General features: G+C 37.3%; 4 protein-coding genes, 5 long non-coding RNA genes and 2 pseudogenes across 29 annotated transcripts; 4 read left to right on the top strand and 7 right to left on the bottom strand.

Moving 5' to 3' along the window:
• The first annotated feature begins 13724 nt into the window (after positions 1 to 13724).
• On the top strand, positions 13725 to 21624 carry LOC147474815 (uncharacterized). Of its 15 annotated transcripts, none has more exons than XR_015208801.1 (8): positions 13733 to 13854; positions 13998 to 14016; positions 15795 to 15854; positions 16000 to 16110; positions 16186 to 16239; positions 16713 to 16782; positions 19876 to 20150; positions 21011 to 21624. It is a non-coding gene; the product is annotated as an uncharacterized LOC147474815 (long non-coding RNA). The 15 variants fall into 15 exon arrangements; XR_015208796.1 differs by having other exon boundaries at positions 13738 to 13854; positions 15739 to 15854; XR_015208803.1 differs by having other exon boundaries at positions 13743 to 13854; positions 15786 to 15854.
• Positions 21625 to 23098: 1474 nt separating this feature from the next.
• Positions 23099 to 23830, bottom strand: LOC147474816 (secreted RxLR effector protein 161 pseudogene; annotated as a pseudogene).
• An 8562-nt stretch (positions 23831 to 32392) lies between these two features.
• Positions 32393 to 43306, top strand: LOC147474817 (uncharacterized). The gene is made up of 3 exons (XR_015207616.1): positions 32393 to 32733; positions 32993 to 33071; positions 43013 to 43306. It is a non-coding gene; the product is annotated as an uncharacterized LOC147474817 (long non-coding RNA).
• Positions 33353 to 37011, bottom strand: LOC147474818 (uncharacterized). Its single transcript, XR_015207617.1, has 2 exons — positions 33551 to 37011; positions 33353 to 33465 (listed from the first exon to the last, which is right to left on the bottom strand). It is a non-coding gene; the product is annotated as an uncharacterized LOC147474818 (long non-coding RNA).
• Positions 43307 to 52798: 9492 nt separating the features above from the next.
• On the top strand, positions 52799 to 62118 carry LOC147474819 (BEACH domain-containing protein C2-like). Its single transcript, XM_086585198.1, is given in 8 exon segments — positions 52799 to 53170; positions 53232 to 53346; positions 54459 to 54790; positions 54878 to 55423; positions 57626 to 57681; positions 57883 to 58668; positions 60102 to 60815; positions 61670 to 62118. Coding segments are annotated over 6 exon segments (2619 nt in total). The 5' UTR covers positions 52799 to 53170; positions 53232 to 53346; positions 54459 to 54531; the 3' UTR covers positions 61928 to 62118.
• Positions 62119 to 66004: 3886 nt separating this feature from the next.
• Positions 66005 to 66602, bottom strand: LOC147474820 (uncharacterized). The gene is made up of 2 exons (XR_015209016.1): positions 66414 to 66602; positions 66005 to 66169 (listed from the first exon to the last, which is right to left on the bottom strand). It is a non-coding gene; the product is annotated as an uncharacterized LOC147474820 (long non-coding RNA).
• A 240-nt stretch (positions 66603 to 66842) lies between these two features.
• On the bottom strand, positions 66843 to 73359 carry LOC147474821 (bifunctional cytosolic FAD synthase/FAD diphosphatase-like; annotated as a pseudogene). Its single transcript, XR_015209671.1, has 17 exons — positions 73339 to 73359; positions 72445 to 72498; positions 72178 to 72347; positions 71980 to 72097; positions 71734 to 71816; positions 71092 to 71151; positions 70653 to 70911; positions 70196 to 70292; positions 69300 to 69350; positions 69139 to 69219; positions 68814 to 68917; positions 68282 to 68351; positions 67962 to 68081; positions 67651 to 67807; positions 67426 to 67519; positions 67243 to 67308; positions 66843 to 66940 (listed from the first exon to the last, which is right to left on the bottom strand). The product of XR_015209671.1 is annotated as a bifunctional cytosolic FAD synthase/FAD diphosphatase-like (transcript).
• Positions 67449 to 68307, bottom strand: LOC147474822 (protein SGT1 homolog). The gene is made up of 4 exons (XM_086585199.1): positions 68282 to 68307; positions 67962 to 68086; positions 67703 to 67807; positions 67449 to 67519 (listed from the first exon to the last, which is right to left on the bottom strand). The coding sequence occupies exons 1-4, from the start codon at positions 68305 to 68307 to the stop codon at positions 67449 to 67451; spliced, it is 327 nt and encodes a 108-aa protein (XP_086441325.1).
• Positions 73360 to 81578: 8219 nt separating the features above from the next.
• Positions 81579 to 89128, top strand: LOC147474823 (kinesin-like protein KIN-7F). Of its 2 annotated transcripts, XM_086584839.1 has the most exons (16): positions 81579 to 81764; positions 81897 to 81977; positions 82525 to 82759; positions 83078 to 83167; positions 83277 to 83377; positions 83472 to 83585; positions 83659 to 83740; positions 83823 to 83890; positions 83988 to 84053; positions 84204 to 84328; positions 85576 to 85912; positions 86161 to 86265; positions 86346 to 86421; positions 86537 to 87255; positions 88108 to 88412; positions 88643 to 89128. In XM_086584839.1, the coding sequence occupies exons 2-16, from the start codon at positions 81966 to 81968 to the stop codon at positions 88956 to 88958; spliced, it is 2751 nt and encodes a 916-aa protein (XP_086440965.1). In that variant the 5' UTR covers positions 81579 to 81764; positions 81897 to 81965; the 3' UTR covers positions 88959 to 89128. The 2 variants fall into 2 exon arrangements, with proteins under 2 accessions (XP_086440965.1, XP_086440966.1); XM_086584840.1 differs by lacking the exons at positions 81579 to 81764; positions 81897 to 81977 and adding an exon at positions 82266 to 82398.
• LOC147474824 (uncharacterized) lies at positions 87305 to 88180 on the bottom strand. Of its 3 annotated transcripts, none has more exons than XR_015209391.1 (3): positions 88056 to 88180; positions 87584 to 87614; positions 87305 to 87431 (listed from the first exon to the last, which is right to left on the bottom strand). It is a non-coding gene; the product is annotated as an uncharacterized LOC147474824 (long non-coding RNA). The 3 variants fall into 3 exon arrangements; XR_015209389.1 differs by having other exon boundaries at positions 87508 to 87614; XR_015209390.1 differs by having other exon boundaries at positions 87508 to 87620; positions 88056 to 88150.
• Positions 89129 to 90577: 1449 nt separating the features above from the next.
• On the bottom strand, positions 90578 to 96912 carry ARC6 (Chaperone DnaJ-domain superfamily protein). 3 transcript variants are annotated; one of them, XR_015209388.1, is made up of 5 exons: positions 96205 to 96912; positions 95860 to 96123; positions 94811 to 95770; positions 93836 to 93966; positions 90578 to 91020 (listed from the first exon to the last, which is right to left on the bottom strand). XR_015209388.1 is itself a non-coding variant. In XM_086584842.1 (5 exons), exons 1-5 carry the CDS (start codon positions 96883 to 96885, stop codon positions 91021 to 91023), a joined length of 2067 nt encoding a protein of 688 aa, XP_086440968.1. In that variant the 5' UTR covers positions 96886 to 96912; the 3' UTR covers positions 90578 to 91020. The 3 variants fall into 3 exon arrangements, 2 of the variants coding, with proteins under 2 accessions (XP_086440968.1, XP_086440967.1); XM_086584842.1 differs by having other exon boundaries at positions 90578 to 91047; positions 94807 to 95770; XM_086584841.1 differs by having other exon boundaries at positions 94807 to 95770; positions 96205 to 96911.
• Between the last annotated feature and the right edge of the window lie 47267 nt (positions 96913 to 144179).

Here is a 144179-nt window from a genome sequence, read left to right on the forward strand (position 1 = left end):
GAGACCTATACTTCTAAGGTCAACTAAGCGCAAAACGCTCTCTAAGGGCAAAACATTCAAACGAACTTAAACGCTCTCTGAAGCTCAAACGTTCTGAATGCCAAAATGCTCACTAAAGCTTAGAGCTACATAGTTCACAGGCTACTTAGCCTTAACACTTCTCACCAGATGGAGATCTATACTTCGACGGTCAAACAAGCGAAGAACGCTCTCCAAGGGCAAAACAGTCAAACGAACTTAAATGCTCGCCGAAGCTCAAACGTTCTAAAACGCTCACCCGAGCTAAGGGAAACATAACTTACACAGTTCTCGCTAAGTACAAAACCTACATTGCTAGGATTAGCATAGTGAAGAATGCTCTCCGAGAGCAGCACGCACGCTTAAGCTAAAATGCTCAAACGAGCTCAAACACTTCATAGCACCCTATGTCTTCCTAGACAACGGGATATATATTCCTAGGTTTAATTCCTACAAAAATATAGGCAACACGTGTTCAACCTAAACTACGAACATACTTTAAAATACGCATGCATTTCTAAGTGCAAATACGAACTACCTAAACACACTCAAGAAACCAGTTCTTAAATAATTATCAAACTGCCACTCAGGTGGAAACCAGTTTGTCTAAATCTCGAAAATAAAACAATAGATAAGTCGAACTGCCTAGGTTTCCCCAGGGTATCAGCTCTTAATGTATCTGGGTCGAGCCCCTACCATTTCAAAAACCGAACTGCCCAGGTAAGCCCAGGAAACTAGTTCTATTATTTTACAACCACTGAAAATTTTGGACTTAGAGAGAACATAAAAACAAACCTCACAAAATAAGAAGAAATGCAGTAGCAGTGATCACGTGTCAGGAGTAGCATGTTTATCTTCAACAGGCATGAGAGTTAGATCAGCAGGAACAGTACTGGTAGACAGAGCGTTACTAACATCTCCAACTATATATAGCAAGCACACCCACGTCTTGAGCCCCACGTTCATGCTCTTCTCTCAGTTCAAAGTACGTCTCCTCCAGCAACACATAATACTTGCACACTTGATCATATGCTTGTTGAGCCTGCCGAGCAACCGACTTGCATTGTTTGGCGTGCTCAGTTACTGCACCCAATTTCTCATGCAAGTCGATCATCGAACTGATCATCACCGATCTCTCAGTTATAGCATCCTGATGCTTTTTCCTCAAAGCTTTCAGTTCCTTCCTCTCAGCATCTCGAGCGAGTTGCAAACTCAGCAGGTCCGCCTTTATCTTTCCCACATCATTTTATACATTTCCCATAACTCGAGCCGCATGCTTCAACTTATGATACCCAGTCAGAAACTACAACAAAAACATACATGTTATTCTCGCCAATAAAAGAAAAAAGGACTGGAGAATATTAAAAGCTTACCAAACAGCAAGCCATGTCCATGGTCTCCACAGTCTTATCCAAATCTTGGTTCTCTAGGATCTCCTTGTTACCAGCCAAGACAATACCTTCTAGAAAACAGTTAGCTACGAAGGCCAAATCGAGGCTGCAGTCAAATGATCATTTGACTGCCCGCCTCTTCCCCGTTTTCCCAGAGTAGACGAACGGTCTTCCCAGGTCGCCATCATGCACCCCCAACAAATCAGCCTAGAGTTTTCCCCAGCAACAACTTTTCCTTTCCCAGCCACAACACGGATGCGATAACCCAGGTCGACCTCACACCTAGAACTCGGGCCCCAGATCGCCACAGCTCCAGTTCGCTTGCGTGAACCAGAATCTGAGCGACCCACACTTTTAGAACGCTTCTTGGACCTTGTATCAGAAGCAACCACTTTCTGTTTACCAGCATCACGTGAACGCCGTGGCAAGAATATTGGAGGGACCAATATATTCAAAGTCATTAGAGGACCAAATATACTCAATCTCCTCCAAGACGAGCGGAGAAGTCTCCCTCACCCCTCCCATTAGAGGGACCAAATATTCAAAGTCATCACCATCTGCCTGAGACATTCTGCAAAAACAATTTTAACATAAGAGCCATACAAAGACTACATATCACAAAAGCAAAACAATGAGCAGAGGGCGGAAACGAACCTGAAGCGTTAAAGAACTTTGGAAAGAGCTCCAATAATACTTGGGCAAGAACGATAAACAGCACTTGAGCAAGACCTTTTGCAAAAAGCTTAAGAAAGATGACGAACCAGTAACCCTAAAAACTCACACAAAAAGTATTTAAGGCAAACTGTTCCACTTCCCAAGGCATACCATAAATATACCAAAACCCTAACCGACGTGCCGAAAGAACCGCCATTTTTTGAAAATCCCATAAATCAACAAGGTTACCTTTTCTGGCTCCCAAACGGTTCATATCCTCACACGTGCCACACACGCGCTAAGGTCCACTCTTACCAGAACGCTCTAAGATGGAAAACACTCTCTACGACCAGGATGCTCACTCGATCTCACAGGCTACATAGCCTCAACAATTCTCACTAATCATAGCCTACAGCACTAGAGGTAACTCACTGTAGAACGCTCTCTATGAGCAGGACTTCTCACCAGTTGGAACATACAACGCAGTACAAGTACAATAGTATCAAGAAAAAGGCATTTAAGACGTCAAGGAAAAGAGCAAGGAAAATAAGCATGCATTTCATAAATGTAAAAGCACGAACTACCTGAACAGACTCAGGAAACCAGTTCTCTAAAGTTACCAAACTGCCACTCCGGTGGAAGCCAGTTCGTTCCGAAATAAAGCAGATAATAAAGGTGAACTGCCCAGGCAAGCCCAGGTCATCAGTTCTTAATGTATTGGGACATAGGCCATACAACAATAAGTCAAAGCTAACTGCCCAAAACAATCTGGGATACCAGTTCAGTCAATTCTCCCTCAAAGCACATCATAGAAGCGAACTGCTCAGGTTTCCCCAAGTTATCAATTCTAATGTATCAGGCCCACGACCAAGTATAGAAACTTAAAACTTTTTACACAAATTGGATAACATCATCAACTTGAAAAGGATCAACAGAAGATGCGGAGGTGACCTGGAGCGAGGTCAACACACGAGGAACTTCAGAGTTCGTTCCCACACCAATCTCAGCAAGCGACTCAACAACAGGAGCAGTAGGAGTGGGTGCCATAGCAAGATCGCCACTTGCATCTACGATGGGAGAGACCTCTTTCTTACCCGTAACTACATGAGCATACGCCTCCTTGAGCTGCTCGTGCTCTATCCCGGGCTGCTCATACATCTCCTCCAGCTCCTCTAGTTCGGTGAACATACGATCATATGCTTCCTTAGCATCCACTGCTACCTTCTTACACTTGCCAGCAAAGTCATTGGCTGTGGTCAACTGCCCTTCCAGCTCAGTCGCTCGGTTCTCTGCGATCGTACTCCACAAAGACAACGTAGCGACCTGCTCCTGAAGGTCAAGCAACTTCGTATGTTCAGCCTGCTGCATATCTCGAACGCTAGCAAGCTCGTCCCTCAGCTTCTCCAGCTCGTTCTTCTCCATTTTCAGCGAACTGAACAGCAGTCTTCATCTTTTGTTACCTAGCTATAATCTGCAGCCGAGTAAACACGATTAGTAGCAAAAACAAAGCTTCATCGTCAAATCACGGGTTGGCACTTACCAAGCAGTGAGCCTGATCCAATGCTCGTATGTTCTCAGATAGATCTTTCAAATCCAGATCCTTCTGATCACCATCCAACGTAATTCCCTCCAGCAAACACGACACTACAGGTGAGGACTTATAACTACAATCCGACTTCTTCACAGTCACCTCCCAACCAGTTCGCTGGTGTACATACACGAGAGTATGCTACAGGTCATCCTCACCAGCATCAACATGACCCTTCCCAGCCTTCACAACAGGAGACTTCTCCTTCATCTTCTCAACAGTAGTACCAGCATCCCCATAACCCAGAACGCTAAAGTCCATCCTAGATCGGGAAGACCGAGATGACTTCCCACCACTTCGTTCCCCACTAGTAGTACCAAAACTGCCACCAAGGATGACCTCAGACGCTCTAGCGACCTTCGCATCTCTAGAAATAGGCTCCTCAGCCTTCCTCTTCAAGGAACTCTTTCGCTCACGAGGAACGAAAGAGATGTCCTCAACATCAACGAGGACATTCTCCTGTTAAGTTCCTTCCCCCTTCCACCAGTAGTAGACCTATCCACCTTAGGTTGCTTACCACTTCCACCAACACCTCCACCAGGTCGCATTGACCCACCAACATTCTTCTTCCTCTGCTCCCTACTTATTATCTCGCTATCTTCACGATTCATGCTTTGATCACTAGAAAGCCTCACAACGTCTTCACCCCTAGACCTCTTCTTCTGTTCCCTCCTCTTCGCCCTGATCCCACGACCACTTCTTTCAACAAAGTAATCGGCCACTTCAGGCAGCTTCTCTCGCTTCTCATCATGAGTCAAACAAGCGAACTTCTTTATCACACCACGCCTTTTCTTTCTGGCAATAGCGACCTCTGCACATAAGAAAGTCAAAGTTCAATTTGTTATAGCACAAATTCATCGCACACAAAATAAAGACATGGATAAACCATGCAACCTAGCACGTACTAGTGAAATTACACACCCTAGTTTCCACACCAAACCCAGAGACACAAAAATTCCCAACTATCAGAAATGGCCTCCTCTCCCAAGGCTCGTTACTAACTCCATCCAACACGCTAAGACTTTCCAGTCAAAGTCTGTAAACTGAAGTTGTTGGCACTGGATCGCTTCACAACAAAGTACTCAGCAATATCCAAAACACTAATGTTGTACTCACCACTCTCATTCAAAATATCAAACACCCTAAGCAAACGCCATATGTTCCCAACGAACTGGCAGGGCGTTTTCTCACAAAAATTTAAAAACTCACACGTCAACCGAGAAAATAACCTCAACCCCGCTCTCAACTGTCCCTCACAGATAACCACACCATAATCACGAGGGACGAACGCGCTACTAAAAACGTTAGCGTCCTCACCCAGCTTGTGAATCTCCAGATCGCTACAAAAAGTGCCATAAGCATGCCTCAAATCACCAAAACTTTTCAAAGCTCGTTTATCTATTACTCTAGGAGGCAACCCGCTAGAGGATGATGCTCCAGAACTGCTCACCACTACGACCATAGTTTCAGAACCAACATCCTCTATCTCCTCACTTAACTCAACCTCCCTAACCTCCTTAGAGCGGGTATCATCAGAATCAGACATTATTCTTCCTTTCTTCAAGATCATAACAACTACTAAACCAAAACTAAAACCAGATACCAACAAAAGTAAAGTGAACAGAAGGAAAGTGCAAAAAATGAAAATGGCGGAAACTGACCTTAGCTCTCATTCTTAAGGGAAGCCAATGAGAACTCTTCACTTTTCCAGGCATATATCACAAATCACCCACCGGTTCATTTTTTGAAAAAAACACAATCATTTTATTTCAACCTAGCGTACCACGTGTTCCCGTAAAATGAGGTCTCGGTCACCAACCCTTTCAAATCACATCGCATACCCGCCGTCTTTGCCACGCCAAGCTCTATATACTCTCAGCAGATCGATATCGTGAACTTAACGACCTACTGAGATGGGGCTGTGTGAGGGAGTAATATTCACATCCAATGAATATCAAGCACATGTCCAGCACAGACGTGAATACAGATCGACCCTCGATCCTCATCCTCAACTATGGCAATCGATCTGACTAAACAGTAGTTAACCGACCTAAAGTCTTCGTCACACGAGCTCGCTCTATAGTGACTCACTACACGCAAACGACCTCTATTGAATAGTGATCTCCATGATTCTCGCTCACACCAATGGACAGTAACATAAGTCTTAAATACCATCATCAAGACTGGAGCTTCAGGCACGCTTCACCATAAATGTCCTTAAGTCATTATCATGGCGCGCGAGTGACTTGAAGACCTGGATCTGACCTGATGCGCGCAAACTGGAGGCGCTAACCCCTTGCCTATATAAAGAGGATGAGGAACTATGTTTGACCTAATTCAAGTCCCCCCCCCCCCAGAGAGAGAACTTGATACGTAGGCAGTTCGTCCATACGAACTCGGTCAACACCATATTTACACATCATCTCCCTCACTTTCTTGAATCTGTAAGGTAAAACCAAATATAACCTTTACAAAAGTGAGGCAATAACCACAAGGAATAAAAAAAATCGAAAATAAATCACTAGAGAACAATGGATGGATCGAGAGTGAAACAACTCAAACCTTATACTAAAACAAGAACCTTGTTCTGTTAGGAATGGCATCTACTGACAAAAAAAAACCGTACCATTGATAGTTAAGATGAAGAAGAATGTACTAAAAGTAAAACCGTGAGAACCTAGATTGAACCATCTCTATGTTAGTCCTAAACTTGTCATATTTGAAGAAATTGACATACCAAATCTCAATAAAAAAATGAATTTTTCATGAAATTAAACAACTATAAGAAAAACTTTAGGCATGCATTCCCAACTTGGAAATTCATAAACCAAAAGACCCAATTAATTCTGTATTGCATTCAAAATCACTAACTTTAGATAAGAACTACGGAAATAAATAAGTACCTTTCCGATTGCAGAGGGATAGTTCCAATGAGCGGTAGGTTCGAGATTATTGAGCGGCAGCTGGAGTGTGTGGATTCATAAATTTTAGTGTTGAATACAAGATCTCAACGACGGTTCCCTTTGATATATGTTCATGGATTTGGGAAAGTGCCAGAGCGGACTGCAACTGAATTTTTCTTTTTCTTTTTTTCTATTAGAAAATAGGTTTTTTTTTCTATTGAGAATTGGGTATACTGGATATATTAGTGAAAAAAGAAAATTAAATGGTTATTGAGAATTGGGTATACTATTACTGACCCGAGACTTAACCCTATTGTTATTCACTGTTCAACTCGACCAGTCCCGTTCTTCGTTTTTAATTGCTCCTAAATGGTTAGACAATTAATTAAACACCGGTTCTGCTATAAGGAAAAAGTTAGACAATTTTTGACTTGACGTTTGTGAAAAAGAACTCATAAATTAGACACCAAACCTAACACATTGATAAAAAAACGTCATAGATATTTATGATGGCTAGCCTATAACAGTCAACATTAATATCATGTGTCATAAAGTGAACAGTAAGTATACAATTGTTAGTCACAAACTTGACATATTGATAAAAAAACGTCAAAGTTATGTATGACGGCTAGCCTATAACCGTCAATATTTGACATCAAGTGTCATAAAATTAATGGTGAGATAGAAATAATGACGACTTATACGGAAGCCATCAAGGTAGAAAAAAAATAGCCGTCATAAAAAGCCATTTTTTAGTAGTGTCTCTTGTTTCAAATCTTTAAACCTGTTGCTTTAACATCTTTAAAAAACAATATAAAAACATTAGGAGGGGTTGATTATAATTTCAGAGATGTGAATGAGGTTTTCTAAATTATTTTAAATAATATGAAAACTAATTCTAATTTCAATGAGGTGAGGGAGTTTTTTGTAAATTACTTAAAATTGAGGGACCTGATTAGAATAATTGAGGGAGGTGTTTCAAAATTGTAAAACATGAGAGAATAGAAATATAATGGCCTATTCGGTTGAGAAGTGTGGTTCCTGATAACCCGGCTATCATATGTTACAAGTATGCAAACCGTGCTACGCATCGGTTTTTTAAAGTCTTGAAACTCGTCCCTCGAGATCGATAGTTAGCATGGTTTCTTTGGATTCTAATTGTAAATAGTAATTGTAATTATATAGGAGAGACTCATCTATTTATATTTTTTTTAAACAAAATGGAAGATAATTATGTTAATTATTTAAGTGATATTAGGGAGGTTCTTTTAAATTATCAATAATAAAATAGGGCTTGTTTTAATTTCAATGTGGGAAATGGGGGTAATTATTTAATTTAAATGACATTAGAGAGGTGTTTCTAAATTATTAATAAAAAAGAGACCTTGTTCAAATTATATTAATAAAAGTGGGGCTTATTCTAAATTTAGGGAGGGGGTGTTTCTAAATTAAGTAAATAAGGAGATCTTAAATTGCCTACTCGATATTGGGAAAGGTATTCCGGAAAATCCGACTATCATATAGTGTAAAGGGACAGCTTCCTACATTCTCCATTTGTTGTCAAGTGGGAACGATACAACTTCCACTATTGAAGAATCCTCCACAATTCTTAAAGGATATGCTTGAATCAAGGGGACCAAGAAGCACTCATTTTATTGAAAACATAAGATCATATAATTCAATCTTTGCTTTCACATTAATAGGTGGAAAAATAGACTATGCAATTAATAATGGTGGTTGTCCATATGCATGTCTTCAAAATTCATAGACAAAATTACCATAAAATCGGATCGTTACTTCCAACAGGAGATAAACCAATAATAAAAAAGGGCTTGTTTTAATTTCAATGTGGGAAATGGGAGTAATTATTTAATTTAAGTGACATTAGAGAGGTGTTTCTAAATTATTAATAAAAAAGGGACCTTATTCAAATTATATTAATAAAAGTGGGGCTTATTCTATAGTTTATTAATATAATATGTTGCAGGCTTATTGTCTCTTCAGATGGCCATTAACTATATGACACAAAGAATGAGGTGCCGTCTAATAGGTTAAATGCTCTGCCCAATCAAGCACTGAACAAGTATTAGATGGTAGTGTAGTTGAAGGATTGCATGCTAACAATGCTGAATGCGGAAAATGAAATTGCGAAGGCCTTTCGAATGGCACAAGATAGGTTCAATGAAGAGGACTACATACCTGTAAGCATTAGACTCATCAGCACATGCTCAAAAGATGCAAGACAGTACAACCTGCCTACATCTACTGAAGTAGCATCACTGATGCTTGGAAATGGAGTTGAATTTCAACATCGAGATATAGTTGTTGAACACCAAGAAGAAGGCCTCAAACGAATTACTGAACATTATCCTAGCTTTATGGCAATGCAATAATATCCTCTTTTATTTCCATATGGTGAGGACGGCTACACATTCGATATTTTGTACCGAGGAGAAGAAAAAATATCAGAAAATCACCGCCACACAGTTAGCATGCAAGAATATTATGCCTTTAGACTTCAATATAGAGAAAATGAGGACTAGACTTTAGTCACAGGTGGTAAAGTAAAACTGCAATTTCTGGTCGATATATACACATGTGTAGAAGAAGAAATACTTGATTGGTTCCAAAACAACAACCACCAATAATCGAGCGTAACTATATAAGAATATAGTTGACTCGATTACTTATTTGGAGACACAGATGCAAAATTAGTCGGAAAGCGTTTAGTTTTGCCTTCTTCATTTACTGGTGGGCCACAGTACATGGTGCAAAATTATCAGGATGTCATTGCTATACGCAGATGGGCGGGACCTCCAGATTTGTTTATCACATTCACTTGCAATCCAAAGTGGAATGAAATTAAACTTGCAATGAAAAGAGTACATTGAAGGTCTAAAATTCGAATACTGTCCCGAAGTTGTAGTTAGAGCATTTAAGATAAAAGTGGATCAAGATTATGAAGGACCTCAAAGAAGAAGAACACTTTGGCAAAGTTATGGCAAGTAATTTTAAATATTTTACATCTTAATTTTATTCGTGTGATGCCTAAACTATATACTATACATAACGTTTTTTCAGTCTTATACATATATTGTTTAGGAAAGATAGTATCCAATAAATACATCTAGGTGACTTGATTGGTTTAGGGTAGGATTCGGATTGTCTAGCATATTTGGTTAAAATTGCCAAGTTCTTTATATTGCCTGTGTTGTAAGACTTGAATTTTCTATAGGATACATTATTTGTATCTAGCATTGCCTTATTTGACTGAAGGTAGGACTGAAAGCAGATTCTAATAGCAATATATAATTCATGTTGTTGTTTCATATATTGAAGAATGGCAGAAAGGAAAAGGAAGATGGTTGTAAAACTGTTCTCAATGATGAATATTAAGCAGTAACTGTTCTCATTACTGGTTGGCCTACACTAAATTTATTAAGCCTTATAAGAGGTTATCACAAGTCTAGCTAACTCTAGACCTTTTCAGGTGGAAGCAAATTACTTAGACGTAGGTCTTAAAATACTATACTCCTTTCTTAGATGTAGCAGCTTTATACAAACAAATTTATACTATGGATAAGTTTTAATCACATATCTAGGTTATGTGGATTCAAAAAATTATTTAGTGTCGTAGGTCTTTATATACTATACTCCTTTCTTAGACGTAGCGGTTTTATACAAACAAATTTGTAAATTTTCGTGTGATATAGTGGTATATTTATTTACTTTTAAATTTGAATTTTGCAGCAATCTATGTTATTGAATTCCAAAAATGAGGTCTGCCGCACGCTCACATATATACTACTCTGGTTGCACCCTGATGACAAACCTTCTACACCTGCTGACATTGATAAGATTATTATATCAGCTGAACTTCCAGACAAAAATGATGACCCGTTGTTATATGAAATTGTCTTAGACAACATGATACACGGTCCATATGGAGAGCTAGATGAGAATTCACCTTGCATGACGAACGAAAATGTACCAGACTTTATCCAAAAGAATTCTGTGAAGAAACTACTTTCGATGACAATGGATTTGCAAAGTACATGAGAAGACTAGGTAGAACAGCTACAAAAAAAAATGGAAGAAGAAGACTTTCACGGTTGATAACAGATGGGCTGTTCCTTATAATCCAACTCTTTCGAAGAAATATGGAGCACACATCAACATGGAGTTCTGTAATAGAAGTCGAATGGTCAAGTCTCTCTTCAAATACTTGAGCAAAGGTCAAGATAGATCCACTACTATTGTTGAGACTGATACCACTATCGAAAACATAGGCGAAATTCAAAGATTCTTAGACTGTCGGTATGTATCTGCACATGAAGCTTGCTGGGGATTATCAGTACACCATAACAGCTTATTTGTAACAGATATACATTCGTTACAAAAAATATTAGTAACGGTTATTTTCCGTCGACACAAAAGCGTGAGAAATATTAGTAATGGAGATTAGTAACGGTTATAAAGTGTTAGCAAATTTACCAACGGTTACCAAATGTTACTAAAATTAATTTCAGCAACACTTATCAACCGTTAGTAAATTATTAATAACGGTTATTAATTTTATTCTTAATTCATTTCCAACAAATGAAAGTGTTAGCAATTTTCATTTCTAACGGATACGTAACCGTTACTTATTCTTTCATTAGTAATGGATACACAACCGTTGCTAAATTTGGAAACATCTAAAAAAAATAATTAAATATTATGGCCCCAATCTTTCCTACCACCTGCTTCTAGCATACATATATCCCACGTATTATACACAACCCATCCATCCCACTAAAAACTTAAACATACACTTGGGTACAATAGCGAGAAAGAAAACACTTAAACCAAACATACTCCATAATTCATTCATAAGTCGCAAGTCTTAACTTTGATTATATTTTATTCAACAATGTGATAATAACAATCAGTAAACTCATTAAGTCTTTTGTAAACAAAATACATAGATATAATAAGTCCTAATAGCTCTAAAACGAAACATTTTGATCTCTCACATAATTATCCTTTCTCTAGCAATCATAAAAATCATCGACACCTACAACTAGACCAATGACACCAAAAAGAAATTAAGAAAATAGAGAAGATCGATACACAGTAGTAAGTAAATTTTGTGTAAGTTAGATTCATAAAAACAAGACGTTAAAAAACTATAAAATATACATAATAGGTTGTAGCTCCCCAAAACCGATCTCTTACCCAAGATCGGTATTTCACCCCTGAATGCTAATCAACGTCATCATTTCTAACAAATAGATGCATTCTAATGTAGATTTATTATTAAAGACAATAAAGAAATAATAAATTGTTACAAAACAACTTAAAATGAATCAATTTAAAATTAAAATAAATAGCTAAAAGAGCCGTTGCATCAATCTGAGTGCACTGCACGTTAAATTTTTCTTAACTTGCACGAACGTACACCTTTTCATGTCTTATGGGAGCACATATCTATCCCTGTGAAGATACTCTAACGCTCAATGTTAGATACGTAGTCAATATATAATAATCAACTTGAAATGAAATTGAATACAAAAGAGCAGGTTGACACGTACCTTAGTTGCTTAATAAAACTTACCGTTTGCTTATTAAATCCTCGTAAGTGCATCGATTAACATAATCTCAAGAAAAACGTTAACATTCCATATAAAACAATATTTCCATGCATAACACACGTACAATTTTATATATATATATATATATTTTTTTTCCAATCTTTAAACAGTGATAAAAGAATATGAAAACATTCAGTTTTCTTCCACAAAGGGGTAGGGGTTTTCCTATTGAAGCGGCTGAGCCGGGTGGCTGCCTATGTACCATTTTTTAAGGGATCAAGACAATCGTAATTCACCTATGGGGTGTAAGGATCAGTGGTAATGGATTAAGCCATTCCGGTGAGGAAGGCAGTATGGGTTCCTCGTTCCTGTTCTAATAATGTAACGATCACTAACCGATTTCCTACCTAGAATCGGTATACTATATTGTATGCCACTTTAATTTTTCTCTTTAGAGATTTTTCCCGAAACGCACCATATATATTACTCAACCTAGAAAATGAAGTAATTAGCGTAGGTGAAACCTATGATAATCGCCTGACATTTAATAATTTAGCCAAACGGAAAATCAAATAATAAGCTATGAGGTGATGGCGATGGCGTGTCGCGGCTTGATAATGGCCTGTAACGGTCTTGGTGAGTGCCCTGTGGCAGCCTGGAAGAGGCCTGTAAAGGCCTTGCTTATGGCTTTTGGCGGCCTGGCAGTGGCATGTAGTTTTCCCATTTACTATTTCAATTCATGAAATAACCCACCCCCTTCATTTTCTGTACGTGGGGTCTGGTTAGCGCGCAGGTATTCCTCTCGGACCCTTAGATAGACACCCCGATCAACCTTATCTCCCAGGAGGATGTATAAAGCCCAACTCTTCATTAATACAAAAGAGTAATTGGTTTGCTCTAAGTGGAATTTAAGGAGGCGACAGTAGATATATCAATGACAAGACCAGTACTCGCCACCTAGCTAGCTTGCTTGACTTCCAGCACCATGAATTAAAGCCTAGCTTGTCTTTTGTTTACATGTACTACGGAGATGGAAAACACATGCTTTTGGTGTCGTCCTTTTCCTCCAAGCACGGTGGAAAGGTCCTGATTTCCTATTGACTCACCAAATACAATTGCATCCCACCAACTCCTTCACTCTAAATCAGAAAATGGAACAGTCCTTAGTCTCTCACCCTCTCTCTTATGATAGGCTTTTAAGCTCTCTTGTTACTTATTTTTTTTCTCTTTTCAATTCAGTTCGAGATGGAGGAGTTTTTCCCGTAAGGCAAGTGATCATATATTCACTCAGACAACCTCCTTTAATGAACCGAGGAGTGTCAAGAATGGGAAAACCACACTACACCAGAATTGCTGAAAAACGACACTAGCTTAGGACTATCCCGACCGTCCTAAATTTAGGTCTACAAAAACCGTCGTATATGGTATAAAGCCGTCGTGTACTGACCTAAGCTAAAATAGAGGACGGGTATTTGTGTAGTAAATACACGACGGTGGAGATAGTTCTGGAACTCGTCGCTTATGTGGTGGGGCAAGTTTTTAATTGTGGCCCTCATCGCTTTTCCATTCTTATACTTGAATATCAACACTGACAAATCCATAAACACTAGTGGAGAGAGAGGTAAAAAAAATGGGCAAAAAAAAAAAACAAGCCGTTCAGAGCTTCTGCAAGGAACACAAAGCAAATAAGAACTATGAACACAAAGCTTGTGAGCTTCTCTGAAATTGTAAGCTCTCTCTCTCTCTCAAAACATAATATTTTAATGATTTTAAAGCTTCAAGTTTGTGTTTTTTCGTCTGATTTTTGTTTGTAAATTGTTGTGTTGTTCACTAAACTGATATGGGTATTTGAAACTTTGATCAAATCAAGGTCCCTTCTCCAAATTGAGGTAAAGTTCTTTCCTTTTTTCATTCTTTTTCATTCCTTATTGTTTAATTACTATGGATTCAATGGGGTTCGCTGAATCTATCATGGGTATTTGTTATTTTGATTTTTCATTGATGGGTATAAAATATTCGTCTCTTTTTTGGTATTTGGGTTATGTTAACTTGATTGATATTAAATTATCAAGAAATTGGGCTAGAGAGTCTCATTTTAAAAAAAACAACTCTAAAGCCCTATCCATAATTTTTTTGGGTTTTAATACCCCTACATTGTTTTTATTCGCCATAAGTGTTTTTTATAAAAATCCTTTAGAATCTAAGCTTTTGACTCGAGACCAAGTGCCACATGTTATTTTTTAATATAAATTATTCTCTTTTTCACCCTTCCAAAATAACTACTTGTAGATAAGATAACTACCAGAATAAAGATTGAATAAGATAACTACTTTTAGATAAGATAACTACTAGAACAAAAAGAGTAGATTTTGGGTTTGAATAGAATTTAGCAAAAAGTACCGTGTATTGCTCCAAAAGTTAAATTTGACACTATCTGTTTTCATCTGAATGTGGACGTTATAAACTTATACATTTCAAAATGCAGATGCACCATGTTATAAATTATATATTTTAAAATGCAGATGCACCACGTTATAAATTATACATTTTAAAATGCATACACACCACGCATTTTAAAATGCAGATACAAAATGCATTTGATTATTTATTTTGTGGGTTTGATTAACTACTATTAAATGAAACGGGTTGGTTTAGAGTTTAATGTTTATAAATTTAGGATATAGGGATTAGGGTTTAGTGTCTTAAGGTTTAGGCTTTAGGCTTAGGGTCTAGTTTATAGGGGTTAAGGTTTAGTGTCTTAAGGTTTAGGGTTTAGGCTTAGGGTCTAGTTTATAAAGATTTTGGGTTTAGTGTCTAGTGGTTTGGAGTTTAGACTTAACGACTAGTGTCAAATGCCTCCACAAAATATTGGAGGCATAATATTTTTAGTTTTTTCATTACCGAAAAGCTAGTGTGCGTAGGGTGTACTCAGCGTATAGCATCTGGGCCACTCATATAGGCACAAGTACTGGTGTATTGCAGCAAAGAAGTATTGTCCAAGGGCTCTCATTCCTCGCAAGACTCATACACTCGATGCACCCTAGATGCCCTCTTTTCATTATATGCATTTTTAAATGTGAAGGCAGGTAGTTATAAGTGAATTTTTTGTGTGAAATTCAATTTTTTGTTTTGTATCCCACTATGTTACTGGGTAGATAGTCGGTTATGTTTGTTTCCAAGTGAGAATATTTTCGTCTATTCCTGGTAAAATTGGATAACAGGTGGTTAGTTCCATATTCTGGTCAAATTGGGGTATTAAATTCTAAACAAATTTAAGAGGAGTCTTAGGACTACTAAATATTTATAACTAACTCCTCTAAACTAATTTTCTGATTAAATTATTTGGTGCTGGTTGTTTTAAAGTTGCTAGATCTTGGTTGTTACTGGTGACAAATGTTGTTAATCTTGTTAAGTTAATAAGTTGTGAGTTGTAAACTAGTTTTGCTGTAAAAATTATTTTCTTTTGTCAAAATTTGGTTTTGTTATTTGCTAAGAAAGCTATCTTTTTGTGATTCTTGTGTTGTTAATATTTCTGTATATGTTGAAACATACAAGAAGTGCTCATTACATTCCATTTCAATTCATTTGATTTTATTAATTGGGGTTTTTAGATTAAGAGGTTAAATATGTATATGATTGTCGATATGAACAAGCTAAGCATTGACAGCTCGCCGTGTCTACCGTCAATGGAGGGAATGAAACTAATGATCTTGAGGCTCTCAAACAGGTATTGTATCTTTTTCAAATCCTATTGTTGTGCTTTAAAACTAAATATGTGGTCTTCTAGTTAATTAGACTTAGCTGGATATTTTCAGCAGTGCCCTTTGTGTTTTTTTCTTCGATTTTAATCTTTGCTTTGTGAATGCTATTAGGTATCTCAGTCATAAGTGATCTTGTACAACAGTTGCAGTTTCATTCAGACGAACCAAAACATACTCTTCTTGGAGTTAGTCCAGTTTAGTGTGTGGACTAGAGTTGCATAGGTAATGCTTCTGCCATGTTGTTTGAATAGATAATATGTCTGCCGTATTAAGTATTCTAACTTGCATGCCTTGCAGATCTTTTGCAGGAAGGCCACATTTGTTTCTTCCTCTGGGGTCTCTACATTTCTGGTATGTCTAAATCTCCTATTTCCAATAGAAAAAAAAAAAAAAAACAATATTAGGGGAATTCATTACCGAAAGTTATTTTTTAACCGTATATATGCCAACACACAATACAGTCAGACATCTCCTACTTTATGTAATGCCTTGTTCAAGTATACATTTTATTGCAATAATAAGCTCGACACGGGTTTCAAATAGGTTTTGGTTTTGGGAATCGTCAAATAGGTTTTGGTTTTCTCCGAAATAAATTCTTGACATGTATTCACTCTTTTTTCTCCTAATTTGCTTTTGAAATCAGCTACAAACTAATAAGAACTAATAAGTACTAATAAGAATTAATAAGAACTAGCAGACCCTCTTGGGTTTTGCATTTTTTTTTTTTTTTTTTTTTTTGTGTTAAAACAATGGCCTAATGTTCCTGACCATTTGTGAGCAGTTATCATAGTACCACTACTTAGAGTTTTTGTATATGAATGTAGGTGCTTTTAACATCCTTAACTTGGAGATCATATTCATTTTGCAGCTCAAACTCGACTCTTTATGAAAAAGGTTAGTTTTATTCTTCAGTCTCACTTTCAAATATATTTTAGCGTGATGAATTTGAATGAATGGTACCTCTTTTTGGATAGCATGAAGATATATCTATACACCCTTTGTTAATGTGCATGCATAATTTTTTTTTTCACTCTCAACTTTACATTTTGTAATCAGGAATGACTATGCAATTGAAATTTGAGGGAAGAAACTCCTTGTTCTTCACCTACCCATACATTAGTTCTCATTCCTTTTATTCGTGTTGTGACCTGGGTTGACATGGTATGCTGAAATTCATTATAAGAAGTATGTTATTCGATAATTGACTAGACTGCTACTACCTGACTCCTTTGTTTTTTCATCTTGACACATTATTTAATTTTTGTTTATATATTGTGTATTATTCAGTGACGTGAATCTTAAATTGTAGCAGCAGAGAGCCAATTTACTAGATCATTGCATTGCGGGGACTCGGGTAGTGGTTTAGAGGTTAACTTAAGTGAAAAATTGGTACTAAGTTCACGCACTATATCTTCTCAAGGGGGTTCTTCCTTTGAAAAAGCAAGTAATTTTTTTTGTATGTTTAGCTCTTATTATGCTCGTGGGTTTAGGATGTTTCTCTTATTTTTCAAAATTAAACCTCTCATTACCTTACCTTACTGGGTGTCTTGAGCAGTAATGAGGATATTCGCGGGTACGTTTTACTTGGCAGTATGGAGTATGAATTGTTGGCGAAGGCACGTAATCTTTAAAATTCACTTAATCTGTCGAAAACACCAAATGTTCCAAATTTTATTGGTTCCTACTATCTACTTCCTACAATTAGCATACCTTCTCTCTATTTTTATTCAAAATGTTTCTGTGCTTCTTCTTTAAAAATCTTCTACCAATTTTTTCGAAATGACAGTTTGGTGAAATTCTCGCCACTTATAGAAAAAGTAATGCATCATAATTTTTTTTTTTTGTTTTCAAAAGTTTACACAAAAACTTTATGTTTCACAAGGAAATTCTTTTGTTTTAAGCCAGACTTAAATCACTCTTCAAAATTCTCTCAATCTAGTGTAAACGCCTAAATTTGTAACATTTCATAGTTCCTACTTTCTTCTGAAAAATTATTTTGAAAATGGTTTTTTAGGCCAAAATTATATTGCCTAATTTTGCAAGAGTTTCTCTGTTTTTAGTTTCTTCAGTTTGAGAAAACACACTTCTATTACTTTAAAATTAAAAGTTTGCCTTATTCTATTTTTTAGGCAATGTTTCTTTGTGTTTCTTGTTTGAAAAAACTCACATGAATTACCGTAAGGACAGAGAATATGCTAATGTTCCCCTGCTTTTGAAATCTCGATTTGAAACTATTGTACATTTTCTTTTGTTTTTTCAATCCTTCTGAAAAGTTCAATACTTCTTTCTTTTCTTTTTTTTTTTTGGATAGGTAAGCATGGTTTTAAAGAGTCCCCTTACCCCTTTTCAATAATAAAAGAAACTGATTACAATCTTGGATTCTCTTTGCCTATACATACACAATTTTCTTAACATCTTCAGAAAAGGAACTAGGTACAATTTCAGTGAAGCTAACAGTGGGAATATTAGCAGCTAGAGCATACGCTAATTTGCTAGACTCTATGGATATGTACAATGCTAAACTGATCTATATGCCCAATGTAGTCTTGTATGATCTCCATCATGTGATTTGCTTGTCATGGATGCTGCCTTCTGTTCTTCAAAAAAGAAACCACATTGCTTAGTCTGTTTGTGCCTTGATATTCCTTATATTGTGCTGCCGAGCCGGTCTCAATCCTTGCTTCAGTCCTTGATGTTCTATGAGTGCAATTGTGTCATAATCTGCTCTCTCATGTGGTGTTGCTATAACTTCATCATAAAAGTCTCCAAGTACTGCTGCCCATCCTCCGTTTGTGCCTTGAAGAGTTCCATTTGTGTTCAAGTTGCATGTATCTTCTTCTGCCCTTTCCCCTTTGCACAATCTGCCTCCTTGTAGCTTCTATGTTCACATTCCATATCTACAGTTTCCTCTTCCTTTCTGGTCCCTCATCCATCTTGAATTTACATGAACTGAGTTACTAGATAACAAAGTATCCCTTATCTGCATTTTTTTTTACTTTTATAAAAAAATCTCGTGTTTCCTGCTGCTTTTTCTCGTATAACTTTCACAACTTCTGTAATTTTGCCAAATTATTCATTGTTTTTAGTACTTCAATTGGTTTAAATATAGAATACACAAAATCTTTTGTGTTTAAAACTTTTTTTTCCCTCTCTTTTTGTGGGCAAACGTGCAAACATCTTTTCTGCTTATAATTTCAGAAAACTGTCACATGAATTCCAGAAATTTTTTCGTGGCAAGTACGACAAGAGGTGATATAGGGGACCATGTGGGAGGGGAGGGGGTATATATGGTGCTATGTGTTTATTGGCCAATCAGATACTGAAATGTGGCAGTTGGCTTGTCTCGTTTATTGAATATTATAATGGTGCTAACAAGACGCTCTCCATTGAGTTCTTACGCTCATTGGTACTGGTCTCACTTCTGTGTGGCTTAAATCTAATTTCCCTTATTTGAGTGTTGGTAAATCTAATTCTGAAAATTTTGACATCGATGAACTTTAGGTTTTTGATTACGTGAATTTAAAGAAATCATCATAAGTCCATGATACTGGGGTTTCCCGCCCTTAGTCACACCTATAGGGGTTACCACTCCCACTCATAAACCCCGAACCATCAGAAGTACGAAGTTGTAGGCTCTAAAGGTTTTCTTTGGATGATGGGGGTTCTCAACTTAGGCGTGTAAGTAAGTTCCACCCGACTAATAATATACTTTAATGGCGTAATATGGTTGCTCTCATTAAAGATGATGTAAACTATTTATATGTTTTAACTAGGGAAGAAAGGCATAAACATAAGGCGTTAGGGCCATGCACAAGTGTAGATGGTTATAGTCTGATACTAGTCTACAAACTAGTACCATATGAGCTTGTTTAATTGGTGATCTTTTCTCGGTTCGTGTTTTAATTCACTTCATATGGTAAGGGTTTCTCGTTTCCAAGTTCATATTTGTTTTTTCTTTTTAATTCTCTATATCTCTTAATTACTCAGGTCTGTCTCGCGAAAAATGGAGTGACAATTGATTTTTAATTATGATTCTAATGAAGGAATGGGGGATGATAATAATAAGGTGGGCGAGAATTGTAAGAATGGTAGTGTGAATAATTCGAATGCAATCCAAATAGTACTATCACTGATGGTGGAGATCAGAAAGGGAAGAAAACGGAGCCTCCTAAGAATCTGATGGCTGAAAGACATCGTAGGAAGAAGCTTAATGATAGACTTTACATGATGAGGTCTGTTGTGCCCAAGATCAGGAAGCTAAGGTGATATTTCTTTACGATTCTTTACTGTTATGGACTTATGGTTGTTAATTTTGGCGTTCGACATATACCAGTATAGCTTACCTTCTGAATTGTATGTTATTTGTATTTTGTTTTAAGTTTGATGATTAAAACAGTTTTCATTCTTTAAAACTGCTAAATTTGATCTTGGACCAAATGGTTTATTATCATAGCTGATTATAAGCATATACATTGAGCAAAGATTGTTTAATCAAGCCTATATAGGAAGGAGTAATAGACCATGTATACTGAGTGTTGTTAAGAGCTCAATTTCTCGAAGTGAGTGATTCAAAATTGTGTCTTCACTCAATTACTATTCGACTTGAATATGATAAAGGCGGACATGTATTTTGTATATTGTCTTAACTCAGTTACTATTCAACAAATCAACAATTGATTTGATTGACAATCTTTTACACAAAATGGAAATTTGAGTTGTTGCTGAGCAGAAGCCACTATTTTGGTTGCTTTGTAAGACCATTTTATTTGTTTTTTGCTTAGACAATATAGTTAAGATGGCTAGTGATACTACTTTAGTTATTCCAAGTAGTATAAAGAAGACCCTTGCTAGGATTATTAGAGAGATTGATGATTATTTTTTGAGAGCTTTGGCGTCGGGGCGGAATATTTTGCTTTTGGATATCAATAGGAATGGTGACTCTCTTCACCAGAATTTCAGGGAAAGCATGAGTAAGAACTGATCTTGCCCACTTTAACTAGTTGCATTTTGTTGTGTAATCTGTTTGTTACCTGATTAGTATTGCTAGCGCATTCACTGTTTTTTAATGTAGCGGCGATGTTGAGGTTAATTATGAAGGTCATGACTATGGTTCGTTTTACAGGGAAGCCGTGCAAGTCTTCTAAGGTTTTTAGTGCACCTTCTTGGAGTTGGTCTTCTAGAGCCCTCCATCCTAGCAAAGATGTTATAGACTTTACACTTTAATGAGGTATGTAAACTCCATGCGACTTATACTCAGACAAATAATTTAGTTCATATTAATAGGTTTGATAATGACTTTGCATAGATTGTGTAGTGTGGTCAAAGATTGGAATATTTATTTATATATCGGTTACTCATGGACACCGAAGTCAACTCTTGTAACTCACTTCTCTGTGTGGAGTGGCGTCGGATTGATAATGCTCATGCCGTGTTGTTTGCCTCTGCTGTGTGGAGTGGCGTTGGATTGATAATGCTCCTACCATGTTCATTGTTTGCCTCTGCTTGTTCCATCTCGAGAAAACTCTCAAGGTTGTTTACCCTCATGAAAAACTATGTGATTCACGTGAAAGAAGGAAATGCGCAAATCTGATGAAGATAGGAATTTCAAATTTCAAATAGTTTTTTTATTATGTTTTTGTTCTGCTTTGTATATTTTGAAAGCCTAGTTGTTGGCAATCAAAAACTTGAAAACATTGTAAATTTTGGAAATTATCAATCTATTATATATCAATTTTGGAAATATGTTATTTTAGTATGTTGTGTAATTGATTTTATGATATGAGAAATCTCAAATCAAGTAGCATTGGAAAAATAGATTGTACCAAAAATATATATATATTAAAAAAAGTTACTTTAAAAAAAAATGAAATGGCGACGGAAATGCATGTCCTAAGCTTAGGACACAGATTTACGACAGTTGGTTGAGTTCTAGTTTTGAAAATATAGAATAAGAATGTGAAGGAAATATACGACGGTTTTGAGTGTTCTACATTTAACGACGGCATAAATCGTCTCACACCCGTCGCAATTCTAATTCAGCTTACCACGTTTTTTCCGTCGTTAATATTAACGACAGTGCTATTTGCGACGGAGTCTGGGACACCATTTCCCGTCGTAAATCTCGATTTAGGACGGATTTAACCGTCGTTTTTTGCCATTTCTGATGTAGTGCCAATCACTATAATAAAAAAAAATAGTACTAATTCAATCAAAGTAATAAATAAAAACCTACAACTCTATTTTCTTCATACTCACCACTCTTTAACGTCAACTCCTTTCTTTTGTTCTTCCTTAAATTAAATCAAGATACTCTTTTAACATATATTTGGATACGATATCCAATATCAATACCCACCTATTGAGAGACTACCATTCCATCTTGAAGGCGAACATATGGTGTTCTATCATGATGATGACAACACAGATGAAGTCATCACCTGTGAAAGTGCAAATAAAACCAAATTTACAGAGTGGATGCGCTATAACCAATTACATGAAGATGGTAGACAACTGAGGTAAGTTGATTTCCTATTAAAATTTGTTTGGGTTGATTCTCTGAAATATTGGAAATTAAGACAGGAATAAGTAAAAATCGGAAGGATCTTTGCACATCCGACATCAGGTGAACGGTTTTATTTGCGAATGGTATTAAATGTTCAAAAAGGTGCAACATCATATAAAGATCTCAGAACTGTCAACGGCAAGGTGTATGAGGATTTCAAATCAACATGTGTTGCACTTGGACTGTTGCAAAATGACAACGAATGGAACGATGCAATCGTTGAAGCAAGTCAATGGGCTGGTAGTGCTTCCTTGAGGCAGTTATTTGTGACACTATTAGTTTTCTGTGAGGTGAGTGAACATTTGGTTCTATGGAACAAACATTGGGAGTTGTTTACAGACGACATACTGGACAAAGAAAGAACTCTTGTAAATGACAGTGATCTGATTTTAACACTTGAAGAGCTTAGAAACTGTTAATTATGCTAGGAGATACATATGGTGGTTAGCTTGTTAGGTTAAAGGGATTGAGTGTGTAGAAGAAGAAATGATGGAGGCACAAGAAGAAGGTAGAGTTTTAGAGTATATTTTTCTCTAACCTACAATTGTTATTTATACTGGATGACTAAAATAGCAACTCCTTAACTAAGGGACGGTCTCACACTTATAGAATGTGTGTGACCGACACTACATACTTCAACACCGCCCTTCAAGCTAGAGCATAGATATCGCTCATGCCCAGCTTGTTACCAATATAACTCAGAATTGGACTAATCACTGGTTTGGTGAAGATATCACCTAACTGATCTCGAGAAGCCACATAAGGAGTACTTATCTCCTTTGTTTCAACCTTATGTCTGACATAATGACAATCTACCTCTATGTACTTAGTTCTCTCATGAAATACTGGATTAGAAGCGATATGAATGGCTGCCTGATTGTCACAATGAAGAGGGATCGGTAGCTGTACCTTGAAACCTAACTCATGTAGCAGATTACGAATCCACATTAGCTCACCAGTCCCTTGAGCCATAGCTCTATATTGAGCCTCTGCACTAGATTTTGACACAACTGTTTGCTTTTTACTCTTCCATGTCACCAAATTTCCACAAAGGAAAGTACAATACCCAGTGGTGGATCGTCTATCTGAAACTGATCCTGCATAATCAGCATCTGAATATCCAACAACATCAAACTTTCCATTAGAACGATAGACCAATCCACGACCAGAAGAACCTTTCAAATACCTCAGAATACGAATAACTGCCTGGTAGTGAGGAATCCGTTGTGCATGCATATACTGAGATACTACACTGACTGCAAAGGAGATATTGGGGCGAGTAATAGTAGCATAGATCAGCTTTCCCACCAATCTACGGTATCCCTCAATATCGGCATACATCTCTCTAACATCAGATTGGAGTTTGTCGTTCGAATCCATAGGAGTCTCTACTAGGCGAGCTCCTAAATTACTTGTCTCATTGAGCAGGTCTAATACATACTTTCTCTGTGAGAGATGAATTTCACCAGGGAACCTAGTAACTTCAATGCCTAAGAAATACTTCAGTTCTCCTAGATCTTTGGTCTGGAACTATCTTGAGAGATTGACTTTAAGTCGATCAATACCCTGTTTGTTAGACCCTGTGACAATGATATCATCAACATACACAACTAAGACAATAATCCCTTGTTGGGTCTTTCGGTAAAACATGGAATGATCATATTCACACCTAGTCATTCCATTAGCCATCAAAACCTGACTAAACTTCGCAAATCAAGCTCTAGGAGACTGCTTGAGCCCATAAAGAGACTCCTTTAATCGACAGATTTTCCCCCCTTGAGCAACAAAACCAGGAGTTTGAACCATATAGATTTCCTCCAGAAGATCGCCATGTAAAAAGGCATTCTTCACATCCAACTGAAACAGAGGCCAATGATGATGAACAACAAGAGAAATCATAATACGCACAGAGGTGAGCTTTGCAACTAGAGAAAATGTCTCGGAGTAATCAATACCATACGTCTGGGTAAAGCCTTTTGCAACCAGACGAGCCTTTAAACGAGAAATAGTACCATCTGGATTATGATTAATAGTGAAAACGCACTTACAAGCAACTGCTTTCTTCCCAGAAGGAAGATTTGTAAGAACCCAAGTGTCATTAGAATACAAGGCACTCAACTCCTCGTCCATTGCTTGCTTCCAGCCAGGATGAGATAGAGCATCCCTATAGTTAGACGGGACAGAGACAGACAATAAGGACGTAGCAAAAGACTTGACAGATGGTGGTAAATGATCAGTGAAAACATACTTAGAAATAGAATGCTAAGCATACTTACTAGGAAGACGCATACTAGTAGGTGGACGTTCAAGTTTTCGAAGGGCAATAGGAACATCGAGGACAGATTGAATGGCAATAAGATCCACAGACACAGTGGGAGGAGGTGAGGGCAGTGGAGCAGTTGAACTTTCGGCCTCAAACTCTGGAATGGCAATTGAAGGTAATTGGCCGCCCAGCGCTCTGGAAGGCTATCGATGGAAGCGGATAAGCTCCGCTGAACTCGAATATCAAGGGAGCACAGGTCGCGCTCTGGAAGGCCATCAGTGGGCACTGATAGGGTTATATACTAAAAGCATTACTTTTGTAATAACTCTAATTCTTTATATTTTGAATGAGAATCATATGGGCAAATGTTATGCATATTATATATGTTATTAGTTATATCCATATGTCTAATACTTTATGTTGTAGATGATATGGTGTGAACACACAGAAGATCATATCATCAGTACCTTATAAAGTATAAGTAATCATTCACAACCTAAATGGATTTGGACAAACCATTGGTACGGTTGTAGTATAATCTGGTATTAGTCTATCTTGACTATAGGATTACACTTGTACACTTTATGTGTATTGAACAGGACCAAGTGAAGTTGTTTCTCTTTATACTAACTATATAAGAGAACAAACACCTCTGTTATTATGGATGTTTGTCCTCTTAATCTGGATATAATAATAGGCACTTACGTGCATTGTACATTGCTTTAAATCATCAATGAGTGAGATTCATTTGTGAATCAACAAACTCGATGGATTGGGTAATGACATTGTATGTAAGGTGTGTTGTTGATTATAGAAGGAATCCGTGACCCGCAGGAAGTCGGGTTGATGATGTCCCCTTGAGGAGCTCAAAAAGATTGTCATGTAAACCCTGCAGGTGGATTTATTCCAACATAACAATGAGGTTGAGTGGTACTACTCAAGAACATAAGAAGTTGATTAATGTAGTTGTTAGTAACTTGACTTAATCAACGGGCATTCGATATCTTAAACACGGGGAGATCAACGAGCATATAATATGGAGCCCATGAACGCTGACACGTAATTTGGGATTAGGGCGGTAGTGCAACAATGGCCTTTAGTGGAATAAGCCATTTGTTGACGGACTTGGGCCGTGTGTTCTGGGAGAACATGAGAAGCCCAAGCCCGTCAGGAGGCCCAACCCTAATTTCTCCTCATGGTCCCTATTGTAGCCTATAAATAGAATCCTTTTTCTCTTGGCCGAAATCACTATTCACTGGATTAGAAAAATAGGCAAGGAAAGATAGATCTAAAATTGGATCTAGCTTTGTGAGAAAGAAGGGTGTTGGTAGATCGTTGCCCACACAACGTCCAATCTATTCTACAGGAATACAACAGAAGATCAAGGGGTTGATTGTTGATTCGGATTCATAGCTTGGATTCTTAGAGATTACATCTTAGCCGATTCTAAAAGGTATGTTTTCTATCCAAAACCGTGAACCACATTAATTCCGCTGCACGTTGGTTTTCGCGGTTTGTAGAATATTCATTCTGAAATAATGGTTCCTACAGGCACAGGGTGCACTCCATCGCCTGGAACTCGACCATCAAGGGAGCGCAGGTCGCGCTCTATAAGGCCATTTATGGGCACAGGTCGCGCTCCTTCTTCACGAGCTCCCTCACTTTCACCAAGATCATATCCAACAACACCAGATGGCATAACACAATCCTCAAATGGTTCAGAGGACATCTTCCCTTCTGAAGACGGGACATCTTCAAAAAAAGTAACATCAGCACAGACAAATGATTTGCGCAGATGAGGACTATAACACTTGTACCCTTTCTGTGTACGTGAATACCCAAGGGAAACACACTTAATAGCACAAGAGTCTAACTTATCACAACCCGACTGAAGATTATGAACAAATCAGACACAACCAAAAATCCGAGGGGGAAGATGGAAAGAAGGTTGACCAGGAAAAAGAACAGAGTGTGGTGTTTTTCCCCCTAATACTGAAGAGGGCATAAGATTAATCAAGTATGTGGCAGTAAGGACTGCCTCTACCCAATAAAACTTTGGGAGATTTGTTTGAAACATTAAGCATCGGGCGACTTCAAGAATGGGTCTATTCTTTCTCTCAGCAACCCCATTTTGTTTAAGGTGTATCCACATAGGAGGTTTGATGTGTAATGCCATTGTCATCTAAAAAAACTCTGGAATATTGTAGAGGTATAGTCTTTGGCATTATCAGTTCGAAAAACATGCATGTGTGCAGAATACCGATTAGTAATCTCAGCATAGAATTTTTGAAAAACAAAGAATACTTGAGAACGATTTTCCATAATATACTCCCAACAAACACGAGAAAAATCATCTATAAATATAATAAAATACTTGGCTCCAAAAAGGCTAGCGGTTCTACAATGACCCCAGACATCTGAATGGACTAACTGAAAAGGAGCACTAGAACACTTATTTAACCTATTTTTGTAAATAGCACGACAATGTTTAGCTAACTAACAAACCTCACAACTTAAAAACTGAATACTAGAAGAAATACTGGGAACTAAACTTCGCAAACTAGCCAGAGGAAGATGACCAAGACGTCTATGCCACTAAACAGGAGAGACTGAGACTGTGAGAGCCTACTTCTGGTGAGAGTGCCCATAATCATCTTGAAAGTAATAGATGCCCCCGTGCTCATACCCCCCACCAACTAGTGTCTTTGTCTGTAGATCCTGAAACACAACATGAGTGGAAGAAAACATGACATTACAGTGAAGAGATTGGGTGAGACGATGAACAAACAATAGATTAAAGGGGAAATTTTGAATAAGCAAGACTAAGACAAGTGATATATTACGAGTTAACTGAATAGTACCCCGACCAAGAATACTAGCCTTAGCTCCATTTGCTAATGTGACATATGATGGTGTGTGAGTATACGCAAGATTAGAAAACAACTGGGGATTACCTGTCATATGATCAGAAGCTCCTGAGTCAATAACCCAAGAGTTGTTACCACTTGTATGAAGACATGTTTTACCTGAATCGGCTAGGGTCGCAGTGGGTTGGTCGGACAAACTCGATGAACTGGGAATAGCTTGTATCCGCTTCATCAGGGTTACAAAGTCTTCTTGAACTCATTGAAAATGAGTCACTTTCTGATCAACTACTGTGGCATTGTTAGCTTTGTGCAAAGGTACGACCACCCCCACCCCCCTCTCTACCTCCTCTACCTCCATTACCACGACCAGAAGAGGGGTTGTTATTACTGCTTGGAGGGATCAATAAAACCGCACTGTCATTGTGCCTTGGAGGAGGTGCAGTAATACGAGACAAACGAGAGTAAGCCTCAGACAAAGTAGGGAGCTTAGATTCAGCTTGAACTTAGGCTTTCACATTAGCAAACTTGGGACGTAGCCCAGATAGGAATTTGGAGACTCAAAATTCCTCTCTTTGTATCTTCAACTGATTTATGTCTGTAGTAAGTGGGTGATATATACTCAGTTCTTCCCACTTGCTACGAAGAGAATTGTAATATTCAGAGATAGACATATCTCCTTAAGTGAGATCAAAGATGTTCTCATACAACTGAAAGATACGAGAAGTATTCTGAGATTGAGAGTATGATTCTTGTAGATACTCCCAAATCTCCTTCGAGGTTTTAAAAAACCGCACAGTATTACAAACATCTTTCTCCATAGTATTCCACAGGAAATTCTTAACCAAGGCGTCATCTTTCGTCCAGGTTGTCTTTCCTTTATCATCTGGGGGATCTGTCAGATGATTTTTCTTACCTTTTCCAGTAAGATAAACAATAACTGCCTCTGCCCATTAAAGGTAATTGGCAACACCCTCCAATTTGACAGAGGTCATACCAACAGAGAAAACAGACGTATTACCGAATTCATCAGATTTTGGAACAACATCAGTCATTGTAAAAAGAAAAAAAAACTCGCTTGATGAAAAAGAATATGAAATCGCTAAAACCATGACAAAGTACTACGAAGGTGGTGCTTCAAGAAGCTTTAACCGAGCGACCGGTACCGCGTAGAGATTGAGAAAACCAACGAGATGACGATACCACGCCTTCGCCTTATGAAAACCTGACGTACTCCTCTTTATCAATACCGAGAGATTGCGGAAGCAAAACAATACTAAGACAACAACTAATACTAAAACTGGAACCTTGAAACTGAGGATCTCTCTCCTAGCATTCTCTAAACAGAGTCGGCTCCGATACCATGTTAATTATGATAGGAGATACATATGGTGGTTAGCTTGTTAGGTTAAAGGGATTGAGTGTGTAGAAGAAGAAAGGATGGAGGCACAAGAAGAAGGTAGGCTTTCAGAGTATATTTTACTCTAATCTACAATTGTTATTTATATTGGATGACTAAAATAGCAACTCCTTAACTAAGGGACAGTCTCACACTTATAGAATGTGTGAGACTGACACTACATACTTCAACAGAAACCATGCGCTAACTGAGATTGACAGTTTACTGAAGCAAGTAAACCGTCAACTGAAGGATTTTAAGATACCGTTCAAAGATATGAGGTCAAAACCTAGAGACCCAGATAGACTCATCACGGAAGAACAAGAATATAGTCACAATGAAATGCACCAACAATTTCATGAAATGCAAAATTGCTTGAATCATGAACAGAGGACTATATATGATGAAATTATAAATGCAGTCAATACAAACTTAGGTGAGGTTTATTTTGTCTATGGAGGAGGGACTGGCAAGACATTCCTCTACAATACCATACTGACCCAACTGCAGTCACAAGGGAAAATAGCCATTGCAGTTGCTTCTTCGGGAATAACAGCTCTACTTTTTCCAGGTGGAAAGACATCGCATTCAAGATTTAAAATCCCAATAGAAATTAATGAGTACTCAACCTGCAATATAAGTCAAAACACCATGCTGGCCAGACTTATTCATCGAGATGATCTTATAGTCTGGGACGAAGCTCCTACGACCCAGATGCATGATTTTGAAGCAGTAGATAGGACATTGAAAGATCAAATGGGAAAAGAAAATGAAAACAAGATCTTTGGAGGTAAAATTATTCTGCTAAGGGGAGATTTCAGACATATTTTACCTGTCATTCCAAGAGGTACAAGGGAATTAATAATTGCTTCATCGATAAACAAATCACATATTTGGCACCATTGCAAAGTCTTCAAGCTACCTAAAAACATGTGCTTAGAGAATGTGGACTCTTCATTGGCGTCAGATTTCAGCAAGTGGGTACTAGACCTCGGAGAAGGAAACTTACCTGCCATTTCCATATTCGAAGGTAAAGAAAAAAATTGGATCCAAATTCCTAATGATCTTCTTATTCCCCCTGGCGGTGATAGCATAAGTGAAATTGTGCCAAGTATTTACAAAGTTTTACCATCAAAATACATGGATGACAACTACTTCAGAGATAGATGCATTCTGTCACCTACAAACGAGTCTGTAGATGATATCAACTCCCACATCCTGTCTTCTTTCGAGGGACAAATGCGTGAGTACTTCAGCACTGATTTAATAAGTTCCATATTTGAAAATATTGAAGAACAGTATGCAGTATACCCAGTTGAATTTCTTAACACAATTAAAGGATCTGGTCTTCCAAACCACAAGTTGGAGTTGAAACTTGGGACGCCAATCATGCTAATTAGAAACATAAACCAGAGCCTTGGTCTTTGTAATGGAACGAGACTTATTGTTATCAAACTAGCTCCAAAAGTCATTAGAGCAAAAATTATAATAGGGAGCAACATTGGCGGGGAAATTGATATACCAAGGATAGAGACAACTTATAAGTGCACCAACTAGCCTTTCATTTTGAAGAGAATACAATTTCCAATAAAGATTTGTTTCGCAATGACAATAAATAAAAGTCAAGGACATACATTGAAGCATGTGGGGGTATACTTGCTTAAGCCAGTTTTCAGTCATGGATAACTATACGTTGCAGTATCACGAACAACTGCACGATCAGAACTAAAATTACTAATCAAGAAAAATGGTGACGAACCAGAAAGATGCACTCATAATATTGTCTACAAAGAAGCATTCAACAATTTACAATGAGGTAAAAAAAATATTAGTTCAATCTCAAATTTTCATTTTTTAACTTCATATAGAGTTAATTACTTATTAACTAACTATTTTTTTTTTATTCTATTACAGTGTAGAGGACCAACAGCTACTATGGAGACATTATTCACATTCACCATTTTTTTTTTATTCTCGTTTATTCTTTATTGAATATACACACCCATTTTCTGTATATGCCAAGTGTTTGAAATCACTACAATTTACTACTTCATTGGACATACCTTTGTTTTCATTTTATATTTATTTTTTAGTTAATTATATTAACTTTGAAAAGATAATCTCCTACTTATCTATTCTCGGTCGATCTAATATTATATAATGTAACAAACTGAACTTGCAGCATTTAGACATGACAACTCATTAAAGTTTGATAAAGCAAGCCACCAAGTCAGTTAGAAATTTGAAGCTCAGAGTAAAAATTGATAGAAGTTGGGACCACTATCTGGTTGGAAATGAGACATTGTTAAGTAAGGATATGATCCTCATCGACGAAAAAGTAAGTACCACACTTATTCAACATCTCTTTTATCACTTTGCGATTTTTATCCATTATTTTTTTCATTCATACAGGGTGACCAAATCAATGCGTCTATACCTATGGAGATCTATCCACAGTTTAAGGAAAAAGTTCAAGATGGTTCAGTGGTACATTTGGAAAAATTCACCATTAAAAACATTAGGTCTTACTATCTCGTGAACAATAAAAACAAGATAACATTTGAGAAGTATACAACCATGAGGAATATTTCAGATGAAACATCAATTCCACGACAACTATTCAGCTTTGTCGATTTCAAGAAATTAGCCCCACGAGATAAGCAAGACGAATTTCTTACTGGTAATTCTAACATTTATATATTTTTTTCAAAATACATTAGTTCGTTTATTGGTAAAATTTTCATAGGCTTACCAATAAAGTTTACCTTATTCAGACGTCATTGGATTCTACAACAACATCGGTGAACCTAGGTTCTTTTAAATTAGCCTATATATAACTTGATACAATAAAATAGTATGAGCAAATTCAAGCAACTTGGGACAAAGTGAAAGGGTTAGCGGACTGGATCATTGTGGCTAACACTTGGCGTGAGGTTAACTTTGGTGCGGACATCTGCTCCAAAGAAGCAGCTCACTTGGAAAAGAGAGAGAATAAGTGGTGGGATGGCAGGCCTGCATTCGCGCATAGAATTGAGGATATGAACACCACGTATTATAGATTTGTAAACTGAGCTTTGAGATAGTGATTTACTATCAATCCTATCTATTCTTTGTACTTCAAAAAAATTCTTATTAATACAATTACCCTTAACAAAAAAAAAAAAAAAAAAAAAAATAGTATGAGTGCTCTGCCCAGTTTAATAAAAGTGGAGAGACTCATCTATTTATATATTTTCAATAAACCGATTTTTTGTCAATATTTCAGTGAGGCGACGAAACTTGGGCCATAAACTGGGCTGAGGCCCAATAACAGCAGTACCCACTATCGCGGCCCATTAAAACCCTAGTCCCTCACATAAAAACAATTCGTCACCTAATTCTACAAGGCTAAATCTACGGTGCGCGAGATGTACCGAAAGTTTTGGTGCGCACGATTTCTAGCCATACAATGGGAGGGTAGAACCGGAAGAAAAAGATTTTAAAAGATAGCCTCATAATTTTGTCGACCATGTAAACGAAAAAATTATCGAAAAAAAAAAAGACCATGTAAACGAAAAATGGTTTCCATTTCTAAAACTGAACCTGTACGAATCAAAGAAACTACTCCAAACTGCTGCTTCTTCTTCTTCTTCTTCACCTTCAAACTGGTTCTTCAATATCTAATGAGGTTTTTGGACCAAAGGGTGGTTCTTCTTCTTCTTCAAAGAATAACTCTACAACTGGGATTTTCGACTCTATTTTCGCACACCCATCAATGGTACTGTTGAACAAATTATTCTTTTTTCTAGGGAGTTTTTGCTAGTTTTTTGTCTTTGATCATACATTCTGTTACTGGGTTGTTGATTGATTATGTTATTTGATTGGTTGTTTTGATGAGAAAATAGTAACTTAGAATATATTTTACTTTTTTGGTTAGTTCTGTTATTATTTGAGTTGAACTTTACACCATGGAAACTAAAAAGAACTAGAGTTGAATCCTTTTTTTTTTCCTTCTGTTATGTGTCTTTGGGTTTCAGTATTCACGCTATGAGGTGATTGGGTCATGGAGAAAGCAGGATTCAGGGAATCAGGGGTGGAGCAAACAAGATTTGACAGGTTTGTGAATCTTAGGCAACTAATTGGCCTAGTAATGGCTAGTGGCAAAAAATGGTACTTAATTATATGCATTCATATTTATGAAATATGATTCTTTGACAACATTTAAACAGAATATCATGTGTATTGATTTTAATTGATGTTAATGTAGCATGAGATTGTATTTCTATTTGTCGGAATCTCGTTCTTCAAATTTCTATGTCTAGAATCTATGAAAACCGAAGCCAAGTACAGACAATAATAATCATAAGAGGAATTAAAAGAACTATTAGAGTGAGTACTTGTGGTGCTAGAAAAAACTCTTGCTCAAGCTCCCCTAATGATTTCTTTTGTTTCTCAATGCTACAATATGGCATGATGTTACTGTCAAAAATCTCATCTTCTTTTACCTGACCTGAAAATAATATCCACAGTCGAAGTAAATATACCGAATTACCGAGATGATATATTATATATACTAGACAACATAAGAAACTAACCTTGTTGTTGCTCAGTGGCTTTAGGGGAAATAATGAAAACCCGATGCCGAGGTGATAGTTTGTGATTAATAAGTTGAACAGATGGATTGAAGTGAATTTTTGAACAAGTTGGTGAAGAATAAGATGATGATGAAAGGGAGAAGAAGGGTTTGGGGAGAGGAGAAAAGAGTAAACGAGAAGAAGTCAGTGCAACCCCTAACTGGGTCACCATATTTGAGTGAAGTAATTAGACAAGGGGTTGAAGGAGAATTAATTGGTGCAAACATTATAGAAGTAAGAGAAGAGTGAGAGACAAAAACAAAGGAAAGGTAAGGCAATGAGAATGTGTGGAGGGAAGGAATTCAATAACTTGGATTGGACTATTTTGCTTGACAAGATATCACTAAGAATTTGCCAAGTTGACTTGCTCTATTGTAATAGAAATTAGGACACTGGAGCGGTCTTTATGAATTCTTCAAAGTGATGTTTTGTAGCATTTCTCAATCATCATTTTGTTTTTTTTTGCTACTTCATTGATATGCACACCTTATTGAAACTTTAGTTGAAGAATAATGTGTTCTTAAGTCAGACAATATTTTTTTGCCCATATATAATGCTATATCTATGGTGCGCGAGATGTACCGAAAGTTTTGGTGCGCACGATTTCTAACCACACAATGGGAGGGGTAGAATCGAAAGAACAGGAGGGTAGAACCGAAAGAAAAAAATTTTAAAAGATAACATCATAATTTTGTCGACAATGTAAACGAAAAATAGGTTTCCACCTCCTCTAAAACTGAACCTGAACGAATCAAAGAAACTACTCCAACTCCACAATATTGTAAAACAAGAAGAAGAAGAATCGATCACTCTTTGAATAGCATAACAATGGTAGAATTATGTCAGTCTCTGAGAAACTCACTGAAAATCACATTTTTTTGCCTATTCCAAACATCAAGTAATTCATTCTGATGAATTTTAAGAAGTAACTGTTTATAGAGTTGCATAGAGACCACCTTACTAAAAATAAAGATCTTTGCCTATCATTACAATTTAATTCTTGGTATTCGAATACAAAGTTGTCTTCCACTGGAGCGGTCCTTATGAATTCTTCGAAGTGATATGCACACCTTATTGAAACTTTAGTTGAAGAATAATGTGTTCTTAAGTCTGACAATATTTTTTTTGCCCATATATAATAGTGTGGTTTGTCTTAAGTTCCTCTTTACAAATTAGTATAACTAATTTTCCCCTGTGCAACAGCTCTGCCTTGCCACCAATAATTGACCTTAGTTCGTTCAAATTATTAGTAGGAGGCATGGTGTCATGTTGATGGGTGTTGTTGAATGAGAGATTGCAGCACATCCCTTCGTGTAGTAACTTTACAAACTCAAACCATCAGAACTATAGTGAATGTTGAAAAGATTGCACAATAGAGAATATGTTTTTTGATTGAGTGCCTACATCAATGAAGTGAAAGCTGGCTCCTAAGCTTTGAACAATTTACTCCTAAACACCTACTAGCACATTAAAGTTTTAACTTGGTTCTTCAGAATATTTGAATTTTTCATTGTCCTAGAGAAACTAACCAGTACAAGTATATAAGAAAGCTATGTGAGGACACCACCTATATTATTATTGAAGTTAGTTGGCATCAACTCTTATAGGCACTTTCTCTTATGGCATTTGGGAATTTAACGTACACAAAATTAGTTCATTTTGACATGAATATTATCATAAACCATTAAGAGCATTCCTAATGCAAGCAACTTTTTTTCACCTCCATGTAGGACTATTTCCCCTCTTTGTTACCTTTGTGGTGAAAAACAAGAAAAGGTTGCCTAATGCAGAGGTGACTTTAAACCTTGGACGGAATGTTTGATTCCGTCTGAATGTAAAAATAAAAAAAACGCGCCATACGGAATGAAGCATCCTGTCCGAAGTTAAAAAAAACCAAAAAAAAGTCGAAAAAACACACGGGTTCCATCCGAGAAAAAAAAACCGAAATTTAAAAAAAAAAACACGAGACGGAATAAAACATTCCGTCCGAAGCTCACAACTCAGTGAAAATCTCAGTAGCAAGTGCTACCCTCGTTGTGACTTAGTTACAAGTCACCGACTTTGTCACCCTTGCATTGGGCAAGGGGTTTTTTGGTATTCAAAAGTGAAAACTCTCAATTTCCCCTCATAGTGACTTGTATTGGGAATGCTCTAAAGAATGGATTGTTGACTATTTCCTTCGTCAACCTTTCACATGGTTGATTGGCCCTTCAGAATCACTCTTACATTAGTCTCATGGTATTTTTTGTGATGTCAGTGGTACACAGCAACTAGATGGCACTAAAGGAGAAGAAAGCGTTGCAGTTTGCCATCAACCCATTCTTGCGACAATCCTCACAAACCCGGCCATATCTATGCCGCCACCACCCGATTATCTTCTCCTTTCACAACTACTACCACCACCTTCCACGGTCTCCTCTATGATTTTGGCAACAAAACTGATAATGACCAAATCAAGTCCTTTCCGTACCTAACGAATATCGTAAGCTTGGATATGTTGCCATCAATATAATAGTCTTCCTTTTATTTGACAAACTTGCGTCATTGAATCGGGTGAAGTAAAATCTAAAATACTTTATAGTCATAAATTTTGGTTGTGGGTTAGAGAATACAACGATATTCTTTAGGAATTTAATCAAGATCTAGGAGTGAAGTTTAGCCGAAAAGGAGTTGTGATTAGTATTAAGGTATTTGCTTTCGGAATTTTATGCTTGTGTTGTTAATTATTTCTATTGCTCTTTGGTTGTCAATTTTAATGTTAGTATCAGTAATGAGATAATTGAACCTGTACCAGTTGACCAGTTACTTGGGGAACATTATGATTGTTTCCAACTTATTTTCGAATGCATTTAAGGATTGAAGTTCTCTTTAGGATTTTATTTACATAATCTTGTTTGGTGTTTGATTGTTTACATTTCCCTACCATGTTTGTTTGTTTAGTCTTGATGGATTGTAGTTGGGTTGAGAAAGAAGTCTTGATGGATTGTATTTGGATTCAAGTTAAGTGTTCAGGATGCTAAACTTGAGGGGATGAAAGATTGTGGCAGTTGGCAATCATGCTAGTATTGGGCAGTAGAAAGTGTGTTTACTCTTTTTTGTTAGCTATAGCATTTGCTCGTTATAGTGTCATTTGTTTTATGCCTTAAATGGATCTCGGCTCAACGATAAAATACTGTCTTTTCCTTAAATGGTTTTAGTTCACCTTCTTTGTTGAAAAGTTAGGCGTGCAAGTTTTTGTTGGGGAAAGAAGACAGCCTGTCCTATTCTAGAAAGTTTTCCAAAATCTGATATTAAGCCTTATTTACAAATCTGAACCAATTAAAGTATGCCCTTATAGGTATCTTGAGATTAAACCTGTTATGATGTCGTTGGTTGTGTTATTTGTGTTGGTTGAGAATTTGATATGATGGGAGATTTGAAACTATTCATGGTGAAGTGGGGGGGCGGGGGGCGGGCTGACTTCCGGCGATAGAAGATTGGAAAGGCATGACTCTAGTACGTCCCAAAGGCAGGTGTTGGTCTGTCAAGGATGGACATAGATGCCCCCTTTTTTATTGAAAGTTGATCCGAGAACGCCAGGTTCTAACATAACATCTACTACTTAAGATTCCGTAACGAGTAGATACTTCCGCAGAAAGATAATCGAGATTGGATCTTGTACGAAGGTAGACTTCACACCTACCCCATCTAGACGATAAATAGAAAAATAAATGGGGCGGGTATTTGCCAACTTGATTCTGAGAAAGAGCTCGCTAAGTTCAGTCGAATGAATGTGAACTGAAACCTCTCCGAATGCTCCATCCGTTGCCAGTTGCCTTCACCTCTAGGTTCCCGGTCTACGACTCTTGGGGCAGAGCCTACTAACAAGAGAGCAACTTCAAGAGCATGAGAGAGAGTTCAGTTCAACAGACATTCGATATTCAAATTAGATCTCGTATTATACTAGAGTACTCTGAACACCAACCCAATCTCGACAAAAAACAAGTACAAGCAACTACATCTCCTTCGGACCCTGACGTGAACAGACGCTTTCTTATATATCCAATTTCTTCTGTCACAAGAAGCAGGATGCTTGCTGGGTATGAATCCCATCTCTCGACAACGTCAGTCCTTCCTCCCCGCCCTCAGAGCTGATTCGACGGGATGCCTAAGAGCAACGGATTCTTCCTTCCTGAACCTGAAAGAGCCTATTCGAGAATAGTAAGAGCAGATTCAAGGGCAAGGGATTTTGACACCATTTCATGTCTTTCATGTGCATTCTCTTCTTCTTAAGGAAGGTCTGGGTGCCTATGTCAATCGGTTCTTTGGATGCTTTCTGCTTCATTCCATTCTAAAGTGGGGGGCTATTCCCATCCCACGGAGGTGACTTCACTCGCCTAAGGGTCATCAAAGAGACAATTCTTGCAGCGCATTCTATCACTTGCATCCAACCCCGTGACGTGATTTGGGCATAGATCATCTTTCCTTCTACGACGGCTAGTGAAATCATAAAAAGTTCGCCCCCTTGGGCATGAAGCCATTGAATCTGCTGCAGATGTCATCATAGAAGAAGAAACTGTTCTTCTTTTGCTGAATAAGCTACTAATCACACGCTTGGAATCGATCTAGCTGCTTAGCTTATGTGGTTTGGCGGATTCGACTAGCATTCACGGGTAGCATTTGAATGCGGGAAGAATCACCCAAAGCACGGATTCGATTTTACTTTCTTTCCGATGGTCCTATCCTATTAGAAATAAGTAAATAGTGGATCTTCGACTAGCAGCTTTTTTCGTGGAAATCTTAGTCGGTAGTGGATTTTTTGCTTTGACCAGGCGAAAGGCAAAAAAGAGAGGAAAAAGGCAATTCCTTCTCTTCTGTTGTCACAAGAAGGGACTAGGTTCCTGGCCAAGCCAGGGACAATCGATTGTAAAAAAATATCCCACTACGGGGTAAGAAGCAAGGAAGGAGTGCCACTTAGTTAAATTCTTTTTTAGTTCAATCACCCGAAAAAGCGAATCCTTTTCTTTCGAAATAGCCAAGCCAGTAAGTAGAAGGGCAAGGTGACCACAGGGAAAGAAAATAGAGGCATTACTAGAAGGTTGGAAAGTAGTCCAACTCAATGTCTTACGCATCAGTGGCATTTGAATGAAAGCAGTAAGTCAGTGGCCAAGAATCATCGATTTTGGGGTTACCAGCTCATGGGAATTTCTTGAAGTAAGAACGATCCCCAGTGTCATCCTCTTCGTCTTCTCAAAAGGAAGCGAGTGACGAGAGGGTAGCAAAGAGAGGACCACTCTGTAGTATAGTAAGATAGCAACCAGTGAAAGAGTAGAACTCATTCTCTCCATTCAGAGAGAGTAGAGCCCAGAGACAGGGAAAGCATACAACTGAGAAAGAGAAAAGAGGTCTGACTACGGGGGAGAAGCCAAAGCCGAATGCCGCAGCTCCTAGGAAAGAGAAGGCAAGGATGGTTAGATTCCCAGCTTTTTTGAAAAATTTGATAATATTCGGACATCCTTTGAAATAAAATATTGTGATATTGACTCACATTAGATTCTTTTTTCTTTATTTTGAGACTGAAATAGAATATAAAGGTGGGGGGATCCAACAGTCGATGAACGAATAGAAGCTACAGCAGTTGAGGCATTAGTTGATCGAACGGGAGATGCAAATAATACATTTGTGCCATCGCCCCTTGGGGTCAGAGAATAAGGTTTCGGAACTGCTTGGCCATTTTAGCTAGTGTTGGATGTCCTTGCCCGCCTGGATAGATGTCATTTTCCGCCATAGCAGGGACAGTAGCGGCTGCTGATCATAGTATTTTGAGACCGAAAACAAGGCGATTTGTATTCCTTTGCTCCCTTCCAGCTTCGTCCCTCGTGGCCCGGCCTCGGGGTTTGGGGACTAAAAGAATTTCTTTCTCCTTCCAGGAATTGGAATGGCAGTAACTAAGACAATTTCTTATTCCTTGATATAGGATACGGAGAAAACAGCTAACTATGAGGCGCGCAGTTGGGGGCTAACAAAGTGAGTCATTGTAGCACGGAGAACTAGCTCTTTATACAACCAACACCACATCCATACATTCACCATGACCGAGTCATTAATGAAAGGAGGGACGCACCACTGCTGCAGGGATGGTCTGTTACAAATTACTTGCTTGCCCGGGGGTGGGTTTGGTTTGATCGTCTTTCTTCCAGCTTTTGCCGTTGTAGCTACTGCTCCAGCTTTTGGTTCTGTAGCTCGTACTGATTGTGTGCTTGTAGCTAGCATAGTTCTCAAGTTCTTGCTCCGTAGGTGGTGCTTTTCCAGCAGATTTTTAGCCAGTCGTACTGTTCTTTAGCTTAAGGTACTGTTCCAGATTAGCCCGTATACATAGGTGCTTGTCGTAGCTGGGGTAAATTCATAACCTGTCGATTAAGCTGTTCTTCTAATATGATTCTGATTTCGATGAAGCAAAAGGTGGTGGTTATTCGGGTGAGAAGTCATCTCAGTAGTTTCTTCCTCAGTCGATTGAGGCTGAAGCACACCCTAGGACCAACGTGAAATACGATATGAAACAACTCGCACACTACAACAGGTGCTGTCCTTTACCAATCAGAACAACTGGCAATAGCGGCTTTCAGGGGAGTAAAAAAATACTTATATTACTTATATTCATATAATAAAAAGCCGAAGCTTCTACTCAAACGATTGTGATTCCTATTCTCCAAGCTATACAAGAAGCATACTCAAACTATGCGACCAGTGACTTTTTCTAGAAGTGTGATTGGTGAATCTTTTATTATGCCTTAAGCAACCGAAAGGTGGGGAGGATGAAAAAGGGGATAACCTCAATTGAAAGGGAAATGCTAACCAAAAGAAAACAGAAGGTATATCGGACCAGTATCAAAAACACATCCTCGTATAGATCGATAGGGGATCAAAGTCTTGAATGAATATTTGAAGCATAGTGCATAGATAAAGTCCCCCGCCTCTTCGAGGAGGCGAGACTGCTTGACGAGGACTTAAGTCAACAGCTTGTAATTACATAATGACAATTGAATCAACGAGCTAAAGCTATGCGATGGAGCTGAATGCTTAAGTTACGGCCTTCCACACCAACAATGACGGGTTACCCAAAGATATTTCCTTTTTTCAAATTTGATGAAGCACTTATTCGAAACTGTTGCATTAAGATAAGATAGAATTTTGCAGCTCCAAAACTGAGGTGTTCACATAGAGATGCTTACTTTGACTGATTCTATATGCTGTTTCACCCCGACAAATGGTTATCTGCTTTCCGCTGTTAGTTTGCTGTTTTTCGGATTAAAACAGATAAGAATAGATAGGATTGTAGCTCCTCTTCTTTGTTGCTGTTGTTCTTTGTAGTTGGATGTCACTCCTGTATTTTTATTTCAAGATAGGATAAATAAGAACCAATTAGATCGCCCGGATGCTAAAGACAGGTGGCTAAGGGCATGTAGGATAGAGAAAATCTCCTGCTTTTAGGCTGTAGCCATCTCTTCCTCTCCCTGCCGGTCGAGCTAGCTATCGCTTCCTTAACTTACTGGTAGTTGAGTAAGGACTCACCGCTTCTCTCCCCCGGAGTTCTCTCTGGCTTCCAAGTGCTTTATTTTAATGGCTTCCTAGAGTTCATAAAGGTTAGAGAAGCTAAGGACAGAAGAAATAAGATCGAGCTATCTCAAGACAGGCAGCTAGGCGCATGTAGGATAGAAAGAATCTACTGCCTAATTGGTTTAGCTTATCGATGTCCTTGTGTCCAATGAGGATAAAGAGTGGGCAATGATCTGACCTTTCTTTTGCGCTAAAGCAAGAGAATTAGGAGTTCGTCTCTTCTTTCTTTTTCATATCTTATATAATCTGTTCCAGGAGCGCTGGGATCCCCCTCTCTCACCGTATGAGGGGAGCCCGAGCATCGTTAAGAATGGCTTCTAAAAGTAGAACTGTTTCTTACTAGCTGAGGTAGAAAGCGAAGAGCAAGAAGTCTCACTCTGTTCCTTACTCTCGTAACTCACACCTCTTACAGCTATAAGAGTGATGCCTTCCTGTATTCCTTGTAATAAATAGGGCAGTCAAGAGGCTATAAGTCAAGAAGTGTATCTTACAACCTATCTTCCTATATATGGTTATCTGCTGTCTGCTGCTCCCTAACAACCTAGCCGAGCCTTTACTTTAAGTAGAATCCACCAAGAAAGGCTTGCTGATTTTGAAGCTTTTGCAGCATGTGAGTGTGATAGGTAGGGCGGGGCTAATCAGTATCCCTTACCTGCGCTTCCGGCTCGAGAATAAGATCTTTATGTTGGATTTGACTTTATGCCAATCATTATATCATAAGAGAAGAAAGAAAGGATACGGTTCACCAATCATACTCAAAAGAAGAGTTTGATCCTAGCTCAGAACGAACGCTTGCTATATTCTTAACACATGCAGGTAGAACTTTTTGGGTAGTTGGTCGATCATAAGGTGGAGAAATGGCTAGAACTGAATGCGGAAAAACTGATGTTCGTTGTAAGTGAAGGAAAGGTTGGTCATAAATTTGGAGAGTTTGCTTCTACACGGAAACGAAGACCTTCGAGAAAAAATATTGGACCGGGAAAAAAAGCGGGGAAAGACAAAGTAAAGTCTAAGTGCATATGGAACGAAAAGGAAATCCGATATCGGTAAGAGTTGATCTGAATCGTAGTTCAGATCCAAGTCGGTTTAGTGAGGGAGACCGCGAAAGTAACCGAATGGGGTTAGTCTTTTCCTTCAATTTGTCACATATTTTTCTAAAAAAAAAGGCGTGGGAGGACGTTGCAGATGTCCGGGACAGACATGACTTCTTCTAACGCTAGAATACCACAGGAAGACACCCGGGATAAGAGCATGTCGTGAAAGAAGCACACAGTTGAATGTAGATATCATGTAGATATCATGAACGCGAGGTGCAGGATACCTGCCCGGGGTTGGACAATTTGTATAAACATGGACAATGTTAAGCATTAAAGCAACGACACATCTTATATACTTGTACAACCTAAAATATGCGTTGGCCAGGTGGGTTTTGAATTTTAGTTCTTAAGTTTTTCTTTGTTACCATCCCCGACCATTTGTGGAGTTTCACTGTTTAAGCCGCGGCAAGATTACACTGCCTGCTGAGATCAAAATTACATGTTAGTACTTGGTATGGTTTAGTTTGTTGCTAGTGAAATAACTAGTTTGATATTTTATTTCTCTTATAGTGTTTGCATGAACTTGAATTTTATTAGTGTTAGTTTTAAGAATGTGCTTCCATATATTTGCTACACAACACTTTTACATTTAAATTAGCATTTGCATATATTAGTGTAATATTAGTATGAATGTCTTCAAAATTCTTTTAATGACTTGGATTTTCTGGAGCATGGACCTTTTCTACATCTTTAACGTACTAATCTCTCTTTATTAAATTGTGAATTTCAGGAGTACTACCTTTAGTGAGATGATACAGAAAACGTTGAAGCCGCTTAATACATAACTTTTACCTCACATGTTAATGTTAATTAGTTAAAGGCGCGGGGAATGCGTTTGTATATAATTTAAATGGAGAAGAAATAAAATGTATCTATTTGGATCGTGTTTTACAAATGGATTTTGGTATGTGATTCGACATATACTATGTTCTTCGCATCGTGTATATTAAGATTGGAAGATATTGTAATTTATGTATAACCTTTCATGTAGTTTCTATATGTAATAACGTCTTCTTGGTGAACATTGTTATCTTATTTGTAAACTATTATGGTTTCTTTGTTGGATTGATTGGAAAATGGTTGGATTTGGATGAACGTGCATTATTACAGGTTTCTCGTTCTTGAAAACGCTAAAAGTACAAAGGAGGTTATGTCGAAATTTTGAAAGGAATGATTTGTTTTGAGATGTAGTATTCGTTTAATATGATTTGTTTCGAGATATTTTTCATTTAGAGTTTATCTCATTCAACGAACTCTCTACTTTCCAATGATTATCCTCTTTTTGTAAAAATCTGAAACTGATTTAACGAGGGAATAGGTTGAGTCATCAATGAATTGGCATTATCATTTGTTCTTATATAAGGTGTTAGAAAGATTCACCTACTAATCCCTTAAGCAATAAAAGTTTGGAGGCTCATGAAGGCGGATCATTGCATGCAACTTCAATATTCATAATCATCCCCAACCAAGGGGGGTTGAGAATCTCTTTAGCCTAATAATTATTATTATGTGGTTATGTGGAATATATAGGTTTATGATTACAACTAGTGGTTTTTCGTTCAAATATATGATTATATTAGGATTTATACATTTATTTATTTTATTATTGCCCGTATCTTAACCTATCAATTGAATCATATTAGCAATACAATTTGATCAAATTTAAGCACATTGGAAATTGTCATATGATCTGAGGAAATAGAATAATGGATTGTCTGTGTGTTGTTATGCATGTGTATATAGAGGGAGAATAAAATTGATGGGTTGTTTATGCAATTGATGTTTTGTTAATGCTTATATAGTTTGAAAATAGATTAATAATCTCAATATGGTAATGGTGAAGATAGCAACACCAGTTCGGTGTATGTAATATGGTTTATTGCATTTGACTTAATTAACGATTGTGGCCATCTCCAGATAAATATTGCTTAGCTAACCCCCACGGTTTACATACTTTATAACCAGGGAATCAAAATTCAAATAAAAGAAAGCTTTCACGCAAAAGTCAATGTGAGGTTATACTTATTACACTTTGAGATAGCGTCATGTATTTCAATGCAAACCTAATGTTTTGGTCATGTTTAATCATCTAAAAGCCACGTAATATCATTTTCATATATACCAAGTTGGCAAAAATGTTGAGATCCACATCGATTGTAATATGCCCATCAAGTCTCTCAACTTAGCAGACCATTTGACAATCTTTAAGCTATCTTTTGCCAAACCATAATTTTTACATAAAACTCAAGACTTCTAACAAAGTGTGAGTGTGTAGGAATAATAGCCTTTATTCGATCTAGTAGGAGTGTTGAGTGTTGTGCCCATCATATAGGGTTGGTCATCAAGCTACTCGTGTTGAGTACTAGGGTACTCAAGCTTGGCTCATGTATCTCTCGAGTCGAGCTCAAATTTTGTTCGAACTTTATTTCGCGCTCAAACTCGACTTATCGAGTATTCGAGTAGCTCAATGAGTCTAGATTCCTATTCTTCTAGACTACAAATTTGAATTCGATCATAGGCTCTAGAGTTTGATTTGACTTGTATTATGTATAGGCTCGACTTCAACCACAAACTAGAGATAATTGAGCACAAATAGATTCTAAATTTTACTTCAAGACCAAAATAACTTGCTAAACTCATCTAAATAAAATACTAAAATACAACTACAATTCACTGCTACCATAATAACCATTATCAAACAACTATTTCAAGGTGTGCACATTATAAATACAATCAATATGTGTTGAGTAATTATAATCCAACATACTAACATAAATAACTATCCCAAATAAGTGTTAACATAATAACTATGTAAAGTGTGAACTACAACTACCTCGCGAGCGTCTCGATCGAGTTTAAAATTGTGCTCAAACTCGACTCATATTATTGAATGAGCGAGTTTGAGTCGAGCCTTCGACAAGGCAAGCTCGAGTTACTCATGAACAACTCAACTCGATGACCAACCCTACCGCCTCATATATTGTTTCCAAGAGTGGTGTGGCATGGGTCGGTTCGGTTCGGTTTTGGGTTGAAACCGTTATCTGAACCGCCCTAATCGGTTTAGGTATTACAAGATACACCTTATGGCTAATGGCTAACTGGCCCGCAACCAAACCAACACCTTATCGTTAACCGATCTACAACTAAACCAATGTATTTTACAAAACCAAAAATTGACCCAAACTAATAATTTTATTGGTTAACTGTCTTTAACCGTAACCAAACCAATATTATGGAAGAATAATCAAATAGCTTGTAAGTGCGTGTATATATATATATATATATATATATATATATATATATATATATACTAGCTTGTATGCCCGTGCATACGCACTAACTCTTTTGAAAATATTTAGATTTTTTTTAGAAAATTGGGACTTCGGTTTTAATCGCTAACCCGTTTTAATTTTCCAACAAATTGTTTTAATTAAGTTTTAAAAAACCGTTTTTTCAATTGGGAGAGAGATCTTTGTTTTAATAAAAAAATAATTCACATTTTAATTAGATATGCTAGATTTTCCCTTTTCAATGGTGGAGGAATTCCCATTTTAATAGGAGAATAATTCCCGGTTTAATTAGAAGTGCTAGAATTTGTTTAATAGAAAAGGAATTCTCGTCGTTATAATAGAAGAGAAATTCCCGTTTTTCAAATAGGAGAGAAATTCTCGTTTTAATAGGAGATGACGTGGAATTTTAATAGAGCTCGAAAAATACCCCTTGCGGGAGCTTTAATATTAAGATATAGATATGGGGTAGGATAGAGGCACATTCACTGTAGCCACATTGTGGGCACAGTGAATCCACACCACCAATCTATCTCCAATCCAACGGACTATCTCGACCATCTCAATTCTCAAGTATCAAAACGAAATTAATGAAATTTCGGAACAGTGAATGCACACAACCCATCTTAAACACCTAAATTTTCAAAATTGAGACCGATCCGAAGGTTTCTTCATATATCATAATATTTTTGTGTTTTATTGTCTAATATATCTCTGTTTGGGAGTTCCTTTTATGTGATTCAAGGTTTTTGTTGTATCTAAACTCTCGTGATGGAAATGGTTACCTTCGTGGTAAGTTTTTTTTTTTTTCATTCTATCATGTAATGTTATTTTCTTCATTTTGAGAAATGGGTGTTTCATGGTGTTGTGCGTTTCATCAAGATCGTGGTGGGGAGAGCTCTTCCAACCTAATCGGAGGAGCACCCTAAGATTTTCGTGGATGAAGCTTTGGGCTACTAATGAAGTTCGTACAAATCCAAGTTCGTAACCAATCTAACTATGATCATCATCATCATCATTTTTTTTTTTTTTTTTTTGATGATCCGATATGTTTTGTTGTTTTGGTTTGGTTGGTTTTATAGGTATTTCTTGAGGAAGTCAAGAAGGTTAAGAAGAGCAATGGACAAGTGCTTGCTATCAATGAGGTATTTCATTTTTTCATTGTTAGGCTTGTAAAGGAATGTTGTGTTGTGTCCCCTCTATATAATGATGATTGTTATGTGCTTTGTGAGGACATATGATTGTTATGAATTTGCTAGTTTGGCGGTAATAAGTGAGAATCTCGATCAAACCTATGTGATATGTCCTTGATGTCACTTTGAAATGTTGATAATCTAGCTTCATAGGCTGCTTATATAATTATTATTATGAACATTATAAGTGGCATTATTCTACACAAGTTACATGCTATTAGGGTCATGTGCGGGTTTAGCAAATACACATGCTTGTTTGGTTGTATCAAGATTTTGTATCAAGATAGCTTGTTTGTAGGCCATGGAAAATTCATATATGTAGTGAGACAATTTAGCGTTTAACTTAACTAAGTGATAACGCTTTTGTAACCGATTGGTTGGTTAATGGCTCATTAATGATTTTTTAACATGAAACCCAACTGAAGGGGAATTTGATTTTTCTCGCCAAAGAGTGTGTGTGGCTTAACTCATTGATATAAGTTTGCTTCTCTACAAGATAAAACCCTGGCCGATGACTCTATGACCACTTAACATTTCTTGAAAGTCGATTGTCTTGATCACCTAGGCTTTAGTGTTGATTCAGATCACATTATTAATCTAAACTCTATCGATCGATCTTAAATGAGAATAGTTATACACTTACTAATCTTTTTAACCTCCCCGTCGGAAAAAAAAAAAACCCTTTTTTTTGGTTCTTATACAACCATCCTGAAGACTTGCAGTGCAGTCTAAGTGATGTTGTTTCATATCTATTGCCTTGAATATTTTATATACCGCGAAAAGAAGTTATTTGAACTAGAATTGATGTGAATATCTGAATTATTCATAAAAAAGAGTTGTATGGACTAGTTATCTGGTTCTCCATTGTTGAAGTAGCAACTCTATCTGTCATCTTGCTATGCTGATGGGTGTTTGGGGTTTACTTCATCAATGCTTCTTTTCTGATTTTGATTATGTGGGGACGGTGGGGCTGTATCATATTTTCTGATGTTGGGGTTGTTTTTATCTACTTCAAATGTTTTTGTTTCTCAACATCTATGGCTTATGTTGTTATGCTTCTGGGTAGTTATTATATTTCTCCAAAATTCACGAGTGGGTTCTCTTTTTTCGACCGCGGTGTTCTTTTCGCTTGAGGTAATTTCTCTATTTCTCATTACCACATCGACTTCTCTATTTAATGCCTTCAAGTATTTAAATCATTGTAATTTTGCTTTTACTCATTTCAAATCTTCCTTTGAGCTTTCAGCATAGAACCTTCATTGGTCTGCCGTGACCCATCTGCCAGTAGCATCTGACTCTACTCATACATTTTTGCATATCAGATTTTCAGGCCAGTAGCTGTGTTATTACCCAGATTTTTGCCTATCAGATTTTTGCATATCAGTAGCTGATCCCATTGTGAAGGAAGACTATCTGATCAGCTGCAGCTATACTCAGTCGATATAAGAGCTACCATAAGTCCATTATGACTACCCTCCATCTCCAGCAGAAAAAAAACAAAACTCTGCAAAAAAAAAAAAAAAAAAACCTAGCCTCCATCTCTAACAATGACTAAGCGGGCAAAGAAGGCAGGTATCGTCGGGAAATATGGTGCCCGTTATGGTGCAAGTTTGCGAAAGCAGATTAAGAAGATGGAAGTTAGTCAGCATGCAAAGTACTTCTGCAAGTTTTCATGGCAAATATCTTTGTGAAGAGAAAGGTCATTGGGATGCTATTAGAGAAAGGAGTACAACTCGATATAGACTAGCTTGTTTTAATTAGTTTTGCTCTGTTGTTTTGGGATGCTATTAGACTAGCTTGATTTAAGCCGATTACCAAACTTGATATAATCCTATTGAACTGCTGTTGGTGGGTATTAATTGTAAGAGTTGTTTTTTGGATTATTTGACATGTGGTCAGTCATTTTACTGGTGATAGAGTTTTATATTGTTTCCTATTATTCTGAATATAGATTTGAATGTTTTAAGATTATTCAGGAGGCACATCATTTGATTTCTCCCAATTTTTTGCCTAACATTTCGCCCAGTTCTTGTCCTTATGTGGCTCCGTCTGCATGTACATGGACATAACTTATGTGGCTCCATCTGCATATAGGGAACACATAGCTTCACAAGTTTCATTAACATACAGCCTGACGGGCAAAGATTTCTGGCAGAAAAAATGAACTTCACAGAAAAAATGAAAATTTCTGACAGGTTCCAAAATGAACTTCAAAATAAACTTCACAGAACAAAGTTTTGACAGGTTCCATTTAACATAAGGGCCCCCTTAACATAAACATGACTCTCAGACTAGAAAGAATACCACTGTACGTGAAGGATGGCAGCTCTTAATCTAGCTAGATTCGGTGAAAAATACCAAAGCCTCGCGGAAGCCACTCTCTATAAATGTTAAATTTCCTTTGAGAAGACAACCTTATTTATAGCTTCCACAAACTTCATGTTCTAATCTTCTACGCTTTAAAGAGCTCGAAAAAGCTTCCTTTTTGTTGTCGCAGCTTCATACCCGTGAATTTAACATCCGATTATAAAAGCTTTCTCCCTCTAACAAATCGAACCGATCTCTCGTAACATTTCAATTCCGCCGAGGCATACCACGCAATGATGCCGGTTAAACTATTTGAACTTGATGCAGTCTTTGAAACTCTCTCCGTGAAAACTAGATCCATCGCCAGATAAAGCCAGTTCTCAAAACATATCAAATTCTGATCTAACACAAGACACTCAACCAAGTTCGAGCTCCACTAGGTGGACAAGAGTTATATCGAGGAAAGGTGGGGTAAAGTACGTAATTAGACCTATCATTAGGAGATGATATTGACCCTAACCCCTTTCTTGCCTTGCTTTCGGATCGAAATGAAGTTATAAACACAAATCAAATTTTTCGAAGCCTCCCTCGTCTGCATGATTTCCTTTGTTGATAAACCAAATCTCACAAAATGGAGGGGCATATTTTCTAGCATAGTTTGCTTTATTGATGCCTTTCTTTTTAGTGCTTTCACCTTCAAGCAAATCAGATTCCACCCATCGATTATCTAATTGCATAAGGAATAATGTGTGCATTGAACTTTAAAAGGGAAAATGAGAAAACAAAGTTTCGAACTTTCATAGAAGAAGAAATAATCTTAAAAAGTGTTGAAAATTAAATAAATTTTCACCGAGCCCGATCATACCATTGCAAAGAAAATTAACAAAAAATGTCATATAGAAATCAACACGCCAACATCACATCATGTTCAAATGATTGATGTATCATATGATCTAAGCTATGTGGATATTCTTTCTCTCGGGTCCTCTATAAGCCAAATATTAGACATGATTACAGTGTATGTGATAAAATGGTGATGGTAACTATAGAAGTATAGAAATATAATGATATGATGCGTGTCGACTCGAAAGGATCGAATGACAATATTAGCCAATGCAAGTGTAAAGTAAACAAAAATCAAAGAAATTAGAGAGACATAAGGTTCAAGAGTTACATTATTGGCAATTAAAGAGATAATGGAGTTCTCTTGGAATACCAATTGAACGTGAATGATGACAGCTCTTAATCTAATGCAGCTGCAAAAATAAAATAGGATTTTTATATCTTGGCCTACCTAAGGCAGTTTAAGCTAAAACATCCAAATCAGATTCCAAAATTTGAAAATCTATCAAAACATATTCAAATTCTGATCTAACACACAATACTAACATGCAAATCAACAAACAAACAAACAACTCATGGATTAAGCTAAAAATGTAAAATATACCAACCCACCTCGATGTGGCAATGAGAAATAGAGAAATTACCTCGAATCTAAAAAGTACACGAAAAGAGAGAACCCACTCGAATTTTGGAGAGGAGAGAAAAATTATCGATCTAATTTTGGAGAAGAAGGTTCGATCGATTTTTTGTTTATTTCGTGGTTTTTAGTTTAGCAAAATTTGTTTTTCTGAAATTTCATTTATTTCGATTTGGTAATTTAGAATAGACTATGTCCGTTGATTGGCCCGCATTGATGGTGTGGATTCATCATGCCCTGCATGGCTACAAATGAATGTGCCTCTATCCCACCCCTATATATATACTAGTTGATGCCCATGCCGACGGCACTCATGACAATAATCAACCACCACCAAGAATGGCAAATACAATCTAATTTTACCACCAAGAGATCCAACCACAATTGAACCACCACCAATAATGGAAAAAATAAAAATCATTCGAAAGTTCGGCCCCTCTAGAAAAACTGATGTCCGACGGATGTACTCTCACTTCATGAAGAGATTCTAAATCATATCTTTTCGATCACGCTTTATCCCACCTACAAATCCTACTATCATCCAAACCCAAGAATATCGATGCCCTCTAGAAGGGTCCAACTAAATCATATCGAGACCCCTTACTATTGTTAGTTATATCACTCATTGTCCAACCGAGGGCAAAAAGGAGTGCCCAAAAATGAAATTGATGATGGGCTCTAACTCGAGCCCGTGACTTGGTGTGAAAGAAACGCCAAAAAAAGTGGGATTCGTTCCGTTAATGTCATATTCCAACAATTAAATTCAACCCTTATCTTGAGGATTCACAAAATTTGGAAACACGCAGTTAGAGAATCAAAACGAGCTCTAATCAAAGAGCACGGCTAAGACTCAAAGTAGTAAATAGTAGAACACCTAATTGAAAAACACTGAAATACATTGACTTTCATATATATTTAGGAATTAACATATAAAATTCTAATTTAATTAAGTCTATTATTCAGCTTTTAGTATACATTGACTTTGTGTTACAAATTAACTGTAATCTCGCCACGCTTCTGAGGAGTTTAAACATTGGAAAAAAAAAGAGAGAATAAATATTAAAAATATGCATTTTAATCAATCAAGAATATTGTAAAAGGGTCGATTGAATGTAGAAAATATACTAACATGTTTCTTAAACACACCGCTCGTCGAATGAAGGAAGGTGATTAGGGTTAGTATGAAAGTAATGGGAAACGCTCCCACCAAAATCAACTAACAAATAAGATTCCATTCTATGTTTTTATCTCAGATTTGAATAATTCCCAATTTCCCACATTCAAATGGCTTACATAGGCATGAACCGAAGTTAATAAGTCATATGAGTTATTTAAATGTGGCTCAAACCGGACTTGAGCTTGCCAACAGATTTGTGGTGCCGAGCCCCTATAGGCATATAGCTAAGAAAAAGCTTTGATTATCGAGATGGTGTGATCAACAATCCCGAGTTTAGCGGAAAAAAAAATGATCAACAATCTCAGAGGACTGCGCAAACACATACCACTGCTGGTCTTCATCAACTCTTCAATAGCTTGCCTCTTCATCAACCCTTCAATAGCTTGCTTGACATCGAAAATCCTTAAGTGATAAACAATTGTAAAAACTGAGATAGCAAACTCACATTGATATTTGAGACATTTTAATAACATTGTTTTAAATTGCTGAAGTGAAAATTTATAGAAAGTGATGTCTTTTGAGTGAAAGAAATTAGTATGGTCTCAAACTCTTAACTAATGTTGACTAAAACTTTTGTGAGCTGTTGAGCTAAACTTTATTTAATTAAGTATATAAAACTGATACCGGCCTGCATGCTGCATGATACTCACTTTTGGAGTGGAGGGTTTTTTTTTTTTTTTTTGATGGTGACGGAGTGGAGGGTAAGTAGTGGAGTTGACTGTGTGTTTTAAGAAGATTTGAATAAAAAAAAAACCGAAACTCGTTAGTGTTCTCTGGGCTCGAACCCGTGACTTGTGTGCGAAAAGCCCATAAAAACCAAATGGGATCCGTCCCGGCAGTTTCCTGTTTCAAAATTCTAATTAGAACTCGTATCTCGAGATTAATCACTACTCAGTAGCCGTAGAATGGTGATAGAAATGATCCCGACCGTCCTTTATTATAGTTTTGTCCTGTAGCGAAAAAAAACACCCTATCTTATTAGATAGATATATGGTTCTAGTAATTTTGGTAGTAATATGGTTCAGTTCGGTTATTTTCGATTTATAATTCTAAAAACTATTGACCGAACCGACCTAACTCATGCGGTTCGGTTCGGTCCGTGTAAATGGTTTTGTGACACCCCCTAGTTTCCAAGGTGATTGTTGCCAACTAATTTTTTCCCGCTGGTATCTCAGTGAAAAATTTAAGAATGCCGCCCAAATTTCAGTTTCCCACTCAAAATTTAGAGACCGGGTCATTATGTTTCCGGGCATGGAGTACGGTTAACCTTTACTCTCTCTCTCTCTTCACCTCAACTCCTTGAATGGCAATAGTGAATTTAACTGAAATGGGATCTAATCTTGACACACGAGTACAAAGGGTACTCATGAAAAATGTTGTGTTCGTTGACGACAAGACTTCTTCTAAAGCATCATTCAACTCTCAACAAGCTCAAACTATCAAGGTATTAATTGATTAATTTTTGTGTAATTAGTTGATTTTATTAATTAATAGAAACATTGTAGGTACTTGAACAAAGGGTGGGTGGAGAGTTTAGAATGAGAGCTCGATGCTTGTGCTCGGTCTGACAGACAACAAGCTGAAGCAGCACAAAGAGCTGTTGAATTAGATGCACTTGAAGTAGGACTTTGTTTCAACTTTCAACCTTGACTAATGATATTTATCTTATTTTTTAAGAATGATTACTTCCGTGTCTATGTATTACGATCTGATTATAGAAGCTGTTCCTAGAAAAAAGGTGATATGAAAATTTTAATATCAGGCATCTAAGACATACTTTACTAATGTTTGGAGGTAATTTTGTGGTCTCAAGAATGTCAATCTGATACTGAGTTTATACATAGTTGGAGTGGTAATTGATATGGCCATACGAGGGCGTTAGCAGTGGTTTTAAGTTTCAAAGTTCAAGTCTTACTCTCATAGCAATGAGAATTGAAATGCAGCATCATATCTTGTTGAATGGATATTTTTCGCTCTCTAGCTATATAAAGTAATGGCACGATTGATATTTTGTTTAGAACATGCACCATGAGTCCATGATGTATAGGCTATCATTTATATAGAATTATAGATGATATATGCAGATGTTCAGGAATAAAATATGTTTATGCATGCTTTCATCATAGTGATGGAGATGGGTTTTTTCAGAGAGCTGGAAGCCATAGGTTGTGGAAACAAATTCTTGAACAAGGTAAATCTTGTAGGGGTGGATTACCATATAAAGATTTTTGAACAAAGTAAATCTATTTTATTTGTTGATTAATTTTGAAAAAAAAAGGACGCCTCACACTATATAGAGGAACTAACTGTCCTGATGTAAGTTATATAATGTTTTTAGTAGATTTTAGACGCGCTAGAGAAACTAATGCCTTCCGAGGGAAGGAACTAAATTGTCTTGAGGCGTAAGAGTTACTTAACTGTTTTGGCATTCGTTGAGATGGTTAAGTAGCTAGGTTGAGCAATGAGATATATATTGTTATGATTTCCAGGTTATGACAAGATTTAAATTTATGAAATGTCGAAAATACAAAGGAGATTTTGTCAAAAATTTTGTAGGATTTTGCTGTCTTTGTATAGTTTGGGTTTTGCTTGGTTGGCCCGTATCACGTTCAGAGTTTCGTAATGACTGTAGATGCCATGTGTCTTTGGTATTCAGGCATGCCAAAATTTGGGGCATGACAAGAGTCCTGTCTAAGATGGCTTGTAATTCATTGTGATTTTTTTCCCTCTAGGTGGCTTCAGGTTATTACGAGAACAATGACGACAGTCTGAGCTAACCGTGTATTGCTTTCTTTGGAGAAAGCCATGGGTGGAAAGGAAAGCAGAGGTCCAGCAAGCACGCTTGAGTTTGATGGTGAAAGCTCTGGCTTACTAGGTCCTGGTGAGAGTCGCTGGCCATTCACTAATGGCTATGCATTTGCAACATGGATTTACATAGAATCATTTGCTGATACTCTAAATACAGCCACAGCTGCTGTAGAAATCGCAGCAGCTACTGCAGCCACGTCTGGAAAATCCTCGGCCATGTCGGCTGCCGCTGCTGCAAGTGCGCTTGCTGGTGAAGGTACAACTCACATGCCTCGGCTGTTCATTTTTCTATCTGCTGATAATCAAGGGATAGAGGCTTATTTTCATGCTCATTTTTTGGTAGTTGAATGTGGTAGTGGCAAGGGAAAGAAGGCTTCCTTGCATTTCACTCATGCATTCAAGCCACAGCACTGTTATTTTATTGGACTTGAACACACTTGCAAGCAGAGTTTGCTAGGGAAAGCAGAAAGTGAGCTGAGATTGTATATTGATGGTTCTTTGTATGAAAGTCGTCCATTTGATTTCCCACGGATATCCAAGCCTCTAGCATTTTGTTGCTTTGGGACAAATCCTCCTCCAACAATGGCTGGTTTGCAGCGGCGCCAGCGTCAATGCCCACTATTTGCTGAGATGGGGCCTATTTATATTTTCAAGGAGATAATTGGCCCTGAAAGGATGGCTCGCCTGGCTTCTAGAGGAGGAGATGTACTTCCTTCTTTTGGTAATGGAGCTGGCTTGCCATGGCTAGCATCCAATGACCATGTACGGAGTTTGGCAGAAGAAAGTGCATTTTTGGATACAGAACTCGGAGGAAGCTTGCACCTTCTTTATCACCCTAAGTTGCTTAGTGGTCATTTCTGTCCAGATGCTTCCCCTTCTGGTGCTGCAGGTTCACTTACATATTTCTTCTTTCTTTCTCTTAATTTGACTTGTCCACATTAATCTAATTAATTTTAGACAATTGTTAGCATTTCATCCCCTTCTGATCCCTTTACGGCTTCATCTGTTATGCCATTCCTTCATATAAACCGCAAACATTCCTTGATATGAACGTTTTTCTGAGGGTGGAATTTATGTTTTTCTCAGTATACCACAAGCGCTTAAATATTTTCTATTCAATTCTATAAGTAGAGAAGCAACATATGTGACACCAAAGAGAGGAAGTGGAGAGTTTCGAATTTCATTGAGGTTTTTGCATGGCATATCTAATCTATTATTTTTATTAATTTATTTTTTTTTCCTCTAATTTTGATTGGAAACATGTAATTTTTTTGATGTGAACTTAATTTACATCACCCGAATAGGAGAGTATTCAGACTCCAATTCATTCTACTTTTAGGAAGATATCAAGGAACAGAAACCCAAGACCCCCAAAATGCAGTACATCAAATTTTGAATATTAGGGCATTCCATTCTCAAACCAATCTTGGAATTGCCTGTCTAAAGGTCCCCGTTTAAATGCTTGAAATTCCTTTTGTTGTTTTCCACGTCTTATCTACTAAGCATTGGTCTGTAGTTATTGGAATGTTGTTGGAAGCTGGAATGTTATATTTTTTTTTTTCTGGAAGTTGTTGGAATGTCCTTTTAAGTTGGATTTGAAAGTCTCATCTTTTTATACAAAGTATTTTCATTGTGTATTTGGTTGATGGATAATTGTTTAGAAGCATATTATATTACATCCTAGATATACATTTTGGATAAGTAGCTGAGTTGAATCATGGAAGAGTGCAAATTAGTTCTGAAAAGACTAGTTGAAAACACAATTTGATAATTCACTTGTTATATAGTGGGAAGCTTATAACGTACACTAACAATCATCAATTACCAGTTGTGGATAGATCCAGCTGTTTCTATTAACAGGAACCTGAATGACGTAGTATACACTTGTTACTGTGGTCCTCCAGAATCATTTTTATGACTTCTTACAGTTAAATTTAGTTATGGATTATTATTGGATGTATATATATATATATATATATATATATATATATATATATATATATATATATATATGGGGAGGGTTCTGTGGATATATATTATAAAAACACGTAAACAAACTCATGAGCGTTAAGGCCTTCCAACCACTTAAAACATTGTCACAAAAATTAATTTAAATCGAAAACTTCTATCGCCATTGAATGTAGTCAACAAATCAAGAACCGTACATTTTCAAGATAATTGATGCTATATTTCGCAAGGTCAGAAATTCCCAAATACTTTGATTTTTTTGTGAAAATGTTTAAAATAGTGAGGAGATCATATCTACACAAACTTATCCTAATCTAAAACTTTAAAATACCCTAACGATTATGAGTTTGCTTACTTGTTTTTATGATATATGCCCCTAGAACCTTCCGTTATATATATTATTTTCTTTTCTTTTTCTTTTTCTAGCCATGTGGTTTTTATATGGAGCAGGACTGTTGCTTTTAATGAACTCTTGGTAATTCAATACTAAGGGATCCATTTGCAATGCTCATGCTGCAGGCCTGTTTGATATATAACTTCACTTTATTTGGATAAATGGAATGCAAGTATGCAACCATTATTGGAAAGATCAATCAGAAAAAAGAAAAGAAAATAGAAGTATAACTATTACTGGAAAGATACATCTGTGCGAAAACTAAAAAAATCTTTGTGAGAATCAGATCTAGAAGTCACAATATGAAATTTCTTTTATTAGTTTGTCTTTTTATTGCTATTTTTAAGTTTTGCAGGAAGTTAACATAAGTACAGTTGTTCGGACAGATAGTTTGTTATCACAATTGTCTTTGAGAATAGTATTCTTAATGCAAATCAACTTATGGACTGAAGCTGTATTCTGGAATTGAATCTCACTGTATCTTTGAACTTAACAAAAACGAATTATAATAGAGGGACACATGATGATATACAACTGGTTGAAATTAACAGAAGAAACTAAACAAATTATTATGTGAAGTTGGGAAGAAAGGTTCTGTGAATATGTGTTGAGTATTGAAGTCGTAGAATCCAACTGAAAATGGTACAGATTAATAGATACTAATCAGATTAAAAAAAAAAAGGTTTCTGTTGGAATAAATTGTTAATTATTTCTTTTAATGCTTGTTAGTTGAGGCAACTTGTCTTCTACTCATGCCTGTAATGGCATGTAGTGCTGATGGATGGGTTTACTTCATAGACAGTCCCTTACTATTATTGTCATTATGATTATTTTTTATTTTGTTAATTTTTTCTTGAGTCGCTTAATATATACATTTTCTTATTATAATACTTAGAGAATTTTGGGATGGTTTGTTATTTTTGTAAATGGTTTGTAGAATTAATTTTCCAATGTAAATGGTTTCATTTTCTTTTTTCTTATATTAGGAACACAGAAGACCTGCTGAGGTTCTTGGGCAAGTTCACGTTGCCACTCGAATGTGCCCAACTGAAGCTCTGTGGGCCTTGGCTTATGGTGGATCCATGTCGTTGCTTCCTCTGGCAGTAAGCAATGTGCAGGAAGATAGCTTGGAACCCCTACAGGGGTCTTTTCCATTGTCTTCTGCTACGGCAACTCTTTCTGCTTCAATATTTAGAATTATTTCCATGGCCATACAATATCCTGGAAATAATGAAGAGTTGCGTTGCACAAGGGGGCCTGACGTTTTGTTGAGAATCTTAGATTATTTATTGCAGACTCTGTCTTCTTTAGATCTTGGAAAGCAAAATGGAGTTGGAGATGAGGAACTAGTTGCAGCTATTGTTTCCCTCTGTCAATCTCAGAAGAATAATTATGCACTCAAAGTGCAGTTTTTTAGTACTTTACTACTGGATTTGAAAATGTGGAGCTTATGCAACTATGGACTACAGAAGAAGCTCCTATCTTCCCTCGCTGACATGGTATTTACCGAGTCATCAGTCATGCGAGATGCTAATGCTGTGCAGATGCTTCTTGATAGTTGCAGAAGATGCTATTGGGTCATTCGAGAAAAAGACTTTGTCAATACGTTTTCACTGCAGGAGACACCAAGACCAGTTGGTGAAGTAAATGCATTAGTCGATGAGCTCTTAGTGGTTATTGAACTCTTAGTGGGAGGAGCAGCTCCTTCAGTTGCACCAGATGATGTTCGTTGTTTGATCGGGTTTTTAGTTGACTGTCTACAGCCTAATCAGGTGCAATATCTAATAATTTACGTAGTGTATTCTTACTATTGTTACTTTTCTATGATCAACGTGGAAATGCATCAAGGTTGATTTTGATGAATTTATGATAAAACAACTGAGGTCATGCTCCCAAAAAGTCACTTTATTGTTTATTCTAACCATGTTGAATCTATGAGAGAACAACCTATAACTTTTAGTGTTTGCAATTCACATTTGATATGGCCAGAATTGTTGGAACTGTTGTATACTATGAGGGTGTATTATATATGAAGGAGATTTATCTTCACCAAACTTGAGTTATCTCAACTTGGGCCGCATGAGTTTATTTTGTTCGGTGTTTTCCAAAGATGGCGCTGTTAATAAACAATAACTGATACACATGCACAAACACCCAAATCCACACACTCACTCTTGGTACTCACATGGATTAGCGCGAGGCTACTTTATGGTGGAGTATTTCTCATCCCTAAGAGTGTCCTCACAAAAAATAGTTTTTATCCCTCAGACAGAAATAAAGAGTGGTCCATTTCACTAAGCACATTGTATGAGATTCAAGATGATACAGACTGTAGCTTTATAAATCTGCCCTCCTCCTTTCCTATCGTGAACTTGTTAAACTGAGCTTTTTTTGGAGGATAATGTTCTTGGTGCAATCATCTTGTTTGCTAAAAGCAGCTCTTGGCTCATCTCACGAGGGCTTTACGAGTGTGTCATGTTAACCAGAGTTCGTTACTGTTATGGATGGATAGATGAATGTCAAAGAGTAATTTCACATGAATTTTTATGACTCAATTCTATATGATTTCTGTGGCTAAAGTGGCAATGACCTATGGATTATTCTATGTCAATAATCATGATCCTAGATACGAATGACCTTGAAACTTGCAACACTTTTTAAAGTGTTTCAGAATTTGATACAATCCTCTGTTTTTTCTGTAACTAGTATCATTTCTCTGATTTTGCTCAAGCATCAGTGGATGAATGCGAATAAATGATAACAACGGATTATATTAACCTTTCCGATTTTTGGTATTTTGTTTGTTGAAGAGTAGGCAGCAATGGAAATGAAAAGAAAGAGGTCTAAATTGACTAAAGATGAGGGGGGTAGTGATACTACTATATGAAAAACATGTTGGTATTCAAGAACGCTAAAACATATGGGAGTAAATTAACTTATACTTTTATAATGAAGCAAAAGTTGCCAATGTTAGAACTCGGAACTTTCATAATGATCCCAAAGCAAAAGTTTTGCATGGACAACCATGCTACAATCTCCCGCTTTCTGCAGCATGCACACAGTTAAAAGGTTTTTTCGCCCATCAGGGTAGGATTGTAAAATTTGTTCGAGAGCTCATGCTTTAGGTTTTATTTATTGAGATGTGTTCTTCGGGAATCAATGTAATCTGATATAGATCATATGCCTAATAATTTTGCTTTTCCAGGTTGTGAAGGTTTTGCATTTAATCTACAGGCTGGTGGTTCAACCAAATACATCGAGGGCTCACACATTTGCTGAACCGTTTCTATCTTGAGGAGGGATAGAAACACTTTTTGTCCTTCTGCAAAGAGAAGCAAAAGCTGGTGACAACAGTAATACTGAAAACTCTATTGTTAAGAATGAGAAAAATGAGTTTCTTCAAGGATCTGTTGATGTTACTGGTATCATGGATGAAATAAGTCACAATGAAGCTTTAGTAGCAGTTGAGGGAAACGAATCTGTTTCTGATGGAGAAGCCTTTGAATTACAATTGTCTGGTAGTGGTGGCAACTCCATTGATGCTTCCATCCGCAATAGTATTGATAGAAGAACGTCTGTGTCTGAGAATTTACTTGTAAAGAATTTGGGTGGTATAAGTTTCTCAATAACTGCTGACAGTGCTCGAAACAATGTCTATAATATTGACAATGGCTATGGCATTGTTGTTCGGATCATCAGTCTATTAGGTGCATTAGTGGCAGCAGGGCATTTGAAATTTGGTGCACATACTCCATCAAATATGACAAGTAGCATTCTGGGTAATGGACTGCATGATGGAGATGGAACGATGTTTGATGATAAGCTTTCTCTGCTACTTTTTGCCTTGCAAAAAGCTCTTCATGCGGCACCACGTAGGCTTATGACAACTAATGTCTGCATGGCTCTTTTGGCTGCATCGGTATGGCTACTGCTAGTTTTCTAGTTTGTCGTATGGTTTTCTTTTGTCAATGAATTGGATGGAACAAACACTTTACACAGTTATTTTATTGTTACTGGACCTAAGGTTGTACATAGTTATTTCCAGTGTTCTAAAAAGCGCTAGGAGGTAGTCGTTCCGAGGAGGGCAGCCTAGGCGGTCTATTATATATATATACTACACAAGAAATGAAGATATCCAAACTTGACGAAAGAAATATGAGTTTTTGAACAAAGGGAGATGGATTTGCACAAGTAGTGTGTGCGCGTTTGTTTGTTTGTTTGTTTGTTTTTTTTTTTTTTTGTGTGTGTGTGTTTTTGTTTGAGTGAGCGTGCATATCTTCGTGTTTCCAAGGAGTAAATTACAATTGGCTCTAATTGTAATTGGGATATGATTGTTGCGTAAAGGGTGTACGCTTGATGGCCTTGTAGCATCTCATTACTACGGCACATCAAAAGTGAAAGATGTAATTTTAAAATTCTGTGGGATTGAATTGAATTTTTTTATTGATAAAGAGAAAAAGAGTCGTCCAGTTGAGAAGAAGAATCTGCTTTTGCAAGATAATTAGCCATCATACTAATTACTCTTGAAATAGAGAAAGCCAACAACTTTAGGCTTTGCAGATTTGATGAACAACTCTCTCGCTCTCTCTCTCTCACACACACACACACACACTCACAGAGATCTTGCCTGTGCACATATACATCTTCACATGATTTCGTACATGTTTGATTGATAATATGCATGTGAACATCTGTTAGGAATTAAGAGTTGTTTGTTTTAGGTCTCCATTTGATTATAATTATACCAATTGATCCCCATATGATTTCTTTCAGATAAATGCTTCTACAACAGATGATGGGTTAAATATTTATGATCATGGTCATCGATTTGAACACGTTCAGCTTTTGCTGGTTCTTCTCCGTTCACTTCCATATGCATCCAGGGTATTTCAAATTCGCGCCATACAGGTATATTCAATATGTATGTTGTACAGTTTTACTGAAGTTTGGTGGCAGCCTCAACATCCTTACACATTTACAATTGGCCCTAGTAATACCGGGTGCTTGAATGATTCTGAGCACGTGTCCTAGGATTCTTGGAAACAATAGAAACTGTCAATAGATTACGTCAATGTGTTTACTTGGATAGATCTTAGCGTAATATACATCTTCTACTTTGGTGGGTCGTAATGTAATTGTCTATATAACGTGACTTGATTGGTAATTTTTTATTGATTCCAAAAAAACAAGGGATGAAGATGCGAAGTTTGGATCTTTAAAAAGGAATGACAAAGCATTGAATTTTTGAAAATATATAAATGCGAAGAAATGATGCAGGTTCAGCAGAAATCACTAGAAAAATGAATGTCTTTGTTGTTGTTCTCTTTAGTAAAAAAGTTGCAAAATCTTAGTCTTCCAAAAGGACTAAAAGAGTAAGGCATAAGAAAGCTTTTAAATATAAGATACTAAAAAATGAAAAATGGAGTGTAGAGAGCGAAGCTATACAAGTGAATGGATTTCGATGAGATAATTTCAAAATAGGTTAGACTGGGAATTAGAGGTGAATATTTTTTAATGTGGTAATGTTAGTGATTGACAATATAAGCTGTAGATCTCGTTAGACTCTAAGGGAGGGAATTTTAGGCTTTAGGGATTACATAATATGTTTGGTGATTATGTCAAAAAACAATCTTACAAGTGACATTCTAAAGTTTAAACCATAGGAAAGAATTAAACTGAGGAAGAAACTCAAGAAAAAGTACTGTGATACTTCGTGAAATATATTGGTTATTGAGCTAACCGGCACTGACATTCTAAGAATTAATTCCATGGTTGGAGGAACTCACTTCACTGGTTAAAAATCATGTTTTTTTTCCCCGATAAAATTGGTATTTTATGAAGAACTAAATATATCGGTAAAATATAGGTCTATGACGTTATTACAAATGACGTAATATAGGTCTATGTCATTCCAAAAGATATATGGATACTTATGTCATTACAACTGTGTAGTATAGATCTATATCATTCCAAATAACATATGGGTTCTTATGTCATTACAAATAGAGTAATATATATATGTGTGTGTGTGTGTGTGTGTGTGTGTGTCATTCCAAATGATATATTAGTACTAATGTCATTACAAATGACATAATATATGTATATGTCATTCCAAATAATATATAAATTAGACTGGTGCTGGAGAAAAGCCTACATATGTTACTTTATGAAATAAAGCACTAATATGACATTGAGAATCACATACAAACCATTGCCACTTTTTTGGCCAAATTAATTTTTAATTAAATAATTTAAAAACTAACTTGGGGCCCAGTTTTAACAAAAAATAATTTTAAAATAAAATTGGGTCCCACTATTTACTTAATTTGGTTGCTACCACCTAGAGTTGGGGACGATTTGTGAGTGACTACTCTTATTGGTGGAGACAAACTATGGGGATTTGTCTCCACCACCTAGAGATGCTCTTATGTTAATACAATTGACGTAATATAGGTCTATGTCATTCCAAATGATATATGAGTACTTATGTCATTACAACTGCGTAGTATAGGTTCATATCATTCCAAATAGCATATTGGTTTTTATGTCATTACAAATGGAGTAATATATATACATGTCATTCCAAATGATATATTAGTACTAATATCATTACAAATGGTGTAATATATGTATATGTCATTCCAAATGATATTTAAATTAGACTTAGTGTTGGAGAAAAGGGTACGTATGTTACTTTAGAAACCTTTAGAAGTAAAGCGCCAATATGACATTGAGAATTTAATACGACGTTGTGGATATTTTCATTACAAACAATTTAGAGTCATATGAGACCAAATTTGATGTGGCATTGAAACAAGTCGTACTATGTCATTCCAATTGTCATAAGAAAGATGTCTTTCCAACCGTTATAATAACTGCCTAATATGTTATTGTTTTTATCATACTTAACAATATGACAATAAATATGTCACATATCATTGATGTCAAAAAAAGAAACAAAAATTGTCATAATATATGCATATATACAATTATCTGCCACAAACCATTTTAAAGACTCTGGTACATCAATCATTTACTCGCACAATCAATTATTTACTCTTGCACAATGCAACCTTATACTCTTAGGGGCCATTTGTTTTTGCCTCTTATAAGACCTTGAGGTCTTATAACCTCTTATCAGATGTGGCCTAGTGATTTTGGACATTTTTTTGGTTTGTTTTTTACCTCTTATAAGAGACATTCTACTAGAAATGTCTTATAAGAGGCTCCAATTCTATAAGTACAAAAATTGGATCTACTTCAATTCTATAAGTCTTATAACTTGAAAAATGACTCAAACACCCCGTTCATATACCCCTAGTCTTATTTCTCTCTTCTTCCATTTTCATTATCTTCTTTTCCAAATAACTCCATTGTCTTAGCCACCACCACTACCACTGCCGCCACTACCACCACCATCATCACCTCCACCACCACCACCACCACCGCATTCATTAAGACTATCACTACCACCACCATCGCTATTAATTAAGACCACCACCACTTCCACTACCGCCACCACCACTTCCACTACCATCGTGCTATTAAGACTAATATCATCACCTCTACTGCCACCACCACCACCACTGCCACCACCACCACCACTACCACCACCACTACCACTACCACCACCACCACCACTACCAAGACCACCATCATCACCACCACCGCACCACCACCGTGCTATTAAGACCACTACCACCACCACCGCCAATTAAAATAGTTTTCTAAAATTGATATTCTAATTATCAAAATTGATTTGAAACCGAAAATCTAACTATACGCTTGTTTTAAATTAATTTATTCAAGTTAAATGTGGTGTAAAGCAGGATTATATTTGTCAAATAACCATCTATAGGATGTCATGTATTTATTTTTTCTATTTTTACAAATGCTTATAAGAGGAACTTAAAATGAAAAACAAACCACTTTATAAGACCATCTTATAACATATGCTCTTATAAGACCCTCTTATAACTTAACCCAAAAAAACAAATAGCCCCTTAGATTTGAGTAGACAACCTATTAGGGGGTTGAAAACGACTGAAGATGAACAAAATGTTCCAATTCTAAGTGGAACAATTAAACATATTCCTGCCCTAGTCAAGAAGAAGTGGGGAAGGTGTCGAGCACTGGTACTAAAAAAAATCTTTCTTTTTCTTTTTTTCCCGTTGTAGTTTAAGAAGATAAAGATGCATCATATTGATTGTTCCGTTAAGAAGGATGCACATCAAATAGCTTATACTTTTCTATGATTCTTCAAGGCACGAACACCAAGTGCAAGTCTGGATATTAAATTCCTTCAGTGGCATGAGAAAGAACATTAAAAAAAAATTAGTGAAGAAAGCTATACCAAACTTGGAAAACAAAAACAAAAAAGTTGCAAATTTAACATAATATGACCTCGATAGGATCTTTCGTATGTTCAACAATAGAAAGAAGCTTAGTTTCCTATAGAATCTATATAAAAATAGTATTCAACAACTGATAATAGGATAAGAAGAAATTAAAGTATATCAAAATACAGTGAAAAAGATGCACCACTGTCCTAAAGAATACGAAGCAAGGGATGCTCAGCACAGGGAACAAATACTGGAGATGACAATTTTGAAGACAGTCCCCACCTTAACCTCTTGGACCATGTCGAACTTCGTATATCAAGAACCCGAAAATGGCCACATATCAAAAAAGTTAAAAGCTTGAAAAATTTTCCAACGGTTATTAACCGGGAAAAACGATTAAAAAGCGTTGCAATTTTTCAACCCCTTTGCAACGGTTATTAACCGTTCCAACAATTACTAACGGTTAAAAAACGCTATAACCGTTTTAATCTATAACGATTAGTAATTGTCATTACTCACAATTATTAACCAACCGCAGAGATTAAAAACATTAAAAAACGTTATGTTTTAATCTATAACGATTATTGATAGATGCTTTAATATTTATTTTTTGCTTTACAACGGTTTACAACCGTTACTAATGTATTGATACGGTAAAATATAATTTTTTTCCTGCCCTGAACCAGCACCTGGTTTCATATAGAAACAAATAAAATTACTAATTTTTCATACCATTTGACAAGTAAAATAAACACAAGCAAACGCCTGAAAAAAATATTATATTCATTGAACCATATATATAACTTCAAAAAATATTACAAATTTCTATACGATTTTCCAAACAATCCCGAATCTTCAAAAATGCAATAACAAGCATCAGTGACGATGGCTTCACTCAATATAAATCCTAGTGCCGCTCCACAAAGTCTATCTAATTCCAAAAAAATCACAAAATAAATAATGAACTCAGAAAAACAATCATACTAATTAAATTCATGCAATTAATTAAATACTTGACCCCGCCCCCCCAAAAAAAGATAGAGCATTTGTTGTCTACTCCCATATCTCGACGACATAAACAATAATTACATAAAATTGGTGCATAAAAAGAAAACCTTATAGTAACTTGACGAGTTGAAAATTGAGAAAATAGAGAGTGAGGTTTAAGTTTTTACCTTGACGAGGAGCTTGAGGTGAGCATGACTCATCAGATTGGGAAGTAATTCTTTTGGCCTTCTTCCAAAGGCGCTCCCACATGTCGATAATATCAGTTGATCCAATAGATGTGTTCTAATGGAGACTAGCAATCCTTCTTTGGAAAAAGGAAATTCATCTTAGATAATATTTGTGACTAGTGAGAAAAAAAAAAAAAAAAAAAAAAAGTACCTTAAATAGTTCAAAGAATCATGACATTCTTGTTGATAGCTCTCCCCATAGCTTTAAGAACAATCTCGTTAGACCCTTTATCCCGAAGAAATATAGAAGCCTGATGAAAGCTTTAACCCATCAATTTCTATCATACATGTTCATATTCCAGTCATGGTAATAAGATTAAAAATGTAGCTATCTTTGGATTAGAAACTTATTAATTATTATATAGTCTAATAAAACATTAAAATCAGACCTGGAGGAGAGTGGTGGCATAAGTAATGTAATTCCTCATGCGTCCTTGAGTAGTAAAGAGCCATTTATTTTATATACTCTGACATAAAGACAAAAAAAAAAAGTAGTATTAAATTACACAAATCAAAAGCAACAAAAAGCTTTCTTACTTTGTAGCTGTTTCGTGAGTGAATGAATTGACCTCAGGGAAAGCAGATGGGGTCTCAAAATAAATAGTTCGTATGGGACACTATAGTGTGCAATTTTCCCACTTAAATCCCGTCTGAATAATTAGCAAAAGTTGCCCAAGTCAACTTAAATCCATATCAAGGGGCAATCACTTCCTATGTTACAAGACAGCAACAAAAAGAGTTGACACTAAATCGGCAAACAAAGAGATACCTTTCCAAATAAGCGTGGCTGAAAATGGTACACATCTTCACCAGGGATATCAATTGTAACACTTAGCTGCATTACAAAGGAGGTGGAATTATTTTAAGATCTTTTCCTTGAAATAGGGATGACCTAACAAAAGAATGAGCATGATATACATGCACAAAACATAGTTTTTGAATGAAAACGTACAATCTGTTCACCGAAGTCGACAATCACATATTTTTCTGGTACACCCTTCGCAAATAGTCACAACTACTTCCTCTGGCTTCTAGTAAAATCATGCCTGCATAACCATATCATTAAGATCAAAATTTTCAAATAAGTCCAGAACCATAAAAAGTTCTCTATATTATATAGCCTATAGATAAAACTACACAAGGACAATGATTACGGTAAAATGGGACTATTAAGTACCTAAATTTTGGTTTAGCAGGAGTTGTGACTGTCGCCTAATGGGACAAAGTACTGTTTTCATGACTTTTTCCATCAGCAGAATTGGCTGATACTGAAGGAGATGCAGCAACTGGTGCCACATTGCCCACTGGTTGCTTTGTCAGATCACCAAGTTCCTCTGATTAATCATAAATTGCAAATTAATCTTAAAAATCGATAAAGTGTACATGTAAAAATGAAACATACTAATTATACTCATATGCTGGACAATTAGATTCTTCACCACTATTTAAGTAGAAGGGTAGATAAATGAGATTCCATTCTATAAGTACCTGCAATGCGTTGATCACATTCCTTGATTAAATTGGAGAACCGTGCATCACCAGGTGCCAAGGAAGCACCTGCTTCAAGGGCAGCCTTGGCAGTCTGAAACTCCTCCAGCTTTAAACAGGCAGTCCTTAAAAAAGAAACAAAATCCTTGTAAGATGGAAGTTGTAAACAGGAAAGGTATAAAAGGCAACAATTGAACAATAATATAATAATTAAGAAATCCATATAAGTTTCCAACCATTTGCAAAGTCGCTAATACTTCGTATCTACACAGCATATAGCACATTTATGTTTAAGATCATAAAAGTAAATGTCCTCTCACCCTTTACGTAGGTATGCTTTGGCCATGGAAGTATCCAGCTCAATTGCTCTGTTTGCATCAGAAACTGCCTCTGTTCAAATTTACACATGCGTTATCAACTAAGATCATCCCACCATTCCACAAGAAAAAATAAAAGGAAATACTTCTGAACAAATAAAAGGAAAAAACCCAATGCAACAGATACTCACAGTAATAACGTAGGAATTATTTAAACAACGCCCTATGACGGTAAGACCGTAAAACACTATTATATGGCAACTTCTCAATAGAGTATCCTTTTAAGTTTCCTAATTAACATTGACCCACACAAATAAATAAGTTTCCACTGCTTCTAACTTGCTTTCAAATTTCAATAACAAATTGCAAACCCTAACACAATGAAGTCAGAAATAAAGTCAAGAACACAACGCAAATCATTCTTGATTCCTCTTATTACAACAACACAAAGTGAGAAACATGACATAATCCCACCAAAACAAAACCCTAACTACTGATACTATTAAGTTAAAGTTTTCCTTCAATAAATTCAAACCTTATTAATAAAGAAAACAGATTTCCAAAATAAATAATCCCATCTGAATCATCAGGTTTTCCCACTTGCAAAATGTAACCAGCCCTAAGAAGATGTAGCAAAACCTGAAAAACCAAGCAATTGCAAATAATCATGTGTAAAGAACCTAAATAGAACTCCTATTCAGACAACAATAAATATTAATCCTGATATTCTTCTATAGATAGAGCATACAGACAATACAATAGGCAACATTCACAGGAAGAAAAAAAAAGATGACATTCACACAACCAAAATATTAACATGTTAGCATAGAATTGCTTGCATCTGTAAAACTAAAATGCACCATACGAACTCCAAAGGCTTTCGCAATGCCTGCCACAGTAATATCCGAATGCAAGGGGCCAACACCTCCAAATATAAATAACTGCAAGACTGAGATCAGATGTTTTCCACACAAAAGAGCTTATACCCTAACATAAAAATACCAAATAGAGAGAGGCCTACCATATCATTAGCAGACTTCTCTTTTTCAACTAGTTCAGCTACAGAATCGACCTGCATTTTGACATATACAAAAGAAAAATACGGAGCTTTAAGAAGCGAACATAAATACCTCTAGAATATAAAAACTGATATGCAATCTGCATATCAGGAATGTAAGTAGATTTCCAAATACAAATGACTAGTTGCAGATGTTAAGTCTCATGGTGACTCTACATGCATTGATCAAGAAACTCAAAGCATATACCTAGTTTTTTCTGATAAAAGTATTAATAACCATTTAGAGTAGAGAAGAGGACTGGTGTTGCTTGAAGTAGAGAAAGAGTTGTGGTTAGAATTGAATGAACAACTTTCTATATAGCTGGAGAATTTTGTAATACCATCACCGTCAGCTACGGTTTACTTCAAGTCAAAGAACAAAATCTTGTGAAGTATCACAATCTTAAAAGGCCTCTAGACTAATGTATCACAAAACACAGTCTATATGAAATCCTTCCGCAGTATATTGAAAGAAAATTCAGACTGAAATATCAAGCAACTATTATTTACAGTTTGAGAGTAAATGAAACAAGATTTCACAGATGATACCAAAAATCAATTCTCTGCCCAAAACAGGTCTTGAAAAAGGTTCTCTGCAACCTTTTTTTCTTTTTGGTAAAAATGCTTAAAGACTTGAGTTGGGGGATCTCGAGTTAACAAGTCGTGATTGAGGATATCTACCATGCAATATTTAGGATTGCATAGGATTGTTTAAAGACAGTGGCGGTCTCGTATACGGTGGATACAGATATGTTGTCACTCTAGGCATATTGAAGTATCCAGGCACCATAAATCTTAGCAATATTTTAATATCACCAATTAAAATTGTAATAATTCTTTTCTACAAAATAGTTACTTACTTCATTCCGAACAACAGCAGTTTGTGATACAGCCTAGCCAATAGAGTGAAGCTTTCTACACAATGGCGGTCCCAGTTGGTCCTCACCAAAGCCAAACCTGAGCTATGGAAGAGACAGAGAAGCATATATTAGATACACAACTTCAAACTTAAGCATGAATCATAATTGCAACCTTTGTGACCAATAACGGTGTACCAGATAAATAAATTGCATTAAGGATATGTTCCTCAACCTAATGTCTTTTGGTAATGTCAGGAAATACAGTATAATGATATGTTTATGATGGATGAAGCATAAGCTAGTTTCATTTTTAGTTTAGGATCTAAGATTTAGACGTATTAAATACTTCTGTAGTGACACAAAACACACACATATGTAACACAAAAGAAAAAAGATCGTACTGATCGAAATGAAACTTTGTCAAAATACAAAAGTAATGCCACAGATCAGGACTTACAAAATCTCATCACCCACAGTAATAATTGATGCTGTGAGAGTACTATTCTGATGCGGGTCTATACTATTCAGTCCATTGCTTACAACTGGAACACTTCCAGAAGCCGGAGGTGTATACCGTTTTGCTCTCCCAGCTCTTTCCAATCTTCCATCAGTAAGTAGATAAGCAGGTCTGAAGTGATCTCTCTTGCTAGATTCACTGATGCACGTACAGTAACAAATTTGGTACCATATCATATATACTTCCGATAGAAGTGTAACTGTAAAACAGAGAAACCATTTATGATTACCTATGTAAATAAATTCGATAAACCAGAACAACCACTATATACATTTAAAACAATGAGAGTCAGTTAAAGTTAAATCGTGGTGCTCACACCAGGAGAACTTCCGAGGCACTGACTTAGAAAATACTATAAGCCCAGTTAAAAGAGACTTACCCCTGATCATAAAGACTGCAGTATTGAACTTTACATGTCAAAAGAAATGCCCATACATCCCTGTAAGAAAGATAGAATGATGTTAAAACCTTCATAATTTGTCTGAACCCAAGTCACATTGACACAGATACACATGTTGTTGTCCCACACAGATACAGAGTGTCTGACACGGCGATTTATATTAAGTCGGACACAAGGAAAAAAAAACTTCTTACCATGCTTTAGTTACACAACTAATTCTTGGCTAAAGACCTTACAAAGCGCGTCCTTACAAACAATTACTTATGAAAGTAACATATCATGGAGCTGTAACTATGTTAATAGATTATTTTCCTAGTCATTTAGGGTATAGAAGAACCCCTGGTTAAAAACCGTATGCACAACATGTCCATGTGTCCGACACAAACTTTTTTTCTTCTTCCTTTCTTTCTATTTAATAGATTATTCTTTTTTCTTTTTTCTTTTCTTTGAATATGAATATGAATTGATGTTCTTAGGTTTGCACAGACAAACTAGGAAGAAATGTATATGTATCCCTCCGCTCAAGTAATATGAAGTTGTGAACAATGACAAGCTACAGATTTCCCGCACCAACTTTTGAGAGTCTATGTTCACGTGTAAGCTAGTTTAGTTAGAAATAACCTGTATGACCAATCTAAGATTGGATTCACTCTCATGAAAGGTGGCCATCCAGGCGAACTAGGGGAAAACTGTTCTTGGCCAACCTGCACACAGAAAATAAATGCAAAGGACGCCAATTTATCATGTTGATCCCATTAAAGGTGATTATTCAATGTGAAAATCTAAGCGAAATGCCTATGCAGCTGGGATAAAAATGAAATATTTCTTCTGAGAGAAAAATAAAAGAGTGAAAATAAATGCATTTACCGCATTTGGGTCGCCTATTCTTGTACCAAGAAATATAGCTTTGGTTGGTTTTTCCTTAAGTAGAGCCTCCAAACCCGATTTGAAATCTAAGCAAATAGTTTCTATTTTTAATCCATAACTGGTCGAACAAGTAAAGAGCCATTTATTTTATATACTCTGACATAAAGACAAATCAAAAGCAACAAAAAGCTTTCTTACTTTGTAGCTGTTTCGTGAGTGAATGAATTGATCTCAGGGAAAGCATACGTGGTCTCAAAATAAATAGTTCATATGGGACACTTTAGTGTGCAATTTTGTACGTTCCCGTCTGAATCATCAGGTTTTCCCACTTGCAAAAAGTAACCAGCCCTAAGAAGATGTAGCAAAACCTGAAAAACCAAGCAATTGCAAAAAATCATGTGTAAAGAGCCTAGTTTACTGCATAAATAGAACTCATATTCAGACAAGAAATGGGAGAGAAATTACAGTTGAATCTTTCCCTCCATTAAAGCTAAAGGCAACCTCTTCAAACTTGTTAACCTGATAAAGATACTTATCTGAAAATGTCAGTACTTTTACTTTTACTTAGACATAAGCCCAATTATGTTGTCCGTTAAAATAAGCACAAATAACGAAATCTAGCTTCAACGATTTGGAATTCACAGGTTTTGAGTTAAATATACCTTGAAATCGTCACCTCATGCTTCTTCAATTCTCTTTCTGAGATTTTCTCCTTGAAATTATTCAAAGCCGAAATAATCCCTTTCAAATGAGTGACAAAAAAAAAAAAAAAAACCACAAACCAATTCAAAACAAAACAAAAAATTAGTCAAAATCAATTTAAGAAATTATTACTTTGAATAATTTGGATCTGAAAACTCTTCTTCATCTTCTTTTGAGTTGGTGGAGTGTGTGTGTGGGCAGAGAGGGAGGAGACTGGAGAGTGTAGCGGCGGTGAGAGAGAGAGAGAGAGAGAGAAAGTAAAGTTATGTTTTATATTTCAAGATTTTAATTTGCAACACTTCTCAAACGACTTTTAAGCGTTAGCAATTAATTCCTGAAATTCACCAAAATAAAATAACGCTTTATAATATTGCTAACACTATATAAGCGTTGGCAACTTACTAACAGTAAATAACCGTTGCAAAGCAAAAAAAGTCCGTGTTGCAAATATCATATTATGGTGTAGTATAAGGATCTACTGTAAATTAAAACATGTCACCATTGTGTATTAGTTGGTTATAACAAATTGGGCAAGCTAAGATATCTGTGTTGGAATTGACTTCCTTCTCATTCTAAGGATAACATAATGGCATGTTAAAAGAGAAGGGTAAAAAGGTACAACCAGATAGCCTACATGCTTATACACAATAAAAAAACCTCCAACGTAGACAAAGACATTCATGTGATGCTAACGCCGCATTATGTGTCTACACAGGGTTCTACCAAATCAGAGAAGACGAAAAAACAAAACGAAACTAGGTAGCAAAAAAATTAGGCTATAAGTCTCATATATAGAACGTAACATCGACTAAAAAGTCAGTGACCTTAAGTAGTTGGGAAGAGGATACACTTTGAACACTTTATACATATTCTTGTTCACAAGTCATTGGTACATAATGGAAAGTTTTGGTCGATGATCGAAGTATCGGCTTGTGTCATAGAGAATCAGAATTGACCTTTCATTGTGCATATGGTATCACTGTATCAGCCTTTTCATGGTCATTGAGGCTTATTAGGCATTGACATTTTTCAAACCAATTAAGCTACTCCTAATTATATGAAAACACAAGATTTAAGATGTAAAGGATCCAATTATATGCAAACGCACAAGTAACACTTAAACACTCATATGTACTATCAACTACCATACCATGTACACTCATCTCTTTTTTCCTGTAATACTTAACAATTAAAACTTTAAACATTAAGTGAGACTAATTGGTATAACTTCAAATGAAAAAACCAAAGGCGTACTGCAAATTGTAAAACAAGACAAAATATCAAAACAAGTCAGATATTGCATTTAAGTTTTGAAAATACCACTATGAACCATTAATAGTGTTAGATAAAACATCGATCTAACACTAAGTAAATCAAGTCACAACACATGAGAGTAAACAAATCTAATAAAAAGAAGCACCTTTTATATAAAAGATGCGTCTTTTATCTCATAATCGAAAGTTGGAGAAAACCCATAAGCAAGAACCCCACTTTTTTAAAACAATTGATGAGTAAATTAGTTACCTTGAGCAGATTGAATGACAAAAGCAACGACAGCTTGTTTAATCTTTGGGATACACTGAGAACATAGATAAAATTTTAATTAGAACCCCAAATCAATTATTGAAAGAGGATAGAAGAGGAACAAGAAGGGGGTGGAACATAAGAAAAACAAGAGAGAGGAAGAGAGGACGACTTACCTAGTAAGGAATCGAAACCTTGGCCTGCGCGACAACACCACTCCACTGTTTTCTCTTTTTTCCTTTTCATTCACTTGTTATTGATTTCTCCTTTTTAGGGGATCGGGGTTTAGATGAGCGGCTAGATCAAAAATAATCCCACTTAAGTTTTCGTTATTTCCCGCTTAAGTTTTCCTTATATTTTTTAGCAAAGTGATTTTTGTTTTTGACAATTTAATTATTTGCCCTTTTTGTTTATCAACTCTATAACATATACACAAGCGTTAGAAAATATAAAAGAAACGTTATATAATATTTACCAACGGATACTTGTATTGCTAACGATTACTAAATGTTGGTCCATTAACTAACGGATGTATATGTGTTGGTAATGAAAAATCCCAATGGTTGCAAAATAGCCCAAATGGTGTAGGGGGGTGTTAATTACACCTCCTGGTCCTTAGCAAGATGCTAAGGTAGGATTACATAAGCCCATTACTAACCACATCAATTCAAAGGCCTGCAACAATCGTGGGCACAAATTATCACTACTTTCCTTTACATCATGTAACTTAACGAACACTCCAGAGTGAGCTTTTAAGAACAATGCGCAACCAATAATCTGTATTGATTAAGGAAGATAAGTATTAAGGAAAACACAATTTAGTATTAAATAGATCTAGAATATAAGAAACTTTAACAAGTTTCAATTGTGCAACGCCTACACATAATGGACCCCTGCTAAGTTTGCCCCTACATATGAATTTATAATTGAATTATTTAGCAACCAAGGAAGCAATAAGCTCAAGTGCAAGACAAATATATGTGGATATATACCATGTCAGGCCATGATACATTGTAAATAATAAACAAACGCATCTCCGACCAATTGAACCCCAAACAATAAGTGAGCTTCGAAAACACTAGGCTTCATGGAGCAAAAGACATCGAGGACTTAGAAGTTGTTATAGAAACTCAAGTGCACTTGGCTTGGCTCAAGCTAAATTAGAAAGCAAAGAATTCACCATTTTGACTCGACACGTGGCAATCTTTCAACCATTAAACTTTCAAGATCCTATGGTTGTCCGGATGAGTGATTTTGTATGTCAAACATATATGTCCCTAGAACCCGTTAAAGTGTAAAAAATCCTCGGTAAATAGATATAACTTTGAGTTATCAATTAATCAAAAGTTTTGTATGCATGTAATATTTTCTAACAAGCAAACACACCTAACATGCAGAATTTGGTAAAAAATATAAATAAAAATGAAAAATGAAAAGGCAAAAGGGACTGCAAATGATGCAACTTTCATCTGAACCATGCATATATGGTAATAACTAAACTAGTGCACAGGGAAGCTCATGAACAGGAAATGAGAATCTCTAGTAGCATTGCCGAATCAGATAACAATTTAACAATTTAACAATTCTTTTCAGACTTTCCAAAACATATCAATTGTCTTCCATGACAATAACTTAGGCAGTAAAATGCTGAATGTAAAACAAACATTGGTTATACCTTTTGGGAAGCTTTGCGGCTTCTTCACATTTAAGTAACTCTGCATACAAGCCATCGATGGCTAACAGTTCCTCATGGGTACCCATTTCAACAAGTTGTCCTTCCTCCATCATGGCTATATAGTCAGCATTTCTTATTAGGCTAAGACGTCGAGCTATGATAATAGTTGATCGCCCCAACCTGAGAATATCTAGAGCCTCCTGAACAGCCCCTTCTGCTTCAAAGTCAAGGCCACCAGTCACCTCATCAAGAAGAAGAATAGATGTATTTGAAAGCATTGCTCTGGGCAACGAAAAGTTTAATCTTTTGTTCTTCCGTTAATGCCAACCCACTCGCCCACCTAAAATGCATAAAAATAGAGGAATATCAACAAAAGAATAATTCTTCCATTAATAACTTAATACCAAGCATTAAGATACATGACTTTGCTATGATAATAGTCATTGTTTAAGAGCTCCCCACTCAGAGGTTCTGGGGGTGTTCTTTGTGAGTGTTTTCGAGTTTTTTTTTATTGCACTCTTAACGAGACGGGAATATCTATAATTCTAGGACTTCACAAGTTGATATTTTGTATATTGTCAAGATGGAAAATGAGTCGTGGGTTGCATCTTTACTTTTCAAATATAGTTATACAAGAGTTCAATGAATGCCTTTACTTGTATAATTTTCATCAAGGTTGAAAAAAAATTTGAATTTGGAAAAAAATATCACATATATTCTACCTGTGTTTCATAGCCCTTACTTTTCAAATATATTATACAAGAGTTCAATGAATGCCTTTACTTGTATAATTTTCATCAAGGTTGAAAAAATTTTGAACAGAAGAAAATATCACATATATTCTGCCTGTGTTTCATAGCCCTTCTCAAGGGAGCTGATAAATGTATGTGCATGCGTTGTTTTAGAAGCTTCCTCGATCTGATCTGGCGTGGCAGATCGTCCGTACGCAATGTTATCTCTAATGCTCAAACTTAGTAAAGCAAGCTCCTGTGTGACCAGTCTCATTTGGTTTTTTAACCATTCTAGTTTAAGACTCTTAATATTCTCACCATCCAACAGGACTTCTCCTGAAAGCAAGCCAAAATGCATTCAATATCAAATCTGACAGATGATATAGATTAAACATAACTAAAAATTAATAATAATAAAAATTAAATAAATAAAATATTAAATCATTAAAAAAAACATGCCAACAGTGTATGAGAAAATGTTCATCCAAATATACCTAATGTAGGATCATAAAACCTCTCCATGAGAGGAACTATACTGCTTTTTCTGAACCATTCACGACTAACAAGTGCCACAGTTTTTTAGCGAACCTGATCAAGTAAAACCCACTTCCGGATGGGAATTTCGGATCTAGATAGGTATAGAAACTCAAGTGTAGATGAGAACATTAAAAGCAACAGAATAGTGAGACTTCCAACTCACTCAACATATCTTTTAATATTATTTGCACCAAACATCTTCTGACCACTCATTCTCAACTAGATCTTGCACACATTTATAGACAAAAAAAAAGACACCTAAAATGGAAAATAAAAGGTCAGATCATATGAAATGTTTATAAGAAAATAAGGAAAATTTCACAACTACTCCATCAAGATATAATAACAATGTATTAAAGAGTCACTCATGCAAATGAATAATTTTCTTTTACTCATAAGGATTTCTAAATGTTTGAGGAGAGATTTTATATTATATTTTTCTTGTTATTTTTAACTTTGTCATTATTTTTTTTATCGACTTTTAATTTTCTTGATAACACAGAGACAAACATGCAACCAATTTGAAGTATATGAATGACTAATTCTAGTAAATATGGTCTTGACATTCAAGAGGTAGAAGTTAAGGTTGAGAGAGAAAATTGCTGCTGTGTTTCTGTGTTACCCTTTCCCCCCTATATGAGAAACTTATTCACCCGTTCATGATATTAAACATGAGTGGCTGAGAATCCTCTGCACCGATACACCCCGTGCACTATAGCTTTTCTATTGGTATATAATAGAAGACTTTGTTTTGAATGAAGAGACTCTACTAGTACTGAAGCTATTCTATGAGACGAGTTTTAAAGTAATACACTGCTAACATTTATCTATAAAATGCAGAGAGCTCAGAGGTAAAGTTGGAATGTGGAACAAAGTGTGGAACCACCATATTCATCACAAATATGTTTTTACTTCCCAGAAGTATACAAATCGGACAGAACATGCAAGCTTTGCTGCTAAAAGCATAGGTGTTATTGTGTCAAAATAGCATTGAGCTGAGATGTCCTTGTTACCAGCAAGATATGAAGCCTCTTATGGGAATGTAAATTTGCTAATAAAATATGGGATGGCTATTGAAATGGTTAAAGAATCTGGCAATACTTCACCAATTTCAATGAGGCTATATATCCCGAACTAAACAAATGAGTCTATTCAATGAAACAACTATGAAAAGCAGTTGTCTTCCATTCAATGGTGGTGATATGGAAACGTAGGAATTCAATTATTTTTTCAGTAAGAAATTAAACGTTCAATTGAGTTTTGCCAGAGAATGATTTAATCTCTGCTAATGAGTAGAGTTTTCCTAGTTAAGGGGCATTCCTACAACTTGCTTATACACCGAGTTATAAGTTAAAGCTTGAGTAATATTAGGACAACTAGTAGAGCACCTAGGCTCACAAATACTATCGGTGACCTCCAATCCACTGATAGGTTAAGTTTAAACTCTGATGACGTACTGAGAAAAATTATTGAATTATTGGTTAAGATATATATCAGTTTAAGATTATAATGTAATTTCGTATTGGTTATCTAAACAACAATTAAAGAGATAGTAAACTCATTCAAGCATCTTAAACATTCAAAGAAGATGATCCTTGTAATATAACCTATTACAAATCCATACTTAAAACAACAGAAACCATCTAAAGAATGGAACGCTTAAAAGTACCTCAACAAATAGGAATTGGAAAACTAAAAGGTTGTAGATTTGTAGTACCTCCTTCCGTCCTAGCATTAAGGGCTTCCCAGCAAGCAACTCACCCAAAATGCATCCAGCACTCCAGAGGTCAACGCCAACATCATAAAAAGTGGCTCCCAATAGGAGCTCAGGGGGGGCGGTACCATAGGGTGACAACTCTACTAGTCATGGGATGCCTCTAGTCAGGATCATAAAAGGAAGCCAATCCAAAGTCAGCTATTTTAAGTACTTGTTCATTGTCAATAAGAAGATCTAAACCCTTGATGCCACGATGTAGAACACTTCGGCTGTGACAATGCTCAAGCCCTGAAAGTAACTGCTTCATATAACACTTGACCTGCAACAGAGAATTAAGGATGACCAACATTCATTCCTATTTCAAGAAAAAGGACAATGCCTTCAAATTTATATGAAAGGTGTTATATATAGACTTTTAGAAGATACCAAGGCAACTTGCGAATTAAAAGCTATGACATCCTGAGATAAGGACAGTACAATAGTTTCACTCTCCACCACATGTAGATCATCTCTCTACTCCACAGGCATGCGAGTCACTTTTTAGTTCCCTTTCCTATAATAATTTTGGCAACCCTTTTGCTTTTCTTTAAGCGTACTTACGTTTGAACGTTATTGCATTGAATGAGAGGCTGAACCCCCCAAAACAAAGTTTTATAATAATATGTTTTCAACTAAACCCTCTCTACCTTTACCACTCAACAAAGTTTTATTCAAATTTCATATGGTTTTCGCTTTTGCTGCAATTTATACAGCTAAACTTTTATGAAAGGGAGGGTGTTACCTACTTTGTGAAAAAGTGAAATTTCAACAAGCCATTTGTGTTGAAACATTTAGGGTTAACCACTATACAACGTCGATAAGGTCATGTGAAGAAAGATTTGATTATTGATCCTATTTGGATTCTTATTAGCATCAAATGGATTAGACATATAAAACTTTTAATTACACCAAGAAATCTGTAGGGAGTTGTCACCAATCCGTTTAAATAGAATCGTTCTCACCTAGAGAAGTACCTTTTTTTCTCGTTGAAACCAACATAGGAACAAAGACCTAGAGGGCTACTTGTGAGAACCCCAAACAACTCTAACCAAGCATAAAGAAGTCACACCACCACCAAGAAAGTCAAACTAACTAAGCAAACCAAGAATACGAAAAATGTCAACACCTTCTTCTAAAAGACCAGACAATGGCACAATCCAAATCATGGAACCTATTAAAGTCGTAAATGTCCCAAATCAGCTAACAAAGAACATTATCGCTAATTCATGGAAGACATAAACTCCCCATAATACTGTTCTTAGCCCTAAAATGGTGATGCAGAAATCTAGTTTTGGAGTCACAATAACCACTGCAAAAACCGTTAAAAGGCTTGGAATCTTCACTTCAGAAGGCTTGGAAATGGACAAACTACCTCTGGGTGACCAGCTTGAAATTCCCACATTGGTGATCACCTTTTTCGTTTGACTGAAGGAAGTCATTTCTTGCCAAAAACTAAGTATCCACAAATGGATATTGCACCCCCACTAAATAGAGATCCCCTCCACCCAACAGAAATCCAACCACCAGGTCACTTGTCTTGCTCCCCACTCTTTTTCTTGTCCATCTAGTTTCAGATAATTGTTACGTCCTAGAGGTAAAAACATCTATGTCGAACTAGACTCAGTGTGGTAGGTGAGTGTACGAAATGAATTAAAAATATGTGTCAATGAGTATTGGTATCATCATATACTTATGAAATTTATGGATAACATATTCCAAATTCAAAATAAAGTGTGTTTGCCTTTCTACTGATAAATAATTGACTCGCCACTGAGAACTGATAAATGGCTTTTGCATTTTAATATACTACAGAAGTCAAATCAAATAAGTAAATCAAGTAGTCCGACTATCCAATGGTTCTACCATCTAAAGGAGAACAGGAAGAAGAAATTTCTGCATTACTTTACCATCTAAAGACACACGCAGAATCGAAGAGAAAATTCCCACTATAATTTTCTTATTCTCGTATGATTTTCTGAAGTGGGACGTGGGAGTATATCTAATTTCTTTTTTTTTTCCGCTAATAATCCGGAGTGATATACCTTTTTTACCCCCTTTAATGCCACCTAAACAACCGGTTGTAAGTTGTAAAATGAGTGGCCCAAAAACGTGCGTAGAAATACAGCTCCCGCACTGAAGAAGCCCTCATAATTATATCCCTAGGTGAAAGAATTTATTGGATGGACTTTGGCATATGTATTTGGTAGGACTAGGGAGATTTTGAGCACTCGGAAAAAGTATGGGAAATATGGGACGCATCCGTAAGACCATTGCATTACATCAAAACATTGTAATTTTTTTTTGCCACAATGCCACTGTGAGGTTAGCTTGAATCTCGAGCATAATTCATTTGTAGATAGTTATGCAAAAGCCAATTTTCTCCCTCCCCTATCCCCATCACCACCAAACCACTTTAATTTTATGTTTTTAGTTACAAAAGTAATTATTTTGAGGCGCATCGTAACACCCCTAACAGCCAAAGCTTTTGTCTTAGGACCACAGGATGAATAGAATTCAAGACAACATTCTACTTTTTAGGACCTTGTAATTCAATCGAACTCTCGAAACACTCATTTTGTATCACTTTGGACCCACATTATTGTCCTCTAAAGAGAATAATAGGCTTATCTACCATTCTACCTTAGAAGAATGAAGGTAATGGGCCTTTAAGCACATGACCAGATCAGAAAAAGAGAGTGGTACAGATGTCAAAACAGTAACAACTCACAACGTACCTTTTTCAAACCTGAAAATTAAGGATAAACAAATATATAACTGAAGAAGAATGTAATAGTCTTCACACTTGAAAGACTAGACTCCAAAAGTCCAGATCGAGATACGGTTTACTTTTAAACAAAATGTGAGCTTCCGACCTCATTATATATATTGTTTTCACATTTTCAATCTTCATCTATTTTACCCTTTCTAGCTAATAAGTGTTGCACTACATTTTTAAGTTTATTACTTTTACTTAATATATCTGAAAATATAGGATGGATAAAGAAGCATTTGGAATTACTTGGTTTTCAAGCATAAGCTATAACAGCCGTGGTGGACTGTAATGATTTCTTTGGTAAGTAAAGTTTCTTCTAATCTTCTTTCTTAAGTTATATATAAGGGAATATAATAATAATAAGGTCCCCACATTTGGCATTTGGCATTGCTTTAAAGCTCTTTATTACTCATTATTACTTTAATATAACTAGTCTTATTAGATATGCTTTATGATTAGTTTAAGCAAAAAAAAAAGGTGAGTACTTGTTAATTATTAATATTGTTGGTGCAGGAGATTATGGGTGTGGGGTGGGGTCATTAATTGGAAAGGTTGTTTATAATTGTATGTGGTATAATGAATGCAACCACCTTATTAGTTTGTTAACTGTCTTAGATTTTGAGAGGGCCTATCTTTTTATGTATATGTTTGTTTATTTTGTGCTTATGACTTTTGGGTACCATTGTGTTTGTTCTCATTACATAGAGCAGAAAAAGTTGGTGTGAGGGGATTTTTTTCTTTTTCTTTTTTATTGTTTATTTTTATTGCCTGTTGGGTTTGTGGGATATTGTATTTTAGTGAAAGAATGAGGTTTATTCTGTTTGTTGTGGTTGTAATGTGAACACAGGAAGAGATGGGGGTAGTTGATGGGGAAGAAGAGCAGAAGGGGTGGGAGACGGGGAGCGAGTACGAGAGTGTATCGCCTCAGGAGAAGATCTTGGTTACAGTGAGATTGAGGCCTTTGAATGATAGGGAGACGGCCAGGAATGATGTATCGGATTGGGAATGTATTAATGATAACGCTGTTATATATCGGAACACTCTTGGAGAGCGGTACAACTATCCGACTGCTTATACATTTGGTAAGGAAATAAGGAACCCTTCATTGTATGTGAATTTTTGAATCTAGATCTGACAATGGGTGTGTAATTTTGAAGTGATTGTTATGCCATAGCATTTTACTGGATAGAGAAATTTGGTTTTTTATTTTTAGCCAACAAAGTTTTGAGATCTAAACATACAGTATTTGAGAGGATAATGACACTCATTGGGTGGTTTTTGTTCTGTGATTGGGATTTGAAACAATCTTAATGAACAAAGTTTTTATTCAGATATGTCTTATGGTGGATTTTTATTGTTTGACTTCTGATTTTTGTTCTTGGCCTATTTTTGTGGGTTAGACCGAGTATTCCAGGGCCACTGCACAACAAGGCAGGTGTATGAGGAAGCAGCCAAGAGCGTTGCTCTCTCAGTCGTCAGTGGTATTAACTGTGAGTAACGCATTCACCTGTGCCATTTGTATATTACTTGGTTAACACCATACCTTAACACTATCCACCATTGACAAGTGAATTTTTCCCAAACAACTTGATTACTCAGCTAGCATTTTTGCTTATGGACAAACAAGCAGTGGAAAAACGTACACGATGACTGGAATTACTGCATATACAGTAGCTGATATATTCCAGTATATCAAGAGGGTAATGAAGATACTGATTTCATTCATGTCCTGTTTTTGGCTATGAGTACATCATATTTTATGGCTTCCTAACAGAGTGGTTTTCCTTCTTGTAGCATGAAGAAAGAGCATTTGTTTTGAAGTTCTCTGCGACAGAGATCTATAATGAAGCTGTTCGAGATCTTTTAAGTAAAGATAGTTCACCGCTTAGGCTTCTAGACGACCCAGAGGTAATTAATTTTAATTTTTCCTGAGAATGTGCATTCACTCATGCTACTAACTTTTACATTGTAAGCACAATAGAAAGGCACTATTGTGGAGAAACTCACTGAGGAAACCCTGAGGGACTGGAACCATTTGAAGCAGCTTCTTTCAGTGTGTGAAGGTATAGGTGTTCTGCGCTATTCCTGGTTTTATGTGATTTACTTTTATTGCAAATCCGTAATGCGTGTGCATTACTTTTGTAGCTCAAAGGCAGATAGGAGAGACCCTATTAAACGAAGCAAGCTCTAGATCTCATCAGATTCTCAGATTGGTAAACTCTTTTATGTCAGGGAAAATTATTAATTTCACACCTTCAAAATATTCGTATGGAATTCTAACTATAATGGTGGTGGGTGGGTTTTCTGCAGACAATAGAGAGTTCTGCTCTTGAGTTCCTGGGCAAGGACAATTCAAGCACTCTTTCAGCTAGTGTGGTACGAATGAAAACAGTATATCTGTTTTTTTTTTTAATTAATTAATTAATTAATTATTATTATATATATATATTATTATTATTTTTCAAAGCTAAAAGAACACAAAAGCAAAAGATTAATACAATAATACTGAGTTGTCCTTGTGTACAGAATTTTGTTGATCTAGCAGGGAGTGAGCGTGCATCTCAGGCATTATCAGCAGGTACAAGATTAAAAGAAGGGTGTCACATAAATCGAAGTTTGCTCACCCTGGGAACCGTAATCCGCAAGCTAAGGTATTCATTTACTTTGTGATTTCTCTTGCCTATTTTCTTTAATTACTTTTCCATATTTTTTAAAGTAAATATTTCTGCTATCAGTTAGAGACAATTTGACTACTAAACTTTACAAAACAAATATATTAAACTTCTTTCTCTTTCTTTTGTTTTACCCTTCAGCCCAGTTTCTTGTTGTGCAAAATGAAATTATCTCTAAATTTATTTAGTATTTGTGTAGCCAGGGCTCCAGCCAACCCATGGTTCATGAAGGCCATAAACAGTTTTTGTTGACTTGAAGTGGGTGTGTTTGAGTGAACCAAACGCATGCTACCTGAATCCCCATCCTTCCTAGTTAGATGGTCTACGTCATAAATTGAACAATAATATGTGCGAGCCCTGAGATCAAAACTTTTCATCCTTGAGGCAGATTTTTTTATTTAACCCGAGAAATTCATAGTTGAGGGGCTGGAATTTAGGTACAAACTCTTTCAAATACAAGGCATAAGTCTTCACCACAATTTGAGAACTTAGACGCAAAATGTATAGTGTATGAGCAAAGCATTAACTTGGTGGTTAAGCCTGAAACATCAAATTGAATCTAAGTTTGTATAAAATTTTGGATAAGTTCAACCGAAGACTCGGGAAGATAGAAACCAATTCAGCTTGGTTCTGCAGTTAAAGAAAGCATAGTGACATTTAGGCATGGAAACATCAAACTTTTAAAATTATATACGAAGCCTGAAAGGCTAGCCATGGAAAAAATTTATCTGTGATCACTTAGATATCATCTATTTCGTTGGAGGAATCAAAAGGTACTGCATTGTTGAAGACTTAAATGATATCGTGTTTAAGCATTGTTTGGTGGAATTGCACACATACGTTGAAGGTATATAATAGAATGGATAAGAATCTCATCCCTAGATCTTCGCTTGTTTTACAGTGTCACATTGTCTATGGCTTATAACCCGGAGAAAAGTGAAATTCTATATAATAGCTTTAGCAGACGTTTGAAAAGGATTAGGATGCTGCCCTCATGTTCATTACCTACAGTTCTCCTGACTTTTCTATATCATTTAATTGTAGCTCTGTTTAGCTGTTTTGAGTTGGAACTGATGTAGAACTGTTGCATGGTTGCAATTTCATTATGATAATCAATATATTTCAAATTTGAATATTTCTTTTGGCTGTTCTTTCATTCTTAGAAAACTTTAGCGACGTAGAAATATTATGCTACTAATTGGTCGTTTTTTTTTCACTGTAAACAGCAAGGGAAGGAATGCACATGTTCCTTACAGAGACTCTAAGCTTACACGGATACTGCAACCTTCCTTGGGAGGAAATGCAAGAACTGCTATCATATGCACAATCAGCCCGGCACAAAGCCATGTTGAACAAACAAGAAATACCCTGTTATTTGCCAGTTGTGCAAAAGAAGTGGCCACAAATGCACATGTAAATGTGGTTATGTCAGATAAGGCATTGGTAAAGCATTTGCAAAAAGAGCTTGCTAGACTTGAGAGTGAGTTAAGATGTCCAATACCAACTCCTGCAAAGTCCAATAGTGTAGCACTATTGAGGGATAAAGATCGTCAGATTGAAAAGGTCAGTAATAGCTTTTACGCTCTTTAAGAATATAGGCAATTAGGCATACACATAACAAGTTTGTCTCTTTTGTCTGTGTGAGACGAGTACTGTATTTCCTCGTGGTTCTTTATTCCAGAAATATGATTGAATTTCTTACTTGCCAACCTGCTTCGATTTACTTTGCTGCATAAGCATAAGCTCATGCATGTAAGAAAGGACATGCCAAAAAATAGGTCATGTTGTTATTGTTAGATTACCTTCTGCAGATGGAGAAAGAGATAAAAGAGCTGACACGGCAACGAGATCTTGCTCAATCACGGCTTGAGGATTTGCTGAAAGTGGTTGGAGATGATAAAGCTTCTAGACATGTGGTATTTCCCTTAATTATTCTGTTTGAGCAATTCATGTCTAGGACTAAACAGCTAATTCTTGTTATTTTTCATCTTTCTAGGCAGTGATTGATAAACCACCAAAATCAGTTCTGCAGAATGCATGGGAAGATGACAATTCATTGACAGAAATATCAGGTATGACCCAATGTATGTGGGTCAAATTCAACTTTAGTACCTGCAGCATTGACAAACCTAGAGGGAATTTGATGGTACCTCTACACTGTCCTCAATCTACAAATTAAATTTGCAGGACCTGATTCGCGTCAAGGTTGGGAGGACAACGTACAAGGCACAAGAGAAGAATTTGAAGACCTCTGCAAAGAAGTTCGATGTATCGAGGTGGAAGAATCAAGCACAAACAAAGATATTGAGTTCAATGCTTCATTACCTGCAGAAAGTGAAAGTACAGTGACTGGGAATGGAGATGCAACACATAGGGAATCAGTATCATCACTGCCAAATGGAGATGAATTGATGCATGTTCATACTGAATCAGCATATGGTGCACTTGAGCTGAAACTTCAGGATGTACAGAAAACCATAGACTGTCTTGTTAATCCGTATCCTGAAGAGTCATCTCCTTCGCCTGTGGCATCAGATCTATCGAGATCCAGTAGCGTGCAGTTAACTCAAAGAAGCAGAGAATCACTAATGAGTATCACATCTCCTCCATACTTCCAAGAGGTAAATCAGAATGTCAGCACACCACCAAATGGATTTGAGAAGGATTTCCCTGGAAGACCAAATCGTTCAAGAAAGAAGTTCTCTGCATTGAAGTATGATGCCAAGAATGAGAAATCGTCGATAGAAGATTCTAATCTTTCAGAACACAGTGCTTCTTTAGATGAGCTAAAAGAAGAGGATCCCAATATCTCAGCTGAAGACGATATCACTAGCATCCATAGTTTTGTTACAGGACTGAAGGAAATGGCTAAACTGCAGTATGATGAACAACTCGTCAATAGCCAGGTAATTATTTAGATCTTGCTACCATCTAATCATGAGAATTAGAAGTTACTTGCAATTTTGTGAAATTTGAAACACTTGTCTTCTGATGGCTCTGGTTAACTTTGTTGACCAGATATACCTCTATACCCTTTACACACTTTTACTTCTGCTCTCTTGCTTTATAAGAGTTATAGTTCCTGGGGAATAGAAGAAAGGCCTCTGATCCATCGAAAAAACTTGCCAGATACATATAGTTATGACTTGTAAACCCACCTACTGCAATCTGGCTAAAATGGGGATGTGGGAAAGAAGTTACCAAAATCACGTACAGCACAAGCTCAAAACCTACCTGTAGAAACATCCTTTGCTCCCCTCCCCCCCTCCAACTCCAAAAGAAATAAAAATTAGAAAAAAAACAAACAAACATTACCAGCATAGATGTACAGTAGTAGAAATGCATGTGTATTGCACGTGAATGAAACATTGCAATAAATGTTTCTTGTGTGTGAGATATTTGAATGATAATTACAGACAAGGTCACAGTGAATAACTAAAAATCATGAAAGTAAATGTCTGACATCAAAGTAGATATGGATAACATTGCTATAATGGTAATTTACTTTCGAATTGCAATCTTAGTGTTGGGAATTTAGTCATCCAATACAAGTTTGTATGTGTGGGCAACATAGCACATTCCTTGCGCTAGTTGATATAGATTCTTCTTGAAAATAGATGGATAATATAGAACAATGATACTTTAGATTTTCTTTGTATAAGTGAAAGTACGAAAACAAATCTATACTAAATGAATTGAGACTTACATAGTTACATCTGGTGTTTCCTTTTGATTTCTTATAATCTTATGCATGGTAGGGTCAAGAAAATGAAGTACGGGTTAGTGAATTTGGAAACACTCGCAAGGATGTGGGTTTGGATCCTATGCATGATGATCCTGAATCTCCCTCAAGCAGGATTACAGAGTTCAGGAGGCAGCAAAGAGAGATAATTGAACTTTGGCAGACCTGCAATGTCTCATTGGTCCACAGAACCTACTTTATCCTGCTATTCAAAGGCGACCCCACAGACAGCATTTACATAGAGGTAGAGCTCAGGAGGTTGTCTTTTCTTAAGGGCAAATTCTCGTGGGGACATAGCAGTTCCATCGCACCAGCTTCCAGGTACCATCTTCTACTAAGTTTATCTTTTCTTTTCTAGCAGCAGAAGTTACAAGCACCACTTTTTTGTCTCTAATAGTAATAGACATGCATCAAAATATTGAAGTCGACAACCTTTAACTTGTACCGAGACTTCAGACTCAAAGTTCAAATTTTTCTAGTGTTTTTTTTTGGTCTTTGATTACGTCTTATTTCACCAATAAATCAGTCTAACATTCAGTTTGGAAATGCAGCACGAGAGCCCTTCGCAGAGAGAGGGAGATGCTATGCAAGCGAATGCAGAAAAGGCTTTCAGAAAAGGAGAGAGAGAGCCTCTACGAGAGATGGGGTATTGAATTGAACACGAAGCAGAGGAGACTTCAGCTGGTTCGACACCTCTTTACTGACACAGAAAACATGGAACACATAAATGAATGTGCTTCCCTTGTGGCGAAGTTAATTGGGTTTGTTGAGCCAGGAAATGCTCTCAAGGAGATGTTTGGCCTCAGCTTTGCACCCACTAGCGAGAAATCCTACAGTTGGAAACACAGCTTATCCTCCCTCATGTAAAGCTTGCACATAGACGCCATATAGCATTGCAGGCTGCGCAATATAGAGCTGTGTTTTTGACGACGAGTCATATATAGGAGAGGACCCTACTGCAAAACACAGATGTTATTAATTTTTTGGCAGCCGCTAATCTAACAGAAAAAAATCAGATGAAGATTTTTGCACCTCTATATCGTACTTTAATGTGTGTGGTATTTACTTTGACCAAGCAGATCATTCAATTTGCAAACCTGAAATTTATTCCTGTGGCGGACGAGCCAATGATCCAAATCAGCAGCATGTCACTTGATTGAAGTTTTACTGACTGGTTTGTCAGATCTTGCTTAGATTACTGAAGATGTTCTCATGTTAGTGTTTTGTCTGCGTCAACATTTGAAAAAATGAAGTATGAAACAAAAGAAATTAAAAATAAAAATTGCGGTCCTGTTCACTCGGTTCAGTGTGATTCTCGTTCCAAGTTTACCATGGACGGTAAAAGGAAACAAGTGAAGAGGTGAAATTATAAGAATCTCAATTTAGTTGTTTCCATTGATGAAATAGGGATCTGTTCTTAGAGTGAAACAAGATGAAAATCAGCTCTGTATTGCATATGAGAACAAACGGGTTTAAGATTCAAGTTCAAGCCCACAGAAGAGACATGTGGACCTGTGTTCATGACTTCATGTGCCTGATTGCCAGCTATTAAGAGCTTAGAGCATTCACAGTGCAAGGTGAAAATCACCTTGTATCAGAAAAATTCCATAACAGTGCAAAGGGAATTGCTCAACTTATTTAGACATGTAGTTTCTTTTTCAGTTGTTCGTTGTATGAACATACATTCACCCAACTCAAACAACTGGGCAAAACGGATCAAATGTCCCATTCTATCATTGGGCTTGGCATCGGGTTAATTTTCGGTTGCATGACTGTACTCCGGTGAGATTTGAAGAATTTTAGTGGCGCCAACATGTACACCTTGCATTTTCAAATAAAGAGTTTCATGGAGTAACTCAAGATCAGATAACTTCGGTTAAACAAGTTGTGATAAAGATTGGACCTCTTGTAAGTGCCCGTTTTTGCAATCCAACAGGCAGTGAACAGTCTTAACAGTGAAGAAACCCTTTGAATATAGAAACCGCAACTATTAGTATGTTTGGTGTAGGCAGAGCGTTAAGTTTCCGTCTTAAGAGTCCATTTCCTATCGATTAGACAGCCACTCACACTCTGAAGGTCTTCCTTTTTCTAGATGGAAATGGCAATAGAATGACGTATCCAAAAATATCTCCACAAGACCACAAGTCAATCTTTGTACCCGACCTGACAATCAAAACTAAACACGTCCGTGTCAAAGAAGACAATTGCCCATTGGGCAGACTAACTTGCTTGTTCAATAAGATTCCCAAGATCGTGAAATGCGTTCGTAATAGAAATTCAAGTTGGGTTTTGAGAAGTCATGGGTGGCAATTTAGCTTGGATAGGCAATCGGGTCATTTCAGTTGGCGGTGAATGGTTGTTGGCTTGGACGTGCGAGTCAGGGTATGACCTGCCACTAATTGTAACTCGCTTGAAAAAACCACCTCACTAAGAACTAGAATCATTTTGAAAACAGATACGAGCACAAACCAATAGAGAACCATACCTTCTGTAACAAAAAGATTTGACAATAAATAACACCCAGGAAAAGGAATGCATACGAAAATTGTGGAAAAATTGATGTGGCACTTACAAAGTTACAATTATGAGACGATAAAAGAAACAGGGAGAGACTCATTTAAAATCCTCAGTACCAAAACTATGATTTCAGTACAGCACCTTCAACGATCCTCCACCCTGATTTGGAAAAGGACATCTCATACCTTGTGGTGTAGATCGTGCTGTAGGAGTCATTATGCTCAGGATGGACTATATCCGTCAGTCGAGCTGCTTCATCAAGTGTTGCCTCCACCATGGCCCGCTTTCCATCCAATGAGACCGTCACGCTGTCAATAGTCAAGCTCAATAGTGTGTACTCCCAGACCCAACCACGCTCTGCAATTTCCACAGCACGATCTGTCCAAATCTTCAGCATCTGGCCCTCCAAGATCTAGTCAGTGCATCTTAAGATGTCAGGCTAAACCAGGAGATAAAACAGGAACTCAAGATAACTCAGAGCAAATGCCAACAATCAAGTACTCTTGATTTCACAAACGAAAAAATTACTATAAGATAGGTTATATGTGAATCAGTAAGCACCTATCTAGAGCTGGATCAAATGGTCATAATTAACAAGCGATCCAGATTGTTCCATTTTCAATCCTTTTTGTACAAATTCAAGATAGCAAAATCAAGTGGAACATCAAAAGTTGGTCATACTAACTTCATGAAAAATAAGCCTTAAACTGATTATCATGACAGATCTATCAAATTCGTGTACAGCAATATGCAATGTATACACGCCGAAGAGAGAAACTTTCTCGTACTATTTAATGTTTGAAGCTCAAGATGCCGTACCTTGATAGACAAGTCGGTTATGAACTGTTTCTGAAGAGCGTTTAGTGATACCTTCAACTGAGACCACAGATGAATGCCAATTTTTTTTAAAATGGGAAACTTTTGTGCTTCGGAGAAGTGTGACATAATGTGCAGAACACACGCTGATACATGCCATAGGTACGAAAAATATCGCAGCCTCGAATGCATGTTTTGCATATCAAAATTTGACATGCCAAAAGGCGGACAAATGTGTATGAACAAGCACGGGCCTTGTGTGCCAGAGGCAGGTCAACCATCATGAATGTAGAAAGACACAAGGCACCACTAAGGTTATATGTTCACTAATGTCATGTAGGTGTACTGCATGATTTTCTAATGTTGTAAGTCAACTATCATGATTGTCTGAACATAATAACATCTATAACATAGATAGCAATAAGCATTATTCTACGTTTTCACTATTTCACCTACAATCCAAAAGGACAGTGGAAGTCCTTAAACTAAGAGGGGGGCAAAAAAAGATGGGCTCAGATGCTCAACATTCAAAATCTAAATGTGAGAAAACTATAAGAATTATTGAAAAACATAAGTTTTCAAGTTGACCAATTGACCAATAATGTAGAGACTAGAGAGTTAAAACATTTTTCTTATTAAATAAATGAAGCCGAAAATCGAGAGAAGAGTGAAGAGAGAAAAGAGTATAGAGTATACGGTCTAAAGAAATTCAGCCCTCTCACACACTTAACAAGAACAATAAGACATGTGTATTATTTGTTACCTAAAGTCACAAATTTGGGATGCTCTCCAAAAAAGTCCAATAAATAAAAAGAACTCTAGCATAGAGAACATGAAGAGCATCCAACATGTGGATCAAATTCCATGAGGAGAGCTGGCAAATTCCAAAGATTGACCTTTTAGGAACTTTAAAATTTCTAATGTACAAAGACACAAAACCATTTGTTTATAATCCACTATTTGAAATATATATTCATTACAGGATCAAATCATCAAACCCGTGACACACAAATATTAAACATTAAAGAAACCAACCTATGAACTAAATGAGCCAAAGGTTCAAACCAAATACAACTTCTAACACAAACCTTAAAGGCCTAAAAGAAAAATAGGAATGAAACTGACTACTAAAATAGTAAAAATAGATATCGGATCATTACCAAACCGGTTTTTTGTCTTCTTGATTTAGTTAGGGAGTGTAATAAAAAATTGGGGGGAAAATACAGAAATCATAGAATCCTCACTCAATTTCTACCTAACACGAATAAAGACATTAAGATAGAGAAACTGATGGGCGACCTTTCCACAAAAACAATGGAAGAGCATAGAAGAGAGGGTTGTGGTTTTGAAAGAGACAAATGTTACTGAAGAAGTATTTTGTAGTTTATTGTGTGGTGTAGACGCAATCGGTACAATTGGCAGAGAACAGGGGTGAAATTGGGACTTTAGGTAACAACAGTCGTACAGTATACACAAAACCCTGTTACTTGTTGTGCACACTTTATAGTAGTTAAGATATATAAATACTTATTTTGTTCAACAAATAATGACTACTTTTATCAGAATAGCTGAAACATTAACTTTTCCAGTTTTCCACCACTTGCACTTTTAATGGTGTGTTCCCCAAAGTTTCAACTTCTAGATATACAATATAAACCTGATTACCATAAAAAAACTAAATTGTTTCCTTTTCTGCTTCACCTTACATTTTTCCATTGTATACTCATTTGACCAAATGCTAAGGTGATATCCACCTTCACTATGTAGGAGTCAGTGACAGCCCATCGCCATAACTGATTGTGAATACAACTAATGAACTGTGTTTGTTTTGCATCTTGAAGCACAATCAATGGTGGCAGATGGGCAGTCTAAAAGAAAGGTGATGGTGACTGTCGCAATACTACGTTAGCATTTTTCAAACATATCACTGTTCGAAGTCGAATTCGGGGACCTGATAAATGTTTAACCCAACCAAGCTCCTACAGTCGGACCTGGCGTCCATTTAGTGGTGGAATACTTACTACTACAAGAATCTCAAGGTGAATTCATAGGAGATAATCTATGTGCATCTTGCACCTCCTCCAATCATATAAAAGCTAGGTTACATGGACACGCCATATTTTGAAAAAAATCTGTGTCGGATACGTATCCACGTGTCCGTATCCGTGTCGGACACACACGGACACATATTGTATTTAATTTACCTCGAATTTCTGATTTACCATCTAATTTAATAAATTTATAATTATTAAAAAATTAATTAATTATTCCTATCCGTGTCCCCGTGTCGATCTTCAACTGCTCGCCGTATCCGACACCCCGTATCCGTGTCGGACACCGACATGCGTGTCCGTGTCAATGTAACCTAGTATAAAAGTAAATAATAGAATAGGACAAAAAAGTATTCTTACCTCTGGCAATATCGCAAAACAATGATCAGGTCCGAGAGCCTGAGATTTAGCGTCCTGCCACTTGCGAACTACATTTTCAGCAAACCTTGCATCCATTCGAGGTGTAACCTCCGCGTCCACATTCAATTCATCTGTTCAGACTTAAAATCAGTAATAGAATAGCAGGACAAGAAAAAACAAAGGACAACAAAATCATACTTCCATGATACAAAAGTTAATTATTGCGACATTTCAAGTTCGACATATATTGTTTCACCATCTGTGTGTCCACGATGGCAATGTCTTCAGGAGAAATTGGCTATCCTAAGGCACCAACCTTATATATACATTTTGTAGAAAAACAACTTGCCCAATCAAAAGTCTTCAAAAGTAATGGCATTTTCCATTTCAAAATTATTAAAAAAAAGTACAGCAAAACCTCTCCTAAAGGTTTGAATGTTTTCTTTTGTCTTTTCCCTTTTACATGTGTCATTACATCTTAACCTTACATCAACCGACTCGAGGAAAATTCAAACCTCTCTAAGTTGTTTGTTATATGCCCACACAATTTGGTTTACCATATAAGCCAAAACGGAAAAGACTAATTACCACCTAGTACAGCTCGAAAAATGGAAAAAACAGGCACGTAAAAGAATGTATATAAAAATGACAAAGAATGATGCCAAATAACAGGTCATTAAAATTCATAAGACAGACTATAGAGTCCATTTGATTTAGCTTAAAATCATTAGTATGATTGTAAAAGAAAGGGGAAACTAGTGAAGCTTTTCCTAATGGGCATTTACTTATAATCATCTGTTGTTTCTTAGATGTGCTATTCCATAAATAAACTGTGACTGGTACAAGAACTCAACTCACCATTACTTTAGAAGTCGATTACTTTTTTTCATTTTATGTTTTTTTATTTGTTAATTACTATTTTAATTTCCCTTTAAATAAGCTAAAAGAGAAAAAGTATCGATAAACCATACCCACATTGACAACATCAGAAGCAACAGATGGCACGACTTTGCTTGAACCAGAGAGCCAATTTCTAGCAGTTATATACTTCAAACCACCAAAAGTCAGTAGTGCAATAACCACTCCAGCAGACATAATCATGAGACTTGCATCTTTTGTTTTTTCTGTCACTGATTCTTCATCATTTAAGTCATCGAAACTACTTTTCCCAGATATCTCAGCTAAACCACCAGAACTGTCGCGATCAATATTTTCTAGAATTTCCTCTGTTTCCACAGAAGGAAAAGAGATAATCTTACTATCATCTTCCTCACTTTTCATACTTTCTTTCCTGTTGCCTAGCGGAAAAACCTTTCGCAGCGCCAAGATTGTGCTAGCCTTCACATTATCAAGAACTGCTGTGGCTTTGGCCCCAACTCTCACAATAGCTGCTGCCACTGCTAACGGCGACCCACCAACCCCCTCCTGTCTTTCTAAATATCTCAGGACTGTAGGGTCATCATAGTAATCTCCAATCTTGAACTGTATATTTTGGGTATCTCTGAACTTGGGAAACACTTCTTTCAAGAGCCAAGTTTCCAATAGCTTACATAGCCCAGGAAGGAAATCATTTTCATCGTCATCCTTTGAGTTTTCCATGACAAATTCTACAACATCCGGGTCCCTATAAGGGGAGCTGACATTGTCTAAACCCAACCAAGTGCGACATTCATCAAGCTCTCCTACAAGCAATGAACAGAGTCCCCTCTCCAAAGCATAGTCTGTCTCAAGGTCTGCTCTGGTGGTGTAATCAAGAACAACTGTGCCCAGAGTTGTTACCTTAGTTTGCTGAAGTTGTAGGAAAAGGCCGTCGGCATCTCGGATGTGATGAGGCTTTTTACTCACAAATGCCTTGGCAACAAGAGCCAATGCCACCCCATAAACTTCAAAACTTTCTGGTGGTATATTACTTGGAGTTGCAGCAAATAGATCCACCTGTACCACCAACAATGAGAAAAGGATCAGAAATGAGGAGGAATTTGAAGTTTCAGGATAGAAAGATTAATTAATAGTTTAATATGCACCTGCTCAGCTGCTGTCATCCGTGCGAACGCTTCAATCATGAAGTCTTCACGAGTAAATCCTCCTGCAATAGCAGCAGCACCCCCAGCTCCAACTGCCCATAATATATTGCGCACCCCACGGAGGCCCTCTTCCCGCCTTCTATGGTGGTGTTCGTCGTCAAGAGGTAAGGCCAGAAGCTCCAGAACACAACGTGGGGTGATCTCTTCCAGGGTCTCATCAATCTGTGCTTGTAAGTCTGGTGCAAGGCTAGTTGCTCCTTCCTCCTGCATGAGAACAAAGTAGAAATTATAATAAGAAGATAGGTACCAATTAATACATATGAAGCATAAAACGAAGAGAGTGACCTGTAAGAGTTTCAAAGCACATTCAAGAACTTGACAACTTTCAATAAAGTCGGGCGGACTTAAAGCCATAGCGTCTCTAGACAAATCAACATAAGCTAAAGCCATAACTAGAACAACATCTTGTTTAAACCATTTCCCACCACCTCCTTCTCTAAGTAACTTTTCACCGACTTTAATAACAAGCTCAGTCTCACCACATTCTTGCAACACACATAATGCACCTGCTACATTTTCCCATGGCACTTCCGTAATAAGATTTTCAACCAGTCCTTGGTTATAATCTTGTCGGGTGGTGGAATTAGTCAAAGTTTCACAAGCGGCTTGGAGTATTTGTCGGCGGCTTAAGAGAGTTTCTTGAGTGAAGCCGTATTGTGGGGATTGTGATATTTTGGAATCGAAGCAACGTTTTATTCCGTCGGATAAGAAATGGGGTTCGGCACCTAAGACTTGGTAGAAATCGATGGGTAAGGACACGTGGCGGGATGGGAGTGGGAGGATTGAAATTAGGGGTGAGCTCGGATTGGTCGGTGTGAGTGGGTCGGTGAATTGGAAGTCACTTAATAGACGGTCAGCCCATTTGTTGCTCGTGCTGCTTGCGTTGGTGGGTTTCAGTTTCAAATGGTGGTGGCGGTGAGGGTTTATTAAGGTTGCTACTCCAATGCTGTGTTTCAAACCTTCCATTTTCAGGTGAGTTTGATTTTCAGCAAGTGTCTCGTTTTTCAACTACTTCACGGCTCGCTCTGACTGCAAAAGCCCAACAGCAAAAGCCCAATACACTCCCCACCTCAACGCATACCGGCTACAACCTGCTCTAACCGGTTATCTCTCTCGCGATTTCTCACCAAAAACACCCAAAACAAAAAATTTGAGTTTGAGCTTGAATTGATTGTGGACATACTTGTTAACACTCATTGTGGACATTGTGTTTGGGCGAATTGTGGAGATTGAGAGTTTGGAGTTTGGTTGAACACTCAAGAGATTTTGAGTTTATTGAAGGAGTGTCGGTATGCATTGCAAACAAGAATAGTTTTGTTGCTGCAAACAATCATTTCTCCAGTTTCAAATAACAATTTTAGTGAGTGCATAATTTAATTTATTTTCTTTTTTATTCAACTCTAATTTATCAATTTTTTGTGTATATTGTTGAATAATGAGTATGGTTGTTATTGTTATTTTGATTACTCGTAATGTTTTGTTAGTTGTTATTTTGGTGAGTGCAACGCTGTTTGGAAGTACCAAAATGAATTATTGTTTTTGTTTGAAAAAACCCCAAACGACCCAGTGAGGTCGTTTTGTATATGGCCCAAACAACCCAATGAGGTCGTTTGAATATGTTTGTAAGGAGTTGAGTGTTCAAGTTTCTCATTTAGAATGACATAGAGTTGAGTGTTTGTAGTGATTTTAGGGTTTGGGTGTTTGTGTTATTCAACTATCCGTCTTAGTGATTGTAGTGATCGTAATGTCGAAAGAATTTAATTTAGCTTGAAATGTAGAATGCATTGTAATTTAGCTGGAAATGTAGAAAAAATATATGGAAGCTTAATTTAATTAGTAATGCAATGTCTGGTTTAATACCAGAGTTTGTTGGTTAGTTTTAGTTCGATTCCATTATCTATTGGAAATTATTTGAATTTAATGGTGTTTAATTTTTCTTTTAATAATCTTAGTGGAAGTTTGTTTCGTTGTAGCAATGGGTTCGATTCCATTACCAATTATGACATTAGTTCGATTAGTTTTGTTGGTTAGTTTTAGTTCGATTCCATTACCAATTATGACATTTGTTTCGTTGTGAAGTAATCATTGTTGGAATTTTTGAAAGTTTTGGAAGTTTTGGAACTATAATAGTAGTATTAAAAATCAGAATATGATTTAGATTTGATTAAACTTATTATAGTTACTAATACTTATTTTATTTTTCTTTGTAGCAATGGGTCCTCGATCAAATAATGTAGCTAAATCTACATTCAAGGGTGTACAGAAGTTGTTTGGTGGCGGTAGTTCCTCTTCGAGTTGCGGTGACGCGCTAGCTTGAGCCGGAGAAGAAGAGAGTTAGGTGGTCGAAAACATCCGATTCAATCCGTAGAGGCGATAGAAAAGCAGATGATGTTGATCCTACTAATGTAGGTGATATAGAAGGAGAGAAGAAAAGAAGAAGGGGAGCGGGCACCTCGGTCTCAGTGTGTAGAGGGGCCCACAAAGAGGTTGTTCCAAGTAATGTAGATACTTAGAGTGATTGTGAAACGGAGAGTGAGGGTGATATTAATGTAAAAGATTTAGATGCAGATAAATATTTAGATGATGGATAAAGATTTAATGTAGTAAATCGATCGTGGGAAGAATGTAATTGAAAGTGTTGGGGATGATGATGTTGATAATGATGGTAAGGATGGAGATGATGGGGAAGAGTCTGGTGATGAAGAGGGTGTTGAAGATGATGAGGATAATGATGATTTGGAAGAATTGATGGAAGTTGAAGCATCGGTCAAAGTCGAAGCACCTCCAGTGGTAGACTATGTGAGAAAATTCAAAGATGATTTGGAGTACACACGAGGTGTATATGGTAGTGGCCCTACTGAGTCAGAGCTTCTGTATGACTATTCGGTGCATGTGGCTCATGATGTTTGGGAAAATAAGGTATTATCATAGACTTAGTATCTTGATTTTCCTTTGTCTTTACAAAGCCTTTTGCTTCTCCTCATTGACTTTTTGTTGTTTCAGCCGGAGCGCGGAGTGTTAAAGTGTGTTATGCATCTATCCAATTTAAGCTAATGGGATCTCCAAAATGAGTTCAAAAGATCTCCCAGATTTGAAAATGAGCTTAAGAGGACTAGATTTTATGATATGGTATTTGGGTGTTACAAACATCAAGATCCGTTAGTCTCTGCATTTGTGGAGAGGTGGCATTCAGAGACCAACATCTTCTATATGCCATTTGGGGAGATGACTGTGACTTTGGATGATGTCTCCCAAATCCTAGGCGTCGCGATTAGAGGCAGAGTAGTGCGAGGGAACACGGAGTTAACTCGTGAACAATCGAAGAGTCTCATACATCGTGCTCTGGGTGTCTTACTGCCTGTGATTAAAGCGGAGATGGACATGAGCTGGTTCATTTCAAAGGTAAGGCTAGAATTCCTGCGGAGCCAGTTTGCTGGGAAGGTTCGCAAAAAGGATAAATATGGAAATGTAAAAGGGAAGGTGTCAACTTTGGTGGAGGTACAGCAGGCTGTAAGAGCTTATCTACTATTTTTCTTTGGATGTACCATCTTCACAAACAAGTCTGGGACTAGAGTGCCTGTTTATTATTTGATGTTGTTGCTGAAATTCAGTGAGATTGGCTAGCATGCATGGGGTGCAATAATTTTGGCCTTTTTGTATAGAGGACTTGGGACTACCACGTGTATAAAGGTGAAAAGTATTTCGGGCTTCCTGACTCTTCTACATGTAAAACTTAAATATTTTGCAGATTTTTTTTAATGTTAATTATATTATTCTATTAGTATGTTAACTTTGTGTGTATATATCTAGATTTATGAGTACTTCCCGTTATTCAGGCCAATCCCAAACTTGGAGTATAAGTTGGCTGGGTCGTGTGTTCTTAGACACACAGTTAGCGTTGTGCACTATGAGAACCCATGTCATGCATTGCAGTATTATCGAGCGATAATTAATGATATGATAGTGTTCAATGTAAGTATTTCATTTTGTTTCAATTTTTTTTTAGTAATTGATTATTTGAGTATGTGATTAATGACACATTTTATTTTGTTTAAAGTTGATTGACATCCATACGATAATGTCAAAGCTATACGCCCAGTCGATGACATTGCCTTTTTTTAGGGAGTGATCTGCTTTTTTGACGTTGTGGAGATTTATGCCATTGCAAGGGTCATGCGACAGTTGGGTCATGTGCAGTTTATACCCGCAGCTCTTCCAACACCAAATTGGACAACCAGAACTGTAGCCAAACGCGGGTATGAAATAAAATGGATATTGACAACTGTTGGGCCTACATATTGGGAGTCATGGTAGAATCACGTGATCCAACCCAGCAGTCGATGACCCATCTGTAGTTATCAATGGGAGTGTCATCCAAACTATATGGAGTGGTATGCATTTGATTGGTAAATCCTGAGCGGCTTTCTATCCATTTCTCCCTGCAGACACTTCCCACTTGTGCACCGATTGTGAGTATTGTGATTTTCTAATTATGTTTTGGTTACGATCTTTTAAAATTGTAATTAATAATTGTTTTGCCCTCTTATTTCGACAAAACAACATTATCAATGAAACGAGACACTTCCTAGAGAGAGGTTTGCAATTGGGTGGGAATAATATTCCCGAAAAAGCAAGGTCCTCGTTCGAGGAGGTGTATAACTTGACTAGGTGCAAGTACAGAGGTGGGCGGTACAGTTATCATAATTGATTTTTGAATGCGGCTTTCAATTTTAATGTAATTTATGTATTTTTGAATTTGATGTATTTTGAAGTGGAATTTGATGTATTCGAATTGAATTTGATGCGGAAATGAATTTGATGTGTTGGAATCCAATTTGATAATGAATTTGATGTATTGAAAATGAAAGTGGATGTGTATATGAATTTGATGGTTTAAAGTGAAATTTGATGTTTTGAAATGAATTTGAAAGTGTATATGAATTTGATGTTTGGTATATGAATTTGATGTTTTGAAAGTGGAATTTGTTTGTTTTTTGGATATGAAAGTGTTGTAAAAACAAAATTAAATTCTAGTTTTTTTTTGTCCAAACGACCTAGCCATGTTGTCCCCTTGAGTACTCAAACGGCCCAGCCATATCGTTCATTTGAATTCCCAAACGACCCATTCAGATCATTTCATGAAAAAATAGAGAGCTCTGTCTCAAACGACACCTCAGACCGTTTGGTTCAAAGGTCAAATGGCCAGTTCAAACCATTTGGTTTGAAGCCTAAATGACTTCACCATATCGTTTGGGGTAAAATCAAATCAAATTATACTTATTCCAAATTACATCAAAATATCATATTGACAACATTGTACAACTTAGTCGATCACTTGATTGCCGCCCAAATCAACTTAGTCAATCACTCGATTTCCACGTCATTCGAGTTTGCAGAGGATCGGTTCTCAGATCGCGGCAAAGGATCCTACATATAGAATAAAACAAGAGTCTAAAACAATTTGTGTAATGAGGGATTTCAAAGTCACCAAAAAAAATGAACTTCTCACTAAATTTAGTCCAAATGACCCAGCCACATCGGCCAATAGGGTCCATAAACAACCCAATCATATAGTTCCATAGAGGGTCCAAACGACCCAGCCATGTTGGTTGCTAGAGTCCCCAAACGACCCAGAGGTGTCGTTTGAGCTTAGGTTCTAAATGTTGTTGATTGATTGATTCATTCATTCATTCAAGTGTTTTGCATTCATTCATTCATTCAATCAATCAAGTGTTTAGCATTCATTCTAATCAATGCTCTCTTGTAGATTTATTCAATCAATCAAGTATTTTGTATTCATTCTAATCAAGTGTTACATCATTATTTAGGTTTGGCTATCTTTGTCGTTGACGATTTCTCGACATCTCATTTGCTCGACTAGTCGCATCTTCTATTTCTTCAACTTCTTCAACTTCTTCACCTTCACCTTCAATATTTTTTGCCACTTCTTCACTTTCTATTGGTTGTGCTTCACTTTCAACATTTCTTCTATTTTCTCCTTCTCTAATTTGCTGTTGCACCTCAACTGCTTCTTCTTCATCTTTGTGTTCCATTTAGGATTTTGATTAGGTTTTGATTAAGTATAAAAATAGTAAGGAGTAAATGAGAAACTTGAGTATTTGATTAAGTATGAAAAAAGGACTAAGGAGTAAATGAAAAACTTAAGTATTCTATGTAAAGATATTTGAAATTGAGTGAAATATATTGGTACGAAATTTGTAAACCCCAAACCCCAAACTAGTTTATGATTCACAATTTGAAAAAGAAAATGAAAAATAACAAGTTTAGATATAAAACAAATTATTATTTTGAATAATTGAGTGAAATATGTTGGTACGAAATTTGTAAATCTTTAACCCTAAACCCCAAACCCCAAACCCCAAACTAGTTTATGATTCACAATTTGAAAAAGAAAATAAAAAATAACAAGTTTAGATATAAAACAAATTATTATTTCGAATAATTGAGTGAAATATGTTGGTACGAAATTTGTAAACCCTGAACCCTAAACCCTAAACCCCAAACTAGTTTATAATTCACAATTGAAAAAAAAATGAAAAATAACAAGTTTAGATATAAAACAAATTATTATTTTAGATTTTGGCATGTTTGATTACATTATTTTATATTTTGGCATGTTTGATTACATGTTTTAACTTGGTTATATAGATATTATGTCATAACAGATAAAAAGTGCAGAGTGCATGTAATTATGTTGGTGCAACTAATTGTGTTGTTCTTAACACAATTTTTTAAATCGGATTTCAATTTTGCTAATTCAATTGGGATGTGTTGATCATTGATCATTACTAATTCAATTTTGCAGATCATTGTTTAACTAAATTATTGTATAATTATGATCGATTAATGATTTGTATTATAAGAAAAGTGTAATTGGTGTTTATGTAATCAATTTTTATTGGTTAATCGGGCTAATCATTGGTTAATCAGGAATTTCCTTGGTTTAAAACTTCTCAATTATTTTAGTCCAAACGACTCCCCCATGTCGCCCCATTGAATCCCCAAACGACCCAACGGTACTGCTTGCATCTGATACCAAACATCATCGTCAGACCGTTCCATGGAAAAAACAGAGAGCTCTGTCTCAAACGACATGGCCAAGCCGTTTGAGTGTATACTCAAATGATATGATAGTATTGTTTGAGTGTATACTCAAACGGCAGTCTCAGACTGTTCCATGGAGAATCCAGAGAGCCAATTCTCAAACAACTCTGCGGGACCACGTGCATGTACAATGGAATGACATGGTGGTCACTAAAACGATATGGGGGCATCGTTTGAATGTACACTCAAATGACCCGAGGGTTTCGTTATGGCGAGACCCGTTGAATTGGTTATTGGGCATGGGATTTGATGGCAAACTAGTAAAAAAAAATTGGGGGTTGCCCAATCCAATTTGATGAGTGCCCAATTAACTACCCTTATATATATAGCAACAAAATCTGAAGTCTCAACTTTTTTATATATATATATATATATCAAAACTCTTATTCTCTTAACTAGTGCAACCACGATTCTTGTTGTTAAGTGAGAAATCTTACTCAAGTATAATTGGTAAATGAACAAAGTCTACTGCTAATCATAAGGTCGCGTTCAACACCACCTTTTGCAGTCTTTGACTCTTCATCTTAGTATATATAGTTCAATGCTTGAATAACACACATCAACACACAACTCATTACTCAAACATGGTTTCCCAAACCTCTCTACTTCTTTTTACATGCCTCCTAATTGTTGGGTAACAATACCCTAGACAACTACTTTGCACAAATACAGAACACAATAACACAACAATAGCTCAGCACAGTAACAACACAAAGACACAATTTCTCTAATAAGAGAACTTCCAATAAGAGATATTTGGGATTTCAATGTTAAATGGGAATACACTACAACACAATGTTCATTACCCAAACAAGTAGAGTAGATTACAATGAAAACTAATGAAAAATGGAGACAAGAAAATTGACCTTTGTATTTGCTTATATATCATCACAAATAATACTGAGCTAGTGAGTAAAGAACACTTGAATGAGAGACTCCTTGACTTGATCAATAGCTGCTCATCTCCTTCCTATTTATAATTTGCCAAACTGCTATTGAAGAGTTCTCCAGAAGAATTTGGAGCCATCGGGAGAAGAGGAAGAAGAAGAACAGTCTGAACTATTCCAGAGTTTTCTATGTTTTGTTTCTAAATGTAAAAATACTAAATTGCCCTCTGTTAGTGGCCTAATATTAGTTGGGTCTCATAAAGAGGGATGCCCAACAATCTCCCCCTCCCGATTTATGAGAGAGTACCCACCATACCCAAACCTGCAATGGAACAACATACTTCATGCTTGCCTTTGGGTAATGCCTTTGTTATCATGTCGGATCCATTCTTATCGGTGTGTACCTTTTCAAGTAGCAACTTCTTTTCTTCAAGTACACCTCGGATCCAATGATATCTCGCCTTGATGTGTTTTGATTTGGAGTGGAAACTTAGATTCTTGCTAAGGTGGATGGCGCTTTGATTGTCACAATATACGACATACTTCTCCTGTTTCATGCCAAGTTCTTTAAAGAACTTCTTCATCTACAACATTTCCTTGCAACTCTCTGTAACAACAATATACTCCACTTCCATAGTCGATAGAGCCACACACTTTTGTAGTTTAGATTGCCATGACACAGCTCCCCCTGCATATGTAAACAAATGCCCTGAAGTAGACTTCATGGAGTCCACGTCACCTGCCATATCCGCATCGGTGTAGCCTTCTAACATAGGCTTTTCATTTCCAAAACATAAGCAAGCGCTAGAGGATCCTTTCAGGTACCTTAGGATCCACTTCACTGCTGCCCAATGTTATTTCCCAGGATTGGAAAGAAATCGGCTCACTACACCAACTGCGTAGGCGATATTTGGCCGTGTGCATACCATGGCGTACATCAAGCTACCTACGGCTGATGCATATGGAACTTTCTCCATTTCTTCCTTCTCTTTGCTACTTGAAGGGCATTTATCACAACTCAACTTGAAGTGACTAGCAAGTGGACAACTAACTGGTTTAGCCTCATCTATATTAAACTTTTTGAGTACTTTCTCAATGTACCGCTCTTGTGATAGCCACAACTTCCCAAGTTTTCTATCACGAGAGATATGCATGCCAAGGACTTGTTGAACTGGACCCAAATCCTTCATGGCGAATGACTTGCTTAATTCTTTCTTCAACCTCACAATTTTGTTAGTATCTTGTCCACCAATTTACATGTCATCGACATATAATAATAGAATGATAAAATCACCACTAGAATTTTTTTGGATAAAGACACAATGATCGGAAGTTGTTCTTTCATACCTGTGTTCCACCATGAATGATTCAAACTTTTTATACCATTGCCGTGGTGCTTGCTTCAGCCCATATAAGCTTTTCCTTAGCTTACAAACCAAATTCTCCATACCCTTGACTTCAAATCCTCTGGGCTGCTCCATATACACATCTTCTTCAAGATCACCATGTAGGAACACCGTTTTAACATCTAGTTGTTCAATTTCTAGGTTCAAGCTTGCTGCCAATCCTAATACAACTCGGATTGAAGTCATCTTCACCACCGGTGAGAATATCTCATCAAAATCTACACCCTTCTTTTGGCCAAAACCTTTCACGACTAGTCTTGCCTTGTACCTTGGTCGCAAGCTTTTCTTTTCTGATTTTATCTTGTAAATCTATCTGTTCTGGAGTACTTTCTTTCCTTTGGGCATCTCAACTAGATCATAAGTGTTGTCCTCATGCAAGGAATCCATTTCTTCTTACATAACTTTTAGCCACTTTGTCTTGTGCACTTCGCTAATAGATTCTTCATAAGATTCGGGATCACCTCCTTCCATGCATGTGACATACTCATTTGGAGGATATCTTTTTGATGGTTGTCGCCCTCTAATTGATTGTCTCACCTCAATTGGAAGTTCTTGAGGTGGTTGCACTTCTTGTTCAGTATTGGGTTGAACTTCCAATTCAACTTGCTGCTCCACTTCTTGCTCATTATCACTTGTATCATGATTTTCTTGTTCATGTCCTTGGATAGTTCCAACACCATAATTTCCTTCTGCCACAGGAGGAACAAGTGGATCTAAGTCAATGAGATCATTGACAAAGGGTTCAAGCTTCTCGAGCTTCTCAAAATTCTCAATAGTTTGGTCTTCAAGAAAGACCACATCTCGGCTCCTTATCACCTTCTTACTAGCTGGATCAACAGCCTATACCCGAACTTCTCATCACCATATCCCAAGAAAATGCATTGTATTGCTTTTTCATCAAGCTTTGACCTTTCATCTTTAGGAATATGCACGAATGCCCTGCAGCCAAACACCTTTAGATGTTCATAGTGAACATTCTTGCCACTCCATACTTTTTCTGGCACTTCTCCATTCAAAGGTGCTAAAGGGGATAAATTAATCAAATAACATGCCGTACGCTTTGCCTCCCCCCCAATAGCTTCTTGGCAACTTTGCGTGTGAGAGCATACACCTAATTCTTTTGACAATAGTTCGGTTAATCCTTTCTGCAACACCATTATGTTGTGGAGTCTTGGGAACAGACTGATTATGCTGAATACCATGACTTTTACAATAGTCATCAAATGGCCCAATATACTCTCCGCCATTGTCAGTGCGATGCACTTTAATGAATTTCCCATTTCTCTTTCCACCATGCTATGGAAAGTTTTAAATATATCAAGCACCTGATTTTTAGTCTTCAAGGCATATGCCCACACTTTCCTAGAAGCATCATCTATGAAAGTGACGAAATAAGAGGCACCACCAAGCGTTTTGACTTTCATAGGGCCACAAACATCGGAGTAAACTAGCTCCAACACATTAGATTTCCTTGTAGCGGGCTTCTTATGAAAGGAGACTCTATGTTGCTTACCAATTAAACAGTGTGTGCAACTGCTTAAATGCGCACCTTTCATGTTAGGCAAGGCTTTTCTTTTGGCGAGAATCTGCAACCCCTTCTCGTTCATGTGACCAAGCCTTTTATTTCAAAGCTCAATGGACAACTCCTCAACTGCATTCAGCGAGCCCTTACATAGCTTTGCTTGTGTCTTGTACAGAGTGCAACATCTCTTTCCTCGTGACACCACACAAGACCCCTTAGTGAGCTTCCATTCACCGCCACCAAATTGAATTGGTTAATATAGCCTTCCTTGTCGAGCTTTCCTACTAAAATTAGATTCAAGCGAAGATCTGGTACATGTCGTACATCTTTGAGAACTAATGTGCAACCAACACTAGTCTCAATACACACATCCCTAATTCCAATAATTTTAGAAATGTCATTGTTCCCCATTCGCACTACACTAAAATCACCGGACTTATAAGATATGAAGAACTCCTTACGAGGTGTAGCATGGTAAGATGCACCAGTATCAATCACCCAATCTTTATCATGGCATGTGACACTAAGACATGCATCTTCACAATTAGAGAACAATATGATGTCCTCCCCATCTGATGTAATTGCTATAACATCCTTCTCATGCTTATGACCTCTTTTTTATTTTATTTGTTCCTTCTTCAACTTTCGACACTCGCTCTTGTAATCACCCGGCTTGCCACAATGGTAGCAGCTGACTTCATTCCGTGGTCTTGATTTAGATCTGCCCCTTGACCTTTCACGGTAGTGAGGTTTTCTATTTTGGCTTCTCCCTCGGCTTTCTATAACGAGTGCCTCTGAGTGAGATGAACTTGCACTACTTCTCCTTGTTTCTTCATTTAATAAGCTTCTTGTTGTTTGGCTTATCGTAATAACTCCATCTGGACTAGAGTTACTTAGAGACACAAATAAGGTCTCCCAACTCTCTGGTAGAGCGCTAAGTAGCAACAATGCTTGCAATTCATCTTCTAACACCATCTTCATGGAGGATAGCTAGTTCACAATACTTAGCATGTTGTTTAAATGCATAGTCATTGACGTGCCATCTTTATACTTCAAATTCACAAGCTTCCTAATCAAGAAAGCTTTGTTTCCAGCAATCTTTCTCTCATACAGCCCTTCTAATTTCTTCCAAAGCTAATACGCCGACGTTTCCATTAAGACATGATGAAATACATTATCATCTATCCATTGACGAATAAAGCCAATTGCTTTATGGTCTAATTTTTTCCAATCGGCGTCACATGTCGCTTCGGGTTTTTGCCCCTCATTTTCAATGGGTGCTGCAAGATCCTTGCAGTACAATAAGTCCTCAATTTTTGCTTTCCAAATTGCGTAGTTTGCCCTATTTAAACTTACCATACGGGTTGTGGTCGTTTTCATGATTTGTACAAGATAAAAAAAAAAATAGAAATAGAACCTTGCTCTGATACCACTATTGGGTAACAATACCCTAGACAACTACTTTGCACAAATACAGAACAAAACAACACAACAATAACTCAGCACAGTAACAACACAGAGACACAATTTCTCTAATAAGAGAACTTTCAGTAAGAGATATTTGGGATTTCAATGTTAAATGGGAATACACTATAACACAATGTTCATTACCCAAACAAGTAGAGTAGATTACAATGAAAACTAATGAAAAATGGAGACAAGAAAATTGACCTTTGTATTTGCGGATATATCGTCACAAATACTACTGAGCTAGTGAGTGAAGAACACTTGGATGAGAGACTCCTTAACTTGATCAATAGCTGCTCATCTCCTTCCTATTTATAGTTTGCCAAACCGCCATTGAAGAGTTCTCCAGAAGAATTTGGAGCCATCGGGAGAAGACGAAGAAGAAGAACAATCCGAACTATTCCAGAGTTTTCTATGTTTTGTTTCTAAATGTAAAAATACTAAATTGCCCTCTGTTAGTGGCCTAATATCAGTTGGGTCTCATAAAGAAAGACGCCCAACACTAACAGGTTGGGCTCTAGCCATGCAAGCTTTCTCACTAGAAAACAAGTGCAGCACAGTGTCAAAGAACCATAAAAAATACTTAACTCATGAATAAAATTGATAGTTGTTAGAGAAACGATCCCAATTGGGCATTGAATAGACGTGCCTTAGCTGACTGCGCCATTGGTTTTGGTAAAGAAGTAATTGGTGGAAAGTTTGGAGACATATGTAGTCACAAGCCCAACTAATGATCCCATAAACCCAAAACCTGGTATACTCCGTTATGGTATTATACAAACACAACCTTTATGGATAATTTTTGCAAGGGACATGGTTATTAAGCTACAGAATGAGCTCATCTTTACAGTAGTCCATGAGGCATTCAGGCAAAATAAATCTCAGTTTGTAGATACTGGCCTGGGCACATTACAATATTACATTGTGAGGGAGTAATATCCACATCCAATGGATATTAAACACCTGTCCAGCATAATAGAGTTAACAACTAGCCTCATATCCTCATCCTTAGAGCTCGTTTCATAGTGACTCGACTTAGGCCAGCGTCCCATGCAACTCGCGCCAAGAGTGATATCACCACCAACCGATCTCATGTACTCATTCCATCAGTTCGCTTCAAAGTAACTCGAGTAGAGTAGACGACTTTATCTAGAAGCGATCACTTCAGTGCACACTCTCCCCATGTCACAAAGGCTAGTAACGTATGGCTTTATGACTGCCATCAAGACCAAAGCTTCAGGTATGCATCACATTAAATTCCCTTAACTCGCAATTATGGCTCGCAAGTGACCTGAAGACCTAGATCTGACTTGACATGGGAGAGCGGGAGGCATGGGCACCTTGCCTATATAAAGAGGATGAGGAACTACGTCTGACTTGATTCAAGTCTCCCCCCGCCCTAGTAGAGAGAACTTGATACGTAGGCAGTTCGTCCACGAACTCGGTCAAACCTAATCAATCAACCCTTTCTCCCCCAAATTTCCTACATTAGTAAGGTTAAACGAATTATAACCTTTACATTGGCAACGTCTGTGGCTCGATTTCTTGAGTTCACAAAACCTTCAAAACAAAATCTCAAGCCCACAAAGCATGGAAAGCCTCTAAGAACAAGTTAAGAACTTGGTCAGCCAACTGGGCACGATGAACGACAGCATCACCCAACTCTAACAGATTGCAACATTCAAAACCCAGGTCGAGTCCCAGAACCTGAACGAAATCACCACTGAGGACAGAATCAATGAGGTAAACCAACAAATTAACAACATTTCCCAGTGGATCGAACAAAGCACCGGCAAAAAGGACGCCACTCAGGTCGTCCAGAAGATGCTGAAGACGTATCGGGCGTCCCCCTTCACAACGGAGGTACCTAATAAACCCTCCCCCCAATATTTCATTCAGCCTCGGTTCGCAATGTATGACGGCAGTACGTGCCCTGGTCAGCACGTAGCTCGCTACATTCAGAGCCTTGCACTCTATAGTGTGCAGGAGTTTGACCACTAATAATTCTCTAAAACGCTAGTTTTACCAATGAATAAAGCTCGAGAACTCTAAACGCTAGTAAAACTAATGTACAACTGTTTGTTATTAAGCTTTATCAAAGTTTCTACTCTCAATCCTATTGAGATATAGTGGAGTAGATGATTCATTCCACTCCTAGTTCTTTAGCATGCGATAGGTTCGTGTCAACTAATCAGTCCAAAGTCTAATGAGAGATTTACGAGGGGAATTCTATACTACGAGGTGAATTCACTTAACAAGTTACGAATAACGTAATGATAGAATGCTAAGGGTTTGAATCTAGACAAAGAATTAAAGGGAATTGAATCCACCTTAACTCGACTTAATCAACTAACAAAGACTCGTCGTGATCCAAATTGAATGCTTCGCATATCAAAATAGTAATTCTAATCCCTAATTATCCATGGCATCTCTACCAATTAATAACTAGCATGTGAGGTCGTCCACCCATTCTCATGGCGAATCAACGACCTCTAGAGTGGAATAACTATCACGACGATTTCTAAGTTTAACAAAGATCAAGCTTCATCAAGGCTTCTTCAACCCCTCTAATGGAGGTTTAGCCTTGATTCATACTACTATCATTTCCCATTGATTTAAAACTAGACATCATATAAAAATTCTATCTTTATGCAATTTATCTAAACAATAATTAAAATCTCAGGTAATAACTAGGAAATGAATAACAAGTAATAAGGGAATTTAGATCTAAACAATTGTAAATGACAAAATCGAAATGAACAAGAATCTACTATTTTATTTATCTAATCAATGAAGAACAATGATTTTAAGGTTTAATCTAAAATAAGGAATGAAATAAAACTAAACTTAATTAAAAACAATTAAAACTAGATCTAGAATTATCTATAGTTTAGGTCTAATTAGCTACCATTAACAAAGAGCTAAGCTTTTGTTTTTATATGCTTCAGATCCAAAAATCGTGCATGGGCTTGGAGCCATGTTTTGGGCCGGAAAATCGGGCCCAAAACCCAATTATTTCAAAAAAAAAGGCCCTTCAGTTGGATTTAGCTTCAACGGACTTTTCATCCACTTTTACGCCTCTGATTGGTCCAAGGCTTAGACCATTGGAAAGCTCTTTCCGAGCCGGTCGTTTTGACATAAGGTAGGCCCAAATCCAAGGCCTGAGTATAAAGATATGGTCTTCGAAATGTCACGACTTGTGTGTCGCTTTTACGCCTGTTGACTTTTCAGCTTTTGACCAGGCTTTACCAAGGCTTTGTCTCCTTGAATCTTGGCCATTATCACAGAACTTCTTAGCAACCAACTCTTGCTCCTTTATCTCGCCAAAGTGGCACATTTCTGCACATAATTGACTTTACTGCCTGAAATACATAAAAACACGTAATCAACATTAACTCTTATTTATTACTCGCATAATTGGTCTAAAAGTATGATTATTAAGGGGTTAAAACTATATTTTTGGGTTCTTATCAGTCCACCCCCAAACAGCATTTTGGTTGTCCTCAAGCAAATATGAGAAATTAGAATAAGTGACCAAAAATAGAGTTCTAACTACTCTCGTTTCGCTGAGTGCGATTGCATTTACCATATGCAACAAGGCCTTAAACCACTAGGAATTCCCTAGTGGATGAGTTATATCCTCGTGAGAGTTTTCCAGTGAAGGTACTCACAAACTTCATCTATACTACAACGACTAAGAAATAAAACTATTGTTTCCTTATTCATGCTCTAAATTAACTATACATCTCACTAGCAATGAATATAGAATAATCAAGTCGAAAACTAAGCTAATATATGCATAATAATCAATCATCTACAATAAACATATATACAATGAGTAATACTATGAAATGCAATAGCAGGTCCGTTTCTGAAAACTCGGAATAGCGTCCTTAAGTAGGTCCTTACTTAAACGTCAAGACAAAAAACACTCTGATTTTTCCGCTCAAGTTTCACTACTCCAGTGCGTAGTGGGCATACTTTACCTTATAATATCAATGACACATAAGGAAGCTAGAGTCGATCAAACACATCTGCCACTTACTATCACACTAACATATTCCTAATTGAGCTAGAGGTCTTTATTAGGTGTTGCGGGGATTAGGAGATGGTTTAAGAAGGAAGGAAATAGATAATAAAAAAGGACAAGTCTGAGATAATAGAGTCTTCATATTATGTAACTAGAGAAAACCTTGTTATTTACTTTTGCTTCTATACTTTGTTTCCATCCTTAGCCATATTTTTCTTTTTCTTTGGCTTTTGACTCCCTTTTATTCTATTTTTGGAGTTTTTATTTTTATTTTTATTTTCTTTGGATGGAAACTTCTTTTCTTTCATTTTCTGAAGCAACTAACTAATTTTTGTTTACCAGGTTTTTCTCTTCTTCTTTCTTCACTCATTCTATTCTCAGACTTATTCTAAATTGGGTAGGTTGATTTTTTTATTTTTTTTTTTTTTTTTTGTTTTGTTTTTGTAACAGGGTAAAGGATTGTGGTTTATTAAGGCTAAAGAAAGGCTCAGAGGGGCGACTAGCGGAAAATAATTTATAGGTTTGAATTTCTGGCTATATCGATCCAAAGAGGGCCTAAATTCTCCCTTAAGATATGGTTTAGTGATCAAGCAAGTGGACGTGTGATTTCTCTGCCCATATTTTACTTCTCTCTTGTGTCATTTCTCAAATGTTTCGCTCATATAAGACTTTAGGTTATATTCTCACAAGTTATACTCTAGCCTAGGTTTCAGAAACTTACTGCTAACAATTATCGATGCTCATGTAATATATTTATTGATAGATGCAAAGATTATTACCTACATATTAACCTAAGTTTCTAAAAATTATTCAAATGCAAAAGCTACGTGAGACTTCTAGATTATTAAGAGCATAGAGAAAGAAAACAATACCAATATTCCTAAGTGTATAACATAACTTTTTATTTTTATTTTTATTTTTAAAATTTTGAAATTTTAACTAGAAAACAAATGTATATTATACATATCTATATCCTAACATATGTCTTAATTACACGTGTTTCTATGCCCACCCCCAAACAAGAAATATGATTTGTCCTCAAAGTATTTAAATAGATAGGGTAAGAAAAATACCATGGAAACGCGTGAAATTTTGGAACATCTGCAAAACAAGGTTAAAACATACTAATATATGAAATAAAACTGATGCAACTCTATAGGAGTTCCACCCATTATAGGGTTAACAAGATAAATTTGCTTGGGACATAAGCAGACACTAACTGAAATTAAAAACTTACCTCTTCTCCCGCTTACTTGTCATCCTCTTCTTTTTCAAAGGGGCGAGGTTCTTTCGCATCCTGCCATGCCATAACAACTTGCCACGCCTTTCGTCGTGTATCATCAACCATTGCTAACCTCTTGAGTGTTACTTGGTCTGATGGGGTGTAAGGGGCAACCAAATGAGGTTGCACCTGCCATCCCGGCCAAGTCATGGCTCGGAGGGATCTGACCACGCGATTGGTGGGTCTCATGATTTCAACCTTTTTCCAATCTGTGAACTGGGTACAGAATTCCGGTAAGCAACCGCGCATAATGCGGCAAACCAAAACAGGCATAAGAAGATACTTATGCCTCATGGTATAGGCTCTCTTTAGAGTAGCTACTAAAACTTGGGGAATGTCATATCGGCGACGTCCCTCAGCTAGAGCAAGGAAAACGTCACCAAATAATACTATTTTGCGTATAAACCGCCGTTCCCCTAAAATATTCATCATAATGAATAACATGGTTGTGCCTACATTCAGCGATAGGCTACCCAGGGGCTATGTTATATCGCTCTTGGTCCATGACACGAAATACCCTCCCCATAATACGCTTTGGAAATATGCATATTCATAGAGGTATGAGTTATCACCATATACCCCCACGGAACATAGGTCGCAAGGGCAATCCCAAACCAAAGCTACCAAATTCTTATTGAATTCCATAGTCGTGGTCATTAATTGCAAGGGCAAATTTTGTTCTCCTTCTTGGTTACAATAGAATGTAATATGATTATAGAAAAATTTAAGTTAGTCGAGGTGAAAAGGAATCGCCATCGCCACCGTAAGATGCCGCCATCCTAATCGCATCGATCCGGCCATGAACGATGCTCCATAGGTATTGATTCCCATCAAATCTTCGAAAGACTGTTCGTATGACTATAGGAGATGTCATCTCAAAACTACTCTCTAGAACAGTGCAACGATCCCGAACAACTCACCCAAAAATCAGAAATTGCGCGATCTACGAAATCGTATGCCAGGCGCTTTTTATGGGCGCAGTAAAATTCAAGAATTGGACTTCCGTGCACTTGGGTACAGTGGCTTTTCTTTTTGCGCCTCCTCGATGGTTTTCTAGTTACAGATTACTCTAAAGCGCCAGGTGTGTGCTTGTGGGGGCCCAAGTCCCCGACTTGAATTTCTCGGCAAGATTTTAAGGCGCTGGCGCTCCACAAAGGGGGTGCTCGAAGTTGCCGAACCGCTGAATGTGAGAAGAAAAAGAAAGGAAAACGGGGAGTGAAGGGTGATGGTTGAATGTAGGAGATGTGAGTTTTGTGTGGAGAATGAATGAAGTTTATATAGGCTTTGGGTTCCTTAAACCGATTCGCAAGTTGCCAAAATTTTTAAGGCAATTGCGAAAACAACAAGTTTCCAAACCGAAAACGGAAACAACCCATATTCTTGATTCTATTATAAACGTAATATATCTTAGGCTGAATCTAGAATAGTAACTTCTAAATTCTCTTAAATTTCATGCTGTTATCACATAAAATCATAGATATGCCGATATCGGCCAAATTGTCAACCCTCACTCCAAAACAATTTTACAAAAAATGAGCATATAACGAATTTTGCTAGGGTGAAATAATACCACCCCCAAACCATTCGGGAAGGTGGGATTAATGATAAACACGCACAATTTGAACATAACGAAAATTATATTAAAAAATGTAATTCACACAACATAAAACAACCAAATTCTAATTTAATTACTGAACTAATATCTGACTAATAAAACCATAAAATAAATAAAGACAAAATAACAGCGAAGCACAACATTCTTCGAAACACCTAGCCACGTGATGAAGCTGGACCCGGAGATGGAGATTGGTCCTGGAATGATGAATTGCTTATACCATCCGTTTCTTCGGCGACGACGCCATGCCTCTCGGACTCATCCGAAACAACCCTCCAAGGGTGGCATGCGTCATTAGCATCTCTATTCAAACAAGCGTTGTGGCTTCCATCTCACCCGAAAGAATCAGATAATCGGACTTGGTGACGCCGGTGGATAGTCTCCATGTTAGACAAGATATCTTCCTGACCCCTTTCGAGCATTTCAACTTTCGTTTGAAGGTTCGTTTTGTTTATTTCGACTACAATCTGTCTATCTCGGATATCTTCACAAATACCATAAACGCAACGCAGCCGGGTTTTGCGGACTTGCATGTGTTCTAAATTAGAACTACAACTCTCCAATGCATCTTCATCCAAACATGTCATATCTTCCATTTCATCCTCCGACTCAACTACGTTTTCTTCAGACAACGGCCAAGTCTCTTGGATGCAATCCGTATAAATACTTGCATTAGAATGCAATTTGATCATAATAGGGGCAGATTTTGCGACAGCTCTAAAAGACAACATGATCTTAGTGATCAATACTAGAAGGGGCACAGTGCTCTGTCCCACTCCTCTAATCATATTTAAAATTAACTCGAGGATGCAGAAATTATACCTATTCGCTTGCAAAATCTAGAGAACGTCGCACATTGCGCACCGATGTCGCCGACTTTTCTTTCCCCGGGACGTTCCTACCAATCCACCGAAGTTACAAATCGGTTGGTTGGTTCTCGACTTGACCGGCGACGAATGAGAACTTCGGATTGTATTCACCCTCCACGACGGTATCTTTCATCAAAGCAGAACTCCGGTATAATGCGATTCCTGAATGGTGGCTTCAAGGTGGCGTTCCGTAATGCCTAAACATCGACCAACAACTCTCGCTATACTTCCCTCCTTCTCCCCGCAACCTTAACAAAAAATTCGATCCCCCTCCACCTCTCTTCATATAGAATTGTTCTACCAAATCATAGTGGTAAAAATCCTCCGTTGAGTACCACAGTCTATTCCAATTTCTCCTAATCATCTCCGCGTCAGAAAAATGGCGCCGGTCGGCAAAAGCGCTCGTTCGACAAAATCCGACGTCTTAAAATAACTTAACCATGGGAAATATTGAAACAATCTACGGGTTTGTATAATGGAGTGTGGGGATGGAATTTAGACAACTTTACTAAAAAGAACCGATGGTGGTGGCGCGTCAGTGGCGCAGCAGCTCCAAATTTTTAGATTTTTGGTGGTTTTCAAAGTTTTAAAATTGTTGGGGTTGGTGGTGGTAATGGTTTGGAGAAGATTTTAGATTGATTTAAATGCTTGGCGTGGGTGTAGTTAGTTTTTTTTTTTTTTTTTAGGTTGAAAACTTTGTTAATGGCGGTGGTGGAATTAGAAATCGCGATACAGTTTGTTTTGGGAAGGAAGGGGGCGCACGTGCGCGCAAGTTGAGGCCCAAGCCCAATTCAAATTCCGACAATTTTCGATTTTTCGCGTAACTTCAAAATAACATTGCCGCTTCGTTACCGGTCCGATTTTTGTGAATGAGCGATGGAAATGATCAGGAGAGGATTTCCAATCCAATGATCCATAAAACACTCAATTCTAACCGTGGGTGACATATAAGAAGGTGGGAAAACACCTCGAAGTGCGTGTGTGACGTAAGTTATGCGAACGAAAGAAATCCTAATTTATAGATGGTGTCAACCCAAACGAACTACGATTAACCGGCATGAGCAACATAAAAAGGAAAGTTTGAGCAATCCAAATGGAAAGACCGACTGCCCACCCAAAAACAATTTTTTTTTTAGACAGAATAGTTTTTAGAAAATTTGTTTTAAATGCAGGTCTTTTAAAGTCAGATTCCCGAGACTTGTTAGATTACTATGATTTTTTTTTTTTTTTAACAAGAAAAACGAAAAACAATAAGTACATAATTCACACCATAGAGGAACATGACTCAAAAACCGAGAAAATATGCAAGAGTGGAAAACGTGAATTATGTTAAATGTGGACTTAAGATCCGGTACTTACAGCCACACACTCCATAGGGAGGCCCGGTTACCTGAATGGTGCACTTACCACTATATGGAAGTGAAAGGAAGTACACCAAATGACAAAGGTCAGTCCTCATAGACAGGGTCCTGTAAAAGGACTTCCTCTACATCAGGGGACATAAGCTCGTGAAAATGTTTTAACCGTTGGCCATTGACTTGAAAGGTACTGTTGTCCTTGGGATTTACCAAGGTGATAGCCCTGAAGGGGTGACTTCAAGAACTTAAAAGGACCGCACTAACCGGTTTTAGTTTCCGGGAAAATATGTAGACGGGAGTTGTAAAGCAAGACCTTTTAACCGACCACAAACTCTTTGCGAAGATTTACTTATCATGAACACGCTTCATGTTAGCTTTATAATCCTTCAGCGAGATCGTAAGAATCGCCACGGATTTCTTCAAGCTCATTCAATTGCAACTTCATTTTGACACCGCCTCATCAATATTAAAATTAAGGCTTTTTATAGCCCACAGAGCACGGTGCTCTATTTCAACGGGCAAATGACAAGGTTTCCCAAATACAAGTCTATAGGGAGACATACCTATAGGAGTTTTGAAAGCAGTCTTATACGCCTATAAGGCATCCGATAGACGCTTCAACCAGTCTTTCCTATCAGGATTTACAGTTGTTTCTAAAATCTTTTTGATTTCCCTATTAGAAACGCAACAACTCTGTTGCAAAAATATGTTCCACCATCACTAATGATGGCTTTAGGGATGCCAAAACGACAGAAAATATACTCTTTAATAAAAAACACAATTGTCTTATGGTCATTGCTACGGCAAGCCATGGCCTCTATCTATTTAGACACGTAATCCACGGCAACTAGAATATAAATGAAACCATGGGAAATAGAAAAGGGACCCATGAAATCAATGCCCCATACATCAAAAACTTCTACCACCATGATTGGATTTAATGGCATCATATTACGTTTTGTGATTCTCCCCAGTTGTTGGCAACGAATACACGTTTTGCAATGCACTTGACATCTTTAAAAAGGGTAGGCCAATAAAATCCACATTGAAAAACTTTAGCAGCTGTTTTCATACCACTAAAATGGCCACCACACTCTTTGTCATGGCAGAATGATAGAACCTCATTGTATTCCCACCGGGGAATACAACGATGAATAATCTAATCCGCGTAATACTTAAAAAGGTAGGGCTCATCCCAGTAGTATAGCTTAATTCTGGCCAAGAATTTCTTACGTTAATTTCTTGACCAATTATCAGGAATAATATTAGAAGCTAAATAGTTCACAATGTCAGCATACCATGGTGCAGAAAAAATAGTATACAGGTGCTCATCCGGAAAAGCGTCAGGTATGGACTCAGAATCACGATCCTCATCATTTGTAAGTCTAGATAAGTGGTCGGCAACAACATTTTCAACCCCTCTTTTGTCCTTTATTTCTAATGTGAACTCTTGCAGGAGAAGAATCCATCGAATTAGTCTCTCCTTAGCATCCTTCTTTGCAAGAAGGTACCTAAGGGTGCATGGTCCGTGTAAACGAAAAGTTTTAGAACCAACCAAATAAGGTCGAAACTTATCTAGAACATAAACGGCATGCAGCTAAGAATTCTTTTTCCGTAGTTGTATAATTCTTTTGAGCATCGTTTAAAGTTTTACTAGCATAATAAATAACAGTGAAATTATTATCTAGTTTCTGTCCCAAGACAACACCAACAGCATAATCACTAGCATCACATATAAGTTCGAAAGGTTTAGACCAATCGGGAAGCTGTATAATGGGTGCAGAGGCTAATGCGGCTTTGAAAGTTTCAAAAGCCTGTTTACAGTTATAGTTGAAATAAAAAATGACATCTTTTAAAAGTAAATTAGTCAAAAGCCTAGCTATTTTTGAAAAATCTTTTATAAAACGCCTATAAAAACTTGCATGGCCTAGAAAGGCTCTAATATCACGGACAGTCCATGGTATAGGTAGTGTCGCTATCTTCTATAGTTTGGCTTTATCTACTTCGATGCCATCACTAGATACAATGTGACCTAGGACAATGCCCTTTTTCACCATGAAATGACATTTTTCCCAATTTAAAACCAGACTCTTCTTTTTACAACTGGTCAAGACCTTTGACAGTTGATGTGCACTCAAAGGAAAGAGTTTCCATAGATAGAAAAATCATCCATAAAAACTTCCATAAAGCGCTCTACCATGTCACTAAATATATGAAGCATACACCGCTGGAAGGTACCAGGAGCATTACAAAGGCCAAAAGGTATTCGTTTATAGGCATATGTTCCAAAAGGACATGTAAAGGTAGTCTTTTCTTGGTCATCAATATCAATAATAATCTAAAAATAGCCAGAGTAGTCATCCAGAAAATAATAAAAAGCATGACCAGCTAGACGTTCGAGCATCTGATCTATAAAGGGTAAAGGAAAGTGATCCTTTCGTGTCATAGCATTTAAACGTCTATAATCAATACAGATTCTCCATTTCATAGGACCTTGTGTGAACACATAGTCACCCTTAGCGTTACGTACCATGGTAACCCCCGATTTCTTAGGAACTACATGAATGGGACTTACCCATTCGCTATCAGAGATTGGGTATATGATACCCATATCGAGTAATCGTAAGACTTCTTCCCTGGCCACCTCTTTCATGGCTGGGTTCAAGCGATGCTGAGGTTCGCGAGAAGTCTTCGCGTTATCCTCCAAATGGATACGATGATTGCAAACATTAAGGTCAATTCCCTTTAATGTCGCTAGAGACCACCAATCGCAGAACAATGTTCTCTAATTACCCCTAATCAACCGTGCCTCTTCATCCACGATATAGTAGAAGATATAATTATCGGATGACTACCATCCGATCAAGTTGAATATACTTCAACCCGAAGGAAAGAGGTTTAAGCACCGGGTGGGAGGAATGTCGATAAAGGTCTTTGGAGGGTCCTCATCTTGAGTAGTGAAAACTTGTTTAGGTAGCAGGTCTTCAAACTCAGTAGATGGAGCAATATAAGGATCCAAGGTAGGTGTAGACTCGAAGAGGGTATTGACTTCCTCTATGTAGGAATTATCTTGAAAATCTGAACTTTCGAAAGAAAGGAATTTATGCATTTTGTTTTTTGGAAACGTGTTATTAAAATAATCTTGAGCTATATAAGCTCTCGATCATATTAATCTCTCCATCGATAGTTGTATCTGGTAACTGTGGCGTCATTTTAAAAACATTTACCTCAATAGAAAGATGTCCAAAAGACATGGACATCGAACCGTCGCGGCAGTTTATAAGCGTGTTGGCAGTTGCCAAGAAAGGACGCTCTAAAATGATTGGGACACAGTCGTTAGCGACTTCTGTATCGAGGATAACAAAATCAGCAGGATAGTAGAAATCTTGAACCTTAACAAGCACGTTCTCCACAACACCTTTAGGATACTTGATAGACCGATCCGCTAACTGCAACGTCATTTTAGTAGGTTGCATCTCCTCTAGGCCTATTTGTTTGTATAAATAATACGGGAGTAAATTAACACTCGCCCCCAGGTCTAATAGCGCGGTCGTCGTGTGGGAATCTCCTAAGGTGCATTAGACAAAGAGGGATCTACCGGTGGTCCTTGTACTTAACAATTCCATTATGCTCAAATAAAGTTGGAAACTGTTCAGTTAAAAAGGCGTCTTTTGGTATATTGGTCTTACTCCTAGTAGTACACAACTCCTTAAGAAACTTAGCGTGGTGAGGTAACTTTTTAATTGCTTCGAGAAAAGATAGGTTTATCGTCAGATTTTTGAAAACATCCTTAATCTCATCGAAGTTTGTATCCTTGTTTAACATAGCTAATCTCTGAGGAAACGGTGGTTTCTCTCTATATTTAGCGTATAGATCAACTGGATATCTAACCTTGGCTTTCTGTTTCTTAGGTTGTGGTTTAACTGGTACCTCTACAGGGGTAGGCTCTTCAGTTTCTATTTCGGTATCTAGATCAATATCCGGTGTAAGGACTACTGGTGGGGTAACTATAGGCATAGTTACTTTGTTATCAACCACTTTACCAGAACGGAGAGTGGTGATGGCATTTAGCTCACCTACATTTTCATTTTCCGTACTAGTATTACCATTTACCTCACAGGCTGTATTTGTTGTTTTAGGATTAGGTATTGCTTGACCTGGAAACACACCTTTGGGTTGGGCTTTATCTTGGGCTAACTGTTGTATGCCTTGATTAATGGATTGTAAAATCTGTTGGTTAGATTAAGTCATGGATTGGAAAAGTTGTTTTGTAACCTGTATGAAGGCGTCGATACGATCCGGTTGTGGAGGTGTAGTGGTCACTGGTGGTGTGACTGGAACTATCTCACGTTGATTATTAAAAGGTGGTTTGCGATAGTTCTGATTAATCTAACAATACCCTATTATTAGCGATAATTATTATTGTTATAATTACTATAGTTACCCTGACCTTGTCCTTGTCCTTGCCTAGGTGGAGCTTGATTGTAATTGTTTGCTGGCCTAACATTTTGATTAATGTACCCTGGAGGTGTAACTTGTTGATTGTTTCTCCAACCTGAAATCGGGATTTTGTCTCCATGGGGGCGCTAGGAATAGGATAGCTATTAATAGAGCAAACATTATCCCGCTCGTGGTTGTTGTTCATATGCGGTGAGGACAATAGAGTCGGGTGCTCGTGAGTGAAACAGAAAATTGCATGGATTGGAATTTACATTCATGACGGGATAGGCTTTTGTTGTACGTAAATAGCCTCTACCTTTTAGTGAGAGATTCGATTAGAGTTTTAAGCTCGGGATCGTGTTTCATCTCAAACATACCGGGCGGGCTTTAATCGTGGAAGACGAACTAGCGGAGCGGGGATATCATCACTACCCCCAGTTGTTGTTACGCTTTAGTTTGGTATTCTAAAATTTATAAGCCTCCGAGGCTCCTTTACTTAGAAACTACCCCATTCATTATGTCTAGGACTTCTTTATGGTGATGTAGAAGTCCTTTGAAAAAGGCATGAACTAACGCGGTCTTTCGCGAAAATTGTGGTGTGTGACACTCAATAAGCGGATCGGTGAAACGATTCCAAGCCTCGAAAAATGATTCATGAGGATTCTGTCGAAAGAAATGAATCTTGGAAAGCATTTCATCTGTCTTAAGGGATGGGTAAAAATGTCCCACAAATAGTTGAACAAGTTTAGCCCACGAAGTCCATTGCATTAGGCTTTGGGCGCTTAACCAAGACGTTTGCCTTTATCGGGCTAAAGTGAAGGGAAATACCCTCAGTTTAATTTGTTCAGCACCCACCATAGGATGGTAGAATGTTGTAAGGACTTGTTCAATCCTACACATGTGCTGATATGGTTTTTCATGGGGCAAATTAAATATATTTGGGGGGATGCTGAAATCCCCCACTGGGTCTGCTAGAACGATGCAAGATTTAGGGCTATCGCTCATAGCTTTGTAAAAGTCAGAGAGATGAGTCTCTCTTTCTTCAGCCATTATGTCAGGTAGAGTATGTGGTATACTAGCTAGAGGTGTAGTGATTGGTATACTAGATAGACGTGTTTGTTGACGTTGACGGTTAATTACGTTCGGTGTTTTTCTTCAACCAGACCTTAATCTTATGCAAAGCTAAGTGTAAATACAACAACACTCCAATCAATCTTGATATATTAGTATAAACCTCTAACTGGAGATGCGAGGTGTGGAAGAAAAAAAGTACTTGAATGCCTCCTTGCTTCGCTTACGAATAGCGTCTTGTTTACGCGTGTTTAGTGTGTATAACAAGTTAGAACACTGAAAACTTGAAGAAATGGAAAGTTTGAAACAAACCTGAGGAAATCGGGCAATTTTAGCAGAGGGCGGAGGCTCGGTTTAGGGCAAAATACGCCAGACAAACTCGAGTTCCAGCCTTTGGCGCATGTGGCTTTCGCTTTGGGCAGCGCTTTCGCCAGACTTGTCATATGTCTAGTGTTTTGAGCACAGGTGGCGCTCTATTTGGGTGCAGGTGCGCTCAGGACTTGTCAAATGTCCAGTGTTTTGAGCGCAGGTGGCGCTCTGTTTGGGCGCAGGTGCGCTCCGTGTATTTTCGCGAGGAAAATTTAAGTGCTGAAACGGACAACCACAGTATGAATCAAACAAGGGTGGGTGGGTTTAATGGGACTTAGAAAAGACTAATTATACTACGAAACAATGCTAAAAGGGAACTAAGATGGTAGTGGCGCCATTTGATAATTCTCTAAAACGTTAGTTTTACCAATGAATAAAGCTCACGAGAACTCTAAACGCTAGTAAAACTAATGTACAACTGTTTGTTATTAAGCTTTATCAAAGTTTCTACTCTCAATCCTATTGAGATATAGTGGAGTAGATGATTCGTTCCACTCCTAGTTCTTTATCATGCAATGGGTTCGTGTCAACTAATCAGTCCAAAGTCTAATGAGAGATTTATGAGGGGAATTCTATACTACGAGGTGAATTCACTTAACAAGTTACGAATAACGTAATGATATAATGCTAAAGGTTTGAATCTAGACAAAGAATTAAAGGGAATTGAATCCACCTTAACTCGACTTAATCAACTAACAAAGACTCGTCGTGATCCAAATTGAATGCTTCGCATATCAAAATAGTAATTCTAATCCCTAATTATCCATGGCATCTCTACCAATTAATAACTAGCATGTGAGGTCGTCCACCCATTCTCATGGCGAATCAACGACCTCTAGAGTGGAATAACTATCACGACGATTTCTAAGTTTAACAAAGATCAAGCTTCATCAGGTTTAGCCTTGATTCATACTACTATCATTTCCCATTGATTTAAAACTAGACATCATATAAAAGTTCTATCTTTATGCAATTTATCTAAACAATAATTAAAATCTCAGGTAATAACTGGGAAATGAATAACAAGTAATAAGGGAATTTAGATCTAAACAATTGTAAATGACAAAATCGAAATGAACAAGAATCTACTATTTTATTTATCTAATCAATGAAGAACAATGATTTTAAGGTTTAATCTAAAACAAGGAATGAAATGAAACTAAACTTAATTAAAAACAATTAAAACTAGATCTAGAATTATCTATAGTTTAGGTCTAATTAGCTACCATTAACAAAGAGCTAAGCTTTTGTTTTTATATGCTTCAGATCCAAAAATCGTGAATAGGCTTAGAGCCATGTTTTGGGCCGGAAAATCGGGCCCAAAATCCAATTCTTTCAATCCAAAAAAGGACTCTTCAGCTGGATTTGGCTTCAATAGACTTTTCATCCACTTTTGCTCGTCTGATTAGGCCAAGGCTTAAACCATTGGAAAGCTCTTTCCGAGCCGGTCGTTTTGACATAAGGTAGGCCCAAATCCGAGGCCTGAGTCTAAAGATATGGTCTTTGGAAATTCTGCTGACTTGTGTACTGTTTCTGCCCGTGTTGACTGGGCTTTACAAAGGCTTTGTCTCCTTGAATCTTGGCCATTATCACAGAACTTCTTAGCAACCAACCCTTGCTCCTTTATCTCGCCAAAGTGGCACATTTCTGCATAAATTGACTTTTATCACCAAATACATAAAACACGTGAATCGGATTAACTCTTATTTATTACTCGCATAATTGGTCTAAAAGTATGATTATTAAGGGGTTAAAACTACAGTTTTGGGCTCTTATCAACCACCTGCAATGCTGCTTGTTCTCAGCAAGCCTAAAAAGATGGAGCTCTCGATTGGTTCTACTCGCTAGGACCAAACTCAATAAACAGCTTCGAAAAGCTAACTGAACAGTTCAGTAGCCAGTACGTCCACAACCGACGTAAGAAAGAAGACCTCAATTAACTCTTCCGACTGTCTCAGAAGAGTGACGAGCCAATCTGCACCTTCTTAGGGCAATTTAAGACAGAGCTACTGTCCATGGAGAGCGGCCTCAAGGAGTCATTCGCCACAGTGGCTTTCACGAACACGATCAGGAAAAACATTGGTCTATACAGGTCGCTCATGAAGGAACATCCTGAAACACTGGCCGAGTTGTACGCACGTGTGGAGAAGTACATTAAGCTCCAAGAAGGTCTAGAGAAAGAAGGACTGAAGGAAGAAGATGAGGTTGCTGCAATCTCAGATATCATCCCATCCTCTAAGAAGTGACCCAGACAATAGGGTTAGCAGTCCAGCACCCGAACTCACACCAGAAGAGAGTTCATCGCACTTACAAGATCTCCAAGTTACATACTGGAGAAGATAAAAAAAACGGTCTATTACCGACCTGAGGTAAAATGGCCAGAAGACACACCATGAAAGTCATACTGTGCTTTCCATAAAGCAAAGTGCCATGAGACCAATTAATATCGTGGGCTCAAACACTACCTCCAAGACCTCATTGAGGCAGGGCATATCAAGCATTATACTGGTGTTGCTGATGGGGACCTACACCACAATTTCATGGCTCGCAGAGAGTGAAGCCGAACTCCATAACATAACACCAACAGCGAATGCTCCTATGCTCGAGGACGCTCAAATGAGCGGTCTCGTCATAAGCGCCGCCAGCACTCATCTGACAGAGATAATAATAGGATAATCAACATGATCACCTTCCAAGATGATTCTGTCATGTCCTCCAGGGAGAAGAGGAGAAGAGTTGGCGCTTTCCAAGAAGTATACCAGTTCTCCTCCCAAGAGGCCACCATTCCACGACCAGCTGGCCACAGCTCAGGAGACATAACCTTCATTGAGGCCGACCTCAACAAGGTTTGCGTCCCACACAATGGTGCCCTAGTTATCCATGTCAAAATCAGCGACTGGATAGTCAAGCACATCCTGACCGACCCAGGCAGTTCGTGTGACATTTTGTTATATCAAACCCTCAAAGAGGTAAACTTGCCTAGGCCGGTTATGATTGATCCAATAACCCCTCTATGGCTTCAATGGATCTCAAGCTGACCCAATTGGAGATATAATTCTACTTGTCTTAGTCAGGTCACGTGAAGATAAAGTCAGCATTAACATGCACTTCAGCGTTCGGGATGTTAACTTGTCCTATACTGCTATTTTAGGATGCCGTTGGATCCACAAGATGCAAGCAGTACCATCAACACTCCATCAGGTTTTACGCTTCCCTGGCACCAGAGGCATGATGGAGCTCAGAAGCAACCAGCTCGATGCTCACAATTGTAACCAGATCCTCTAAGTTAGTAATCTTGCTGGGGCTTCACTCAAAAACAAGGGAGAGATCGTCAAAACCAAGTTGGTAGAAGACTTCATCTCTGAGGTCAAGACCTTGACCAAGACCCCTCGAAATGAACTGACAAAAGAGAACACTGGGGCTCGGTCAAAAACGTCCCTCCAGAAGCCAAGACCACAGAGGTCGCTCCACCTCTTTCGGTCAAGGAAGCACCTCAAGAGACCAAGACCCCAGAGGTTGCTCAGCCCACTGAGGTGGCTACTCGGCCCGAATTGAAAGAAAAGGTCAACCTAAGATTTGAGGAGGACCCCAAGTTTGTTTATGTAGGAGCTAACCTTGATCCTACTCTCAAGGCACAACTTGTTAGCTTTTTATCATTGAATAAAAATGTTTTTGCTTGGTCGTACATCTATGTGCTTGGAATTGATCCCAATGTTGCATGTCATAAGTTAAATGTTAACCCAAATGCTAAACCAGTTCGCCAACGACCTCGAAAGTTATCCCTTAGATTTCAAAAAGCAATCAATAAAGAGGTCGAGAATCTCAAAAAAGTCGGCTTCATTAGGAAGGTCGATTACCCTGAATGGATCGCTAACATAGTAATAGTCCCAAAAAAGAATGGCATAGTTCGCCTTTGCGTAGACTTTACCAACCTAAATCAAGAAACTCCTAAGGATAGTTTCCCCTTACCAAGAATCGACCGACTCGTAGACCAAACCTGTAGGCACCAACTTTTGTCGTCCATGGACGCCTACATTGGTTACAACCAGATTCCACTGGCAGAAGAAGACCAAGAGAAAACCTCATTCGTAACAGAGCAAGGAATTTACTGTTACAACATCCTCCCGTTTGGCCTCAAGAACGCAGGAGAGACCTACCAATAACTTGTCACCGATATGTTCCAAGACATGTTAGATAACACCATGGAAGTCTACATAGACGACATGGTTGTCAAAAACAAAAAAGCTGGAGATCACTTAGACCATCTCACACAAGCGTTCTCCAGATTGCGGCGAACTCAGATGAAACTTAACCCCGAGAAGTGCCTCTTTGGGGAGTTCTCTGGGACATTTATACGGTATCAGGTCTCACAATGTGGGATAGAAGCTAACCCAGACCAGATTCAAGCATTCTTGGATATGCCTGACCCAAAGACAAAGAAGTAGGTACAGAAACTGTCAGGAATGGTGGCAACTCTAAATCGATTCATATCAAGAGCATCAGACAAATGCTGACCTTTCCTGCAAATTCTCAAGAAAGGTGAATAGTTCTCATGGAACGAACAATGCCACCAAGCGTTCTCTACTCTCAAGGACTACTTGTCAACACCACCTGTGCTGGCAAAACCGATTGATGGTGAAATGCCGGGGCTATACTTAGTTGTGTCTGACTTCGCTATAAGTTCAGTTCTCTTCAAAGAGGAACAGAACGCAGAGAAACCGATCTACTTCACAAGCAAGACATTGTTGCCAGTTGAGAAGAACTACTCCCACATTGAAAAGGTAGTACTGGCATTACTTTACTCAGCAAGAAAGTTCAAGCCCTACTTCCAGGCACATCCAATCAAATTGCTCACCGACCTGCCAATAAAAAAGATCCTTCTTAAAGCCAACAAGACAAGTCGCATGGCAGTATGGGCAGAAGAACTAGGCGAACACCACATTGAGTTCACCTCGAGAACATTTCAGAAAGGTCAGGTCGTTGCTGATTTCTTTACAGATTTCCCAGTTGACGACCTGAACTGGGAACCAGAGGTCCACACCCCAACTTTCATATAACATAATGCGTCGGTATGGTCACTCTTCATTGATGGATCTAGCAATCCAGGTGGCAGCAGAGTCAGAGTAGTCTTAATGACACTAGATGGCGCTATGGTGGAAAAATTAGTTCACATTGATTTCACTATCTCCAACAATGAAGCTGAGTATGAAGCCCTCATCCTGGGGTTTCGTATGGCATTAGAACTCAAGGTTCAGGAGCTCAAGGTCTTCAACGATTCACAACTAGTCGTTCACCAGATCGCCAATGAGTATGCCATGAATGAAGGTAACCTTTCTAAGTACCTTCAAGTTGTAAATCAATTACTACATACCGTCTTTCAAGAAAGTCACCATACGCCATTTCTTACGGGAAGAGAATTGCCATGATGACAGCTTGGTGTACCTCGCAACCCAAACACCGAACTGTGACCCTAGGAAACTACTCATCGAAGTAATTGATAGACCTACTTACCAAAACGAGCACGTCCTAGAAATCAGCAACCTATGTCTACTCACTGACACTCAGATGAGTCAAACATGGATGCAACCTATCATAGAGTATATCCAGCTAGGTAGAACGCCAACAGATCAAACCAAGGCTAGATAGGTTCAATACCAGTCAGGTCGCTACATCCTAGTAAGCGGCAAACTTTTTAGAAAATCTACCGGAGGACCACATCTGAGGTGCATAAGCCCAGAACATGGTTAGATGATTTTCGCAGAGATCCATGAGGGCGAATACGGGAATCATACAGGAGGTCGTTCTTTGGCTTTCAAAGCAATCTCACAAGGATACTTCTGGCCAAGAATGTAGATCGATGCCAAGAAGTATGTACTAAAATGTGTTAAATGCCAAACATTTGGCCACAATATCATCCATCCAGCTCGAGAACTCATCAACATTGCCAGCCTTTGGCCATTTCACATGTGGGGCTTGGACATCATGGGTCCATTCATTCCACAGAAAAGTGCAGGCTTCCGATTTGTCCTAGCCACAACATATTACTTCACCAAATGGGTGGAACCAATCCCCTTGGCTCATGTCAAGGAATCTAATGTCAAAAACTTCATTTGGACAACATCATTACTAGATTTGGCCTCCCCCACACATTGGTGATAGATAATGGCTCCCAGTTCAAGGGAAAAACAATTAAGAAATTATTGGCTAAGTGGAAGATCGTTCACGCGTTCTCCACTCCCCAGTACGCTTAAAACAATGGTTAAGCAGAAGCTAGTAACAAAGCAATTATGGAGAACTTGAAAAAAAAGATTGAAGAGAACAAAAGACAGTGGCCAATGCTGCTAGAAAACATTATATTTGCTCATAGAACGACAGCTCATTTTAGTACAGGCGAGTCACCATTCTCACTATGCTACAATACTGAGGCCATCTTTCCTACTAAGCTGACAATTACAATGACTCGATCTGATATCGTCAAATCTGGTCAGAACGATTCCATTCTCGCTCGAGAGGTTGACTTACTTGAAGAACGATGTGACTTAGCAGCCATTCGAGTGACATCCTACCACCAAACTCTGAGGAAGACATACAACAAGCGAGTAAACCCTCGAAGTTTTCAACTTGGAGACTTAGTCTTGAAAAAGACAAAGGATGACTCGAAACTTGCACCAACATGGGAAGGCCCTTACATAGTGGAACGAGTTGTTGGCAACGGAGCATATTGGATCAAAACTCAGGATGGGCAGACGTTACCATGTCCTTGGAATACCTTTTTGTTAAAGAAATTTTATTAATAAAGATTTCATTTGTATGAGTTCTTACTCTTATTACTATTACCGTACGCACATTTCTTGTTTGCATCAATGCACAGCGGTCTCTTAAACTTCACAGGCAGACGCACCGCTCGCTCTCTAAGAGCAAAATGACCATTTGGACTAAAATGCTATCCAGAGCTAAAACGTTCCCTACGATAAAATGCTCACTCGGGTTCAGGGCTACATAGCTCACAGGCTACTTAGCCTTAACATTTCCCACTAATTGATGACCTATACTTTTAGGGTCAACTCAGTGTAGAACGCTCTCTAAGAGCAATAGGCTTACTTAAGCTAAAACGCTCACTCGAGCTCAGGGCTACATAGCTCACAGGCTACTTAGCCTTAACATTTCTCACTAGTTGATGACCTACACTTCTAGGGTCAACTCAGTGCAGAACGCTCTCTAAGAGCAACATGCTTACTTAAGCTAAAATGCTCACTCGAGCTCAGGGATACATAGCTCACAGGCTACTTAGCCTTAACATTTCTTACTAGTTGAGGACCTACACTTCTAGGGTCAACTTAGTGTAGAACGCTCTCTCGAACAGCCAAAACGCTCTTCATCGTAGTACGATCAATCAAGCTCAAATGCTTCAAGGCATCCTAAGTCTTCTTAAACAACAAGACATACATCTCCATGTCAAATTCCTACTGAGATATCAAAACAACATGCAACAAGCATTCAAGCAAAACAAAGCAAATATGCATTTCACAAGTGCAAAATACGAACTGCCCGAACATACTTAGGAAACCAGTTCTATAATGTCATCATCTCGAACTGCCCAGAACAAACTGGGAAACCAGTTCGTTGAAATACCAAAATTAAAGCAGATAATAAAAGCGAACTGCCTAGGTCGCCCCAGGTTATTAACTCTTAATGTATCTGGCTAATGCCACGTAACAACAATAAATAAGGTGAACTGCCTAGGCAAACCCAGGAAACCAGCTCTATTTTATCATAACAACCGTTCGCAAAGACAAACAAAAACAAGAGGAACACTCATTCAAAACTGACAAGATTAAGAAACATTTGCCAAATTTTCAGCAGCCAGGGGCTCCAATACGCCCTCCACATTTGCTCCAGCAACAGCTTCAAAAGAAGCACCAGCAATAGTTCGATCAAGATGGCTCTCCACGATCTCTAAAGAAGAAGTACAAAAAGGAGGAACATCACATGCATTTTTAGGTACGTCTAGTAATGGTGTACCTGAAGCCCCGCGTTCATGTTCATCCTTCAAAGCTGAGTACGCTTTCTCTAGCTCCACATAGTCAAAATCCAGAACATTGTAAGCGTCATTCGCTTCTTGGGTGACCTCCTTACAGTATTTTGCATAGTTCATAACTATCACGAGCTCCACCTTCATTTGAGCAAGTTCAATACCCACTATGACCTTGTCCAAATAAGCATCCAGGTACTTCACCTTCAGTTCATCAAACTCTTTCTTCTTGGCTCCTTGAATGAGCTGGACGTTCTTTAGCTCTTCCCTCAGCCCGTCAACAACAACCTTCTCCGACTTAGTAATTTGGGCAATCTCTTTAAGCTTGTGATACCCACTGATCAGCTGTACAAAAGGGAAAGGGCAACCAATCAAGATTCAAATGGATCAATTACAAGAAACAAGGCAAAATCCCAACAATACTTACCAAGCATTGGGACAAATCCATCAATCTCAGATTTTCCTTCAAACTCTTGCTATCAAGATCATTTCGGTCACCATTTAGAGCGATACTCTCAAGCAGGCAACCCGCCACAGGAGCTAACTTATAACTACAGTCAGAACGCTGGACAGTCCGCTTAACACCTTGGTCATCAACATACACCAGGTTGCGGTCCATATCATCTTGACCCATCACAGTTTTCCCAGTCGCCTTACTCGGACCTCTCACCTTAACTACTGGGGTACGTACACCAGAGACAGCGGGTTGGCTCTGATAGTAGGCGTAGCCCTTGACCTAGGAGAAGATCCAGGATGCCCAGATTGCTCAGATCCAGGGGTAGATCGCCCACCCTCTGTCCTGGCACTTTTCCCAAGCCTCGAATAAGAAAGACCAGCTTTCCTCTTCAGATGGGAGTCACACACCATGACGACAATATCGTCCATCACGAGCGGAGAACCCTCTATCTGGTGCCTCGCAGACTCCCTAGGAGCGACCTCTACACTCACCTCAGTACGAGAAGCAAGTCGCCTGACCACACAAGCCCCACTCCCCGAGCCACCAGCTTCACCCATGGTCTTCCCTGGGCCAACACGTCCTCGACGACGATCTTCTCGGCCTGTAAGTGAAGGTTTAATATTGTAGTAAGTATACTTCAAAAGAGTTAGATTAAGAGTTGAGGTTTATCATAAATTGTTTAGTTTGAGTGAGGGAGATAGAATAAGAAAGGTAGACTCTTGAATATTAGAATGGTTCTAAGTTAATGAACTTGGAAGCTTTGATTGTTGATTAAAATGATTTGAAAACATGAAAGGAAGATTGATTAAAACATTGAAATGAAACAAGCAAACAAGATGAAGATTGAAACAAGAACAAGTAACAAGTAACAAGTAACAAGTTGATTGAAATAAAAGAAATGAAATAACAAGTTGATTGAAAATAAAATAAAACAACAAGAAATTAAAAACATGAATTGAAAAAACAAGACAAGAAAATAAACAAACCAAATGGTTTGGATCCTAAGACAATAGATGAGTTCTCTCTCCCTTGCTTTTTGTTTATATACCCATACTTTTTCTATTTACAGATTTGCCCTTCTCTATTACAAACTAGACACCTCACCCTTTCACTTTTTCTTTTGCTTTTTGGTGCCTTCTTGACCAAGGTAGGTTTAGGGATAAGTCTTCATAATTTAATATAAAGGCCTCCATCATTGGTCTTCTGATTTGAGGACTTTGACTGTTGACTTTGACCGTTGACTTTGATCGGTTGACTTTGAATTTTTTAGCACTTTTCCATAACGGCTACTGGTCTTCATAATAAGCGTGATTAATGCTCCTTTTGGTGCTAAGACGCAGCTTTTATAATAAGTGGTCTGAAATACTCCTTAACTTGAAAAAGGCAGTAAAAGCTATAAGTTATCTTTTCATTAAGCATAAGAAGGAATGTAATGCACTAATGTACGGGTAATAAAATGCATATTTGGGAGCTGATCACCACCCCCAAATAGCATCTTGCTTGAGAAAAAAAAAACTAAGATCACAAATGAGTGATTTATTATACATTACACTAATCTCGTTTCACAGAGTGTGATTGCATTGACCATATGCAACAAGGCCTTAAACCACTAGGACTTCCCTAATGGATGAGCTTTAAGCCTCGTGAGAGTTTTCCAGTGAAGGTACTCACAAACTTCTTCTATTTAGTACATAGGGTCTTGTTTCCTTATTTATTCTCATAAGTTCATACATCTCATTAGCGGGGAATAAGGACAAGCTTCTTTGAACTTAGAATAACATATATACATTAATTTAATCATCTAAAGATAATTGTACAAAACATGAGTAATGAAATGCAAAAGCAGAGTTGTTTTCGAGGCTTTTGAAGGGCTTTCTTAAGGTGGGTTCTCACAAAAGTGTGTTGCAATCACATTTCTCTAATAACTTCACTCAAGGTTCATTCTCTTAAGTGCAGCGGACACTTATATTCCTCGCATACTTGATAAGAGCCCAAAACTATAGTTTTAACCCCTTAATAATATTACATTTAGACCAATTATGTTTATAATAAATAAGAGTTAGTACTGTTTACGTGCTTTTGTGTATTTCAGGTATTGGAATCAAATATGTGAAGAAATATATCACTTTTGCAAGAGAAAGGAGCAAAGGTTGGTTGCTAAGAAGTTCTATGATTAAAGCTCAAGTTTCAAGGAGAAAAATCCTTTTAAAGCCCAGTCAAAGCTGAAAAGTCAAAGTCAACGCGGGCAGAAATAGAGCATAAAAGTCAACAGAACTTCCGTGGGCCGTATCTTTGGACTCAGACCTCGGAATTGGGCCTACTATATGTCAAAACGACCGGCTCGGAAAGAGATTTCTAATGGTCTAGGCCTTGATCCAATAAGAGTAGTAAAAGTGGACAAAAAAGTCTATTTCAGTAATTTTCAACAGAAAAACCCTTTTTAGACTTAAGTAATTAGGTTTTGGATTTGATGTAATGGCCTAAAACATAACTCCAAAGCCCATGCACGAAATTGTAAACCTAGCCCTCTCCTATATAAGAGGACTAAGGCAAAAACTCTAACTATCTAACATTTTAGTTAATTAGACTCTCCTATTAGATAATAAATTAGTTTTCTTCTTTAGTTTTAAAACCTAGTTATTGTTTTATTAGACTAGCCACCATAATTCAATTCAAGTTATTCTTGATAAAGTAGTTCTTCATTATGTCTTATTCTTATTCTTTCAATTATGATAGTCTAATGAATTATAGCTAAACCTCCATTAGAGGGGTTTTATTAAAGCTTTGATGAAGACTTGATGTGTTAGCATAGAATAGTTGTAGTAAGATATTCCACTCTAGAAGGTAGTTAATTCACCATGAGAATGAGTTTCAATTGCCTCATATGCTAATTATTAGTTGGTAGAGATTGTCATGAATAATTAGGGATTAAAAATACCTAACATTTATGTGAAAACAGAAAGATTAGGATTGCAACAACTATATACTAGCATATTAAGAATTAATCAAGGTGGAATCAAATCCCCTTAATCTCTTAACCTTCTTCTTATTCACATCTTTTCATTAAATTTCCATAATAAAATTTAGCATATCTTAATTAGTTATTTTCACCATATCAGTATAATTAAACCATTGCTCTCATAGATATTGTAGAGTTGTTTAATTTAGAGAAATTATTACGTCTAAGCAACTAGGAGTGGAGCGAATTCAGACTCCCGTTATTGCATGATAATTAAGAGTATAACTTTGATCTAAGCGTAAATTCATGTGTTTACTTATTCCTAGCATAATTAGTTAAGATTAGGTAAACGTTGTGTTTTTACTACTATCAATACTCAAATGACGTCAAAAGAAATCGGGGCCAATTGATCACGCTTGCCACTTACTATCACACCATCCTATTCCTAATCGAGCTAGAGATCTTTTATTAGGAGTTACGGGGCAAGGGTGATGGTTTAGAAAGAAAGGAAAAAAAAAAGAAAAACAAAATCTGATAAGATGAGAAACCAGAGAAGAACCTTGTTTTGTTCTTTTGCTTCCAAATTTTGTTACATTCTTTTAGCCCTTTGGCCTTGTGACTCCATATGATTTTGAATTTTGGGAGTTCTAACTTTGCTTTTGATTCTTTTTGTTTTTGATATCGTCTCTTTTTTATTTTGAACTTTTGGGAGATTCAATTTTTGACTATTTTGAATTTTTTTTGGAATTTTGGTTTTTGATAGGTCTTTCTTTTCTTTTCTTTTTGAAGCAAATAATTGTTCTGTTTTTGTAAAAGGTCTTCTCTTCTCTTTTTATGATATCCATCCAGTTCTCAACTCATCACTTGGTAAGATTTTATTGTGTGTTGTAACGGTTAGGAATTATTGGTGAAAAATAAAAAGGCTTTTAGAAAGGGTGAAGGCTCAAGAGGGGTAACTAGAGAAAAACTATATTTTGAGTTTTTAACGTTTATTTAGATATATCAATCCAAAAATGGCTTAAATTCCCTCATAGGATATGGCGTGGTGATCAAGCAAGTAGACGTGTGGTCTTTCTATCTGGACATCTTTTGTGTCATCACTCAATAATCATTCAGATGAGGCTTTTGGCTAGATGCTCACAGGATATGGAACTTAATTGTTCTAACCTTGGCTTCGGAAACTCACTACTATATACACACAAATATTGATGCATACCATTCATGAAAAGATGCAGAAACTATTGTACGTATATTAGTCTAAGTACGAAGAACAAATCCTTACTCTGTTACTAAAATGAGACTTCTAAATTTTTTATTCATAATAGAAAAAGGAAACAAGACTTTTTTTTAATACTAAATGGAAAAATATTTTTGGTCTTTTTCGAAAAAAAAAATTTAGAAAGGAAGAAATATACTATATAGAAAATACCTAGTTTTTGCAAAATGTTACTATACCAACTCTATGATAGAACTATACTTTGTCCTCAAAGTATGAAGAGATAAGGAAAGAGATTACCATAGAAACATGAGCAAAAATGGTGATACACCTGTATTCTATTCTTCACGATAAAAATATGTCACCCCCAAATAAGTTTAGGGCGTGGGTTGTTTGATATAGAACGAGAAATACATGGTTTATTATACTAGGAATATTTATTCTACTATAAAATCTTTTTGGGTTTTTGTATTTTTGAAAAAATATATGAAATGCAGAAAAGATGTAACATGCATGCATGATTATGATTATACTAAAAAGTATGTAAACAACTATCTATATAGACATATATGAAATGTGTGTGTGGTTTTTTTTTTTTTTTTTAAGAAAATGTTTTTCTCAATCTAAATGTATATCTAACCATATAGAGGTTTTGAGAAGAAGATAAAATTATACGCTGACCCAGTATCATTTTGGTTACTCCAGGGCGTATAATTTTCATTTTTATATCCTCGGGTTTTGAAAACTATGTAGAGATATTTTAAGATACTCGTACTCAAAAAGTTGTGATTTCTAAAGCTAAGTTTGGAAACAAAACAGGCGACCTTGGGCAACTTTTATGTCGGATCTTTATGGAACCCAATCCAGTCAGACTGTGGCTTCAGTTATGTATGTTGAGGGATTTACTGCGCAAGACTTACTGGGATGGTTTATCTGATTGGACACTAGTGGGTGGTGTAACTAGGTCTTTTTGGTGGATTTTGGTAGTTATGGTTAAAATGGGATGGAACCAATGCTCTGTTTTGATTGTTGTAGGTACCTTGTCCTTGTTTGAATGTATTTGGTGGCTTAAAGTGGTGATATGTTGGTGAGCAAGGGACAATTGGTATCTATATAGTTTATATTGAGACAGAAAGTGCATGGTGATATGCGCAACCCTTAGTAACACATAACTGATCCACAGACTGTCTTTATAAGAAATGGAGATTGCGTACTTCTAAGGGTTGGTCTTTGTGGAATCCGTTGCCTGTTTTGTTTTTGGAAAATCACATAACTATTGATGTATTGAGAACCTTTCATAATGAGAACAGAGAAAAACAACTATTTTGACAAAGAAATGTAAAATAAAGAAAAGGAAAATTGTATACTCGCTCCACAAGTTCACCCTTACTCAAACGACGAGTAAAAAATATTTTACAAAGAATATACGAGATATACGTGGACTAAGATTCCGGCACTTACAACCACACATTCCAAGTGGAGTGGTCCGGTTACCTTAATGATGCACTCCCTTGGAATGTATTGAGAAAACACAACATGAATCTTTTATAGTCAGATATTCAAGATTATACATGGGGTCGTTTTAAGTCAGATTCCCCAAGACTATGCATATGATGGATGATATGTTGTTAACTATATACTAATAGCCTAAATAGTTGGGGATCTTTATAGAAAAAATATATGAAAGTATACACCCCTAAACAGAATGAAATGATGTATTTGGAGTGTAAGATGCAGAATGGTGAGAGAATGTTTGTGTAACTCATCATGGAATTTATGTAATAACCCATCATAGTTGAATTGTCCAAAAGAGTGTGAGTGTGGTAGTATTTGTTCTTCAGGAAGCTCAGATATATGATGCGAAATATAACATACTAGGCTTTTGAACCACTTGAATGACGAGTTCATCATCGCATGCTTTCAAGAACTCCAAGAACTCTTCATCTACCTTGGGTGAATCTACAAAATTGGGGTCAATGTCGGCATCTTTAAGAAAATCATCGATTTCATCCAATGTTAAGTCCACAACGACCAAGCTAGATTGGGATCCACATAACACCATAGATTTTGTTTCCTCTTTTTCTGACACTTCAATCAAAGCGGGGATCTCATCAACTAGAATGATAGGCTCGTGAGTATGTATGTTGGGGAAAGTCTCTTTATTGGGAAGGTTGAGAAAATTATGAAGGATCTCAAAGGCAATTGGCTTAAGTGCAAATTTGAGATTTATTTGAAATGGTTTCGTGGTGCAGTCTTCAAAAATTGGTAGATTTTTTATGAATGGAGTTTGGATTTCAAGAGGTGTTAATTTGGGATGGTGATGGTTGGGTGGTGGTTCTTCACATAATCTTGAGGACTCAGAGAATTCTTCAACTAGTTTTGGCGTTTCCATAAGATTGTGGTTCATATCTGCAATAGTAAGAATGTCACAAATTTGTTCCATCGATAAGTCTTTAACGGTCAAACTAAATTGAAATCCACTTCCCACCATAGATTTTAGGGTGAACTAGTATTACCCCCCACTAGATGAGCCAATTAGGATTCCCCTCAGAGATGGGAATTAGGGTCTCCCCTAAATACACACAAAAATTTCGGTCAACCCACTTTGACTTTTTTTTTGTGTGTATTTAGGGGGGAGACCCTAATTTCCCATCTAGTGGGGGGGAAATCCTAATTGGCTCATCTAGTGGGGGGGTAATACTAGTTAACCCTAGATTTTATTCCCTATTTTCCAAGCACTTCATTTTCGTTGTCCTCTCTGCCTAGATCTTCATAAAATTTCTCAATGCCATTTTCCAAGTGTAACGAGTCCAATACATGCTTTTAAGTTTTTTCTGCCAAAGTTTTCTCATTTATAGGTGATGATGCATTAAGGCATGTGAGAGAAACTGTGACTTCGGGCATATAATCATCGTCATAAGATTTGGAATTTTCATAATAGTCAGGTGGTGGATGATGGGTTTTTAACTGGTCATGAGTATCAGGATGGGCTTTAGCAATTGGTTTTGTTATAGTAGTGACACCTTGTTTCTCTTTTCGGTTGGGTTCTGGACAGGTGGGAAGAATATTAATCTCAGATGTGGCATTGTTAGAATTGGATTGGAGAAACCATAAGGTAGTTGCTATTTGCTGAGTTAGTATTGTTTTCTTGGCCATTTCCTGGTAACATTGGTCTTTGATAGATGGTGTAGCGGAATATGAATTTGATATGGATGGTGATGTGAATGGTAATTGGTTTTGGTTGAAACCGTACTCTGACTAACCAGGTGGATAGATGAATTGTGATTAACTATATGTGGTGAAACTCCATGAATTATCAGCATGACTAGAAAACTCTTGAGTGTATGGGGTACTAAGGAAGTTTGAAAATTGAGGTTCATAATCATAAAGATTTCCCGTAGTAGAGTCGAATTCGGTATATGATGGACAATGGGATAACCAGTGATACGGACAACTGCAAAAAGAATAGGGTTTTGGGTTTGCATTGTAATTCCATGACGGTTGTGATGCATATTGATAAGACATGAATGCTCAATCAATGATGATGCACAAACAGTAGAAATTCATTTTTTTGGATTTTTGAAAACTTTGTTTTGGTCTATATTTTACTATGCCTTGTTCAAAGGAATAGCTAGGCGCGAGACTAGGATGACTCTACTACACATCTCAAAAGAGTAGGCAGTCACTTCACCAAGTGGTGTGCTACCAAGAATCTCACTCATGATGAATCTGGGGGAGGGGAGTGAGGAAGGTAGTTAATCTGGTAACTGATCGATTACTCTAAATTCTCGTGGCTATATTTTCGTCCTTTTCTGGAGGAGCGTGACTACTTGGGATCTAATTGATTGATTTTAATTAATTTTTTTTTTGTCTAGGGCTTTTAAGAATCAAACAACGTCCACTTTACCTATATTGGGTAATGACTTTCCAATGGTTGTTATGGCTCGGGTTCAGCCTTATACGCGAATATAAATTGTAGTGTGGAAAGTAAATTTCAAACAATCACGTAAGCATGCTTGAACACACAAGTATCCTCTTACTTGGTCTTCGAGGAGGTTTAGAATTTACCTCTCAAGCAATGCTTACACGTTGCTTTAGGAGAATACGACGTTGGTTGGCGCTTGATCTGAGAATCAGGCCCAACCTTTCGAGCTTTACCCTGTTTTAAGTTACAATAAAGGCCTACTTAAAAAGCCCACAAGTTTGGTTTTTGACAATTTATACAACTTTACCTTCAAGGGCTCAAACTTAAAACTAAACTAAGATTATACTAATCTAATTAACTAGTTTTAGATTAATCACCTAGATTAACTAGAGTCAATTGGACTTAGAGTGTTGATTACCAAGTTGATTCAAAGTGTGGGAGTTATGATAATTTACAACTTGCCTCACACACTTGAACTTCCCAAGGCAATTAAAACTATAATCCCTTGGTAAGTATTAAAGTTAAACCAAGTTTAACTCTTGTTCATCATAAGAAATCAATCAAAAACCAAGTTTTTTTTTTTTTCCACTAACTATTACAAACAAGTTCCACTATTTTCTCCTAGTCTATTACAAAATCCGGGCTCGGAGTACAACTTCTTTTCACAAATGAACTAGGATGTGAAAAAATCAAACACACTTCTGTGAAGGTGACCCGGCTATCGCACTCGCCACCCCCGCGCAGTTGCCCGCCGGCGCCGGTGGACGGCAGTAGTCTTTCACTTGTTTGATCAGCTCCTCTCCACCTTTGTTGTCCCGCAACCTGATTTGTAAAAAACGTATCTCAGTACAGATAAACAATAAAAATAAAATGAAGACAAATTGAAAAAAAAAATAGAAATAAAGAGATGAGAATAATGATCCCTTCTTAGATTCTCAACCAATCACTCTCACTCCTTCAATCCATGACGGCGGCGCCATTTGAAAGTTTAATATTGTAGTGAGTATACTTCAAAAGAGTTAGATTAAAAGTTGAGGTTCATCCTAAATTGTTTAGAGTTTGAGTGAGGGAGATAGAATAAGAAAGGTAAACTCTTGAATATTATAATGGTTCTAAGCTAATGAACTTGAAAGTTTTGATTGTTGATTAAAATGACTTAAAAACGTGAAAGGAAGATTGATTAAAACATTGAAATGAAACAAGCAAACAAGATGAATATTGAAACAAAGAACAAGTAGCAAGTTGATTGAAATAAAAGAAATGAAATAACAAGTTGATTGAAAATAAAATAAAACAACAAGAAATTAAAAACATGAATTGAAAAAACAAGACAAGAAAATAAACAAACCAAATGGTTTGGATCCTAAGATAATGAATGAGTTCTCTCTCTCTTGCTTTTTGTTTATATACCCCTACTTTTACCATTTACAAATTTGCCCTTCTCCATTACAAACTAGATACCTCACCCTTTCACTTTTGCTTTCGCTTTTTGGTGCCTTCTTGACCAAGGTAGGTTTAAGGATAAGTCTTCATAATTTGAGATAAGGGCCTCCATCATTGGTCTTATGATATGAAGACTTTGACTATTGACTTTGACCGTTGACTTTGACTTTTTTTTAACACTTTTCCATAGCAGCTACTGGTCTTCATAATAAGCGTGATTAAGGCTCATTTTGGTGCTAAGACGCAGCTTTTATGATAAGTGGTCTGAAATACTCCTTAACCTAAAAAAGGCAGTAATAGTTATGAGTTGTCTTTTCGTTAAGCGTAAGAGGGAATGTAATGCAATAATATACGGGTAATAAAACGCACATTTGGGAGCAGATCACTTGGTTCCCTTTTACATTTCAACTTCAACCTCTGAACTCAACACGATAGCAGATCGTGCCCTTCTGTTCTATTCCCTCCTCTTCGACCTGATACCTTCACCACCACGTTCAGTGAAGTAGTTTGCTACAATCGTCAGTATCTCCCTCTTCTCAAATCGTCTAAGCCGTGCAAATCTCTCGATTTCATCACGAAACCCTCGGTTCGTAATAACAACATCTGCAAACCCAACACAAACCAAATATTATAACCAGCAAGAAAACGATATCAATAATCAACACAAATACAAACACTAGTACACACACACCATCAAAATTACAACTCCTACATCGCACACTACTTTTAGTCACACAATACTTCCCCCTAAACAACAATGGTTTTGCTCCCAAGACTCGTTGCTAACCCCATCCAAAATAGATGACTTACCTGACATAGTTTGTAAACTAAAATTGTTCGACCTAAATCGCTTCACAGCAAAGTGCTTGAGCACATCATCGAGTCCAATATCATATTCCCCTTACTCGTTCAACAGATCGAAAACCCTAAACAACCTCCAGCTGTTTCCAACGAACTGATAGGGAGCCTTACCATTGTAGTTCAACACGTCCCAAGTCAACTTTGAGAATGGCAAGCACAACCCCGCCCTCAATTGCCCAACACATACAACAATCCCCCTATTTATTGATAAAAAACTACTGCTAAACACGTTATATACATTACTCAGGTCGAGGATGTTAATGTCAAATCTTGACCTAATATCAGCAAAATTCATGACCGCACTCTTATTTACAACCCTAGGTGGTAAGCTACTAGAAGAAGAACCGTCCTCTACATCGTTGCCACTCAAAATAGCAACAACAGACCCATAAACCTCTTCCCCAACAATATTTTTAGATCCTACCGATCTCTCTATAATCTCATCAGAATGTGTGTCATCGGAGTCAGACATCTTATACACCAAAAAGATTACAAGCCTAACAAACAAATGCTATCTACGAAAGCGAGAGATGCAAAAATGGCGAGAAAACTAACCTAGATGCTCAACTGCTCTAAAAATGTGAAGAAAATGTGTCAAACATAAACTCTTCAGTTCCCAAAAAAATGTCTTATACAAGCCGCCTGTTCAGTTCCCAACGCAAGCCATCATTACACCAAAACCTAGAGCGACACGTCTTCTTATGAATTGTCTTTTCAAGTACGTGCTATTTTCACCCACCCTAAACCGAAGCGGTTGCTATTCACATTAAAAAATGCCCACACCCTCACATGTGTCATACACGTGCCACCATTCTCTCTCAGCAGATCGCTATACTGGCTATAGCGACCTACTGAGATGGGTTTGTGTGAGGGATTAATATCCACAAACAATGCATATCAAACACGTGTCCAGCACAATAGAGTTAGCAACCAACCTCATATCCTCGTCCTCAGAGCTCGCTTCATAATGACTCGACTTAGGCCAACGTCCCATGCAACTCGCGCCAAGAGCGATATCACCACCAACCGATCTCATATGTTCATCCCATTAGTTCGCTTCAAAGTAACTCGAGTAGAGTAGATGACCTCGCCTAGAAGTGATCTCTTCATTGCTCACTTGCCATCTCATAACGGCTAGTAACGTATGGACGTTGACTGCCATCAAGACCGAAGCTTCAGGTACACATCACAGTAAATGCCCTTAACTCGCCATCATGGCTCGCAAGTGACCTAAAGACCTGGATATGACCTGACGTGGGAGAGCAAGAGGCGCAGGCACCTTGCCTATATAAAGAGGATGAGGAACTACATCTGACCTGATTCAAGTCTCCCCCTCCATGAGAGAGAGAGAGAACTTGATACGTAGACAAGTCATCCATGAACTTGGTCAAACCAATCAATCAACCCTTTCTCCCCCAAATTGCCTACATCAGTAAGGTTAAACGAATCATAACCTTTACATACACCATTCACTCTGTGTCTGAAACATTTAGCAGGTTCGTTGCTATCTTTCATCATAACTATGAAGTTCAATTTCTAAACAAAATAAGTTTGCAAGTAATGTGTTGGAATTCTCCTTTTGATATTTCAAATTACTTATGTGAGCTTGGTTGAGAATATGAACAAGTATGTTCTTTCTCCTTGTATTTTGTGTGATAGTCCCACATTGGTTGGTAAACTCTTGGAAACCAGTTTTGTAGTCTATATTATTGTTTTAGTCCCACATTGGTTAGTTAACTCTTTTTGAGTGACGTGAACCTCTATATAAAGGTTTGTAGTCATCAACTAGATTAGTTCAATTACAGAGACCCAAGCCCATCTCTTTCATTCAAACCTTAGCCACCAAAGAGAGTTGTGTTGTTGTTCTAGTAGAGTAGATTATTGAAGTATATCTTAGTCTACTTCTGTCATTGAATCATGTGAGTA

This window comes from Coptis chinensis, chromosome 9, assembly GCF_015680905.1.
Source record: "Coptis chinensis isolate HL-2020 chromosome 9, ASM1568090v1, whole genome shotgun sequence".
Taxonomy (NCBI): Eukaryota; Viridiplantae; Streptophyta; class Magnoliopsida; order Ranunculales; family Ranunculaceae; genus Coptis; species Coptis chinensis.

What these genes read in the sequence shown, in the direction of transcription:
- LOC147474822 (XM_086585199.1), bottom strand. Translation starts at nt 68,307, where the DNA reads ATGGCCAAAGCATACCTACGTAAAGG. An exon ending in AAAGCATACCTACGTAAAGG is followed by an intron (nt 68,087 to 68,281) that starts GTGAGAGGACAT and finishes TTCTTTTTTAAG; the next exon opens with GACTGCCTGTTTAAAGCTGG. An exon ending in TGGAAAAAGTCATGAAAACA is followed by an intron (nt 67,520 to 67,702) that starts GTACTTTGTCCC and finishes ATGGTTATGCAG; the next exon opens with GCATGATTTTACTAGAAGCC.
- LOC147474823 (XM_086584839.1), top strand. An exon ending in TCCGACTGCTTATACATTTG is followed by an intron (nt 82,760 to 83,077) that starts GTAAGGAAATAA and finishes TTTGTGGGTTAG; the next exon opens with ACCGAGTATTCCAGGGCCAC. An exon ending in AACAACTCGTCAATAGCCAG is followed by an intron (nt 87,256 to 88,107) that starts GTAATTATTTAG and finishes TATGCATGGTAG; the next exon opens with GGTCAAGAAAATGAAGTACG.
- ARC6 (XM_086584841.1), bottom strand. Translation starts at nt 96,885, where the DNA reads ATGGAAGGTTTGAAACACAGCATTGGAGTAGCAACCTTAATAAACCCT. An exon ending in GTGCTTTGAAACTCTTACAG is followed by an intron (nt 96,124 to 96,204) that starts GTCACTCTCTTC and finishes GTTCTCATGCAG; the next exon opens with GAGGAAGGAGCAACTAGCCT. An exon ending in GTTTTGCGATATTGCCAGAG is followed by an intron (nt 91,021 to 93,835) that starts GTAAGAATACTT and finishes TGCACTGACTAG; the next exon opens with ATCTTGGAGGGCCAGATGCT.